General features: G+C 38.3%; 2 protein-coding genes and 1 long non-coding RNA gene across 11 annotated transcripts; 1 reads left to right on the top strand and 2 right to left on the bottom strand.

The window, feature by feature from the left end:
• Positions 1-37,752: 37,752 nt before the first annotated feature.
• Positions 37,753-41,969, bottom strand: LOC110006924 (uncharacterized). Of its 3 annotated transcripts, XR_016050853.1 has the most exons (4): positions 41,715-41,969; positions 41,036-41,429; positions 38,302-38,899; positions 37,753-38,208 (listed from the first exon to the last, which is right to left on the bottom strand). It is a non-coding gene; the product is annotated as an uncharacterized LOC110006924 (long non-coding RNA). The 3 variants fall into 3 exon arrangements; XR_002280311.2 differs by lacking the exons at positions 41,036-41,429; positions 41,715-41,969 and adding an exon at positions 39,273-40,031 and having other exon boundaries at positions 38,302-38,957; XR_002280310.2 differs by lacking the exons at positions 41,036-41,429; positions 41,715-41,969 and adding an exon at positions 39,273-40,031.
• Positions 41,970-57,154: 15,185 nt separating this feature from the next.
• LOC18430515 (type 2 DNA topoisomerase 6 subunit B-like) lies at positions 57,155-99,487 on the top strand. 7 transcript variants are annotated; one of them, XM_088860286.1, is made up of 12 exons: positions 57,155-57,621; positions 57,735-57,843; positions 61,782-61,886; positions 61,991-62,017; positions 63,884-63,992; positions 64,113-64,188; positions 64,367-64,387; positions 65,837-66,033; positions 87,620-87,764; positions 97,461-97,658; positions 97,752-97,874; positions 98,940-99,487. In XM_088860286.1, the coding sequence occupies exons 1-12, from the start codon at positions 57,583-57,585 to the stop codon at positions 99,261-99,263; spliced, it is 1,473 nt and encodes a 490-aa protein (XP_088716412.1). In that variant the 5' UTR covers positions 57,155-57,582; the 3' UTR covers positions 99,264-99,487. The 7 variants fall into 7 exon arrangements, 6 of the variants coding, with proteins under 6 accessions (XP_088716412.1, XP_088716414.1, XP_088716411.1 ...); XM_088860288.1 differs by having other exon boundaries at positions 63,878-63,992; positions 98,980-99,487; XM_088860285.1 differs by having other exon boundaries at positions 63,878-63,992.
• Positions 99,488-121,506: 22,019 nt separating this feature from the next.
• GOLS4 (galactinol synthase 4) lies at positions 121,507-126,118 on the bottom strand. Its single transcript, XM_006840664.4, has 4 exons — positions 125,650-126,118; positions 123,920-124,249; positions 123,617-123,751; positions 121,507-121,924 (listed from the first exon to the last, which is right to left on the bottom strand). The coding sequence occupies exons 1-4, from the start codon at positions 125,995-125,997 to the stop codon at positions 121,706-121,708; spliced, it is 1,032 nt and encodes a 343-aa protein (XP_006840727.1). The 5' UTR covers positions 125,998-126,118; the 3' UTR covers positions 121,507-121,705.
• Between the last annotated feature and the right edge of the window lie 18,061 nt (positions 126,119-144,179).

Raw genomic sequence — 144,179 nt, 5'->3', positions numbered from 1 at the left:
AGTTCAGGGACACTTAAGCCTAAAGTTCCCATAGAAAAAAAAAAGATGACGAAATACATGAGTGCAATGGCTCCTATCCGTTATATCAACAATAGTGACGTTATCCAAGAACTACTATGCTTGGATAACCAAGCAGCAAAACATGATAATTAGCTTTTAGCATGGTTTGAAAATTTGGCTTTTTGGTGCGAAATCATTCAATCCGGATCGGATTTGGCACTAGGTGAACTAGATCTGCCAATATTTTGGGAATCACCTGATCCCCCTTGGATCACCAATTCTATTGCAATGAATCGGCGATTCGCTATTAGTAGAATCACCGAGTCGAAACGCGATTCCAATAATGCACACTAAATCATGGGTTTTTACTTTTTTTAGGCTTTTTTAATGCTTTTTTATACCTTTTTCTACCATATTTTTGCTTTTTCAGGATCGAAATCATTATAATATGGCTATAAAACCATGTATTGCAAATCAAACATTCATCAGAAAAAATTTCAATCGATTTTTAGTGTCTTTTTTCACGGTTTCTAAAAAAACCACAATTTTTTTGATTTGATGTTCAATATCGTATCATTTTTGCTACAATTTGGTGTGTTTGCAAGGGAATTGAAGCTTTTACAACGTATGTGCGTTGATTTGTTCGATTATCAAAATATTATAGGTAGATTTTTACTTGAAACATTGCTACTGAAAAACATGACCCCAATCAAAAATTGAACATCCCCATCGATTTATTGCTAACTTTGGATCAAATTGAGTTGTGGTTTTTTATCATCAAGGCTTCATCTCTCAAATAAATTAGGTAAATTGATTTATCATTTAGTAATTTTTTCTATGAATTTTCTTGCTCGCATGTGATGAAAAGTTTAGGGCATCTGAAAAATTTGTCATTTTTTTTTTTTATTTGATTTTCAATATCATATCATTTTTGTTGCAAGTTACTATGTTTGAAAGATAATCGAAGCTATGTGCTGATTTATTAAATTATCAAAAGATTGTGGGTCAATTTTTTTCGAACCGTTGCTTGATTTTAGGGTTTTTGAGAATTTGGTTTCTCTAAAGAAAAACTTATTTTCTTTAATGAAATTAGGTCTTTTGTTGAATATGGGTTCTTGATACCTATGGTGTAAGAATATGTATTTTTTTAATTTTTTAATTTTTTTTTATTTTATCTCATGAGTTTGTAAAATTCAGGGGGAAATGCCGATTTTTTAATTTTATTCTTTTTTCTTTTAATATTGTATTTTCTCTTTTAATATTGTAGTATTTTTTATCACTTTTTTAATTATTATTTTTTATAATATTTAGACTTGAATGCATGTGTATCTTCTTTTGCATGTTATTTCCATTTCTTTTAAGGAAAAATATCTCCATACCCCCTATTTTTAAGTTTCATTTCACAATAGACCAAAGTTTTAAAAGATATTTTGCGGCATAAAAATTATAGATTTTATTTCTTCTAACCCCCTGAGATAATTTAAACCTGTTTTTTTAAGGCCAAACAAATCTAAACGACATGCCTTTTTTAAAAGTCATCCTCCCAAACTTCTAGAGAGAAAAGGGCTTCATAGAGGTGAGAGGTTACCGAGAGAAAAGAGAGAGGTATTTGGAGAAATACGGGAGGAGAGAGAAAGTGAGAAACACAAGAAGAGGGAGAAAGAGAGAAATTTGGGATTTGTAAGTGAAGAGAGAGAAATGATTGGGTTTCGAAAGAGCATGTCTTTTTCACATTTGTTTAGGTTAAAAAATAGGTTCAAAGTGACCAGGGGGTTAGAAGATATCTTTTGAAACATTGGGTTTATGAATAAATGAAACTTAAAAATAGAGGATGTGGACATATTTTCCCTTCTTTTAAATAATCCAATATGCTCCTTTTGTTTTTTGTTTCATGATGAATAATGCGATCGGTTTATCTTTGATCCTTTTATATTTTTACTTGTTTAATTATAGTTAACGTTTTCTCCTATTTTTGCAATAGCATATCAATCTCTTTAACGAGTGGTTTAGATGAAATAGAAAATCCTAGAATAATACAAATAGGATATTTTGATTACTAGATAATATTTGCCTGTTGTACTAATTAAATAATAATAATTCATTGTTCCTAGTGTGTTCTTAATCCTTGAGACAATTTTTTTTTTTTTTTTTCTTTTTTTTTTAAGTGCATGATAGAGTTCTATAAATTAGCTCTCTATTATGAAAATAAATTATTAAGATGGATTTAATTATAAATTAGCTCTCTATTACTAGTCTTTTGTTATTTGATTAGTGAATTCCATTTTAGAAATTACTTTAGAAATTACAAGACCATCTTCAAACGTTCCCATATTTCCTCCAAATTATTGCAAAACAAAGGCTGTAACATCTTCAAATGTATTTTGGTTATTGTATGCTCCATTTTGAACTTTTTATTCATATCCTTGATGATTGTAAGCTCTCTTTTTTTTAAATGATATGATGAATGGTTAGCAAACATCCAAACAGGAAAACGTCTCAAAATTCACGTATTTTTACAAAATAATGAAAGTATTAACTCCAATCCAAAATAGAAGATTTTGATTGATTTATAGCCCATTTTAGATCAAATTGAGTTGTGGTTTTTTATTACCAAGGCTTCATCTCTCAAATGAAATACGTAAATTTATTTATCATTTAATAATTTTTTTCTATGAATTTTTCTTCTCGCATGTAATGAAAAGTTTAGGGTTCTGAAAAATCCACCATTTTATTGACTTAATTTTTTTATATCGAACCATTTTTTTATGCAATTTGGTTTGTTTGAAAGATAATCGAAGTCTTTACATAATATGTGTGTTGATTTATTCTGATTTTGTTAATTGTTATAAAGTATATTTGATTTTTATGCAAGCTATGGTTTTTGTCTTTAAGCAAATAATACAATAGTATTTTTATTATTATTTTTTATCGGCTTTTTAATGTAATATTGTTTTGATGAATTTTTTTAGTGTGCAAGCGTGTACTCCATTTTAGGAGAGACAATAAGCATATTTGTAAAGTGTAGATAATATATTTCTTTATATTAGTAGCATGTTTTTCTTAAAAAATTTATTAGTTGCATGTTTTACTATCGGGGGCACATCAATTTTCATGCCGAACATTCAGTATGATTTTCTAACCATTTATATACTCAACAGTCTTATCATTATCTCCAAATCTATGGATGACCTTGCATGGCATCATGGGGTTAGAGTTGATCCAAACAAGAAAGACAAATACGTTTGTAATTGTTGCCAAAGGGTCATAACTAGTGGAGTAAACCTGTTCAAGCAGCATTTGGCAGGGTTTAGGGGAGAGGGCGCTCTGTGCAACAATGTACCTGCCAATGTCAGGAAATAAAAGATTTCTCTCCTCAAGGCTTACAAGGGTAAGAATATAGCAAAAAGAGAATATGGATGAGAAGATCGTCAACCTATATGTGCCACCAAGTTGGGTGAATCTTGACCATCAATTTTACCCCGATACGGAGCTTGCAATGAGAACCAGCTTGAAAGAAGTAAACCAGCATGAGAGTGGATGGATACTCATAGTGGTTATGAAATGAGCATGTATAGAGGGACCAGCTTGGGCATGTATGGAGGGCCCGGCTTGAGCACATAGGGAGGGCCCAGCTCGAGCATTTATGGAGGCCCTAGCTCGAGCATATATGGTGGGCCTATGTGGGCCTGCCTCGAGCATGTATGGAGGGCCCAATAGAGGGGCACCTGAAGCCAGTTCAACTGCAGCTTAGAGATCATCTGGAGAACCTCGTCCCATACTTTAGAATCAGAGGATAATACTCCTTGCTTGTCTAGCATGAGAGAGAACCTCGTCCCATACTTCAGAAGCAAAGGATAATACTCCTTGCTTGTCTAACATGAGAGAGAACCTCGATCCATACGTCAGAAGCAGAGGATAATACTCCTTGCTTGTCTAGCATGAGAGGAGCACATAGTAGATCGATTGGACGAATGGCTGAGGATCACATTGGTCCATTTGCTCTGAAGGCTAAATCTCAATAGATGACTTGCAAAGACATGATCAAATGTGCAAGGCATTTATATGATCTTGTTCAATACTGCCAACAACCCATATTACCCATTTATGATCATTGAAATTCAGAAAGCAGGGCTTAGGGTGAAGCTTCCTACAACATATGAACTTAGTGGGGCAATCTTGGATGCAAAGGTAGAAGATACTTAGAAATATATTGGGGATCTTAAGTAGAGTTGGTCACTTGAAAAAAAGACTAATGTGATCTGGTCGGGGAATATATTTTTAGTTTTCTTCTTTTTTACCCATTTTTTCTTTTTTTTCTTATCTTTTGGCAAAGATCACTTACAAGTGGTCTTATTACAATAAACTCTTGCTTCAAAGAAAATAAAACTAGCAAATCTAATATCTTAAAAAAAACTTTGATGCCACTAAACCAATTTCCTTTAAACAAAGAAAATAATCACAATTCTTATGCTTGGGAATATAAAGATAATATAATTAAATATGGTAACAAACAAAAAGAGAGTGTCAGAGATTACCTCAATCGGGCTTATTAAACCCCACACCGAGTCACCACCATCCGATGGCGCTGGTGATCAGGGCCTGATTTTTTCCTCTCGCGGATGGCGGGAGAAAATCCTCTTTCAAACAATCGTGGAGGGTCCTCCCGCGTTGCACATTGTTGGTGTGTGCACATGTGCTCTCCTTTATGCATATAAGAATCAACAATGAGAAAGATTTTACGACAGGAGTACGTTTAGGTGCCTAACTCGTCGTTTGGGGGTTCGGGGACATGCCTGGGCAGTTCGCCTTATGAAGCCCTCCAGTTATTTGCCAGCGCGGTTTGGACACGAACTCTCCTCAAGCTTTAACACGTCACCCTGTTCTCCTATGCTAGAAACTGCAATGTAAATTCAATGATATTCCTCTATAATAGTTCACTCAAACGGGGGGCTGGCTAGCAAAAGAAAGAACGAGGGGAGAATTAGTGACAAGAATACCCCTCCATGCAAACTCTATGCACTCAGGCGATCAGAGCAACTAAATAGTTAGAACCCTCTCGACTATCGACGTAGGAAGACTCCACCTGAGTGAGTGAGGAAGAGAACATATGTATTTCTCGTGGCTCAACTCGACTGTATAGAGAGGAAGTTAGAGCGATGGTCCGAGGGTTGGAACTCTTGGGATGACTCTGAAGGGTTTGAATTGAGCGTATGACGGATATCGAGATGTTATACGGAGCCACAAGTTTGTTGTGTTTGCACTCAAAGCACAGACGGCAAAGAGAAACGAGACCATGGGTTTCGCAACTCCGAGACCTACAGCGCGATGAGAATGAGATAAAGAAGGGGAAAGAGATGGGGCCGCACGTTTGTCGTGGCTCTAGGTTACTGCACGAGCCAAGCAACGACTGAAGAGAGAGAGGAAGAATGGGAAGGAAGAATGAGGAGAGAGATTGGGCTTGAGGCGTGGCTTAGCCTAAGAGAGGGAGAAAGAGAACGGGTACGTATGATCAGGATGGGTCAGGGGTAGTTTCTCTCTCTGAAATTTTTCTCTCTCCTCGCCGCTGGATCCAAGGTTTAAAAGCAAAAGACAAGTGGACACAAGCTTAATGCCTCAATTTCATTAATGAATGATCCTGCACTTTTACAATTGACCTAAGCTTGTTTTATATAAAAGACCCACCAAACAGGGGTGGATGCTCAAAACTAAGACAAATTATGATGAAGAGGAATTACAATAAAATCTTGAATTTAGGAATAATGACCAAAATGCCCCTTAAGCCTTTTGTGCGAATGACGAAACCATCCCTATCTGAGGGGTCATTTGCCATTGCCAAATCTTGGGAGCTTTTTCGGATGTTTATGGCGGTCGTTCAGATGATCCATCATCGCAGTCTTGATGCTTGCTTGATTTTGAAGAGTTTGATGTCTTTTTATTGTCTTGAGACAGACTTTTCCCAAAGGGTAAAAATCCGGCTAGGTTTTGAACTTTGGCCGTCAATACAATACAATACTATCCATGGTGCTCCGAGTCTTTATTTTGATTGTAAATTAAAGTAGAGACTATCACAATTGCTTTGCACCAAATTTTGTCTGATTTGGGTCGTCGGTAAAAGGGATTCGAGTGACTAGGAAATCTTGCCTTCTTAAACCTTTGAATTTCCACTATCTGACAGTTGCACAAGCTTGTAGCCTTTCGTGATACGGTCGCATCGGACCCGACTTTGCGATGATTAAATGTATGGATCTCAAGTTATCGCTTCATGAAGTTCGAGATGTCTTGTTCGAGATGTCTTTCTTTCAAAACTCTGATTTCTATGGTTTCAAGCTCCTCTTCTCTCTAGAAAAGCTTTGGTTCTGGGTCATGTCATGACACGTGCTATATGTCAAAATGACAGGGTTGTCGAGACCTAGCTTGTGTCCAAATTTGAGCTTGTTCCAATTCCAAACGAGTGACATGTGGGCTCTTGCAGATCATCTTGAGATGTGAAAACACAACCTCCATGATTGGATACTGGTTTGGTGAGGCCGCTCTGCAATAATGTAAAACCTACCTGTTTGTGGTAATTTGAGCCCAAAATGTTCATGGGAGGTCTGATTGAGCCCAAATTTGGTCTTTATGGTTTTTTTGATGTTTTGGATGCAATGGCAGTGGTCTGGTATTTTTTTGAAGCCCTTAGTATAGAGCTATAGTTATAAGGTCTATTTCCGGCATCATAAGAACTGGTATTTGAGAACCGAATTTCGTGTTGATCAGGTCAAAACTTATCTAAATATGACAAAACTTTGCGAGTGTCCTTTGGGTATCCCAAACTACCCTTTTCATATCTTTCAAAGTCGTTCTAGTACTTTTTGTAATGTTGCCCAGTTTTAGTCTTATTTTGTAGTGTTCCCTTGGTCTGGCGGTGTCTTGGGTACCAGTAGGACGAGGTTGTTACTGGCTCTCTTTTTATTTGTACTAGGGATGTAAGTATATTAAAAATAATATATAATAGCGGGATCAAAGACCAACCTTCAATCTCAATCGAGAAAGCAAGTTTAGGTCAAACCCTCCAATGGTACTTTGAACTCCTCTTGATCACAAATCTCAAACTTAGATATAACCCATAAAACCTAGTTTAAAAGAGATAACATCTACTTACTTCTAGCCAACCCTTTAGGATCAACTTAACGTAACATAATATAAGAGAGAGATAATACCATCTAGGTGGGACATGCCCCATCGATCTACTTTAGAGAGGGAGAGAGAGATAATCTAAGTGGGGCATGCCCCTTACCAAACTTCTAGAGAGAGAGAGAGCTCATAGGGTTGGGGCAAGCCCCTTATTCTTACCAATAAGAGAGAGAAACATTTTGCGAGAGAACATATATATTTTGGTGTAGAGATTTATGGGCATGGGGTCCTCTATTTATATAGTAAAAATAAGATTAAGGTTTCTTAGGGTTTTCCATGGTTTGCCTCTTCTTGTGAGATTGGATATATACTATTGATCTTGGGTGACTTGTGGGACGAGAGATTTGAGCCCTTCATTTTATAGATAGGCCATCAAGATCATATGGAAGGTGCTAGAACCTTTATCCCCCATTTCCTAAACCATTTTCCCATCAATAAAATTAAATAAATTAATTTCAATCATAAAATTGTACTTACCAAAAATTATACACAAGCCTTCTCATGCTCTCCAAAAATCCATTCAAAGCTTCCTCAAGACAAAGGCTTTTCTAAAATATCACGTAACTTTCTCTTCAAGCCCAAGCTTGATGTCACAAAATGGAAAGCCCCTTGGAGTGGGGCGTGCCACCCTAGGTGGCACACATGGGCCCCACCCACAATGCAATGGTGGGCCCATATAACTAATTGGGCCTCCTATGCAATAATCAAATTAGTTGAAATTATTTTATGGTCTTTAAAATCCATAAAATTCAATTTAAATAATTAAATCAATCTAAAATTGATATATTTGTTTTTATACATCCAAATTTGATAAATAAAATATCTAGAGATATCGAAAAATTCAAGTAACAATTCTAAAAATCATATATCATTAAACAAACATGATTAAATTCATTGATGAGAAAATGATCCATATGGTATAGGAATTAAATAAATAAACACTGGGGCACTCCACCTTCAACTGTGGACTACGGTCCACACTTTGCTTTTTCAAACCGACCTAGTGTTGCCCATGACCCACAGTCCATGAAGAGGTCTATTAGTACGTCACCAATGTCTAGCCAATAAGTAAGGGATCGTAATCCCAGTTTGTAAATTTCAGGTCCTCCCTAGAGACATACCAAGGTCCCCTAGACCTAATGTGACCACAACTCATATAGTGCGTAGGGGTATCTCTCGCACATGCATAAGCTTCATCCTAAAAGGTGATTTGCTTTCTCGAAATGACTATCATATATGCATACTGTGTGATGGCATGCAGATGAGGCTTTAGCCCCTATCTCTGAAGGACACCATCACCCACAAGCATAGTCCCTCAGCTCACTCATCTAGGCATACATCGATCTCATCAAGGGATGACCTATTAAAACCCTTATCGGATAGTTTTCTATACCTAAGTGATATACATTTTTTCCAACTGACTGACCTAGTTCGTAAAGCTCTGTTTGGTATCAACAAATGTTATTTACTTAGTGTGGTCTACGAAGGACCACACTCCCACTGATTTTATGCTCCATTATATTAAAATGTTTATTACAAGCACTCATAAGACCTTTAATGACCAAACTCACCCAACATTACTATCATGACTCATGAGTGACTGTTAGTGGGACAAAGTCAATCAGAAAGACTACCTAAACTTTCTGGTTTATTGCACACATGGTACGACCTTCTTGTCAAGTAGAGAAATCACTGGGGTAAAGAAGCAAGCGAAGTTCATTGCACAATTATTGGACCACATAATCGAGGAGGAGTGAGAGAAGCTTGTGATTCAAGTTGTTACATATAATGCTAAGCTTGTGTTTCAGCATGTCAAAGTTGATGAAAAAATGAAACATTTAGTATGGACCCCATTTATTGGCCATTGTATTGATCTCATATTGGAGGAGATTGACATGCTCAAGAATGTGAAGGACACTTGCATCAGCAAGATTGATCATAAAATTTATCTTTAACCACTTTAGGATCCTTTATTTGATGAGACTGTATACCGGTAAGGAGTTAATCAATCCCGTTATCACCTGCTTCATGACAGATTACCTGGCCATGAACTTTATTGTACAATCACAAGCCGCATTTAAGAGGATGTTGACCAGTGAGGAGTTGATAAATGACAAACTTGCAAAGTCTCAAGAGGGATGGAATGTTGAGGGCGTAATCTCCTATACGAGATTTTGGTCCAGGTCTACCCACATTGATTTTGCAAGTGCTCTTTTAGTCACACGATAGGAATGGTGCATGGTGCTCAAAATATCCACCATGAGGATTCTCTATGAAGAGATAAATAGGGCGAAGAGATCTATTAGGAAGAAGTGAAGTTTTGCCTTGCAATTGTAGACATTATATACAAAATGTGGAAAAAACAATTGGGTCGCCCCTAAAATGTGTATTTATATGCTTAGAAAGTTTAAATTAAAATAGTTCATCAATGTCAAATGGTTTCCCCATCTTTGTATTGTATAAGTTTCTACTTCAACCCCAGTTGTTTCTACTCGATGCCTATTATTTATAATAAGGTCATCGAGGGGGTGAAACATCAATTAGCAGCATTGAGTGAGAAAAATTTAACAGTTGTTGTAGCCTATAAAAATTTCATTGATTTGATGCACCAGATGCATAATTAAAGCACTATTGTTTTTAGCAGATGTATATATACAGGGAAGCAGAAGGCTCCTTTGCAACAAGACTTGCTATGGCTTCTTAAAATACAATAGATCCAAGTCATCTAGTATGTAATTACATCTTCTTTTACACAAATTTCATTATTGTATATTTCACCCATTTCTTGAGGCGCACTTTACATTTCATTTCAGCTGAATAGTGGGAATGTCATGAAGATACACCTCACTTAAAGAGGATAGCAATCAAGGTACTCTCCCAGAAATTTTCGGCTATTGGGTATGAGCAGAACTTGAGTACCTTCCAATGGATATACACCCTTAAAAGAAATGGGTTGAGTTTCAAGGGGCTTCATAATCTCATTTTTGTTCATTACAATTTGAATCTCCGACGACGACATTTGGATTGGAAGATTGATAATTATAGCCTGATCAACTTGGATGCAATATTTATCGTAGATACAACCGATTAGTGTTCAGTGGAGGAAGAACCTCAAGTATTGGGCAATAGAGCATTCCTCGAGGCAATCCATGAGGAATGTGAAGAAGATGTTCATGAGCAGGGAGGAGGAGGGGGAGCGTAAGCAGGTTTCCCACTGACATTTGAGATTTTATGAGAAGTGTAGGTGATGTTGCACCTGTTGAAAGAGAGTGGGAAGGGGGTATGGGAAGAAATGAGAGAGATTATGATTATGAGGCAACCCACTCCCAACCAGGATATATGCAGCCCAAGATCAATCAATAAGAGGCCAAGATCTAGCAGTAAGAGGGTGGGGTTGAGAAAGAGTATGTGCGTGAGCAAGAGAGTGGTAACCATCATGAGGGTTGGACAAGCCTCGGGGACTTCGGGGAAGGAGAGCAGCAATTCTCCAACTGTGGGAGATGTGGATCTAGTCGATTTTGAGTTGTACATGAATTGAATCAATGAATTCTCCAACCGTGGGAGATGCATCAACATGATGAAGAGGAAGAACACCACCACCTTTCGTTTTGGTATTAGTCTGTATTTTGATTGTTGTATGCTCAATTTTGGACTTTGTATTTATATCTTGAATTATTATTAGCTATTTTTTTCAATGATATGGATGAATGATTAACGTAAATCTAGATAGGAAAACAACCTCTCAATATCACTTATTTTTACAAAATAATAAAAATACATAATTCACCACTCCCAATTTTTTAAAACATTAAAAAAAATTATTTTTAGAGCCGATCCACTCTATTCTCTTATCCGAAATGCCAATACAACACGATTTTTTGGTTGGCCGATCTGTTTTTCAAAACTTGGCTTTTAGTGAAAACTATGTTTGTACCCCTTTAATGTTACGTTACTAAAATCCCCTATAAATTAGAAATATTACACCCACACCCAAATTTTCCCCAAATTGTTATAACAATGGATTTTCAAAACCCAAAGTTGTTGAGCACTTCAATTCGCCCGATATATTCCCTCGATAACTCATTTCACTCTTGTAAACATCCCTATCTCGACTGGAAAGGTTATTGGTTGGTTGAAATGTCCCAGGTAGACCACCCGGGCATGTTAAATCCTACCAGTACTCATTATCCGTGAACCTAACCTCCACCAAATCCTTAATGCTCAAGTGGGACCAAGGGCATCAAGAGGATGAACAAGGAGAGGAAGACCCGGAGCTGCCTATATATGAAGCATCAAAGAGGAAATGATCTGATGTTGCCATTATGGGCTCCAAAGCCCTACCAAAACTCTAACAACAACGTATCAGAAGCGCCAAAGTCACAACATGAGCGACCCGGGACACCAGAGGCCTGGCACTAGCGCCATTCTCAATAGCGCCAAGTCCTAGGCCCCCATGACCAAGCCACAATAGGATCCAATTTCGAGACTATAACAGGATTAAGAGGCATGGCGGCAGAGCCAATGCTGCCAACGCCATTTCCAATGCCATCAAGTCCCGAACCCTTCAATAGCCCCTCTCATCTCCTATCCTCTCTTATACTTACTTTCCTTTTTCCCTTATATTTTGTTCAATTGCTTAGCCTCTCTTCTTCTCTTCTTGTTATATTTGCCTTTTTAATCTTCACTACCTTCTAATAAAGATCTGCACTTACCTATCCTCCTCTCTCCCCTTTTAATGAATCATTCCTTGCTTCTCTCTATTTCATTCATCTTAGCCCTCCTTCCAGTGTCATTTCCTTTCATTTCTTTCTTCTATTTATTCTTATTACTTTTGTTGCATATTATGTACTAGTATAAGCCTTCTTTCAGTCTCCTTGCTTCTATTCACCTTTCCTCCTGTTGTTTTTTATCTTTATTTGCATTTTATACTCATATCTCTCTGTCTCGTCGATGAGGATCTCATCCTCTTCCTTCTTCGCAACCATGCATGTGTCTCCATGGTAATATCTCTCTCTTTCATCTTATGTTATGCATGTTTAGGTTAGTCTTACTTCATTTGCTTCCATGCTTTTTAATTTCTTGTTCTTGCTGCATCTAGTAGTTAGACTCTTTACTCATGTTTACTTGCATCTTTCTAGTTTAGTTGCTTATATGTGGTTTTCTTCTTTTATTCTCTGTTTATATCTATTTTCTTAAAATCTCCCTTGTATCTACAAATCCCTTTCAAAACCTTCTTGGCTGAGTTTCAAGGTTAAGATGGCAAGGAAAGCCGACTTTGTCGGCGATTCAAGAGGGATAAGGTCTTAGGACTCGATTCTCCCTTGGAATGTAATTTGACATAATACATAATCTACAAACACATCGATTTGTTTACACTTGAAATCAAGGTGAGGCGTAGTCCCCTACCCGCATTTTGAGTATAAACAGTCTGACGCCCACCATGGGGCCCGTCAAGCTTCTGTTCCATCTCGACTATTGAAGCGATCCCTTGAGCCTTTGTTTCGAAGGGTCGCCCCCAATGCAGAACTCATCCCTACTCGTTGCGAGCGCTTGTTTATTTTTTAGGCTTGGAACCAACAAAAATTACCAAGGGAAGCATCAAAACTCCCCTCCGCAAGTTTTCCCTGTCCAGGTTCACCTTGGCACACTTTCTAGAAGTCCAGGAGCCCAATGCTAGTGGCACTATCGCTGACGCCATTGCTAGTGGCTCCAAGCCTCTAGAGATCCAAAAAGTCACCTTGCCCTTAGGGCTTTATGTTGACCCAGTCAACCTTTTCTGTTGAGTTTTAGGAAAAAGGGTTTGACGCCATTTGCAATGTCACTAGAACCTTGACCTCTTGATCTTTGGCAGTGACCGCCCGAGACCACAGAGCTTGGGCGCCATTGACAATGGCTCCGGGATTATGTTACTTCGGACCATCCTTCTTTTGTTGGTAGCATGGCTTCTATCATTTTTCTTCTATTTCATGCCTCCCCAGAACCTTTGTTTGTGAGGGACCTTCTCCCTCATCTCTATCTTGTGCCCCGAGTAGGGTTATACCCGACTTTAAGGACACTCAAGTCGACGTAAGTCGTACTTTCCATTTGAACTGTGCTTCAAACCTCTTTAACTCGAAGTGCACCTGGGCCAGCACCAAGATGCTTGGCATTTAGTCATTGTCAGGGTGTCTAGCCCTCCACCCACACTGCGCCTCGATCCGGTTTGTCGTATAGAAGCACACCCCACTAAGTGTGATTAAAGCGCCTTGTGTTCATTTTTACTTGAGCACTATGTTGATTGTTTGACACGTTTTTCATGTGCATGCATTTTGTTTGTCATACTTATGCTATTGCACTCGAGCGCACAAAGTTCAAACTTTCTCAAATATAGTTTTCAAAAAACCGACGTTCAGCTTTCATATTTTTGGAGTAGGCACCAAGTTCCTTGAGGATGAGCAGTAGGGACCATGACCCCTCAACGGGAATACCCTCTCCCAAAACTCGGCCTCTAAGAACACCCTATTGGAAGACATTTTTCATCATCATGGGTCCCTGATGAGGAATAAAAGAGAGAAGCCAGTCAATAAAGCCTAACAAACAATGGAAATCTCGACAATCTCATAATGGCCCTAGAACTGGTCAAAATCTTCATAAGTACTCTCAAAAGTCTTTTGTCAAGTTTCATCGTATTCTGACATGTCTAAGGCAGTACAGAATAAGTAACAGTCTTCACATAATCAACCTCTAGCACCTTGAAACAGACCCCTATAACTAAAACTATATTTTTTGTGCGTCAAATTATTGTGGGGACCACCGCCACTGGATCCACCACGGTTGAAAACCCCCATGAGTCAAATTTTAACTTAAACGGACATTCCATGAATAAGTTATAGGCAAAAGAGAGAAACATGGGAGCCGCACGCTATTCCTGTGCGGCCACCCTACAACTAAACTCTATTAAAGGGATAGTCATGAACAGTGACTTGTGACACTTATATCTCCCTTATCCGAGATTGGATCATGCTCAAACTACTTGGAGCGTGATCATTTCATTGAGAAGAACGTTTTAATATGTGGCACACCCCGTGACGGCGCCCGAGTACAGAGAAAAGCTAGAGAAAAGTTGCTGATTTGCGAAGAAAGTTGCAGGAAAATCAGTAGCAACACGCCTCGCTCGAGCGGCCGAATCACGACGCTCGCAAGTCTGATCGACGTAAAACTAGTTGCACCGCATGCGTAAGGCCCATGGCTATCACCGGTCCGAACCTCGTACATGATGAACGGTCGGATTTCACACACGAAGCCGATGAAGTGACTGTAAATTCTGGCCAAAACTCAAAAGTTACGAAATCTTCATCTGGACATGAAATCGAGCTGCGTTTGTTGCGACGCGATCATGACAGCATGCTCAATGTGATCCAATGAAGAAACTACGGAAAAACATCAAGGAACAAGCGCACTATTGATTTGAAGTTTGCAAGATTCATCCAAAATTCAAGTCACATGATCGTGGACTAAAAACATGATCCATGGCTCGAAGTTGGTATCAAATTGATTGTCATGCCGAGCCTTATAAGAAAACAATAATCTTTCTATCAAACGTGCATCAGAATAACCCCGGATCATCCATCAAATATCATGCAAGTTTTAGGGTAGCAGTAGGGACTATTTTGGAATTCCATGAATTGTTATAAAGGGACAAATCTATCATTTTGCACCCTATTTTCTTATTTTATTTAATTTAGTTAAATCTTAATTTCCAGCAATTAGGTTTAATTTTTATCAATCCACCCATGTTTGGGCAAAACTCTATATATACCACATACTACCATTGTACGAGGACCCTTCGAAAAAGAATTTTGCTCAATAAAATTCCTCTTCTTGTTATTGTTGGGTCACGTTTTGAGAGAGAGAGGCAGGTGAGAGAAAATTCAGATCGGTACCTCTAGGCTCAAGGTAAATCTTTATCTCTCTTCCCTTCCTTTCTTCATCTCTCTCTTCTTCTCGCTCTTCTTCTTCATCTCAACTTTTCTCAGAGGCCATGCACGATAGTGGCAATGTCGTGCATGCCTCTTTCTTTTTTTCTTCTCTTGTGGCTTCGCAGGTCGCGCATGGCAATGGAAGCACCATGCACGAGCTTCTTTCTCCTTCCTTTGGTCCATCTCTACCTCTCAGCAAGGCTTGCAGACAGCGCTGCTCATTGCTATCCATGGATGTGTCTTCAACCTCTCAGCGAGGAGCACAGATGGTGAAGCTTATAGCCACCCGTGGGGGTCTTCCCTTGTTTCGCGTTTATCACAGATGGCGATGCCTATCGCCACCTGCGAAGGGTCATGGCAACACCTATCGCCACCCACTAAGGTCACGGCAAAACCTATCACCGTTTGCAAGCTCCTTTTGTGCACTCGCCACCTATCGTCGTCCGCAAGCTTCCTTCACGCGTTTGGTGCCTATCGCCATCTGCAAGCCTCTTTTGTGTGTTCGGTACCCATTGCCGTCTGCAAGTTTATCTTGCGTTCAGCGCCTTTTGCTGTGTGCCTCAAAGGGAACAATCGTCGCGCGCTTCACAAGTGGCTATAGCCGCACGCTTCACAAAAGGCTGTCGCCACCCGCAAGGGGTGCTGCCTTCTCGTGTTGCCAAAGGCGATACCTAGTGCCGCATGTAGTTCACTACTCACTCTCCAACCGTGAACAGTAGTGCTTAGAGCCATCCAAGGGTCATGACATTGCTGCCCCATGGCTGTGAATGGTGATGCCTAAACGTCGGCAGGACCCAGTCCCTTCATCATCATGCGCTTCCTCCCCATTCTCTTCTCTTCTCACTTGACCGAGGGTAGACTTGGCCTAGTATTGCCATTCTCTTCTCTTCTCTTCTCAAAGACCCAGGTGAGGTTGTTCCCCACCTCACATTAATATTCCTCTTTCACTAGTTGGACACCTACCCTTGTTCTATAAACGAGGTTCCCAAGAGAGCGATCTCAGATCCCGGGTCTTCTAGTCCGAGACACGTGTCACCTGATCACCTAGAGCCAAGAAGGCAAGATCGAGGTACCTAACCATCTTGGCGACTCCACTGGGGACTTATTATCCCTTCGTCGGTTCACTCTTGCTTGATCAGTATCTCCGTTTACGTTCTACATTACATTCTATGGCATCTGGGTTATTCAACCCATTCATCCAAGTTGGGGATTTTCTCATCCCCACACTCATGACTATCTCTGGGAAACGAGCTGCTCAAGCTTCCTTCCCTACACTCCTTCTGAGTCAAGACTCACAGTCTGGCTCCCTGATGCTCTCCTAGATCGGTGCGAGAAGGGACTTAAAGGTCACTGACTCCTCGCTTTCTCGCCCTGGTGGACCCTCCACCAAGGCCTCTTGCATTGGTAGCACATCTGTTGCTGCACACAGCACGCACCCTGCTACTGCCAGATCCCTTGCCGGTCATTTTGCTGAGGCAAGCCGAAAGGCTGCCCTGTCCACTTTCGCGAAAGGCAAGCAAGTTGCCATCGCCCTTGAGGGTCGCCGCAAGGCCACCCCCCGAACACCTTCACTACCCTGAACCTCTACACCTAAAGGCTCAGCACACAGAGGCAAAGACCCTACAGTCTCCACCTCTCACACACACCTAAAGGCTCTTGGTCCATCCACTCGAGCCACACCTCGGGGCAAATTTTATACTGCCTTGAGCTCGCGTCCAAGGCTACGCCTTCTCAGGTCGAACCCTACACCCACCATGCGTCTGCTTTCCACAACTCGAGGCAGCGCCAGTTCTGCGCCAGCTCGAACACATGAAGGTCGACCACTTTGCCCTCCTTCTTAGCACACACGGCATCACTCTGTGAGAGATAGGCTCCTACCTGGTCCCTCACAGACACAAGCTAGTGGGTCTTGACCTCCTAAGGTCGAACTAGTGGATCGAGCCCGGGTTGACCCCCATGTCACCTGGACGGCTAACCCTAAAGGTGCACACGCACCGACTTTGCAGGTTCCTCCCTGATCCCGACTCAGGCAGAGTCATGGACCAGTTCCCTCTTCTGTCACTCTTCCTTCACTAGGTAAGCACCTTGAGACTTGGTACTCAAAGGTTTTCTCTAAGAGTACCATGTTGTGTCAGCCGCCTCAGGTCAGGCATACACCCAGTCCTCACAAGGGAATTCGGGGCAACGGCCTGATATCGGATAGAAGCCTGCAGCCTCCAAGGCAGCAATCCATGCTGCCCTCTGTCATTGGACCCCACTTCTTACTCCAGATAATGGACACAACCCTGGCATGCTTAAGAAAGGCGGCAGTCCAAATCTCAGGCTCAGTTCTGGAGTGAAGTCCACAACAGCCTCAGGATTAAGTAGAAGAGAGGTCTGCAGATCCTAACTAAAGAGGCCCCTGAGGCAGTTGAGGTTACCACCCTTAGTGACCTCCGACCACACATTCCCTTTTTCCCTCTTTGGATCCCCGAACCTGAGCAAGTCTGAGAGTATTGCTCGGTGATTATTACCAAGAAGTCACAGTCTCAAGACCGTCAAGAACCGATCCTCATACGATCAGCATACAAGGCTCGAGTCTAATCGGAGCATGCTAAGCCCCTGCAGACCGACTTGCATCGTACGACTTCCAAACCTCGGCAGTCCACTACTCAACCTGGTGCTGACCTTCCAGAAGAAACGGTCAGCGTCATGGTGATCAATGAGCCGGACGACACCCAAGAAGAGCGGATGAATAGGTTCGAGGTAATGATGCAGTCTATCCTCGAAAAGATGGATCATCTAGAAGCCTCCAGTTCTCCTTCTTCTCACCTTGAGACTGATTCCCCATCTGGGGAAGACACAAACTCCCCCACCAGTCTCCCAAGACATCTCTGCTTCTCGTATGGTTTCGCAATCTGATTTAGATGCTATGATGACCCACAGTCTCAAGAACAAGGTCCCCGACATGCAAGAGGCGCCACTCTACCAGAGGCCGTACCCCTTGTATAACGATCAGGTGTCGTTTTCCCCAAACTATAAAAAAGTAAAGCTCCCCTTGTTCAAGGGTACTACATCCCCTCACCAGCATACTGCTCACTTCCAAACAGCTTGTCGAGAGATGGTGACTTACGGGCGACTCCTCCTCCATCAGTTCATCGAGACTCTCAAAGGGCCAGCCTTCCAGTGGTATGCTCGGCTGCCTCCAAACTTGGTACACACATGACAGGAAATGGAGCAGTTGTTTTACCAACGCTTTTATGAAGTCTAGAGGGACGTGGAGACCATCAAGCTCCTCACTCTGACTCAAAACCCCAGTGAGCCAATTGACAAATTCATCGCTCGATGGAGAGAGTTGACAACCTTTCATGCCACTCATATAACTAAAAAAGAGGTAGTTCACACCAGCATATGAAATATGCTGCCCGAGATCGTTCTGTATGTTGAGGCCTCAAATCCACCTTCTAAGTCAAAGCTCATCTCTAAAGCAGCTCGTATAGAAGGTCTGTCCAAACACCATGGCGGATCTCGTCAGCAGCCCTCTAGCTCTGAAAATGACCGGAGCAAACCTCGCTCCAACAATCAGAGCAACCAGCAAAAAATGGTGATTAGTGCGGCTGTCACCGTGACCGACACTAAGAATGCCGCCCCTCAAACCTTGGACCTCTCCAAGGCACAGACGCCTCAGGCCGGCACCAAGCAGCAGTCCTACAACAGGGTCCCGTCCCCTAAGAATATAAATCTAAATGACTTCTAAATCCAGCACCAAAACAAAGGTGTACCCCTTCGAGAAGGAGTGGGTTCTTGCGCTGCTTCGGTTACAGTTAGAGCAAAGCATGATTCAGCTTCTGGAGGTCAAAACCCTAGAGCTGGCCAGGCACGAGACACACGAGAGGTACTATGCCTATCACCGAGGAGTAAGCCACCCCACTCAAGGTTGTTATACACTCAAAGACATTATCGAAGCCCTCATTAACAAGGGTCAGATATAGCTCGAAGAGTTAAAGAAGGCATTCAGGGCAACTGAGGCTGCCCACATTGTCAATACAAGAAGATGACAAGGCACTCGATATCCTCCGTGCACTATTTTCCATAATGTTCGAAGAAAGACTCATCATGCCAAAGCCGACAAGGCAGCCCAAGTTCCTGCCCCTGGAACTGAGAACCTCTGGTGCTCTTATCACCTGATACGAGGCCACGACCTGAGCGAATGCACTGGCTTCCATAAGCTCTTGAAAGAGAAGATGCAACCAGGCCAGGAAGTTCATGGTAATCCGGAGGGACACCCCTAAGTCCCTCTTCCACCAGTGCAAGAAGAACTCCCAACACAAGCCCAGGGAAGCACTGAGCCAGATCCTCTACAGGCCTTCTTTGAGGCAATGCTCCAACAGGACCTTATCACCCCCAAACCTACCAGGCAGCCCAGGCGTGCCTAAGGTACGGAAAACCTCTGGTGCCCATATCACCAAGTATGGGGCGAGCTAAAAGAATCCTCTTGGTTAGAAGCTGTAGTCGCTAAGAAGGTGCAGGAAGGTCACATTGTTTGTATCATTCTCCTAGAATGCTTTTAAGCCATCGCTCCCATTCAAGAGGAAGCCCCTCTACAGGCCCCCTATGAGCATACACTAGACATTCAGAGCCCTTGACTTCTCTGCTCTGGGAAGTCTACCATGGGCAAAGTAGGCTCAAGTCCCTGAAGCGTGAGGCAATCCACCAAGCTAAGACTACTCACCAGCCTAATAGGGCATACCAAACACCTCCTCAAGGATCCAGAAGGAGACAAGAACCCAGGTCAGCCGACCAAATGAACCACATCCCTCAGCCACCAGACGAGGAAGAATTTCTCAGGGCTCTTCCCCCATTGCCGACCTTACAGAACTTCATCCCAAGCACAGTTCACCTTATCCTAGCATCCAATCATGTGGACATCCCTGAGTCATCAACTACTTGGGAGTCATCCAATATGGGTGACGACGCTAAAAGAACCCCCCAATGGTTAAAGCCAGGGTAAGACCTAAAATACCCCTTGCACACATTCAATTCTGGCGACGACGTAAAAAGCTGCCCTGAACATACTAACTCTTCTTCTCCTCCCTCCTCTTCTATCTCTTTCATAGGTGCAATCCGACAGTACCCAAACTTCGATCCACTTAATAGAGAGCTCGGAGGCACCAGCCTCAGCAGGTTGCAGCGGAAGGTTGGATTCTTGACAGTCACCAATTCCCCAGCCCGAGCTGAGACCATGCGATCTTTCAGCTCCTATTCCCACAAAGCATGTCACATGATTTAAGCTCATGAAGCGTCACCCAGCTCAGGACCAGTACTAAGAGACCCCAAATCATGAGAACCATGGATTATGAGCCCCTGTCCAATCAAACGATAAGTGATGAGGAAGCAATTGCTTCCCCATTCGAGGTCATTGGAGCCATGGCAAGTTATCAAAAGATGAAGCAAGGAGTGTGCTATCCTTTGTCGTCTCACGAGGAGAAAGGGCAAAAACAATGAAGAAGAGAGAAAAATAAGAGACATGCATCACATGCAAAGAGAAAAGAACTATTTCATTCATCAAGGATCATATTACAATTACAACAGAAAAATAAAGAGAAAAATAGAAGGAAGATCTCATTGACCTTCCCCCTGCACGCTTCGGCCGAGGCCCTCGCTTGCTCGATGTCTGCTCTCGGTGCAGCCACCAAACCGGCCTCATGCTCCACCAAGGATAGCTTCTCGCCCAAGGAGTACTCGAGGTCCAATAGCCTATGGCTTACTTCCTTATGCTTGGCCTCCCAAGCTGCTGTCTCCTTCTCCAATCTTTCGAGCTCCTGTGCCTATTTGGCAATCTTCGCCTTCAGGGTTTGTACCTTGTTATGGCGTGTTATGGCCTTCTCCACAAGCGTGGACTTCTGAGAGATGGTAACTTCCCTCTCCCGTACCTGAACCTCTGTTTGCTTCCGATTCTGTGCCAGATAAACTTCCAATGACTCTAGCTGCAAGCCTCCTAGTCGCGTTGCAGTCTTCTCCACCTCTAGAGCCTTCAACCTCCATCCCTCCAGTTCATTGGCGACGCTGTCAAAATAAGGGAGGACTTCGAGCGCACTCCTTAAAACAATCCCCCTCAGCTGTAGGATTGGTGTTCCAAGCTCTTCGAGAGGCAGCTCCTTCAGTTTTTGGAGGCCCGTTTAAAGCATCTCAAAGAAGACACCCGACATCCCGCTGAAAGTGGGCCTGAGCAGTGTAGAAGGTGCAATCACAGCAAATGGATCCTCAACTGCAGCCACGAGATCTGCTGAAACCTCAGCTAGAGTCAGCCCTTGTATCTCTGGGGTAACCTCGACTTCCGAAGGCATGACTTCTGCGGCTGGATCCACCATTATGTCTTCGCCTTCGATGTCTTCAGCTCTCAGGGGGCTGGCTTCTGCCTCGATGACTGGGGAAACTTCAACTAGATCCCCATCCGGGACCATCACCTCACCGTCCCTTTTCGCACGAGGCAGCCTCTTCGTCTTGCCCTCCTTTTTCTTTAACCGTCACCACCTCCTCAGTTGGTTCGTTCCTTCTCTCTTCTTCTGTTGTGCCCTTGCCCTCCTAGGCAGCGGTTCATCCATGGGCTCTTCTGCGGGACTCGCCTGCCAGGGGTACCGCCTCTGAGCCCTAAAAGTCTGACCCCTAAGGATGTCCTGCCTCTATAGCCCCTATAGATACATCACCTGGGGCAGCAACTTCCTGCTGCTCGAGTGGCCCCTCTTCAGTCCCTGGTGCTCCAGCCTCTTTTATCACCACAAGCCCTACCGGGGCTTCCCTTTCCTCGGTAGGCACAGCAACCTCCTAAGCTTCAGAGGCCCTCTTCGCCTCATCAAGACCGGCCTCACCAACCACGTTCACCTCCTTCGGGACTGCACCCTCCCTTTCAGCCACAGACGACACTTCCTGGTCCGAAGCAATTTTGATTGGGGTAGTGGGATCTAAGGCACCAACCTGAGCCTTTGAAGGGCCAGAAGAAGGTTCAGAAGAAGGAGAAGGTGAATCCTTAAGAGCATTGGGTGAGGCCGAAATAGCAGAAGACACATAGCACTCTGAAGAAGTTGATGGTGAGGAACCATCCTCTGGCTCGCGGATCGATGGGATCTAACGCCCCTTGCGTTTTGGAGCCTTGGTTGCCTTCTTAGCTAGAGCATGGGGAGCCATTGGGGTAGCCCACTTTCTCTTCTTTCCTTTCACCTGCTCAGGTGCAACAGCCTTGGACGTGCCCGTACTTAAGGAACTCGTGGCCAGCTTACTGTGCGGACTGCTCCCTATGAGTTCATTCAGGTCCTGAACCGGGCGCATCTCGACTTTGGAAACCCTGCGACCTTCCTTCCATTGGAAGATTGCAGAGAGATTGTCAAAAATGCTCTCTAACTCATTCTCCATAATGAGAAATCTGGGGATGGACTTGTCTCCAGTTATCTGACAAGGTCGCCCAATCTCGTGCTAGTCATGGGGAAAGCCAAGAATGAATATCTTACCTAGTGGAGGAGTCTTCGCCATCTTCCACTGCCTCATATCTTGACTCCAGCGACTACTCTCTCCCTTCCAAGGGTGGTCCACGTCCCAATACCAGTTACTGGTGATCCACCCCCAGCGTGCGTGGGCTTCTGTCTCTCTCACTATCCTATCAAACTGGGGCAACACATACTTGTTGATCTTGGAGGCCTCCAAGCATGTGGCCCAAGTAGTGCGAATATGCCTCGAGAGCCAAGACTCTCGACGGGTTCCCAACTGGTCCTTCTTCCAGTGAACAGCCTTGCTATGCCGCTTCTCGAAAAACACTGAAAAAAGGCATCCATGATCTAGCCCGTGCTGCCGGGCTATTCAATGAGGGAAGTATCCCTCAAGCTTCGCACTATTGATGGTGTGGTAGGCAAGGACTCCACCCCTAATGGTCAGCATAAACATCAGCTCCTTTTGGCTGTTGAAATCACTGTTTAGGTGGTGGCCTAGCTCGTCAACAAATGTATGCTCCATAAGGCCTCCGACTGAGAATGCAACCCGGGTCATGTGAAGATGATCGTTATAAAACAGGCTGTGCCCATGATCAGGTGTGTGAAAAATTGCCCTCTGCCCGACAATCTTTAAAAGGAATCGACACATGGTATTTTCCAACACCCTATTCTTGATATAGATGTCGGGGAAGTAAGCTCCCAGCTAGCCATAAACATAATGGACTGGGAATGGGGTTTTGAAATCCCTTGGGAAGGCCTCACCATCTACTATGTCATTCCCTCCTTCTTCTCCTTGATACAGTCTCCTCCTAGAAATGGCCCCCAGGCCATAATAGATGCTGCACAGGACTGGTTGTGCGAGTGCATACTCTTTTCCCCTCACCATGTCACAAGCCACATAGAATGTGCCTGGACGAATGATGTCTGCCCTCCTGACAGAGCAAACTCGCCACGTGCGCTTCATAAGGGCCTGCATCAGGACACTAACACCGCGTGTGCCATCCAAAACTTAGCGTTGTGCGCATGCCATGCCACTCCCATCTGGACCTTCGTCCTGCATCCCCAGGAAGTTCACTCCTTGCACCCCAGTCTCACTCTCCACGAGTCAAGTCTCCAGTTACGACTCTGTTCCCAAGAGAGTCACTTTCCCTTACCACAGCCATGGTCTAGATGCACGATCCTAAACTGCATGGTCCAAACTATACGACCTTAAGTTGTAGTGGAGGTCCAGTTGCACGACCTTAAACTGCATGGTCCTAGACGCATGACTTTAAACTGTATAGCCATGATCCGACCTACAAGACCTTAAAATTGTAACGCACGTCCCTGTAGCAAGACGATAAACGGTGCGACAAATAGTCCATATGCATGACTCTAAACTGTGAAAAGGGCGCATCTCTTCGCCACGTGTACTCCATCAACATCCCTAGTGGAGTTAGACATATTCCATCAACATCCCCAATGGAGCTATGTGTATGCAAAAAGAAAAAAAGGGTCGCCTTACCCCTTCAATCCCCGATGGGTCTGTTTCACACCAACATCCGCAGTAGGAGTCACATCCGTGCCACAACCCAATATCTCCATAGGGTCATTCTTTTCTTTTCAACCCCCAGTAGGGTTGCATCTGTACTCTGTCTTGTCATCCTCAGCATATTTACATCCATTCCATTCCTCACTATCCTCGGGGAGCCACACTTGCCCTCCTAATCCCCAGTGGAGTTCACTTCCATTTGCCCCTCCTAGTAGGGCCATCATCTTCGTCTAAAGATCTCTACTTGTGTACAGCCTTAACTGCTTCTTCAGGGAGTCAGATTTCTATCCACATACCTACCTCCCATGCAGCTTCACCTATATGGCGATCCACACAGTGGTCTACGCCGCATGACCCTAAACTGTACAACCATGGTCCAAACTATATGACCTTAAACTATGGTGGAGGTCTAGTTGCATGACCTTAAACTGCATAGTCCTAGCTACATGACTTTAAACTGCATAGCCACGGTCTGAACTATATGATCATAACCCATAGTCTACGTCCTAGCTGCATGACATTAAAAGGTTTACCATCATGGTCCAAACTATAAGACCTTAAACTGTAGCGGAGGTCTAGTTGCATGACCTTAAACAACATGGTCCTAGTTGCATGACTTTAAACTGCATAACCACTGTCCAAGCTATATGACCTTAAATCATAGTGCACGTCTTGGCCGCATGATGTTAAAATGCTTTGCCCAAGTCCCAGAGGCATGACCTTAAACACACCCTCATGTATGCGCACACCCCCTTTATGTGCATCTTCAAGCACGCCTTCCCTTCTCCAATGAACCCATTCATTTCACTACCACTATTCATCATTCCCTAGTGAGTCTCACCCATGCTCACAAAATGGCGGACCACCTCGCCATCCATACTCGTCATCAGCTAGTGGGCCACCGTTTTTCACCGACCATTTATACATCATCCATCTTTCATAGATAGCTTCGTGTCATCTCCCTAAAGTGAGTTAAAACCACCATCATACTCAATCCATAGTCTCCACAGACTACCATCCATCTTCACAGCTGTATGACCCTAAACTATAGTTCACGTCCTGACCACATGACGTTAAAAGGCTTTGTACAGGTCCCGAAGGCATGATCTTAAACACACCTTCAAAAAATAATATAAAATAAAATAACGGGCATGGTGTATACCTGGACAAGGGAATGCCATGAGTAAAAATGACGGACCGGCATGGTCACGAAATCATGAGTAAAAGAGTTCTACGAAAACAAAAACCTGGGCATGATGAAAACCCCAAAAGGGTGTCGTGAGCAAAAACGGATGAAAAGGGTAGACATGGCCACAAGGTCATGGGAAAAAGAGCCCAAAAATGAAGTTGGTGAAAACTTTATGGTGCCACTTCCCCTAGCCAATAGGCCCAGACCTTCGGGTTAGGCAAACAAAAAAGCCCCCGACTGGACCGGCAGATGGGGCCCACAGAGGTACCCTGATTGCCAAAAGTAAACCTAGTGTAGCAGCAAACGAATGCTGACCAAAGGTTCTTTGGTTGTCAATCCAATAGTACACTAAAGCACGACACTTGGCCTTCATAATAGGCCCGATTCTGGCCAACGAGGTCCACACAAATGCCATAGCTGCCAGAATAGCAAATAGTCCCTTGAGGGTGAGGACTTCGACAGATCCCTCAAAAGTCTCTTCTCCCCCCAAAGTCTCCACGGATGGACCTGTACATTGCATCCAAACGTATGAGCATCCTAGTAAAAGCATTGTGTGAATCTCCTCGGCATTCACGTAATCTTGTGATTCGGAAGAAAAAAGAAATAAAGCCAGAGGAAATTTTTCGAATGATTGTCCTTCTCGCTACTCTCGAAGCACAACATTCGGCGGGGCATGTTGTTGGAAGACATTTTTCATCATCCTGGGTCCCCGATGCAGAATAAAAGGGAGAAGCCGGTCAATAAAGCCTAACAAACAGTGAAAATCTTGACAATATTAGAACAGCCCTAGAATTGGTCAAGATATTCATAAGGACTCTTGAAAGTATCCTGCAAGTTTCATCGCATTCCGACATGTCTAAGGCAGTGCATACTAAGAAACAGTTTTCACATAATCAGCCTCTAGCACCATGAAACGGACCCCTATAACTAGAACTATATTTTCGATGTGCCAAATTATTATGGGACCACCTTCATTAGATCCATCACATTTGAAAACCCACATAGGTCAAATTTCAGCTAAACGGATATTCCAGGAAGAAGTTATAGGCAAAAGAGTGAAATAGGACGAGCCGCGTGCTATTCCCATGCGGCTACCCTGCAACTAAACTCCATTAAAGGAATAGTCATGAACAGTGACTTGCAACACTTATATCTCCCTTGTCCAAGATCATATCGCCCTTAAATTTCTTGGAGCATGTCTGTCTCATTGAGACGGACGTTTCGATATGTGGCATGCCCAGGAAAATTAGCAGCAACATGTCTCTCTCGAGCAACCGAATCACGACACTTGCATGTCTGATCGGTGTAAACCCAGTTGCACCGGGTGCGCAAGGCCCATGGCTATTTTCGGTATGAACCTCGCACATGATGATTATTGGATTTCACACATGAAGTCGATGAAGTGTCTGTAAATTCTGGTACCAGAATTCCAGATTCTGGCTAAAACTAAAAAGTTGCGAAATCTTCGTCCGAGCATGAAATCGAGCTGCGTTTGTTGTCACGCGATCATGACAGCATGATCAGTGTGATCCAGTGAAGAAACCATGGAAAAACATCAAGGAATGAACACACTATCGATTTGAAGTTTGCAAGATTCATCCAAAATTCAAGTCACATGATCGTGGCCTAAAAACATCTATGACTCGAAGTTAGTATCAAATTGATCGCCATGTCGAGACCTACAAGAAAACAATCATCTTTCAATCAAATAGACATCATAATAACCATGGATCATTCATGAAAGATCACGCAAGTTCTAGGGCAGTAACAGGGACTATTTTGGAATTCTATGAATTGTTAGGAAGGAGCAAATCTGTCATACTGCACCCTATTTTCTTATTTTATTTAATTCAATTAAATATTAATTTCTAGTAATTAGGTTTAATTTTGATCAATCCACCCATGTTTGGGCAAAACTCTATATATACCACATACTACCATTGTACAAGGACCCTTCCTCTTTTCCTTATTGTTGGGTCACGTTCTAAGAGAGAGAGATAGGAGAGAGAAAATTTGGATCAATACCCTTAAGCTCAACGTAAATCTTTCTCTCTCTTCCCTTCCTTTCGTCTTCTCTCTCTTCTTCTTACTCTTCTTCTTCGTCTAGGATTTTCTCAGAGACCATGCACGGCAATGGCAGTGCCGTGCATGCCTCATTCCTTTTGCTTCTTCTGTGGCTTCACAGGTCGCGCATGGCTATGGAAGCACCATGCGCGAGCTTCTTTCTCCTTCTTTTTGTCCATCTCTACCTCTCGGTAAGGCTCACAAACAGAAATGCTCATCGCTGTCCGCGGATGTGTCTTCAATGTCTCAGTGAGGAGCACAGCCAGCAAATCCTATCACCGCCAGGGGGGTCTTCCCTTGTTGCGTGCCTATCGCAGACGGCGATGCCTATCGCTGCCTGTGAAGGGTCGCAACAACACCTATCGTCTCCCGTGAAGGGTCTGAGCAACGCTTATCGCTGTCTGCAAGCTCCTTTTGTGTGCTTAACACCTATCGCCATCCACGAGCTTCTTTGGCAAGTTTGGTGCCTATCGCTGTCCGCGAGCCTCTTTCGTGCGTTCGGTACCCATCGCCATTTGCAGGTTTCTCTTGCATCCCGTGCATATCGTTGTGTGCCTCAGAGGGAACAATCACTACGTGCCTCATAAGTGGTTATCATCGTGCACTTCACAAAAGGTTGTCGCCGCCCACGAAGGGGGTGCTACCTTCTCGTGTTGCCAAAGGCGATGTCAGCGCCACCCGTAGTTCACTGCTCACTCTCCAGCCATGAGCAGTAGTGACTTGCGTCGTCCAAGGGCCTTGACATGGTTGTGAATGGCGATGCCTAAATGCCGATGGGACCCAGTCTCCCCATTCTCTTCTCTTTTCACTTGACTGAGGGTAGACTTGGCCTAGTATTGCCATAGCGGTATAGCTGTCAAGTAGTATTGCTGTCATGCTAATCTTGAGTACCATGCCCATCTTGCTGCCACGCCAGATTAAGATAGTCATATCGGCCTCGATCTCGAGTAGTATTGTCCTTGCACTAGTCCTAAGTACCATGCCCGTCTTGCTACCACTTCGAGTCAGTCGCTGGTCCAGCTATCATGCTAGTCTCATCCCCTTATCGAGTTCGCTTCTGTGTCTTTATTCGAACCTTTTGCTGCATTACCCTCACTTATGAATGCGCATTGCCCTAAGACAAGGGTGGGTCCCTCGACCCACTTGTCTTGCAAGTTAACCATGATAATGTTGTTGAGAAAGCAAGGAGATTGCAAGTCAAGGGAGGCGATTTCAAACCAGCTGAAGAAGCTAGGGGGTTTTTCGTCATCATTTCAGAAGGCGCCCGCGCGAGTCAACCCGAGTAAGTCGTGGACCCAGGTGAGGTTGATCCTAACCTCACATTAAAATTTTTGTCACTAGTTGGACACCTGCTCTTATTCTATGAACGAGGTTCCTGAGAGAGTGATCTCAGATCCTAGGTCTTCTAACCCGAGACACGTGTCACTTGATCACCTAGATCCGGGGAGGCTAGATCAAGGAACCTAACTACACCCCACAATACTTTGGACCCATGGTCTCTTATAAGAGTAGCACAGACCAAAGGTGGGTGTACCCTGTTACCTTACCTCATTTCTAAGACTAGGTCTTACCCTAGGTAGTAGCTCTAAGCCTGGCTCTGCCTACTAGCGGTTTAGAGGTATTCGTGTCGTTTTGCTTAAACTGTGTGCCTAAGTAGCAAGATGTGTTATGACCCAAGTATGGTGGCAGGAGAGTCGGACACCGAGTCGACCACCAACTCATACCGAAGGTCAGGACGTCGACCGGCCATTCATCGAGCCAACGTGCAGCGATCCCATGAGACTATGGACTCCAACCTCAGTCTGGATCCGCAGTTAGGTCACTTAGTCATCAGCCCAGAGACCAACTAAGTCACTGGTCTTACTCTTGGGATCATCAGGTTTGTACTACTTGAAGTACCCTAAATAGTCGAGGGATTAGGCTGCCTCCAATAAGCCGGAGTGCTGCCCCCGTCCTGCCACCAAACACAAGATAGGGTTTGTGCTTTCAGTGGTGGTTAAGCTGGTGATTTAAGCATAGGTGATCCTCATGTACTAATAACACCCCGTCCACCCAGTAGAGAGCATTCTGCTAAGTGTAGTGCAATAGGATCTTCTAATGTCTGTAGTAGCTGTAGGGCTGACCAAGCTCCTCTCAGGATCGCTCAACCTAGTATTAGGCTAGCATCTAACCATAGTGTAGCTCATTTTCCTCCAGGATGAGTCTACCAAAGGCAACCAATCTTGTAAATCCGAATAGGATAGCTCAAGCTGCTCTTCAAGCCATGGGGAACCGTAGCCTAGGGCATGCAACCAACTTCTCAGCCAAACCTAACTAGGGCCCCCTCAACCTGGTCAAGCACAACCCAATCCAAGGATGGTCCCAAACTAACCCGCTTTGGACCCGTCATATCAGTTTTACAATCCTCAACCAGGGAAACTCCTCCTATGTCATCTGCATAGGCGGACATGAACTACCAATCTTTAGAAGAACAAATGAAAATTATGTGTGCTGCGCTTCAAAAGTTAGGGGTCTCTCTTCGAGCCTTATGATAAATCTTACCTATATGGATTTGCCGACCTACCTATGAATTTCTTACCCCAAGAATTTTGAAATCGCTTTGGTGGTAAAGGTGACCCACTAGTCGGGGCCTGGTATTCGCATCAATCCTCATGCAGTCGTGTGGCGTGTGGCAAGTGCGTAGGGTGGAAGACCCTCTCTCAAACAGCCGTAGGGGATACGCGCATGCTGGTCACCTGTGGGTGCACGGACGCACAAACTCTTCTGTGCACGGATAGGGACCAACAACAAGAGAGATTTCATGGCAGTGAAGGTGCGTTCACGCCCTTACCTCGCTGCTTGGGGTTCATGGGACACGTTGGGGCTGTTCGCCCTCTTAGAACAATCACAAAGCCCTTCAATTGTCTACCAACGCGGTTTGGACGGGGACACTCTTCAAGTAAAAAGGGCTCTTCTCTCTCTCTCTCTCTCTCTCTCTCTCTCTCTCTCTCTCTCTCTCTCTCTCTCTCTCTCTCTTGCAACTGCATTGGGGCTCGGTTATCCCCCTCTCATGACGGTCCCCTCTGAGAGGAGAACTGACTGGCTAGCTTTAGGAAGGTGCAAGAGAGACTCGAGGTCGATGCTCGTGGGTGTGCTTGTGACCGCGCGTCCCTAGTGAGCGTGGGAGGTTGCCTAGGGAGGACGAGGCGTAAAGGAGAGGAGCACAGGTGGCTGCTTAAAGAAGACGAGGCGTAGAGGAGAGGAGAGAGAGAAAGGGTGTGAACGAGGCATAAAGGAGAGGAGCGCGGGAGGCTGCTTAGGGCAAATGAGGCGTAGAGGAGAGGAGAGAGAGAAAGGGTGTGGGACGTGACCCAGCTTGAGAGAGGAAGAGAGTGCGCTCGTGCACGGAGATGTTTTCTTGCTCCAGGAAGGATGTGATCGCGTGCTCAGGGGTATTTTCTCTCTCTGGAAAATTTTTCTCTCTCCTCTCGGTAGGATTAAGGATTTAGAGGCAAGAGAGGAGTGAAAACAAGCGTTATGCCTCTATTTTGGCAACAAATGATGCTCAATAATCCCCCCTTTACAAGTGAATTGAGCTTGCTTATATAGAAGATTAACCAAACAGGGGTGAACGCTAAAAAAAAATGCTTAATTACAATTTAAGAAATTACAATAAAATCCTGAAATTAGGTGCAATGACCAAAACACCACTGGGACCTTTTATGCTAATGACGAAACCATACCTGCTTGAGGGTCCTTCCGCCATTGCCAGATCTGAGAAGCTTTTCTATGGACTTACAGCGATGGTCCAGCCAATTTGTTGTTATATCCTCAGCACTTGTTCGATTCTGAGCATTTTGATGCCCTTTAGTCATACTGAGGCAGCCTTTTTCCCACATGGTGTAAGTCCGGCTAGATGCGTGAACTTCGGTCACTAATACCTTCCGACCTGTGATACTCTGAGTCTTCGTTCTGCTTGCATGTGAAAGAGGACTCTGTCACAGTTGTTTTACACTAAGTTTGGTCTTCGTTTGCAACATTTCCTAATTTGGGAGGTCACCGGGAAAAGGGAATCTAGTGACCAAGCGAGTTTGCTTTTCGAGCAAGGTGGGGATCTGTGCTTATCAAACCTTGGATGAGGTACAATAGTTATACCAGTGTACAGCTCTCACAAGGTGGTTGCATTGAACACATCCTCGTAGTGATCCCATGCACGGAATCCGAGTTGTGCTTCACGAGGTTCAAGATGTCTTCTTCTTAAAAACCCTGATTTTTCTGGTTTTGTAGTCACCTTCTTTCTAAAAGAAGTTTGACTCTGGGTCGCGCCACAATGCATGCTCTAGGTCAAAATGACGAGGCTAGCATGATCTAAAACATGGCCAAGTCTGAACTTCTTCTGGTTCTTGGTGAAGGTACCGTGGGTTCTTCGAAGTTCATCTCGAGATGCGATGTTACATTCTCCGTGCTTGGGGACTGGTTCAGTGAAGCCGCACTAGGATAATGTAAAATCTACCCGTTTTGAGGCTGTATGGGTGTAGATCCCTTTTGGATGGTCCGATTGAGCCCAAATTTGGTCCCTAGGGGTTTTTTTACATTATGACTGTGATGGCAGTGGTTTGGTATCGTTCTGAAGTCACTAGCATAAGGCCACAGTTGTAGGGTCTCTCTTGACACGATAACATTCCCCCGAGGTTGCCTGATCCGAGACTTATTTTGCAGCACAACTTTGGTTTGTCAGTGTTTTGAGTGCCGACAGGACAAAGTTGTTACCGGCTCTCTCCTTGTTCGTGTGGGAGATGTAAGTACGTCAAAAATGGCATACAACACCCATGCATTTACATAACCAACTACCTTTTAGATGTGTCAGCAATCAGAGGTAGGCCAATTGCCCTAAAAGTGATGTTCGCCCATTGTCTCACAGGAGACGCCACTAGTTGGTATAACGCGTTTGTTAAGACTACCCCGAGGCTAGATGCCGAGAAATGTTCAAAAGATTCGTCGCTCACTTTGGTACCAAGAAACTGTGACCTATCTCGGTAGGGGAACTAGTCCCCCTTAACTGATTTTGTCGACCGGTTTATGGTTATGGCCTCAAAGGTCACGGAATGCCCATTATCTAACCATGCTAAGATCAGCATGATATTGGAGAATTCCAACAACGAATACAATACATTATTTAGTTATGGTGGAGTCCGCCTGACCTTCAATATTATGTCAGAAAGGATCACGCTCTACAAGAGAACTAAATCTCAATACTAATAATAATAATAATAATAATAATATATTATATTAAATAATAGTCTAATATTATTTTATTAATATTATATGGCTGGTATTAGACCGAGTGAGAATCCGAAAATCAATGAGACCTCGAAGAAAGCTGCTCGAGCTAAAGAAGCCGAGGAGGTAAACTAAATTATCCTCTATTAGGGAAACCCATGTAATCAAGATCGACCAGCATGCCAAGATTAGAGAGGAAATAAAAAAGGGGGCAACCGATACAGACCCTACAGTCAACCTATCAGACCCTAAAGGTACTTTACCCCATTAAAACAACCTATGATTGAAGTACTTCAACAGCTTTTGAAAGAAGGGGATCTGGTTCTTCCACCTCCTTCGATACTCCCTTATGAGATGGCAGATAAGAGCAAGTATTGTGAATGACACCAACACCATCAACACAATACCCAGGATTGCTATACCCTTAAACACTAAATCCAAAATCTGATAAAAATAGCGGCCATAAAAAATTAGTACAACCTGGTGATCCCATTAAAGAGGGCAATCAAAAGATGGGAATCTATGTCGACCCATTGTCGACTAGTAGCCCTCAGCCAAATGTACCACCACCATCTACAAGCACGGAAGTCCAACCATTGAATTCAAGGGGCACGCCCACAGTTTCAACCGTCCATGAAGATCTGTATATCATTGACCCCTCCCAGCTCATCTTCCTGTGCATAATACCGGCCACTCCAATTATCCCAAGGGAAACCATCCCTCATGAACCTCTTCGAGATATCCCTATGCCAACTAATAAAAATGACCCAGGGGATCCTACCCCTTCACAATCCCTGACATGGCATCAAGACATTATGATGACAATGACCCCCCAGAAATCTTGGAAGAGTTTGCCCTTCAGGAACCTCTAATACAACCTCAAGATATTGAGATGATCCCCAGTGAGGAAATTGAACAAGAAGACTGCATATCTCCTAATAGCTTGGCAGTAATCAGGATTGAAGAAGGGTATCTCACCCAGAAAACAATCCAATTGGAAGGAGCATGTGAAGAGGTTGACTCATGGTTCCAAGACCATCTTACACCCTTATCAATGGGGTTATCACTTTGCTTACAAGACATGGTTGACACTTCAAACCAACTCGTCTCAGAGCCGGCACATTACAAGAAAGGATGGGGAATCCTACCCCTATGCCACAAACAATCACAAATGGCCCAACTCCTAGTGCTCCAGTCCAAGAGGGGGCAACCTCTAGTCTTCCTAGCACCTATGACCTTCCGGCACACCTAAATAGGATCCCTGCTTCCATATCCATTCTAGATCTTCTTAGGAGCTCTCCTATTCGTTGGCACCAAATTGAGAGCGTACGTAAAGCGACACATGTATCACCCAACATTGGACCCGAGCAGCTCAGTGGGGTGATCACACAATTGACGGCTTCAAAGCCCATCACCTTCAGCGATGACGACATTCTTCTTGACACTGATTGATACCATAACAGGGCCTTTTACATAACGGTTCATGTTGCTGGCCCAGGAATCTCGAGGGTGCTCATTAACAATGGGGCAAGCCTCAACATTTGTTCAGTTAAGACTCTAGAGATAATAGGTATAGACTTAGCTTACCTAGAGCCTTCTCAACTCACCATCAATGCTTATGATGGAAGTAAGAGATAGGCTGAGGGCATTATGCTCATAGCTCTTAGTGTAGGACCTATATTCTAGATAGTTAGATTCTACGTCTCATATATAGATTCCTCCTTTGACCTTCTCTTAGGATGACCTTGGCTCGATGAAAACAATGGCCATAGCCCAGACACTTCACCATTGTCTCAAATTCCCTACGGATAGAGGGGTGGTCACCATTTATGCTGACCAACCCCAAGCTATTAACCTACTAGACTTGGATCCAGTAGGGGGCATCAATATCCCGAGAATCTTTCACGCACCTCTCATAATATATGATGAGCCTTACTGCACCACTCTCACTCTCGAAACATGTAATCCCGCTCTCGAGAAGTTTTGTAGCTTGCTTCACTAAGCACAAATCCAATTTTGCTACGATAAATACAAATATGGGTCACCTGAAGCCTGGTACATGCTTGTAACCCAAGGCTTTCATGTCGGGCATGGTCTAGGACCCTTAGAAATAGAGGCAACTGCAACAGTCATAGATTCTATGAATGCAAGACAAGAAAAACATGATTGGAGATGGTTAAGCTGCTCACACGCGCTTGTGGAAAACTATGAGGGGCCAGAATGGCTAATCAAATTCACTTTCGCCAGAATTCCAAACCCTAATTCCATAAACCCTGCTCCTCCATCCCAACAAATGGGATATCTCATTCAATTACCATACAATACCGCTTCCAAAACTTCACAGTTACCATACATCGAACGAACAAGTATTGCTTTCTCACCAGATGTCCTTGACTCCACACATATTTTAAAACTTCCAACTTCAAGTGAAAACACACATCAACCAGTCGAGAACAACATTGCCCAACTCGACTTGAGTAGCTAGAGAATGCCTGTAGTTATGGGTCACACTCTCTTGACCTCTCAAGAGGGCCAAGGATAGAATTGGTCTCTCGCTCTAATGACCTCTAATGCGCTGAAAGATTTTCGGCTGCACTAACAAACACCGGTGCCAAAAAATGAGTAGGCGCGGGGTATCCCCAGGAGTGCCCCACATGCTTGTCTTTTCATGTCACCTCATCCAGTCCCATAAGGGGCATTAATTCCATAAAATGATAAAAATATTAACAAATCTAATGAAAACCTAGATTTTGTTGAAGAAAGCACTTTCAAAGATGTAAAAATCCTAAACAAATTTGAGAATGTTGTAATGGAAGTTCCTGATGACGAGCCGGGCCCCTCTATCTCGGATCAAACAGATGAGGAAATCGAAAGTTCTTCCAAGCCAGAAGAGCTAAGGTCCCACGTTGACAATTCAAACGAAAATTTGATGGTACCCTAACAGTCGTTGTCGAGGAGACATTGGATGTCAATTAGGGTTTTGAGGATGATCCAAAAATAACCAAGGTCGAGAGTTCCTTGTCACTCAAAGAAGGAGATCAGATGGTAACCTTCCTTAAAGAATACCGGGATGTCTTTGCTTGGTCTTATAGCGACATGCTTGGACTGGACCCCGCCCTAGTTGAACATCATCTCAACGTAAGAGACAAGGCAAATGTTGTTAAACTAAAGGCCCGACGACTAAAAATGCACCTAGAACTCAAAACCAAGGAGGAAATTGACAAACTCTTAAAGACAAATTTCATTGTTCCCGTCGATTATTCTGATTGGTTGGACAGTATTGTTGTCATCCCCAAGAAGGATGGCCAAATCTGAATGTGTGTTCACTTTAGGGATTTGAATTATGCATGCCCAAAAGGCGATTTTCCCTTGTCTAACATAGATGCCCTAGTGGACAATACTGCTGAACACGAATTGCTATTATTTATGGATGGCTTCTCGGGATATAACCAAACCCGCATGGCTAAGGAAGACCAAATAAAAACATCTTTTATTACGCCATGGGAAACCTATTGCTATCTAGCCATTCCCCTTGGTCTAACCATAGAGAATGGGAAAGACTGGCATGAAAAATTACAAGATGCCTTATGGGCGTACCAGACCAACACGAAAACACCGATCAGTATGACCCCATATTCATTAGTCTATGGTATGGAGGTGGTTACGCTCATTGAAATCGATATCCCTTCCCTTACGATACTTGCTCATCGCGCTTTAGATGATGATGGAATACATGAAGCACGGTTAGCCTCCTTTCTAACCCTAGATGAAAGGCGACTCCAAGCTTGCAATACTATGTGAAGCTACCACAAACGCATCGAGCAGGCTTATCTAAGAAGGTTATCCCAAGACAATTCCAAGTTGGAGACATGGTGTCAAAGAAGATATATCATTCATCTGCCAACCTATACCCATTGGGAAAATTTAAACCTAATTGGGAAGGACCATTCGTGGTAATCAAGGTGCATCCAGGTAACTCTTACAGGATAAGAAATCAAGACAGGTTGGAAATACCTGACCCTATTAACATCTTATACCTTGAGAGATATTACCCGTAGGGAGCACACAAAAAAAAGAACAAGAAGAAAATCACAAAAACGAATATATATATATATATATATATATATATATATATATATATATATATATATATATATATATATATATATATATATATATATATATATATATATATATATATGGAAACGACTGATATAGTAGAAATACTATGGCTAAAAAAGTCGAAACAAAAATCCAAGAATAATGAAAATCTGAAAAGGACCCTATTACCGTGTGCTATGGATGAAAAGCCCAAAAGGGGCGTTCAAAGCTTAGAACTGCCAAGGAAAGACCACAATCAATTCAAGGGTCACAAACCTCCCAGAATTCTCACACATTCTAGGGAAGACCAAGAATTCAGGAACGACATTCCTTGGCCTCTAAGACAATAAGTCAAAGAGAAACCAAAGAATATTTATTGATGTGCAAGATAAGGGGCAGATGCTCGAGGCGAAAAATACTTGAGATTTCCAAGTCCTTTTAGTCTAAGACGGAGCCATTCAAGCTCCAATCAGGCTTCCTAAAAATTAATTTTCCCTTTTCAAAAACTAATCTTGTTTGGAAAATGAATAATTTAATTCATAAGAATTCACTCTTGGGGCAAAAGTTCATTTTCAAAACTAAGGTATTAAAACTAGTGTCTGGATCTAATTAAACCCATAAAAATATACTTAATTTCATTAACACCAAGGGGCCAAAGGTGCCTAAACTATAAGGCCCACTCCCGTTTTTTATGATTTCATGAAAACTTTCATTCACTTCAAATCACTTTCGAGAATCTTTTCAAAATAAGATCTATAGTACATGGTTGCATGACTTTAAACTGCTAACCACCATTTGATGGAAACGCTATTTTTTTTGCCTATGACAAGTCTAACCAGTGCAAAAACAGGTCTCTCTCTCATCCATGTTTGAGGCAATCAAGGGACAACTCATTTTCTATCTCATGTGTTTTCAACGTGTACAAAATATGGCGTCTACTAGTCAAAAACAAGAAAGGATTCACACCTGTGGGTGTGTGCGCATGATTGGTGTCCATTAATCCATCTACATGCAATCGATGGGAATACCATAAGATTAGCAAAAAGGGGATAAAGATCAACCATGATAAAGCCAAAAAGTATGGTGGCTAAGCAAAATTATTACAAACCCAACAAGTCAACCATGACGGGGCACATATGCCCTCAAACAACAAATTTTCATAAAAAGGTTTGAAGTCGAGGAAGGCTACTGCCCACTTGGGGAAGGATTCGCAGAAGAGGCTTCCTGGTCGCCACCAATCTAGTAAGACCCAACACCCGCTGAAGAAGAGCTATGGCCGCCCTACCCATGAGATCTTCGACTTCCTGACCTAGCCACAAATTGACCAAAAGTCCCCTCCTGAGGAGGAGGTGGAACCCTGCGCTCTCTAGCTAATCACCTCATGGGCAGTAGGTCACCACCCTTCCCAATATATGCAGCCTCCAGAATCCTCACCATATCCTCCTTGTCCTCAAAGTCCACCGTTGCATGATCCTACAAAAAGAGGAAGGCTAGAGTAAAAAAAAAAGTAGAGTAAAAGGTAGGGAAAATAACAGAAACTGAAGAAATAAAGCCAATGATACATACCCTCTCAGCATGAAGAAACGTGACTTGAGCCCGAAGGCGCTCTATATCCCAAACAATAGTCCCCAAAGGATCTAATTGCATAGAGGGAGGAGCATTAGTGGAAGGGATATCTGATGAAGATGGGGCCAAGTGTGGCAAACCGTCTCTCTCTTGCTCCAATGGGGCGCCAATCGGGGAAGCTTCGTGAAATTGGTGATGCAACTTATTAAAGTGAGTCTAAAGAGAAAAGCTGCTCCACTTTCTGACACCTCTTCTCTCATCTGCCCCAGATCTATGAAATCACGAGCGAATCAACGGAACCACGGGGAACAGAAGACAAAAGATCGAACAGACCGATAATACTTCTGACAATATGCCTCGAATACCACAGAAGTTACCATCTCAGGAACAGCCTCCTGGGGGTCATGACGGTTTCCCAATTGCGCAATGAAGGATCCAAGACAATTCGGTATCTCCGAATATCACTGATCTTAGGGAAAGTAAAGACGGGAGTCTGCAGTAAACCTAGTTGAGGATGACCACAGTTCCTAAAACTCGACCATGGTGGTCAGCTTCTATATACCCACGTAAATAAGAAGGGATGTCATGGGAAACACACCTGAGAAATCTCGAACTAGGTTAGGGCTCTCAACGTTTGCATAAGGGTACCAGTCAATCTAAAGATAAGGAAATTTGTAAATACGCAAGCAAAGGGGTCAAGAAAAGAATTCATGCACAAAGGGGACAATATTCGATAACTCTTGCTCTTTCAACAAGTTAAAAATTAGGGTATAATGAGAGACTGAGAAGCATTGGACCTTCTCAAGCCATCCTTCGCCCATCGCTGGCTAATGGGAAAATACTCGGCCTCCCTTGAAGGAACGGGACAAGTGACAACAATATGTTCCCATGCCCAGAGATGTATAAAGATGAAAAGGATAAGACATTAACTGCCATAAAATTTGAAAATACACATACGGGAAGCATCTTACCTAAAGAAAAGCTGTGAAGACACCACTCTACAGAAGCCTTTCGCGCACCATTGAGAAGAAAAACTAGGATAGCTGGCCCTCAAGCCACTATACAAAGGTAGATGATTTCCTTAACAACCCATAAACATTGACACGGGGTGATCTCTTGGAAGTATCAGGAAAAAGAAGGTTCCCCCAAGAGATACGCCAGGAAGCCCCTAAGGGTACACTCATCCTCAAGAGATGAAACCCAATCATCAGGAGGGGAATGAGGGGCTAAATATATCAGCTACTGGGAAGTCCTTATTGGCCATAGGGGGAGGAACCTCAAGATAAATCGCGGCTAGGCGAGTGACATCCTCTACTATATCCGCGACAAGAATTTCGCTACGAGCTCATTCACCTCTCGATGCACTTTCTCTACCCGTCTCCCTGGTTCTCTTATGACTGGTGCATGATCTCTCTGCACCATCACCTTGAGGGGCAGAGGGGTGAGCAGCCAAATCCTCATCATCCGGATCAGAGGCGTCCTCACCCACACCAGGGACATCCACTTCCTCCACTCGAATGTTCCCCTCTTCCAGTATCTCCACCCCATCCCCGGTCGGCGTCGTTCGGCTCGAGGAAGGAAGTTTTCTTGCTCAGAAGCATAAGGTGCTCCTCGAATGAGCATATTGCTCCTCTCGGGTCAGCACAATCCCTCCCACGGCTGTTAAAAACCAAGAGCTGGGTATCCTGCCACTCTTACGCCGCTGATTTTCAAGAGGAGCCTACCCCAACAATTACTCTACCTTATCTCAAATGCTCTCACCCACAGATGGGGGATCACATAGGAGGGGATCCTCATCATTGCTCACCCCCATTGTGGTAAGATCCACCAGGGTAATACCTAATTCCCCACAAGGGAGAGGGAAGGTCCTAGTTTCGAGGCATAATCGGTGGACTAAAGCACTAATCATAGGAATACGTAGGGGAAACGGCCTTATCCTGCAAATTTCCCATAGCAGGACCTTCATAACCTCTTGAATTAGGCGGGGAGGGAGCCGCTCGGTCCATATCATGTGGCCATATAGATGACCGAGTTTTCAAGGACACGGGCTAAGGGACGAAATAAATGCCAAATCATCAAAAATTGAGTAAACCTTCTTTTATTGCCGGCATTTTTCACTCAAGTTAAAAGGAAGAACACACAACCAAACAACTCTCCCTATTCTAGGGTCCTGACCTTAGAACATGGAAGAAAAAAAAGCAAAAAAAAAAGAGGGAACCAAAAGGAAACATGCATATCAAAGATGAATCCATCCCTAACAAACTCAATGGATAGGGAAGCAAGACCTCAAAAGGGTCTCACCTCGGGATACCTTGGGCCAAAATAGTCTCCGCCCAAGGCTCAATGAATCAAAAAATTAGAGGCCCGAATCACCCCAGGTCGGAATCCTGACGAATGTGACCTTAACAGAAGTATGGCGGTGGCACCAGACCCCGAGCACTGCATTATCAGATTGTTGGCGCTATTGTGAATGGTGTCAAACTAAGCAGGGCGCCATTCACAATGTCGTCAGGGGCAATTGGGCCATCAGAACACTGGATCACAAAGAACGAGATCAAAAGGTCCTCTGAACGACTAAATCACTCGATGAGGTCGACATATTCAAGCCAACAAAACCACAAAGGGGAATATCCATCGGAAGTTGGAAAACAAAACATCCCGATTGGGTCTACTCAAAACTTTTGAACCTACGACTTTTAAGGAAGAAAAATGAAAAAGGGAGGATATTGCATACCTTATCTTCTCGCAATCTCACCCCGGTATGCTTCCCCTCGAAGCACCATTGGTTAAAATCAGTCGTCACTCGCCCCTCCTTCTACAAAAGAAGTACACTCCGGCAGAAAAGGGGATGATTCAAAGTTATGCTTCGGCAAGACAAAAGAAGGGAAATGAGGAAAATGTTTAGAAAGAGGGAAATCGAATAACTTAGAGATATATTTTAAAGAAAAAGCAGCAAAGAAAACTGCCGAAAGTCCAATCGTTGGGTGAGTGGACGTAACTCAGGACAAGCACGGGGGACTATGGTGACCTTTCGAGTAACCAAGCATCGGCGCCATTCGAAATGACATCAGTGCCAATTCCATTAGCGTCAGGATTCTGGGATCCTTAGCCAAGATTTTGGGGAGTCCCTGGTCATGAACAAGTTGGTACCATCCAGAACATCAGCGCCACTCTAAGGCAATCAAAGGCCTTATGCTTTTAGAAAGCTCATTAATGTCCGTATTTTCATGAAACAAAGGAAATCTAACAAATGCACATCATGGAAAAGAAAAAGGGGAACATGGCATTTCAGCCTTTCATTAAAGCAAAAAGCATCAGAATGCATATTACAAAGCAGAAATACAAAAGAGAGCACGAAGGACTGAAATACAAGGCCCAAATAAGTCATTCAACAGAAGAGGAAGGGGCACCACCATGGCGCTCCAACCAAACCCTAGCACGGGCTTACATCTTGAGCCTCTTCAACCGAAGAGGGCTTGGGATTGGAGGGAACGAGGCCACGGTAGTAGGGCAGCCTCCGCACAATGGCATTATCCTTCCAATAGAAAGGGTAGGAAAGGGGCAAGAGTCGTCTTCTCCCACCAAGTCTCATAAACAACAGAGCATCGTGGGCCAACTATTTTCATCAAATACTCCTTCCAAGAACTGGAAAGGTACTTCAAGCTCAGGATAGTCGATGGTTGAAGGTGCTAGAAATATAAAAGAATCCTTGATTGAACCGGGCATGTTTAAATACTCGATGAGGGTAATACTCCTCACAAAAACATGGGCCAGCCAAGGTCACACAAATGTGACCAATCGATGGGCGTATCATAATCAAATCTTCCAATCCTTTCAAATACCAATCAACCTCAGTTAGGCCATCTAGGATGCCTCGATATTTATCCAATGGCAATGGTTTGGCATCATCATTTCTATATGCCAAACCCCTTGCCCCAACTTAAGTAATGCGAGCCCGTAAAGGGAGCACCACGGCTATATTCTTGTATGCCCACACCTGATCAAAACCAAAAGTAAAAATCCTGAATATGAAGGAAAAAGGAAGGTTAAACAAGGTCTATACCTGCATGAATAACACTCCTCCTTCAACGTATCGACTCCTTTGAGTAACTCGGTCATAAAGCCCCTGAAAAATACCGGTCAAAACTATCGACACAATGGAGATTTCACGACTTTCTCAAAAGGAAGTTATAAGGGGGAGTAATGCGTAGGAGATAGTCTTTCGGCCAGAAAGAAATAAAACTAGACCAAAAAGGAAAAAATAGAGATTCTGAAGCTTAAGCTCAGTTTGCGAGCAAACTAAGGCCTCAAGATCGATCCATTCGACCCTCGATGGGAATCAAATGTTAAAAAATCGGTGCCCCATGGGGGCATGATCGTTATTTCCAATCGAAGGATTGTAGACATTTTCAGGCAAGCGGAGGCCAGAAATCCTAGACAATTCCTCCAGGGTTAAGGTGATTTCTCTCGTGGGAAGGAAGAAAGTATTGGTGAGTGGGTTGAACCGCTCAACCAGTGCTTCTTACAAGTTGATATTCGCATGAGATGAGTGTTGTAGGATATTTTTTAACACTTATATCCTCGGTGAAAATAAGGAGGAAGCTAGTTGCATCCTAGGCCTACAGGTACCAAAGAACCTATGGACTACAGATGCATTTATAGAATAAGCCCTGATCTTGAGTGAATTTTGAAAGGTGTCGGATTGGTCCCAAAAGGCATGTGGAAGTGGAGTTTGACTGCTTAAGAGCACCCACCAATTTCCATCTTGATCTGACGAAGTTAAAGCAGATCAGATAGAAAATTAGTTTTCAAATTCAGCTCCAAACATGCTAAAAAAAGTGCCTCACAACGACATCCCTATTATTGGGGTCTTATATGAGTACCAGACTTCTTCCATTGGATTCATAAGGTCCAAAAACACCTATATATCAAATTTTAGCTCATTCAGGCACTTCTAGACTATTCGAGGGCCAATTTACCCCAAAAGGGTTGGCTTTACACTATTCTTGTACACCCGGTGAACCAGTTTCCATTTCTGGAAACTGTGCCTTATGAACTCAGGATGATCTTTGAAAGGACGTAACCTCTCCATTTTAGGCCCTATCAAACACAAAATTCGGGGGGTTCTTCATCTCATCAACACACACCTTTTGATGTATGGCACGTCCCGAGACAAAAGAAATTCTAGAGTAAAGTTAAGTAAAAAAATCATGTGTTGCATATTTTTGCAAGGTAAAGACCATTTCGATCAAGTGGTCGTATCATGAAGCCCCGATCTCAAATCGTCTTGAAAACGGATATGTCGCGATCGTGACATTGTCGATTTGAGGTGAACATTACATGTGATGAAAGACCAAAGATGCTGCATTTCGACGTTGCAACAAGGGACATTTTTTGGTGACCGCAATCCCATATTCCAGCAACTTCTCCAATTCGGAAAGTAATGATCCGGCAACCAAATCGAGCCATTTTTATCACAAAATGATCATTACGACTTCCCCATCATTCTATGATGAAAAGATCGACCCATTACATCAAAAAATGGATGACGTCAAACATTCAAGATTGCCAGTTTCTCATCTTTCACTGAATTTCAAGAAGGGTTCGAAACCTCGATTCAAGGATCAAATTATATATCAAAATGATCGTCTGTCAAGTCCATCACTTTTACGATGTTATTTTCGTCGAAAGGTTGCCAAAGAACCCAAAATAGGCCTCGAATTACCCCAAAAATGGGATTCAATTTTAATTCACAAAATTGTAATTTTTGACAATTTAGCTTTCTTTTAGTCATCCACCCTTGTTTCAAAGGGATGTTATATAAGCACCTTATGCTGATTTGCAACCCTAAGCTTGAAAAGTTGGACTTAAGTTCAAAGTATTGGTAAAAAGTTAATGAAATACATTGAGCTTATCCTTAGTTTGTGATTTTTACTCTATCTTCTTCACCCCCAAAAAGAGGAGAGAGAAAATTTTCACTTATTGAGGACTCCCCCTAGAATCTCCCACTTCCAACCTAGAACTTTCCACTTCCAATTTAGAACTTCTCACTTCCAACTCCCTCGATCCCTATTCCCATACACCCTATCACAACTCTCATAGTTCCTACCTTATACACCTTAGGCCTATTTTCTACAGTCTTTACTTCATAAGCCTTAACCCTACGCCCTCACTTCATCATCAAAACACCCAACCCACCTTCAAGGATACACTAAGAAGGCTAGGACCAACCCAGCCCTCGGCCCGGACTCAATGGCCACACTATGCAACCACCCTTACTCTCTTTCTCTCTCTCTTGGTCTCAAACCAGGGGCTAAGCCCCTGGTGCCCACTCTTCCTATCTCTCTCTTTCTCTTTCTCTTTCTCTTCTTCTCCCTCTCTCGGTTTGTCTCTCCCTCTTCTTTCTCTCTCTTTCTTTTTTCTCTCTTTCTCTCTCATGCTCAGACTTAAGGTGGGTCCGAGCACCCCTCCCCTTCTTTCCCTCTCTCTCTTTCCTCACTTAAGCCCCCTCTCTTGTCTAAAGTCACGATGCGGGCCTAGTTTCCCTCTTTCTTCCTTTCTCTCGCCTTTCTCCCCCCCTTAGTTTCTCTCTCTCTCTAATTTTCCCTCTCTTTCTTTCTCTTTCTCTCATCTCCCTCTTTCTCGTTCAAAATCATGGACCTGTGCCTAGGCGCGGTCCTGACTTCCTCCTTTCTTTCCTCTCCCCTCTCCTTGTTCTCTCTCTCTCTCTCTCACCAAGCCATGGGCCCGCGCCTAGGCATAAGCCCAACTTACCTCTTCTCCCTCTCTCTTACCCTTGATTTATCTCTCTTGATTTCTCTCTCTCGCCTTCTCGATCTTACTCTCTCTCACTCTTACCCTCTCTCTCTCAATCTCTCTCCCCCTCTCTCTTCACTTACCCCCCCTTTTTCGTCCAAACCTAGGCGTGAGGTCAGCTTCTTCTTCTTCCTCTCTCTTAATCTTACTCTTCCTCACTCTAATCTCCCTCTCCTTCTCAATCTTACTCTCTCTCTCACTCTCAAATTCTCTCTCGATCTTTCTCTCTCTCACTCTTATCCTCTCTCTTTTTTCACTTACTTCCCCCCTTTTTTCATCCAAAGCCACGGGCCCCCACATAGGCGCAGGCCCAACTTCCTCTTGTCCCTTTCTTTCTCTTCTAATCTCTCTCTCTCTCTCCCTCTTTCACCAGGTCACGAGCTAGGCGCGAGCCCCACTTTCCTTCTCTCCCTTCCTCTCATCACTCTCTCTTTCTCTCTCCTTCTCTCTCTATCCTCTCTGCTCCCACTCTTTATTCTTCTGTTTCTCTATGTCTTCTTTCTCTTTCTTTCTCTCTCCTTCTCTCTCTCTCCCTCTTTCACTAGGTTACGACGTAAGCTCGAATTTCCTTCTCTCCCTTCCTCTCGTCACTCTCTCTTTCTCTATCTTCTCTCTGCTCTCACTCTCTATTCTTTTTTTGTCTCTCTTCTTTCCACTCTTTCTCTCTTTTATCTCTTTCTCTCTCTTTGCTCTCTCTCGATCTTATCATGTCCCTCTCTCTCTATCTCCCTCTTTCACTAGGTCATAGACCCTACTTTTCGTCTCTCGCTTCCTCTCGTCACTCTCTCTTTCTCTCTCCTCTCTCCTCTCTACTCTCACTCTCTATTCTTCTTTTCTCTCTCTTCTTTCCTCTCTTTCTCTCTACTTTCTCTTGCTCTCTCTCCTCCCTCTCTGTCTCGAGATCTTACCCTCTCCCTCTCTCTCCCAGCCCCTCTTTCACCTAGTTACAGGCCCATGCCTAGGCGCAGCCCCGACTTTCCTCCTCTCGTCACTCTCTTTTTCTCTCTCCTCTATGCTCTCACTCTCTATTCTTTCTTTCTTTCTCTCTATTCTTTACTCTCTTCCCTCTCTCAATATTACTTTCTCCCTCTTCTACTCTCTCTTTCTTTCCCTCTTTCACCAAGTCACGAGCCCGCGCTTAGGCATAGGCCCAGCTTTCCTTCTCTCCCTTCTTCTTGTCACTCTCTCTTACTCTTTCTCTCTCTCTCAATCTTTCTCTCCCTCAATCTCTCTCTCAATCTTACTCTTCCTCAATCTCTCTCTCAAATTCTCTCTCTTTCTCTCACTCTCAATCTCCCTCTCCTTCTCAATCTTACACACTCGATTTCTCTCTTGGTCTTTCTCTCTCTCTCTTGGTCTTTCTCTATCTATCTATCTCTGTCAATTCCCCTCCCTGTCTTGATTTCTCTCTCTCTCTCTCTCTCTCTCTCTCTCTCTCTCTCTCTCTCTCTCACCGTGTCACGGGCCTACACCTAGGTGCAGGCCCAGCTTTCTTTCTCTCCCTTCCTCTCGTCACTCTCGCTTTCTCTCTTTTACTCTCTCTCCCTCTTTCACCAGGCACGGGCCCGACTTTCCTTCTCTCCCTTCCTCTCGTTACTCTCTCTTTCTCACTCATCTCTCCTCTTTGCTCTCACTCTCTATTCTTTCTTTTTCTCTCTCTCTTCTTTCCTTTATTTCTCTCTCTTTCTCTTTCCTCCCTCTCTTTCTCTCTCTTTTTTCTCTTTCTCGCTCTCTATTTCTCTCTCATCCCTCTCTCTCTTCTACTCTTACTCTCCCTCTTTCACCAAGTCATGGCACGGGCCCGACTCTCCTTCTCTCCCTTCCTCTCATCACTCTCTCTTTCTCTATCTCTCTCACTTTTGATCTCTCTCCCTTTCTTTCTCGATCTTTCTATCTCAATCTCTCCTTCTTTCAGTCTTACTCTCTCTCTCTCTTTCGGCCCCCCTCTCTTCTCTCTCTTCTCTCTCTTCTCTCTCAATCTTACTCCTTCTCTTTCTTGATCTCTTTTGTCTTCACATTTTCTTCCTTTCATCTCATCTTTTTTTTCTCTTATCCCCATCTCTTATCTTTTACTTCTCTTTTATTTTCTTTTCAATCACACATATGATCTTCTCCCTCTGTACTCCTTCCTTGAGATATTTCATTATTATCGTTATTATTTTTACCATTATAAGGATATTTGTTAGGATGAAATCGAAAGGCTATCGGACTGACAAACAATCCTTTATTTTCTCCCCCTTTCTTCTTAACCTTCTTTAGTCTTCCCCCATTACATCCTCAATAAACCACTTGTTTAACGACTAGTCAGGGTCCTTCGACCCACTTGTCTGGTCATCTTACGCATGTGTGTTCACTAGGCGCTGAGTGTATCAAGGGAGCCAAAGTCGAACTAGCCTTAGGCTAGGGGGCTTTCCGTCGTGATCTAAGAGGGCGTCTCCACATGTTCGAACGTGTCAAGAACCCACCGTGATGTAGGTCCCACATCACACCCTTCTAATTCTCTCCACTAGTTGGTACCTACCCGCATATGCACCACTCGTACTGCAGTTTTTTAGAGAGAAATCTTGGACTGGACCCCACATCCGGGTCCCCACTCATGATCCCTTGACTCGACGAGATCGAGGCCCAACTAATGAGGCCATCTGAAAAACTCCAAGAAAAGAGAGTACTGAGAAAGAAGAAGCCAGCTTGCCCAATCCCAGGCTGACTCGTACCACTCTCAAAACCAGGGAGAGATAAGAGAGTACCCTCAAAGCCTTTGGGGACGTATCCGGAAAGGATGTCGTGGGCTAGTTGATTCAGAAAATCATTTGGGAAAGGAAGACCATCATAATGAGTAGGGAAGTCTTTTTTCTGAGACATGGCTACTAGTTGTCTTTGCCCAAACATCGAATGAATAACAAGAAATACTAAGGGATGAGTGGAAAGATTAAAGTGACAAAACAACAAAAACTCCTCCCCGAGCCCGGTTTATATAGGCCTACCTGGAGTGGGCTGGCGGCAATGGCAAAGCCGTCAGCACCATTGTTAATGGTGCCCACATTATGGAAAGGACTCATCAAGAATCGTCCCATGTAACGATAAGACAAGAGTTGTAAAAGCAGGAATCTTGCAAGACGAGAATATCTTAAAAATGGGATACTCCATGGTATTGAACATTCCTAGGATCTGAGGACATACTAAAGATGCCAATCACCCAAAACCCCACGATTGATCATTTCAATAACAAACCCAAAGGATTAGAGGTAGTCTCATTAGGCTGAAAACCGGGGCAGGCTTATAACGACGAGGATTCCCATGAGGCATGGGGCATAAAAAAGATTAAAATACCCTTCAACTATTTGGAATGTCGTCAGAGGCATTTCCATTAGCGCCCCATCTAAATGACTTACCATTCATGTCAAACCCCTAAGGGATCAGAGATAGTCCCATCAGATCGAAAATCGGGACCGACATATATTAACAGATGATTATCTTGGGGCACGGGTCGTCAAATGATGAAAATACCCTTCAATTATTTGAAGTTATTTGGAATGTTGCTAGAGGAATTTCCAATAGCGCCCCATCAAAATGACATGCCATTTCCTGATAAACCCCCAACGGATCATAGGTAGTCTTGTCAGGCCGAAAACTAGGGCAGGCCTATAATGACTGATGATTCTCTTGGGGCACGTGTAACGACCCAAATTTTTCCTTTTAGGCATAGAGGAAGAGAGTGTGCAGCGATAAGGAGAGAAGAAAGAAAGCGCGCGACGATGGGAGAAGAGAGCCTGTGGCGATGGGAGAAGAGAGCGCACGATGATAGAAAAAGAGCACGTGACGATGGGAGAAGAGAGCGTGCGGCGATGGGAGAGAGCGCAGTGATGGGAGAAGAGAGCATGCAGCGATAAGGAGAGAAGGAAGAAAGCATGTGGCGATGGGAGAAGAGAGCACGCGGCGATAAGGAGAGAAGGAAGAGAGCGCGCAGCGATGGGAGAAGAGAGCGTGATGGGAGGGTGCGGCTATAGGAGGGAAGGAAGGAAGCACGTGGCGATAGGAAGAAGAAGAGAGAGCGTGTGCACGATGATAGAGGAAGAAGGCACACGATGAAGTAGAAGAAGAAAAGGCCGTGCATGTGGCAAGCCGGCCACTTGTTGGCTGCATGATGTCTTGTGCACCAAATGTCAATCTTCTTTCCATGCAAAGGCCACTTGGCGAGCATAGAAAGCCACCTCCCCACCTTTGGAGTACAAAACCACTCTTTCTCTGTCTACACCTCAGGTTTGAAGCTAAAGCTTAGCCCTTGGTGCCATTCTTGGATAGTTTGAGAAAGCTTGGTGGAGGGGAATGTGGAAGGAGTTTGGGATCATCTTTGGAGACTCAAAGAGGCAAGTAGGTCACTACCCTGTAGACTCATGAGCATGAATTGAAGCATGATTTGAAGTATGCATTGAAGCACGAACTAAAGTATGAATGCTGTATGAATCATATATTAATGAAGTATGAATCCAAGCATGTATAAATCATAATTTAGGCATGAATGATGGTTGAATTTAAGCACGAATTGGGCATGAGATGGTATCGTTCTCAACCTTGCTGAATTCAGCCAATAGGGCCATATGTTCACTATTGATAAGGACAACAATGAATTTTAAGTTGCACATGAATTATGCATACGTCATGCATCGATGTCTCTTTCTGAATACAGCTTAATCCCTTTTGCTAGGTGATTTAAGTAGTATACTTATGATCCTACAAATGTTGAATGCTCTTGACCTTTTGAAAAGAGTAAAGTATGAATGAATGAATGCTATGTATGTAAAACACTTGATGAATACAATTTTGCCTCTATTATGAAAAGAGTGAGTGAACAACATATTACAAAACAAAAAGAACCTTCGATTTCAGAATTAAAACATGAAATTAAAGAAGTCAAAAAAGAGGTTCACCAATTAAAAAATAGAATTAAAACTCTAGAATTACAAACTTTATCTCAGCAAGAGTCAGATACAGATAAATTAGAATTCAATCATCTTATTACAACATATAGTCCTGATCCACCGGAAGTACATATAGTACATGGAACTCTGTTATATGTGATTTCTGGCCACCATGCAATGACTCCTCTATTGGTAGTGGATATTCTGTTTCTGTTATATGAACTCTGTCATATGTGATTTCTGGCCACTACGCAATGGGTCCTCCGTTGGTAGTGGATATTCTGTTTTGGTTTTATGAACCCTCAATTGATCAAGTATTGTTCAGTTAGCAAATTGGATTCATAATTTAGTTGAATTTCCCTTCATATTTTGGATGTCATGCCTCATCTTGTACATGCCATAAGGACAACAATGAATTTTAAGTTGCACATGAATTATGCACATGTCATGCATTGATGTCTCTTTCTGAACACAGCTTAATCCCTTTTGCTAGGTGATTTAAATAGAATGCTTATGATCCTACAAATGTTGAATGCTCTTGACCTTTTGAAAAGAGTAAAGTATGAATGAATGAATGCTATGCATGCTTGTACATGGAACTCTGTTATATGTGATTTCTGGCCACTACGCAATGGGTCCTCCACTGGTAGTGGATATTATATTTCTGTTATATGAACTCTGTCATATGTGATTTCTGGCCACTACGCAATGGGTCCTCCATTGGTAGTAGATATTCTGTTTCTGTTATATGAACTTTGTTATATGCGATTCTGGCCACTACGCAATGGGTCCTCCATTGGTAGTGGATATTCTGTTTTACCGACAAGTTCTCATTCTGCCCCGACTTCAATGATGGGAGTGGAGTCGAGAGATAACTCTGAATAACAGGGTAGGTCGCGCCCCCCAAATTGTTATGGGCACTACGCATTGGGTCCTGATGGTGTAACGCCCTCTCGTCTAAAGGCGCAAAGAGAAGGCCGTGTCTTGCAAGGCCTTAGCTTATCAAAACCCCAAGGCGTGCAGGGAATCAGGTGTGTGAGTGAGGACACTACGAAATGGGACCTCTATTTGTCATTGTCATCCCTCCCAAATGAGGGTAGAAGTTTCAAGTTGTAAGATTGGCTTAGCTTGATCGATATGACTTCTACTTCGGGAGTAAATGATTTTGTTCCTGATTTTGTTTCTGATTCTATTTCTGATTCTGATTTTGTTTCTGTCTATTTGAATTAAGTATCATGTATGATTGTCTGGCTGCGACTGTGATATGCATCAATGCAACTGCTATTTCGGAAAATATTAGATGCTCCAACTTCTGAACAATACTCATTTTATGCTGTTAATGTACATATTCTGGGGAATGACTTTACTTTCTGATTGCCAATACGATGTCTGTTGAATTGTAGGCTCTGTCATTATTTATAAGCTTGTAGGCAGGACTGTAGGGTACTGATTTACTTATTGAGCTTTTAGCTCTTGCCTCTCTTTTCCCTTCCATGTAGAGTGACAACCGATAGCTTGTACATGGATAGCTGGACATGGTAGCAGACTTTTGGAAGCTCTACGTTGTTCAGGAAGCTTGTGATTGTAGGTGTCTGGTGGCATTACCATAATGTTATTTTGATGAATGGTATTTTGTTGTTGGGCCAGTAACGCCTTGAACCTTTGTAAACGAAGTTTTGAAGGCTAGATCAGTATAAATGGTTTCTATTTTGCTCTGTCTGTGGCCATGTGTTTTTATGTTTAGTTTAGTTCATGGTTGGCTTTGATTTCGCAATTATAACACGTGTTGATGCCATTCCCACCTGAGTGACGTACACGACCTCCAGTCGCTATCTCGCACTCTGTCGCCCTTCGTTTGGGAATGGTAGGGGTCAGGGGGCTGGGTCATGACATCATGAGTCCTCAATTGACGAAAATACCCTTACACTATTTGAAGCCATTTGGAATGTCATTAGATACATTTCCAATGGTGCCGCCATGAAAACAACTCATCATTTCAACTCCCAAGGGATCCAAAACAATATCATACCAGCCTGACATGAGGAAGGCAGACTCGCTGGATGATTCCCTTAGGGGCATACATCAATAAATAACCAAGAAAGTTTCTCCTTGTCATTTGGAGACAATTACAATTCACTAGTGACCTTGGCAAAATCTCTCCGAATTGACCCGGACCTGACCTAACACAGATGCCGAATCTCCCAAATAATTAATTAATTGGTCAAAACCAATGTCCCTTCAATACTTCCCAACGGATACTGGTAATATCTGCTAGGGGCAATCCAATTCAATGTTCGTCCTTAGAAGCATGTCGTTAAACTGCTTACCTCGTCCATGGATGCATGACATTAAACTACTTACCTTGTCCATCACCGCATGACATTAAATTGCTTGGATGACTCCTTGATCGCATGAGTTTAAAATGCATACCAAGTCTATTTTCAAACTTTCAAAAAATCTCTCTTTTAAAAAAAAATCCAAAAATCCTGTATCAGGCAATCATGATCTGGGAACTTATAAAAACCCTTTACACTGTGTATGTCATTTAAAAAAATTTAATCTTTTGGGTTCAAATCGTAACCCGACATTAGAATTTGTTTTAAAACCTTTCTTCTTGATTTTCACAACTTCCTTGCTCTAAAAAATGATTTTTGAAAATAAAGGAGTGGGAATGGCCCTGATAATGATGATTACATTGCACTCATAATCACTTGATTCTAACGAGAAATATCTACGATAAGTAGAAACTACTTACCATGCCCATTTTCCCCATTAGTTAGAAACAAAACAAAAACTTCCAATTCTTAAACCATCACCAGCCTTAGACAACCCTAGAAACACACTTGGGATATGAGGCTATCTATGATCAATTCAGTCGAGATTTCTCTGTCATTCTCAACTACAACATTCCATACAAGATGATTTTGACGTTGAATTTGCAAAGAAGTGGTACACCGACCCTACAATCTACAAACGGAGCTACAACCTCTGGGTCCCAAGCTATGATTCTGGGAGCGACCAACCTATGACGCCCCAAACAACGGGCTAAGCTAACCACCGGGTCCTAGGAGAGACCACTAGACATGACATGCCCCTCTCTCAAGAGGCCATGACTTTGCAGAGGATCAGTCCAGATTTTCTCCTCCACCCAACTCTTTTATTGCAAGGCTGTACTTCTTTGCCGCTCTGTGTCTCACCATTTGAGTGAGGCAAAAGCGACACAAAGGGGCAACTGTAGACACCCCGATCTTGACTGTTAAGGTTATTAATAGGTTGAAATATCCTAGGCAGACTACCCCGAGTATTTTAAACCATTCACCCCACCAGCAGCCATTCTCCGTGAACCTAGTATCCATCAAACCCTTAATGCTCAAGTGGGACTAAGGGCATCAAGCGCTTGAACAAGGTGAGGAAGACCAATAGTGGTCCACCTATGAAGTATCCAAGAGGAAAGGCTCTGATGTTACCACAACGGGCACCAAAGCCCTACCAAAACTCCGACAACAAGATACCAGAAGCACCAAAGTCATAACATGGGTACCCGGGACACTAGAGGTCTGATGCCATTCCCAATGACGTCAGCGCCATTCTCAGTAGTGCCAAGTCCCAGGCCCCCATAACCAAGCCACAACAAGATCCACTTTCCAGACTATAACAGGATCAAGAGGCCTAGCAACAGAGCCCTTTCTAATGGCGCCAGGTCTCGAGAACTTCAACCGACGAGACACAGTCTGGCAGCAGTGACTGATCTGACATGCTGACATGTCGGTTCGTACCTTCCATCGTGACAGACCTGTATTGACATGTTAGCCATCAGTGGGGAGCGAGGTTGTCAATTTTTTATCAGATGATGATCAGAGGCAAGTACAACCAAGACGGCTAGACAACTGGAATTGGCAAAATCAAAGCAATCAATACACGTCATGTGTCCTGAAAAAGTGCCGGGCGGCAGTCAGAATGTCGTTGGTGCGATTGCCAATGGCGTCAGAATTTGACAGATCGTACAGACCAGTATTAATGAGCAATTAATTTCTACTAACTGTCATCATGGTAAGCATTAATGACTTGATGCCAGTCCAACAAGCGCCAACGCTATTCCAAATGGCGCCAAAGCTCTGAAGACAAAAACTTTCACACAAACTGGATACAGGTTGTCATGTGTTCATTTTTTCCTATAAAAAGCCCACTTCACCTCAAGAAAAAAGTTAAAGTTCTCTTGATCTTGTGCCTAGACTATGCCCAGATATTTATTGATCTTAAACCCAAGCTTGAGCTTGAGAGAATATCCCCTTTAAGCAACTCCCATCCTACCAAACCCTTCAATCTAAAGCTACAAACACAAACTCCTTCAAGTTACACTTCAAATCGAAGGCACTCCGGATAATCAGAGCTTTCGGTCCTCCTTCTTCTTATTTATATCTGCCACGTTAAGAACCGAGAAAGTTTGGGTTGATTGTGCAAACTTACTATTTGAATCGACGCTGACTTTGGTTGCCAAGCTTGGGAGCCCGGCCTATATGCCATTTCCCCCTCTTTTTTTTCTTTTATTTGTTTTTATAAGATTTATTTTCACTCATCACTCACATTTATGATTTCTTTCATTATCTTCTTCATTTCTTGATGAAGTTTTCTTTTCCTTTTATAAACTTGGCGTTTATCATCTTCTAGTTAGTTTTGCTTGTTTTCGTCTACTTCCTCTTGTGTTTTATCTACTTTAATGCTCTCTTATTTAACATGGTATTTATTAAGCTAGATTAGTTATATTTAGTCTCATTTCCCTTTTTTGTTAGTTTGTATTTATTTCCCTTGTTTTGGCATTTATTACTCATTTTTATTACTTTGATGATGTAGATCCCCTTTTCTCAATGAACCTCTTTTATCTTTCACTCTATATATTCTTCATTCCTTTCTCAAGAGCATTTATTTCTAGTTAGGATCTTTGTGTTTATTCATCTCCCTCTCTTTACTATTAGTAATGATGGTGTAGATCCCTCTCTCTTTCATTGTCTTCTTCATTAAGTAGTGATTCTCTTTCATTTTATAGCATGTATTCTTCTTGATTTGTTATATTGATATCTCATCTTGTTTTCCATCTCTTGTTAGTTTAGATTCTCTATCCTCGTTTTGATCTTTTATATTTTCTATTTGTTAATGGTATTCTCATGTCTTGCTTCTCTTATTTCTTCGATTAGTTGTGTTCATTCTTCTTTCCCTTCTCTTATTCATATAATAATGTAGATCTCTCACATCTCTCATGTGTTCTAACCTAATGCTTATCGGTTATGTTTTTCCGTCTTAGCTAGGGGCTTTTCTCTTTAATTTCTTCACTTTTCTTTTACCTTATAGTTTGAATCTCATCTTCTTCATTCTTCTTAATCTCCACTCTTTTTTACATTTATTTTATCTTTTTCCCTTATAGTTTGTTCAATACATTAGTCTTTCTTAGTTTCTTCAGGTTATATCTATTTCTCACCTTTTTAACTAGGTCATTGTTAATAGTTTGGATTTATCCACCCCTCTCATCTCCTATCCTCTCTTATACTAACTTTCCTTTTTCCCTTAGATTTTATTCAATGGCTTAGCCTCTCTTCTTCTCTTCTTGTTATATTTGATTTTTTTGATCTTCACTACCTTCTATTAAGGATTCACACTTACCTATCCTCCTCTCTCCCCTTTTAATGATTCATTCCTTGCTTCTCTCTATTTCATTCATCTTAACCCTCGTTCTCATGTTATTTCTTTTTATTTTTTTCTTATATTTATTTTGATTACTTTTGTTGCAGATTATGTACTAGTATAAGCTATCTTTCACTCTCCTTTCTTCTATTCACTTTTCTTCATGTTGTATTTTTATCTTTATTTGTATTTTATACTCATATCTCTTTGTCCCATCGATGAGGATCTCATCCTCTTCCTTCTTCGGAACTATGTTTGTGTATCCATGGTAATATCTCTCTCTTTCATCTTATGTTATGCATGTTTAGGTTAGTCTTACTTCTTTTGCTTCCATGGTTTTTAATTTCTTGTTCTTCTGGCATCTAGTAGTTAGATTATTTACTTATGTTTACTTGCATCTTTTTAGTTTAGTTGCTTATTTGTGGTTTTCTTCGTTTATTCTCTTTTTATGTCTATTTTATTAAAATCTCCCTTTTATGTACAAATCCCTTTCAAAACCTTCTTGGGTGAGTTTCAACGTTAAGATGACAAGGGAAGCCGACTTTGATGGCGATCCGAGGGGGATAAGGTCTTAGGATCCGATTGTCCCTCAAAACATAATTTGATAACCCATACTGTACCAACTCATCGATATGTTTGCACCTAAAAACAAGGTGGGGGTGTAGTCCTCTACTCACAATTTCGAGCATAAACAACTCTCAACTCTTCAAAACTATAAAAGTTTTGGGTTTGGAAACCCCGTAATTTTTGTTGGAATTTTGCAATGTACACTCTTACTTGAAATAGTAAAAATTTTGTTGCTTAAAACATAGAGTTGTAACTGCAATTTTGGTAGTAGAAAGCAATGCACATGACAACAATACAAACTTTGGGGTTTGAAACCTCAATGTTGTTGTGGAACTACAAATTTTGGATATTTGAAATTCCAAAGTTATTTCTTCCTCTCTTTTTTTAACTTGTAGTGTTCTCATTCTCTTTCAAAGCAAGGTTAAATCAGGTTTGAAAACCTTCTGGTTTTCAAAATCCAAAATTTGGGTATTTTGGTCATTTTGAAAAGAAGTATGAAGAAAATAGGTATGAGTGTAATAACCATAAACATAGGGGGATTTAGTGATAACTGTTAATTAAAGGGGTATGGATGTAATTTTTCAGCTTTTAAATCATCATTGTTTTTTACTGGGGTTGGCAATAGGCTGGGTGGCCCAACTAGGCCTAGTTGGCCCAACTCTAAAGTTTGTAGGTTAGGTCCGGGCTACAGCCTATGCCAATCAAGTTTGGCCCTACCTAACCCTCCTTTTTTTTTTTCTGTTTCCTTCATTTTTTTTCCATCTGCTTTTGCCCTAGCCCGTTGCCACCCTTACTTTTTGACTTTTTGTGGAAGTTGCCCAACCGTCGAACTCAATGGACTTAGGATGTTATGATCCATATGAACATAGAAAATCTAGATCACAAGTTTCATCGTCGTCCAAGCCTTGACTTGATGGCCATGGAGATAAACCGAACCAAGTTCACTCTTCTAGGTCATGTTATGGTTTGACGCGGGTCTCAACCCTCCCTGTGGCATACAGCCAATCGATCTAATGGACGATTATTGGATGGTGATAGCATCCCTGACCATACAATTTACATGATCATCTATCCATCTAGATTCTGGAATCCTGGATCCTAATGTTAGTTCTCCTTACATATGCGCCTCGCGTAAAATTTCTCAAACAGAAGGAATTCGTGTTACTTTAGAGTTATTTCGGGAAATATTTATGGGTAGTTTCGTCATTGTTCCAACCATTTAAAATTGAGCGAGGCCATCTCCCGCCTTCTTCGATACTCATTGGAATTAGAAACAAAAACCCTACGAAATTGCAGAGCTCCAATGGAAGAAGCCTCTGCAACTCAAAAGCTCTGCTATTATGTAAGCTTTTAAACCTCCTCCTCGTTCATCAAATAGATTCCATTCTTTTAATTTACTTCTTCTCCTTCCTGGTATTTTTTTTTTTTATGTTAAAATTATTGTATCTTTTACAGCTAATCGGGCTTGCAATTCAAAGATGCCGGATGTGCGAAACCCTGTGCAGAGTGTCGATTGTTTTGAAAAGATCATCTGTTGCAGTTTCTCATTTGAGTATCATATCAAGTGAGATTGATTTCTTTATTCATTTGTTAATATTTTTGCACTAAATTTTGGTCATTTTTTTTTATATTTTCCAAATGTATTGTTCTCTGAAATCGTTAGCTACTTATTGATTTTGCGTAGTTTCCTATTTTTTAAGGTAATGATCGATTAGTGAGTTACTTTCTTGTAAATTATATCTCGCAAGCTCAATGTGATTTGTTTTTGGTAAAATTGCTGACTGTGTTCAGAATGCACCTTTATTGGCTAATCTCATTGATATTAGACTTAAGATTTCCATGTTTTTGGTTAGTTTCATGTACTTGTTATCACGCTAAAATTGAAGTATTTCATGTACTTGTTATCACGCTAAAAGCACTTAAATTTTTTCATTTTTCATGACATTTGAAGCTTTGATTTTCCATTTGTTTTTATCGATATTAATGCATAAATTTAGGATAGTATTTCTTCCATTTTTACAATTTTAGGTTATACTGCTCTAGCTTTTGGTCACTAGTCACATAATTTCTCATCGAGTAGACTTAAATTGGCCTAATCTTGGATTTTTATGTCATTTTTTGCTTGTTCATTCCTTAATTTGGGTCATTTTTCATGTAATATTTTATGCAGTTGTCTAATTTGTGGAAGTTTTTAATTGATTAGTGCAAACACATGTTCATATTGTTGCTCATTGTGATACAATTTCCATGTAAGTTCGCATCAATGGATCATTTAAAGCAGATGGTGCATGCATTAATTTCATTGTACCCTAATTGACATACAAAATTTCCAGAATTTTCCTTTGTTTTTTTTTTGGGTTAAGTTGTATTTCTCTATTTTCCATTTTAATACTAAGAAATTCTCAACCAGCAAATGAAAGTATTCTCCCACTGGTATTCATTTTAAAAGAACATGTAAATATGTATTAATTTGGCCATTAAAGTATCTGCTTGAAAGCAAATTGTTATAGGTTCATATGAAAAAATTCCAGCTCATAAATTTCATGATCCAAAGATGTGTTGGATATGAGATAAGTTTATGCAGATTATTAATCAATTTATGTACATTCAATATTTGCAATATGAATCATCTGTATTCTTGATTGTGCATTTGCCTTTGAAATTCATATCAAGTAAGCCATAATGGATGTCAACATTGGTTTATTTTCATGCAATTTATTTTAACTCATACACTGATACTCATATATATATATATATATATATATATATATATATATATATATATATATATATATATAATTAGTATACTCATAAAATAATCATTATAAGAGTGATTGTTGGAAGAACTATTAAACATTGTTATTTATCTTGATTTGCATATAAATATCCTTCTTTATTTCATTTTATTGCAAAATTTTATCCCGTCGTTGTCGATCAATTGTGATAAATAGATCAACATAAAAGTTGTCGAATTTTGGGGACCAAAAACTACGAATTTAGGGAATATTTTAGACCTGAAAGTACGTTAGGTAGGTATTCACTATCTCTAAAATTATTGATACCCTTCTTGATTCTCTCCCCCTCTTTAAGGAATTAGTTACAAAATGTGTTTGGAACTAGAATATTCCAGTGGGACTCAAAACAATTAATAAAAATGGTGATGCAGTCTTATTTTTTGCTTCCCTATTAGAATCGGAGAAGTGGATAATCACTTCTTCTACTAAAATGAAAATTTCATCCATCTTTTTTCATCTCCAAGATATGCCTCATTCATTTTTGGGTATTTTGGTCATTTCTTCTTCAAAAATGGCATAATAGTTTTTTTTATGGCGTAGAGGTTTAGCTCATCTTGTGACCTACTCATCTTTGACCTAGATTTCACTAAATAATAAATTTCAAAATCAAAAGATCCTTTTTGGATACCTTTTATTAAAGAATATAATAACTAATATTATGGATATGCAATTCTTTCTTTCATAGGTATTTAATTCATATCATTCACATCCTAATTTGAACAAGAGGAAACGGGCAAAATACTGCTTTATTTTCATTCATAGAGTGCACATGGTTATTCCTAAAAATGATTCGTAGCTATATGGAAGTGTGAAAATGCCTTAGTTAAAACTACAATGATTTTAACAAGTTTATCGTGATTTTCGAAATCTTAGAGATGCAGCTGGTAACTTTTTATGTTCAATGGTATATTTTATTGAATGAAGATTTTTCAGGTTTTCGGTAGTTCTTTGGTGATATCTGCCAGAATTAATTTATTTCGAGAAAATCACTAAAGGGTCAAATGATTGCAAATTACATTTGAGGGTTTACTTTTGAATTTCTGTTTCAATCAGGTAAAAATCCTTAAACGTTCTCATATCAGATTCATTGTTTGGTGTTGAGAAGCCCGAACAGTAAGGGGCATGTTGGTAGTTTAATCCTAGGTATTTATAAAATGACAGAAATACCACCACTTGTAAGAGAGAAAAGGAGAAAGAAAAGAAAGTAAAGAGGGAAGAGAGAGAAGAGAGAGAAAAGAGAAGAGAGAAAAGGGAGGAAGAAGATAGAAGAAAGAAGAAATAAGAGAAGAGAGAGAAAGAAGAAAGGTGAGAGAAAAAGAAGGGAGAAAGAAGCATGGATGGTGATGAGCTGCTAAAATACAAAACTTGTCAAGCATTTGAAATGAGGAACAATAAAGGGTATGGTGTCATTTGACATAGGCAAGGCAAATACAAGTTATTGTTCCTCATTTCAAGTACTGAAGAAGTTAGGTATTTCTATTTCTAAACAAGCAAGGGTATTTTTGTCATTTGATTAAGGCCCTTCGGGTTAAATTACCAAAGTGCTCCTAACAGTTCGAGCTTTCCAACATAGAATAGGGGCAATTTAGGAATTTTTTAAGGCTTTTTTAAGATGTACCTGATTGAAATAGAAATTTTTTAAAAAAACCCTAAAATGTAATTTGTGATCATGTGACCCCTTTAGGGATTTTGTGAGGGGATTTGGCCCCTTAATTGATATTTTCCTAATTTATTTTTAAAGGTTTTCTATTTCCTACAAATTTTACTTTCTATGCATTTATGAACTGAGGGATGTAGCCTGGAATTTGAGAAAGAATCAAGAATAGGGTAGAATGCTCTACATGTTTTGATTTTTCACCAAAAGATATGCATGTTGAATTTCTATTTTTTATGGCATGAATTCCAAGAATGTATGCATTCTGATTTTGTGTATGAAGCAATTTAGTTTGCTTGCTTGGAAATTTTTTGTAAATATGCACATGATTTATTATATCTCTAAAAAAAAATATAGACATGATTTATTTCTTATTGAATACACTTGTTGCTTAAACACAATTAGTTTTAACTCAACCATACCCTAGAGTAAGTCCTACTATGCGTAATTGGTGACTCGGTTGCATGATTTGGGTTGTGAAAGTAATATGTTTGGGCCTAAACATTCCAGCAAGTCGCCCTTGAGATTGTACCTAAAATTTTCATCAATCTCTTCTATTCAGTCTTTCTTTATTAATTTAAATTTCATATTATACAAGGGCATAAGACTCATTTTGTTTAATCATTAGATAGTCTGGACAAAAGTTTAATTGGGTCTTATGCAGTGGCAGCAATGCTTTAAAACTCTAAATGTCTGATTAAGACTCACCAGAGTCACTCAGACATGGCGGGCTATGGGGTCTTGTTGATAAGTTGCGGGACTTCCCCTAGTCTCACCATTTCGGGTGCCTATGTGCTTTTTTTTAAATAAAATCAGCTATATCTTGTTTAGACTCACTTGAGTCTAATAGGGTGACTTAGGCTGGGGATCCTAGCAATTCTTGATCTGAGTCCTGTTTACCTTGATTTCTGCTTATATTTGATGCCCGAACTCATTTTGAAATTTCTTTCCCTATAATTGTATACCAAAATTTATCATGATATTTGGAGTCCAGGCTTGGTTCTTAACATTTATGTTCATTTGATGGAACCATTTTGTCTTTATTTTATTCAGTTTCAGATACAGGTGTTGGAAGCAGCTTGTGTGAATTTCAGGATTTAGAACATCATTTTTCTGACAATACCGAACAATCTTGTGAAGTTGGAACTGAAAAATGTGGTAAGGAATGGATTGACATGTCAAGAAATATTATGTTTCTTTAGGTTTGATTCTATGGCACTGAAATGAGCTATGAAACATGGCACGTGACTTCTTTAATGCAGATAAAGTACTTTCAATCACAACCACAGGTGCGTTCTTTATCAGATATTTGACAGGATATCATTGGATATGACCTTAATGCTACAATGTATGAAGCTCATATTAGCATTAAATCATTTAGCTGAATGGCTCACTGTATCTTTCAAATGAAGTTGAGAATTTTTGAAATATATTAACTTAGTCAGAAATAGTTAAACCATTTCCTTCTGTTTTATGTTTATGTTTTAAGCGGTTGAATCTTTTATCAATTACATATGATATGGCTGAAATGCCATGTAAAATTTTAATTTGAACTGCTAATTCAGTGACATAATGAAATTCTTATGCTCATTTAATGCTACCCATAAGTCAATGGAGAGCCATTGTTTTGCAGCAGCTGATAGGTCAAACCATTGCTTTGAAATAGGAAAATGGGTCAGAATCAATTAGACAATGGAATTTATGCTCACAAGATTAGTGCTTTTAGGCGGATTTCAGGTTTTTCTTACTTTATTTTCCTAAAAGGAATAAGATTTTCTCATCCATCCTCTCTTAATTTCCTTCGTGGTGATTGGCATTTCCTTTTCATGTTACATCACAATGAGAAACAACAAAATGGAGCAATAAAAACCAAAAACTGGAAGAAGTGACTCCTTATTTAAAGTTTATCATATTTGAATAATTGAGTCATTTCATAATGTAGATATGGTATGCATGTTTTGCTTGTGCTGTTAGCAAATTGATGTCTTTAGGTCATGTTCCAATTTAATGGTTCCTCATAATAATGCTAGAATATAATCCCGTGCAACTACCTGTAATATTCACATAAAACTCATGACATATAATTTGTTATCTATGTATAAATTGCACCATATGGTTATATAAATGAGTGCATCACTGCTCCTGATCTATTTTTTTTGTGTCATACCTGTTACTTTTCTGGAAGAAAAGGATAGATTAGTAATTTTTGCCTAAAGAAAGCAAAAACATTTCTCAACTATTATTTTTGTTTTCCTGAAAGTTTTAATTCTTTTGAAACATTTTGCTACTATGGTGTTTTGGAGATTATAACAACAAAAAATTTCCCAAAATCAGTGATTAATTGGGAATGAACTATCAAGAATAACTGCAAAACATCATTTTATCATCTGGTTACTATAAAAGAACCAGATTCATGATATATATATATATATATAAAATAAGTAAGTCACTATTGACTCATTTAATTGAGTCATTCTTCCTTTTTTTGTATGGTTTTGTCTATATGTTAATAAATGACAATAAGAAAAAGGTACTAAATTGGGTAAATATTTAGCTTGTTCTTCATTTCTAAGCAATCGAATAATTATTATGTTAACATTCTCCAAAAATAAAAAATCATATAATTATTATAGTCTTGGCTTTTTATGTACGTATGATATGTGTTCCATCCTATCCTTCTGACTACTGCATTCTGAGAGCTTGATTGATGTTTTCTTTACCTTGCAGTGAGTTTGTGATTGATGCTTTTGTGGTTTGATTTCTCCCAGTACTAGTGAATTATGTGCTTTATGCTTTTGTGGTTTGATTTCTCTTAGGCCTAGTGAATTATATACTTTAAGTATTAACCTAGTGTCAACTACTAAAAAATAGGAAAAAAAAGGAGAATCATTTTTACTTACTATCAAGGGAAGCTTGATAGCTTTCCAGCATTTTAATATACATTTTCACATTTTCTATTGTTTCTTAATTATTTTGGAGCCTCTTTTGTTGTCGTCCCATGCTTGAGTAAACTTCATAAGCACCACCATGTGGACTAAAAAGAACGACGGCTGCATATCTTAGTTAATGTTGAGCAATCTGCTAACTGTAAAGATAAAGGATGTTTGTTATTCTACTTTCCTGATTTTCTTGCTGGCCCCAATTGAAAGATGCAGGCACTCAGGACAAAGAAATCCATCATTATCAGTTGAGATTAGCTGATGTTCTTCCTAGGAGCAGGCTAATTCAATTGGCTTCAACTCCCAAATATGGGGGAGAGTTCAGGCATGTCTTACGCCAAATTATGCCCTCTTCTCCTGGCAGGGAGAAAGGATAGTTCTTGTTGATACTCAAAGCTAACTTTCAGATGAAGCAATGTCTAATCCTTAATATGGTTAATTTCAGTGGAACAGAAGTTTCTCTATCCACTCAAGAAAGTATTAGTGACTGTGTGACGTTTATCTCCCACCTCTGCGAAAAGGTTTTTCTCTTTTATTCCATTAAGGTCTCATCACATTTTTAATATTTTTCATTCTCTAAAGAAATTGGGTTATGCACCAAAGCCTGACATTAGTTTAGGAGCATCATATACCTTTTTTCTTGAGAAATTTGGAGTGCTTTCATTTTAATTTTGGTTTTTTCTGTCTTGGTTTTTGCAGATATTTCTGTTAAAGATGCCTGTAAGTGAGTTTCATTTTATTAATATCTCATTTTATTATACTTGTATGGGCACACATAGTAGTTTACATGCTTATAAATTGAGAATATTTGATTATGTTCACTTGTAGGAAACTTTTGGGTTTTATCTCCTGTAATCAGGGTAATTATTGCCATGATGGAATGCTGTTCCCTTAGTTGTTATTCCCTTTAGATTGTTTTTCCAAAATTTACTCATGGCCCTTTTGAGTTTGTTGGGTTGTAGTTCTTCATTGTCAGGTATTTTGAATATAAAAATGAGTTTTTAAGTGAGGTTTTTTTTTTTGTGGCAGTTAGTGATATGATTATTGGATAAGTTGGCAAGGTTGAAATTTGCTTCATTTTGTCTTAAAGTGTGACTTATCCCACCAACTCAATTCGCTAGTGAAAATTGACACATTAAAATGGATAATGGGCTGAGTATAATAATTCTCAGCTGGACCTTTCCATTTCAGATATTGATCATCTAATACAATTATAACATTCAAGGAATGCCTGATCTAAATTTTTTCAGGGAATTGCTCAATTATCCCTACTGTGTGTTAGTTCTTGTGACAACTATGGTACTGTTTCCCTCAGAGAACAGCAGCTGCATTTATTGTTTGAAAAGGATCTTGCATATTTAAGTTTTTAGTCATTGCTCTGAACATTGGGCACCCTTCTCTCAAGGAGAGGCATATGCATCATATGTTTATTGCTCTAACTGTGGTTACATAGCAAGTCCACAGTACATTTATTTCGCCTCCATTGTCCATCCTTCTTCACTTCCATGTCCTTGTAAGCCATTTGGATGCTAGGATTGTGTGTGCTGCTGCTAGCTATGTCAAGGTCAATATGGATCATAGAAATAGTAGTGCTCATTACGTCGAGGGTGCGCTGCATGCTTATTGGAGCTGCAGCCATGCAAAATGTTGTGCATGAATCAGCAGAAATACTCTGCAACCACAGACACTCTACTAGCTTTTATTGTGCTGTGCCTTGGCACCGATGAGCATAGAAGGGGAGGATCTGGTGCTCTAAAAGTGACCACAGAGTCATGAATCATGGATATATTGACTTTAAAAAAAAAAAAAAAAAAAAAAAAGATACCTGGAAAAAAACCTTTAAGTAGGCAAAAACGCACATTGAACAACCCAGGATACATCTGCTGACTTTTAACCAGAGATGCCTCCGATGACTTGTAGCAATCAGTTTCTAATTAACATTTTCATTTGCTCATTTTGTTATAATCTCAGTGGATATTCTTGTTTTATCCGGGGTCCATTTTTGTTAATTTTCTCTTCAACATGGTGTGATGGTACTGCAAATTTGAAAAACAACTTCATGGATATCGATGTTTTTATGCTTGCTTATTTAATTTCAATGTTAATATCTATTCTGATAGTTAACTTCTGCTAATGGTGGGAGAGTTGATGAGCTTCTAAACTTTTCAGAATATTGCATTTGAGTTAGTGGTTGAAGATATGAATACTCTCAATGTAACACGTGAAAATCTGATTGTGGAAAATGGAGGCATTCTTCTTCCCTTTTCGATAACGAATTTAGAGCGCCTTACTTCTAGTATGGTTGAGTTTTCTGTCCGGCATGGAAATGTTCTAGATGAAAACTGTTGGAGTTGCCTTTCTAACAGGTATGCCTCATCAATTGACATCTGCATGTTTTAGGTGATCATTTTGTGTGGCTTTCTTTTCTTTGCATCTAGTAGTTGCCATTTTGTGCACTTCATCAATAAATTATGGTGACCTGTTGAAAAGCTTTAGATTTTACTTTTATATTATAGAACTTTAGCAACACCAAATTCTTTCTGACCAATTTAATATTTCTATAAATCTAGGACTGATAATAAAGTTGTCTTTGATTAGCTTGATGCTTTTGCCGCATGGTTGTTGGGATCTCCCAAAGTAGGTGGCCATCCCACTCCAGAATTTCAATCTAGCCTCTAAAAAATTGATCTTCAAGGGATCTCGATTTTAAAATGATGGGATCTTGATCCCCAAATATAGGATCTCGACCCCCATTTTAAAGACCAAGATAACATTTAAATTGATGATTTTTTTTATTATATATTTTTAATATAGTTGCATTACTTGCTTGTTATAAATAAAAGGATTCCTACCTTCAAGAGTATATATTGTCTTTGACTAGATGCTCTTTGAGGTTGGAACCAAAATCCCCAAAAGGATGGGATTGAGATCCTTAAATGATCCCGGATAAAATTATTCTTATTTTAAATTTTTTTCAAGGATGCATATGTTAGTTTTAATTTTAGGATTTATTTATAGGGTTTTTAAGATTTTTTTTAGGATTCCAGAGTTTTTCTATATTTTAAGATTTTAGGACATGTTTAGAAAAATTCTTAAGAGTGCTCATGGAATCATTTGTTTTAACATACCTAAAATGTCCTTATGTATAGTCAATTTTTGTTTTTGGCTGAGGTTATTTTGGATTTGGTTCCTCAATTAAAATTTGAATAGAGGTGCATGGGACCTTATATGGCTCATTCACGTGACTTTTTAGATTAAAAAAGAGAGAGAAATCTCAGGCTTTTGGGAGCTAGTTTGGTTTAAAAAGAACAGAAAACATCATGTCAGCCCCCAATTTTCCCACATATTTCTTGTTACCCCTACCCTACCCCCCAGGGAAAAAAAAAAAGAAAACCCATTCAATCTTCTGACTTCAAGGGGCACTAAACTAACCCAAAGCATTTCAGCACACCCTTAACCCCTTTCCTCCTTCATTTGCTCACCTTCCTATACAAAACATGACATCAACAAATTGGGCTAGCTATACCACATGAGCCCATCCCTTTTCTACCAATACACTTCCCCGTGTTTTATCTCTCCCCTATCTCTCTCTCAATGGTGGGGCCCTTCCTCGCTGTATCTTGCTCCCCAAAGCCCTGACCTTTCTCTCTCTCTAATGGTGGTATTGAAGGAGTGGTCATGGGGTGTAAGCATGGTGATGGAGAGGAGAGTGGTTGCCCATGAGGTTCTTTGCAAGCTTGACCATGGTTAGGAATGGCCAACTGGGGGCAAGGGGAGCTTCATCACCTAAGCGTTTGGTATGCTTCCCATGGCGCCTCGTCCTCTACTGAGCCTCTTCTTATGCTTCTCTTTCTCGGTTGTGCCCCACCTGTCCTTCTCCGTGCTATCCCTTCCTCTCTCTCTCTCCTGGCCCGGCCCCCATCTCTGTCTCTCCTTGCTTTCTCTCTATTCTATTACTTTACCCTTCTTTCTCTCTCATTTTACTTTACCCTTCTTTCTCTCTCATTCTTTTCCTGCAACATTATTGGTTGGGAGCCGTTCCTTTTGTTTGTTCTTGCCGTCAGGTCAATGGTGGACTTTGTACATTATTAGGGTGTTTGAGAATAACATTTTTCTTTCTCCCTTCAAAGCAAGAAACGTTATGGAGGAGCAAAAAATATCTCAATCCCACCTAAAAGCCGAAGCCATAGAAGGGGCATCTATTTAAATGTTGTTGGGAAGAACAAAGGAAGCTAAATGTTTTTGGGAGAGAGAAGGGCTGTGGCAAAGACAAAGAGAGAGGGTTTGGGCATGAGAAAGAGAGAGGTAGGGACATGGCATGGGGGTAGGGAAGAGAGAGGTAGGGCCATGGCTTGTGGGGAGAGAGAGGCAGGGGCCATGAGAGTGAGAGTGAGAGTGAGAGTGAGAGTGAGAGTGAGAGTGAGAGTGAGAGTGAGAGAGGAGAGAGAGAGATGTTTGGGGCATGAGTGATCAAGGTCCAAAGACCAGTGTCCCTGGTTAGCAAAGCAGGAACCAATAGTGCCCCATTTCTCAAATTAATAATCCAGACTAAAGTCTCTCTATCTTATACTAAAATTCTCTCTAGATTGGAATTCTCTTCTCTCTTTATCTAGACGTGAACACTCTGTCTAGAGTTGTAGACTGAATCTCTTTCTATCATCTCTCTCTCTCTCTCTCTCAGATTCGAAAGGCGAGGTTATATCCATTTTTGGTAAAGTGCGAAGTTCTTTGCTTCTTTGAACAAACTCTCTCTCTCTGTAAGTCCAAAGAGAAGTGACTCTCTCGCTCTCCTTAATTTCTTTATTCCCCATCAAAAGTCCAAAGACAAGCCTCTCTTGCTCTAAAATGCGAGTACCCGTCTCACTGACAATTGCAAATGCACATTTCTTTGATTGTTATAACTTATCAGTGTCGGGCTTTGTAGCCTTTAAAGGACGTGAAAGCATGTAACTAAGAAATGTAGTAGATTATACACTTCATTGAGAATGTGTATTGGGTGACTGACCTAGGTGATTTTGTGGTTCTGTTCATGTCTAAAACTTACTTGAGACATATGTACTATCGAAGAGGGTTTTTATAGGGTCATCATTTGTTGAGGTCGGAGAGATTCTTGTGATGGTTTGTAGGCGTGGAGAGCTTCGTAGTTTCCTGTGTACGGATATAGGCTTGTGAGAGTAACGAGAGTAAAAGCTAAATACCCAACAAACTTTTGTATGATATGTACAAGTAACAATTGTATTATCGAGAAGCAACTCTGAAAAAGGCGTATATATGTGTATAGAGAGAGACCCCTTTGCACTATAGTGATATGTGCGTGTCTTGCTCTTAAGGGGGAACTTGTTATTTCAATACCTTGATTCCACTATTTATTGGCTAGTTTTGATGAGCAAATCATATGCCCTTGCATGATACTACGGATCATGGGTCTCGTTGGGTTGGTTTGAGAAAATCGTCGAGGATCATAGTTATTGGGTCAGGTGGAGTGCTTTGACGATTATTTATCTTGACCATTGGTATCAATCTACTTCTAGATATCTTGTTTTTAGTGTAATAAATGTTTCTGTGAATTTTAGAAATGTTTTTTAGAGTTTTTAAATTAATTTTGGCAATAAAATCTTTGAAAAGGGCATTTTAGAAATTACTGGATTGTAGAGGCGCCAGGTAGGACATGTGCAGGCTTTTGGATCCAGCCCACATGGGTACCATCCTCACATGTATGGGGAATGGAGCCCATGGGACCTCACACCTATGTGGTAACACGCCCCCTCTCTCTTTTTTTATTATTTTAAAAGCTGTTTCACTATGGAAGGAAATGTGGGGTAATCAATAATCTTATGAAAACATTTTCTGTTCATATTTTTTGGAAGTTAAGAATATTTTGTTTTGAAAAATATTCTCTATCTTTTACCATATCGTTTATCTTTTGACGTCCTACAATCTTGTGAGAGATAAGGGAAGTTTTAGGGGTTTTGTTAGATAGGTCTCATCTTTGGTTGACTAAAAGTGGATATGGGTAAAAAATTCAGAGGATAAAGTTCTTGGATTCCTCTCTAAATCATGATGGCTGATTCATGACATGGATGACTTAGATTTAATTCTCTCTTACCTCTCCTATTGGCATCTCCTATTGGAATGATGAGTCATTATTTTGATGCATACTTGGGGCCCTTACAGCCTATATAAGAAGGGGACCCCCTTATTCTCAACGCCACATTTTAGGCTCTCTTTCTCTCTCTCTCTCTCTCTCTTTTTTTTCTCTATCTTACACGCCCCACTCTCTCTCTCTCTCTCTCTATTCACCAAAGGGTGGCACACACCACCTTAGGCAGGTATGCCGCCAAAGATTATAAAGAGGAGGTCATGCTTAGCACACAATAAGACCAAGCGGGGTGCCTTTCAACCCTAGAGAGGTATAGAAGAAGGGCGTCCTAGGATCCTGACCTTGTTTATGATCTTAAAATCTTAATTCTGAAAGGTATTGCCCAAGAAAGCTTCTTGACTCAAAATTCAGTAGGGCTAATAAGATCAGAATGCATCATCGGTCAGATAATCGGGTATATGGGATGTACTAAGTTATAAGGGGCTAGACAAATTCAATTTAGTCGTACAGGCTGTTTGGTTTTATTTTTTAGTCATTTTTTGTTTGTTTGTTTGAATTGCGAGGAACATTATTTGCATTAAAATTTATAATCAAAGCGTGTTTTTCTGTCTTGGATTGTCTATTCTATTTGGCAGAAAAAGGAAAGATTGTAAGCTTTATTTAGGCTTTTATTGTTTTTTTTTACATTCGGTGTTATGTGGAGTGAAATTCTGCTGTATAATATTTTATAATTTAAAATATAGTTAAAAATTAAGGGTATAAAATAAATAATGGAACTATGCATAAAGTAAGAGACAAGTAAGATTATTTTGGGCTTTTGGCCTTTACCTGGATCTGTAGTGTCCCTATTTCAACTGGCAATATCTCTCCCAAAGTTTCTCAAGGCTAATTTGAACTTCATCAATTCATGGCTCTGGATTTCATCTTGGATATCTCTGTTTGGCACCAACCTTTCCAGCACATCTAAGAACCTACCATTTATTACACGATTTGACTCAATGGATGGGTACTTGTATTGAAGAGATGGGTTTAGAAAATAATCGGCTGAATGGAGGTGCCTTTGAAGCTGGGTATCCCATCTCCTATCAATAATTTCAAGTATAGCCTTGCACATATTTTCATCATCCTTTAAAACATCTTTTATTTCAATTCTTGCCCTAGTCATTGCCTCATATATGTAGCCCATGGCGGGCTTCGTATCACCATCAACCAGTCGAAGCACTCTCACTAAAGGGCGAGCCACCTCCAATGCAATAATTATTTGACTCCAAAAAGATGTATTCAAAATAATTTTTTTAGCCTTTCTCCCATCCTTATGCTTTGACTCCATTGCTCTGAAGCAAACATGGTCCTCAAAGCACTTTTTTGCTTGACTAGGCTTCGAAGAGTGAGAAATGACGTGGCAAATCTAGTGATACCCGGTCTCACTAATTCTATCTTCTTTGTAAAGACCTCATCATGCTTAAGACTATGGTGTGATTGTAAATAAATCCAACAATAAACATAGCTCTTGAAATCACCCCACTAACTAAAGATGTTGTACCCATTTCTTTAAGCATAAGATTAACACAGTGAGCTGCACAAGGAGTTCAAAACATATGCTTCCTTTTCAAAGTCAAGAAATGCCTAGCTGCAGCATAGGTGGCACCATTGTCAGTGATAATTTGTACCACATTTTGCACCCCAATAAAATCGACAATCTCATTTATCAAGCCACATAAGTATGTACCATCATGTGACTTGTCTGATACATCAATAGACTTAACAAAAAAAGTACCTGTTGGGCAATTAACCAAAAAATTAATAAATGCCCTTGATTTTCCATCGGACCAACCATCACACATAATAGTAGCCTCATATTTCTCCCACCCTTCTCTCTAATCAAAAGTTTATTCACATCAAATACAACATCCTTCAACAAGGGCTCCTTAACCTCATGTAGTGAAGGAGGAATAAGTCTTGGGCCATATCGCCCAATTGCCTGGACCATACATGCAAAACTATCTAGAGTTATAGTATTAAAAAGAATGCTGGCCATGTAAATCCACTTTGCAATCCACTTACATACCAACTTCCTTTGTTCTTTCTTATATTTATTGTCAATTGTGGTTTGTTTTGTTTTTTTCTCTCTCCTGAACCACAATTTCGGGGTTAGAGGTGAAAAAAGAATCTATTGGCCCCTTAGAGAGAGGTGTTCTTCTCTCAGCACTACCACCAATATTTATAACCCTCTCTCTTGAGGTTGGAGTATGAGTACCCCTTTGCCTCATAGCAATTTCAGACATATCATCATCATCATCATCATCGACATCATCAAATAATTGCATATCATCAAGTAATTCCTTTTTCTTTTTTTTCTCTGTCTTTTTTCAATCTATTCAAATATTTTCTAATCTCCTTTTTTATATCATCTGTAGTTTGTGGGCATGCTCTTACATTCCCAAAAATTCCGGCCAAAGGCTCTTTTTGTTGAAAAATACCACCCATATAAGTATTTCTACAGAGCAAGCATATCACATAATTTCTATCTTTCGGATTTTTTAGTTTAGCATATTTCTAAGCCGGTTCTTGTTACTAGAAGATTGGGAAGAAGATATTGCCCCAAAAATAAGTATAACAGTATTATTGTACAAGAAGGAATAAAAAGTTACTGACTCTGTGAAGTAGTGCTCGATTTCTTCACGGCCTCTGAAATCCCCAATTTCTTATCACAATTCACTTTAAAATCCCCAAATCAACAATCAAAGGTATCAAATGAACATCCAAGTATCAAACAACCTCCAAATCGAAGATTTGGATGAAAAAAAAAATTTTCGCCAAATTTTTTTTCCCTTGATTTGATGCAAAAAAAGCTACAAAAGTGGGTGGAAATCTTCATTTAGGGGTTATAATAACCCCGCAAACAGTTTCCCTAAACTTTGGGAGTTAGAAAAGACCATTTTGCCCCTCCTCGAGGGGCAAAATAGATAATTTTTTCCGCGAAAACAAATACGACGCGATGCGGGATGCGGCCATGATGCGGTGCATATGCGGCCACATCTATCAAAAGCGCATATGCGCCAGTTCGCGATGCGGATGCAAGCGCATCCCACATGATGCGGCTATGTGGCCGCATTTTAAAACACTGTTTTGGGTATGAAATTCGACGTTTTCCTCTAGATTTTTTTTTTCTCCCGTTGAGGGCATTTCTTAGTTTTTATAATTTTGGAGAGAGGTTGGGTGTGAGATATAGAGAGGCATGGGTCTACTGTGGGGGAAGAGAGAGAGGTTAGGGCATGAGAGAAAGAGAGGGGTAGTGGCCCAACTTGCAGAGAGAGAATGAGATTTAGAGATAGAGTTACATGAGAATGGTAGAAAGGCAAGCAGGTCCACAGGAGAGCGTGAGGGCTGCCCTGCCAATGGTTGTGAGAAAAGAGAAAGGATAGATGGCCTGTAAGAGGTGAATAGCAAAAAAGGCATCGATCATGTAGAATATTACAAATTGTTGATGACTTTGTAGAAAAAAAGTGGGTAAATGGAGGGAAGGGATTGGGGGGTACAGTGAGAGTTTTTGGATGAGTGCAACGCCGCTTGAAGTAAAAAAGTAGGGGGTTTAATGAAAGTTGGATAAGATGAACTAGCATGGTATCTGTAGGTCAAAATTTTTCTCTTATCTACCGACTAGAGAGGTCCAAATATTACAAAATAGACTCGAAATAAACAAAAATGAATCACCAAATGGATTCTCACTTGCTGCCACTTTATACAACCTTTACATATAACTAACATGGGAACAAGAAACAAAGATTGTATAAACTAGAAATAAAGTGCCAGAAGATTACCTCAATTGAACTTGATACACCCTATTCCAGGTCTCCTTCTACATTGGCATATGGGATCAAGATCCTTCATAGATCTCGCTACTATGGGAAGCCTTGGCTAGAAATTCTTCAAAAGGTGAGAGCAATATGGAACAAAACTTGAGCCTACAAACTATGTGTATGGGGCGTGCCCCTTCTTTTCTCTCTTTCATTCTCAAAATATTCTAAGTCTTAGTGAGAGGCTATAGAGACAAGAGAGATCAGAGAGAGCATGGGTAGCATGCCACCTTTGAGAGGATAGAGAGAGATATTTTTTTAGGTGTGTGGAGATGGATCCCACATGAGACATTATATAGAATCAGGGTTAGGGTTAGCCATCCTTATGGAGATTCGATCTTGACCATTGATCATAGGAGACCTGTGGGGTGAGAGATCTTAGCCTTACAATCCATAAATCAACCATCATGATCTAATAGAAGGTGCTAGAACCTTATCTTTTAGCTTCTTTAACCTAATCGCATCAAATATATAGTGTAGAGAAAATTGAATACTTTCTCCCTTTATTTTTTTATTTCTCTTACATATGCCTCTTTGAAAAGTCAAAATATCTTTTCCATTTCAAAACTTCTTGTATTTAATTTGATTGAATGACATATCATATGCCTTAACAAAAATAAGAAGTTGTCCACTATGTGGGCCGTGCCACCAATGGACCCTCTAGTGGGCTTCACGCACTTCCCCACATGATTAATTTGGTGGAGCCCATGGAGTATAATGGGCCCCATGTGTTTTATTAATTTCAAAATTATGAAAATGATTTTTAGAAATCATTTATTATATTATTTTCTCTCTGAATGATTAAATACTGAAAATTTTATTTAGGTTGCAGTTGGTATACGGATGCATTCGTACGTGTAGAGGCAAGGTGCACCTTCAAATTTTATCATGGTATATAATTTTGATGTAAAATGTTATTAGGATTATCTCAAAATCTATTTTTATATCTAATTATAAATTTTTAAATTTCAAAAATGGTTAAAATCAAGTAGATCTATAGACATATGAAAATCTTGAAAATGGACGGTGTAGATACTATGTTGTAGAATGCACTATTTCTGAGACTTAAAATCTTTTTGTTTTTCATGGTCATACATCTCGATGTCGAGATGATCAATCAAAGGGTTTTCAACATTAAAACTACATTTTTTGATGGATTTTTGATGTGCATCCATAGTTCTACATTATAAGGTTGCATCCTTATATAAACTTTTTCCTTTTATTTAAGCCTATTTATAAATCTGTTTTGTGTATTAAAATATCCATTTCTAAAAATTCATTTTATTAATCTACTCTATCTTCTGGTAGTGACCATGAACCATGCCCACTTTCTCAAAACAACCCAATAATTCTCATGTCCCACAGTCTATCACAGGGGTTCATGATTTGGGCTACCAAAGTCAGCCAATAGGTGAGAGGACACAATCCTAGTCTATGGATTATAGGTTTCTCCTAGGGACAAGTCTTAAGTCACGCACACTTGTGCAATCATATCGCAATTGGTTCATAGGGGGACTTTCTCTTACACATGTACACGCATCACCTTCAATGGTGTTTTACTTCCTGATATGGCTATAATGTATACATGCCCTGTGATGGTTTATGATGAGGCTTTGACCCTTGTCTCTTCAGGCACACCAATCACACACAAGGGTCACACAGTCCCTTGCCTCACTACCTTGGGAATTTTTAACCTCATCAAGGGATAACCCTGTTAACCCTTCTCTGGTTGTGCTCTATATTCAAGTATCTTAGTATTTTAGTACTCAATTGGCCTAGCTCGTCAAATCTAGTTTGAGTCTCGACAACAACATTGCCAACTTAGTCCTTTTGGACTATACTCCCATTGGAGTTTATCGTTCCACTATAACAAAATTGGTTAGATACTCTCATAAGGCCTTTAAATGGCCACAAAATCCCAATATTTAAGGCGAACTAGGTGGAAAAGTTTGGGGTTGTCACATGTTCCTCAAGAAGAAACCTTAGGCTTCTTCTACTAGTTGCTTGTGCCTGGCCTGAAGTTTGCTGATTTTTTATTGTTCTTTATCAATTTTCTTACATAAATTTAGTATCTGAGCTCAGGTTTATTCAATGGCAAGGCTAGGAATCTGCAATTAGGGCTAAGGTTTGCTGAATTAGTTGTAGGGTTTTTGATTTCAGACAAAATTTTATTGATTTCAACCTAGGTTTGCCAAAGTCAGCTATGCCTTGCTTATTTCAACTAGTTTTTTTGCATTCACTGCCTAGGGTTTGTAACTTTGGTGAACACATTGTAATGGGAAGGGGGGTGAGGAAGGAAAGCTGTCATTGGTTCACCCTATGATTCCAGAGATGAGGCCATTGAAGACCTCAAAAGGCAAGTTCAGCAGCGTCAGGAGCAGCGCATGATATCACTTGTGGGAAAGATGGGCATCTTTCCACCCACAACGATGTCGAATTTAATCTTTTTAAAGAGGAAAGTGATAGAAGGCCTAGATGTAGGGAAAATCACTATAAGTATAGATTGGGATTGGTCACCAATATTTAATACATCCTCAAATGAACGACAAGATCTCTTAGGAGATCCGATCTATGATGAGTAACTAGATGAAGATGGTCTTGCAGAAGAGGATCTTACTCATGAAGAATGTGGAGAGGAGGTAGCAGGGGGATTGATCAATATTGAAGCTGTTGGAGATCTCAAGGATGTCAAAGATGTGAAGTATTGAAGGGATTTAGGGCATTGGAATAAGAGTAGTGCATGGGAAGTGTGGTTTAATGATGAATTCATATTAGTCTACGTCAAAACTTGATGATGAGTTTTCTCTAACTTGGGGAGATTGGTGAACAACAAAATCATTCTTATTTTAAAGTTTTTTGTGATTCTAGGTTTTTTATATTTTTAAGATTTTTGTAGTTGTTTAGGATAGTACTTAGGGTGCTTATGGAATTATTTGTTTTATTAGGGGAAGGATATCTTTACAAGTTTCCGTTTAATTTAGGGCTTCAAAATTTCTTGCAGAATTAGGATTTTAGGCTTTTAGAAAGGCCTTTTATTATGTAGAGAATTTAGGATAGAGAGTTGAGTTTTGAGTCATTTTTTCTGGCTTAACTAGTGCAGGGCCACTGAAATTTTGCTTGTCGGTTTTTTGATTTCCTTCCTTGAGAAATTCAATCTACATCACTAAAGGTCAGGATCGAGATCCTCAAAAGGTTAGGTTCCAGAACCTTAACTTTTTGGGAATCTTGATCGCTAGCATTGCATTGTCTCGTGATGGCGATCCTACTTCCGACCCTACTCCTGATCCTAACAAATTTTGTTATGCTGTACTGTTGGACATGTTCTTTACTCGATTGTTTACAACATTTGTGGACACTCTTTGATTTGAATATTAATGTGCATGCAAACTTGTTAATGATACAGTGTACATATCACAAATCATAATCTATGATGAAGCAACGTAAAAAATATTTCTTGGACTTGGATTAAAGGATTTGGTTTTTTTAGATACCGGCTTGCATCATGCTTTGAGCCCATTGTAAGGATTTGGGAGGTTTATGTCTAGTCACAGCAAAATAGTAGATGCCACTTAACGTTGGGGTTATGTGGCCTTTTAAAGGCCTTACGGGAGCATGTAAAACTATGACTACTGGGATATGATAACTCCAGTAAGAGTATGGTCCAGAGGGACCAAAGGATTATGGTGGTAATATTGATGCCAAGAGTCAAACTAGGCTTGACGAGCTAGGTTGAGTTGAGTTCTAAAACCCTATGAGACCTGGGCATATAGCACAACCTAGAAGGGTTTGCAGGGTTACACCTTGATGAGGTCAGAGGGATGCGCAGGTTAGTTGGCCAAGGGCCTTAGTGACCTTTGTGTGTGTTGCTAGGCCTGAAGGGACAAGAGCCAAATCCTCATCATGACCATCATATGACTTGTACATATAATAGCTGTATCGGGAAGTAGACACCATTGAGGGTGTTGCATGTACATATACGAGAGAAAACTACGACGAGTGTGCATAGGTTTGTATGATCTAGGCTTGTCCCTATGGAGGAGCCTGTAGTCCATAGACTAAGATTGTGTTCTCATCACTTATTGGCATTTCTAGTCCAATCATGATCCCCTGCGATAGCCTGTAGGTCATGGGAACTACTGGCTCAGTTTGAGAAAGTTAGTGTGGGACATTCATTATAGAGATAAAGTGTCTCTGTATTTTCACATGTTGCTTAACAAAATTGGATCCGATTCCCATCAAAGTAACCTTAAAAATATTACTTTTTGGTTTTAAATATTTTTAGAATATTAAAATAAACTTTTAGAAGTCTTTAGATATTTTATTTTATCAAAATTGATTTTTAAATTAGCTAAAGCTAAATTTTCAGGTATTTAAATATTCAGAGAGAAAAATAAAATACCTAAGTATTTTTAAAATCATTCTATTTTTTCTAAATTATTTAATATAGTTGGAGGCCTAAAATTCATTAAGGCCCACCGCATTGGGCACATTTGGATGAGGGGATGGGGCCCACTACATCTCCAAAAGTGGGACACCCCACATATTCCTTCATTTATATTTTATGTGGCTTTTTAAATAAACCATGCAATTGATTTGGTAATGAAATGGAAAGTTTTTTGAACGATATTAATTAATTTCAAAAGGAAATTTGTAGAGATTGATTGAACTTAAAATGAGGTAAAAGAATATTTTTCTTACACAAAATATATAATGGGATCATGTTAAGAAAATTGAGGGATAAGGTTCTAGCACCTTCAATTAGATCATGATGGTTGATTTATGAATTATATGACTACGATCTCTCACCCACAGGTCACCTATGATAAATGGTCTAGATAAAGTTTTCATAAGGATGGCTAAATACGCTAAACCTTAACCATTGCTTTACAACTATAAAACATCTCAATGGGGCGTCATATCTACACACCATATTGTTGGGGTTTTGTGGCCATTTAGAGGCCTTATGAGCGTATGTACTGAAAATATATAATGAATTATTGACTTAAGTAAGAGTATAGTCCAATTTGGATTGTAGGGTATTGATAAGGCCTTAGACTCTCATGAGTTTTGACTGGCTATGACTCAATATGAAGTCCAAAACCCGCAGTCCTGGGCATTGTGTACGCACAATTGATAAGGGTTTCTATGTGGGGTTGTCCCTAGATGATGTCGGAGATGTTCCCAAGATAGTTGGCCAGGGGACATGGATTTGAATCTTGTGTGTGATGGACGGCATGAGAGGACAAGGGCCTAAATCTTCATCATTACCATCACACGGCATGTACACTAGATAGCCGTCTGGTAAGCGACCTTTTGGATAAGGGTGTGTGTGGCGTGTACATGTATGGAAGAGATGATTCCTTGTAACACTGGACCGTGTTGGAAGGACCAATGGATCATACTGCTGAATTGGGCCCTGGAATTGTCCTCAAGGAGGGACCTGTAATCCATGGTCTAGGGTCGTATCCTCTTTAATTATTGACTGACTTTGATGGTCCAATCATGAACCCCTACGATGGGTTGTGGGTCATCGGATTGGTTGGGTCAGTTTGAGCAGGTGCAATGAGATGCGGTCTTTAGAGAGGACGGGGTCCTCAGTGTATTTGTCGTAATCTTGACTCTATGGATCCAATTCCCATCAAACTTTTTTAGATACGTTTTAATTATTTTTCAGATAATTAAAATGAATTTTTTAGGCCTCTCTAAGTATTTTATTTTATTGAAATATGATTTTTAAATAGAGAAAAATCAAATTTCTGCATTTATTTGAATCAAAAAGAAATATAAAATATTTGGAGGTTTTATAAAAATTATTTTATTATCAAAAAATTATGTTAAGGTTTTGGGGGCCCATTTGGTTCATTGAGCCCACCATATTGTAAGGGTATGAGGCCCACTTGGCCACCCACCTCCTCCATACTTTTTTAAATTGAAAGATGGCAATTATGCCATATGTTGACTTGATATTTTAGGAAACTTTTTTGTGTAGAGATTTTAATTGATTTCAAAATAGAAAGGTGTAAGAAATTAATTGTGATTGATTTCAAAATAGGATGGTGTAAGAAATTTATTATTATTGATTTCAAAATAGGAATGTGTAAGAAATTAATTTTGATCGATTGAATACTTTCTCTACACAAAATATTTGATGAGAATGGAGTTATGGAAACTGAGGGATAAGGTTTCACATCCTTCTTTTATTTATGATGGCTAATTTAAGGAATCAATGGTTGAGATCTCTTCACCCCATAGGTCTTCAAGGTCAAAGGTTAAGATTAAACCTCATGATGATGGCAAAGCCCTAACCCTAGATACCCTAACCTCCTGTTTATAAATACTAGCTATGGGGTTTCTATTTCAAATATCTCTCTATCTCTCTCTCTAAGCAACCAAAGGAGGTACGCCCCACTCAAGCCTTCTTTCTCTTCTTCCCTCATCCACATTAGGGTTTAGGAAAGGGTTACCCTAAGGGGTGGCATGCCCAAGCCATACAAGCCCTAGCCCTAGGTCCTTGCCTCCTGCTCATGTATTGAGCCTTGGTCAAGGAAATCCCATGTGATGCTCTCTAAAGGTTTGGCCTAGGCTTCTCTAATTGTGAGGTGTGTTTTGGAGCCAAGATCGTGTGCGCCATTGGTGGAGGAGGCTCAGTTTAGGCTGTACAAAGTCCTTGAGGGTAGCCTGACGTAAGGTACACAATATTTCACATTTCGTGTTTATGTTGCTTCTATTGCTTCCTAAAGTAATTTTCAGTTCTACATGATGAATGTAATTTTTTTTTAATGGCATGCAAGTGAGAGATGTTGGGTATTTCATTAAGTCAAAATTGTATTTTGGATACTTGTAAGTGATCTGGGTGGTAATACGTAGAAAAGAGTAGAAAAATTTTAATCAGATATTGTCTTGCCCGGTCACCTAGTACACCTTTCATTGATATCAGAGCGAGGAATTCTTGCTGCTATTTTATTTTATTTTTGATTATTATTGATGTATTTTGTTTCAAGAGTCATGACCACAAAGAGTTTTATGGCTGGACTCTTGAAATTGGAAAGATTCGATGAAAGCAATTACGTGTCTTGGAAGCATAAAGTGGGATATATCCTCTATGAGGAAAATCTCCAAGGTACGCTTATTCAAGACCCTCCACCGGTCCCAAGAGGTAATGCATATGATAAGCAACAAAGAAAAGAAGGTCATGTACAGTGGGAGCGGAAGAACGCGTTGCTAAGAATATATTGCTTGTTTCGATGCAAGACTCTTATGCATTGGACTATGAGAGTTTGAAGACCGTCAAAGCGATACATGAGAAACTAAAGAAAGTTTGCTAATCCTTCTTTGGTCAAACAAACCCTTGCTCTAAAGAAGTACCACGAGCTAAAGATAGCGGAAGGAGCAAAAGTTGTGGATCATGTGGACGTGTTCCGGGTACTAGTACATGAACTCGAAGCTATCAACATGAAGCCTCTCGAGCCCATGCAGATTTGTCACCTTTTGAACACTCTCCCAGTTTCTTGGGAGGTGTTTATATCATCTCTTCTAAGGACAAGGATATGCTGTTGAGTGGATAATTGGGGACCTTAGGACTGAAGAGGTCTTTCTGGGGAGAGTTTATCTTGGTATATAGTTGAGGAGACTTCAGGTCTAGCTTATGATCATAAGAGGGCCACTCGATCAACAACTACTACTGATACTTTGCAGAGGATGAGGGAAATGGAGGAGCAGGAGGCAGATTCAGAAGATACTAAGGAAGATGAGCAAAATTTTGAAGAAGGTGATGATTCTAATGATGATGCCCTCGATTTAGATGGAAGCGTTAGGGATTATAAAGATTCTGTCTTGAGATGATTGAAGATGATGATTAATATGTTGATTTGATGAATTGAAGATCTCAAAATGAATACATTTGGGAACATTTAGGTGTGTCGCCAATAAAAAATAAGATGAAAGAAAATATACTTAAGTGGGCTGGCCATGTGTGGTGCAGACCCAGCACAACACCTGTTAGGAGGTACAAGTTAGTTCAAGTGGAAGGCTCAAAAAGGGCAAAGGATAGGCTCAAAAGGACATGGTTGGAAGTAGTGAGAAAATATATGGGGACTTGTGGTCGCGCTGAGGGCATGGCCCTTAATAGAGCAAAATAGCGGACTAGGATTCATGTAGCCTACCCCAATTAATTGGGAAAAGGCGTTGATGATGATGATGTTGATGATAATGAAGAATTGAAGATTTCTTCTCTTCTTTTGTATTTCTTCATGTCTTTGTATTGCGCCATTTTTTATTGGCTTTATGGGAGACTTGGAGTGTATGTGACTATGTTTGTATGTGTAATTGTGTATGATGATTGTACGCCACTACAGAGTATGGGTTGGACAATTGGAGACTAATACACTATGAACTTGTTTATGTTTTTCACCAAGTTTTTGAGGGAAGTTTATCCAAATACTCATTAGAGATGCGTTATTTAACATTCTACCCATATCTTTTGATTTGATTTCAAAATACCCATCAAAATACATGTGATGATGACTTGGAATAGCTGCAATTGGGTAAATTGTTAAACAATTGATCTCTTATGGGTATTTTGATATATATACCAATTTTCAGTGATTTGAAGTTTTGAACTTGTTTCAACATTCATGCATATATATTTACATGGAAAATTGTTAGAACACATATAAATGCTAAGCAAATGCAAAATTGATACAAATATCTGCATATTTGTGTGTTTGGACAACATATATATCCCTAATTTTAAATATTTGTCACCTCAAGGTGCTTGAGGTTCTTGGCTCATGCCTAGGTGCTAAGGGCCCTTGGTCAGGCGCAACCTAGCCTTTTTTGTAACATTGCCTATAATAGGAAAAAGGGGTTGGTGATGATCATGGTAGTGCAATAAGGGAATTTGTTTTGCAGAATTTCTTCAAATTGAGCACAATTGTATTTATTGTGTTTGCTGGTTGCAAAATTTGGGAAGCCACATCTAGGGTTTTTGATTAGGTCTTTGGAATTCAAGCCTAGGATCCCCTTCCATCAGGTGATACCTTAATCCCAAAGGATTAGACGCTTTCATTCAGCTCGAGGTTCTAGTGAGGAATATGAGTATGTACTAGGTGCATCTTAGTTATCTTTGGTGTTAGAGATCTGAACCTTGGATTTATTTAACTAGGCATTTGTCCTACCAATTAGCTAAAGTAACGATCTATTTGCATTACTGAGTTTGTAGTATATTACTTTTTTATAGCCTGTAAAGTAATTAAGGTAATGCACCTAGACTGATATACAACTATGAATGTGATCCTTATTAATTCAAAAACATGCGATACCAAAGGCAAAATTTTAAAGGAGGGAATTGCATACATTGAATAGATATATTATTAACAAAATCTATTGCTTTCTAGCAACTACTACATAATAAGCAATGTTTAAAACATCGCCGATCCAGATTGGGAATTGTCATTGGCAAACCTATTCCCACAATATATCGGGAACTGGTTGTTTCCCTCTCGTGATTGCCTGTAGCGAATTGCCAATTCACTATAGTGGAATCAGCGATTCCCTTATGTGGAGCGGAATGAACCGACAACCTCGTGTAAAAAAAAACTTAAAATTTTTTGCTGCGATCCAAATCGTCGATCCACCGACCTAACTTGGTTTTTCGAATTGACTATTTGTGTCACTGATTCGTTTTTTAAAGCCTTGTTAATAAATATTCTTTTGCAAATTTCGAAAGCATTCCTCATTTAATCCTTGGATTTGTCCATTCAGAGTTCGCTAGCAACTTAAAATGAAATTTTTGTCCATCGGAGATTCTCAACTATTTACTTTGATCTGGAGAGGTCTTTCTGGGGAGATTTTATCTTGGTATATGGTTGAGGAGGCCTCAGGTCTAGCTCTAATCGTAGGAGGGCCACTCGAGCAACAACTACTGCTGATACTTTACAGAGGATGTGGGAAATAGTGCAGGAGGAGGTAGATTCAAAAGATACTAAGGAAGATAAGCAAAATTGTGAAGAGGGTGATGATTCTCATGATGATGGCCTCGATTTAGATGGAAGTGTTAGGGATTATGAAGATTCTGTCTGAAGATGATTGAAGGTGATGATTATTATGTTGATTTGATGAATTGATCTCAAAAAATACATTCAGGAACATTTAGGTGTGGCGTCAATAGGCGATAAGATGAGAGAGAATAGACTTAAGTGGGCTGGCTATATGTGGCGTAGACCTAGCGCAACACCTGTTAGGAGGTGCAAGTTAGTTCAAGTAGAAGGTTCAAAAACGGCAAAAGGTAGGCTCAAAATAGATAAATGTAACATTGGTAAAGTCAATCTCCAATGCTAGTTCACACACTTCACTCTTAATAGATAAATAAATGTTCACTTAAGTTCAATTAGCGTGAAAATAAATTAATTTTCATGGTAAAATTAATTTATTTTCAAATCATTTTTTAATCTATTTATTGTATTAGAATTTCTAATTTCCTTAAAATGTTCATGCTAAAGTTCAATTAGCATGAAAATAAGTGACCATTTTAAAATATCCAAAATGGGTGCTTCAAAATATATATTTTCAAGTTGCTCTATCCATTATTCCTTATTGCGAGCATGAATCTACTTATCTTGTTTTTTAATTTCATTAAAATGTGATTCGAAATTCATGTTTCCAAATTCTACATATTTTTCATGCTCATTATTATGCCTTAAATCTTTTTATTTGGCAAATACTTTTTGCCATTGCTTTTTTTCTCTCTATTAAATCAAAAGGTTCAAGGTTATTGTACGCTTCCTTTTCTTCGCTATAAAAATTTGTGTTGGAGAGACCATTTTATTGCAATGAGTTATATTTTTAAATTTTTTTTTGACTATAAACTGCATGTAATAAATAACAAACACTCGGGCATGAGAGAGTTTCTCAGTATTTATGTATTAATAAAATAAGAAAAACTACAATGCAATATGACTTTTTTTTGGCAACCTAAAACAACTAGATTTTTAAGAAATTTAAGTGATTTTGAAATTTTTTTAAGGTCAAATCTTGCCGATTCTGCAATCCGAACCGTCGATCCACCAACTTGACCTGGTTTTTTGAATTGACTAATTGGGTCACTCATTTGTTTTTTAAATCCTTGATAATAAATATTCTATCGCAAATTTCAAAAACATTCCTCATTTAATGCTTTGATTTCTCCATTCAGAGTTAGCTAGCACCTTAAAATGAATTTTTGTCCAGGTTTCAATTTGAAATCTTTGTCCTAGTTGACATTCTCAACTATTTACTTTGATCTGAATCACATTTGTTTATAGTATTAAAGGGGAAACACAACATCATCATCATCATCATCAACTGAGCCTTATTCTATCTATTTGTAGTCTGCTACACAAATCCTTTTCCACCAAGGAGCGCCTAGCATGAGCATATAACATTGTATTGGGATTCAATGTAAGGATGTGACAAAAATTTTCTGTAGGTTGCAGCAAAAGTTTCTTCAAGCTGCCTATCTAAAACAGCCCTCCTTTCTTGTGCGGGCTTACACATATGTAACATTTCAATATTTCTAATCACAATGAACAAAATTTACGTCATTTAAAATTTTGCATATTGTGTTTTGTTTTCTGCCCCTGGTGATACACATGTGCTCCCAAAATTTTAGTGTCAACGAATATAAAAAAATTAAAAATGTTTGAAATTCAAATAGTGTCCATGGACGTTCATAGGATTTGTAAGGTTGAATATGGGCCGTTGGGCCAATACTATTCCATCAAGTAATTGGTTGATAATATCTTTTCATACACACGCACATGCATACTTATACTTTTACTACTTTCTAAGATTTTTTAGGTTCTTTTAATGTATGAACATGCTGTTTTCGTGCTATAAATATTTTATCCCCTTGCAAAAAGATAAAAAAAATTGTGAAAAACTTATTGACTGTAGCTCTATTGTTGCTTCTAATTCAGTGAATAGGTCTGGGATTACTTAAAGGCTAAATCCTTTAACAACATTTGCAAGTCATCTGGTGAATGCTTCCTCATAAACTTTCGATCTGCGAAGCATTTGTATTGGTGCAAAATGGCCAATACAAAACTGATTTTTTGAATTAACCTTAAGGTGTGTTTCTGTGGAAATCCACTTAATTCATGCAAAATTGAGCATAAATACAAATTTAAAATTTGTCAATTACAATTTAACCTATTATGTGTTTGATTTGCAAATTTCAACTTGAAATGAATGACTATTTAGGGCCCCCAATTAAGATCTCCATTAAAGGCTCTTTTAATGATTTTTGCAATCTTCCCCCCATCATTTATTGGGCGCTCTTCTCATGAACCAACCATTCCAAACACTTTCCCTTACCTGGTGTGCTACGTCTCTGTCTCTGCCACCATCTCTCTCTCTATCTCCTCCCTCTCTCGCACCTGCCTCGTTATCTTTCCCACCCCCCATCTCTCCTTCCCCATGCTACGTCTATGCATTCATTCTTCCCTCCCCGCTACCTCTCTCTTTTTCTCTCTCACACATCTCCCTTTCTCTCCCTTTGTTACCCCTCACTCTCTTTTCACATTTACACGTGAAAGCTTTTTACCAATTTTCTTTGATCTGTTTAAGTAGATATCCGGCAAATGTTTTCCGTGCGACCCATCAACTTTTATTTATTGGTATGTATGTTTTGACCTGTAGTTTGAACTTTTGATATGTCATTTGACCGTTCCCACCATTGCCGGTTTCAAGGTTGGATGAGAAAGGTGGAGGGTTGTATTAGATTGCTAGCCAGTGGAAAATTTTTGCCACATCCCTATCATGAATACTGATCTAGTGTTATATACTAGTCAATCCCAGTACTGTTCCTGCTCCCGATCCCAACAACTATATTCTCCCTTAAGCATTCTACCAAAGTGGCCCAGTAAAATGTGACTTGGGACATTACTGGTTTCTAATCGTGTTTGTTTTAGTAGATGGGGCTTTCAATGACCTGTAAGATTTGCTTAGGTTTAAGCTGCCGAATAAATCTTGTAAATGGAATAGAAGCCTTGGACATCATGTTTGGGTTCTACCACCCTGACCACCCAGGCCAAGGGCACATTTCTAATTAAGTGTCCTCTTTGACTAAGTTGAAGTGCTACAATATTCTTTTTTCTATTTAAAGTATTGGTGCTGATTGGTTGGGTTCCTGTTTATTGCCTCCCACTAACACATTCCATGTCTAATTTGATTTTATGTAGCAACAAACTTTGTAGTTCATGTTCACTGCAATCATTGTTGGGCTTACTTGGCTGCCCACGGGAATCATTGTTGGGCTTATGTGGCTGCCCTATCGGTTTTGAAATTTTATTAATAGTACACCATTTATTCTATATTGTAACAACATAGAGTTGAACATATGGCTGTTAATCTTATTTTTGATGCAGCATGAAGCACATTGATGTTGGCAATCACTTGGAAAAGTGTTTGTTAAGGAGATAATGCCTTACTATGTTGCTTGCACTTCTTATCTAAACAATATCTTCACAAAATCTCTCTAGATGGAACAACCTGAATAGATTTCACCCCAGATTAAATGGGACTATTGGGGGCAAATAAATCTTTACCTTTGTTATACTTTATCCAAGTATTTATGTAGTGGATACGAGGGGTTCTTACATCCTTGTCTCTAGTTTACATGATTATTTTTATATGAACTTTTTAGGGGGGGGGGGGGGGGAGAGAGAGAGAGAGAGAGAGAGAGATGTTCTGATTGAGCAATCACTTCCTTTATCCCTCTATAAAAATATTTGTTTTCCATCTCATTCTCACTTTATAATATTAGTATCTTCTTGAGCTTGTGATTTCCTGTCTATTGGTTACTGTGTTTATTCATGCCGTCCTACTTTTTTGTATTACTTGATGCATTTCTATATTTTTTGTACCTTCTATAGTTAAACCATTTCTATAACTCATCCCTAGATACACATTTCTCATTCAACATTTTATATACATGCTTTTTTCATTTCTGTTTGGTAGAGAACAATTCATGCTTGGGGCCGGAGCAGCAAGTATGGATAATGTAAAAGGCACAAAACAGGTGGTGGAAGCTGTTTTTGTAGTGACAAGAGTTTCAGAGTCTTCTAATATTCCTTGTTTGAGGACAGGCAATAATTTTACGAAGGTTCGGTCATTAACTTGTTTTTCTTTTGGTCCATGCACTGAATTCACGCCGCACATCCTCAGTTTCACTCTTGAAGGTTGTTGATAATTTGATTAGTTTATTATTGCAAGCACTTAATGACAGTTAAGCATGTGTGGATTTTATAATAGTAACTGTTTTTTTAATGGCTATAGAGCTTTGAAGCCTTCCAGTAGCCCATGATATGAGGACAAATGATGGTTTTCTCAACATTTTCTTCTTAAATTTTATGCCGGTACAACTCTAGTGACACTACATATCCAGTTTGACTCTTTTAATTTCACCTTTTAAAGCTGCTGATATTAGTTTATCAGTCTAAATACTTAGGAGAGTTAGGTATATGAGCATTCTTGAATGGCAAGCCTTGCACAAGTGTCAGATGTTGTGCTTGATATTGATCTTAAATTTATATGGTGGCTATAACTCGCTGCTTATTAATAAGCATGGCTTGGAAATTTGCAATATCTTGGTAATTAGATTATCCTTATTCCCTGTATTCTTAATTGTGATAGGCCTTTATGGTTGTCCATCGTCAGAGAAATGCAAGATCCGATCAGCCTAGGTATTGGTCTTGGAGATCTAGCGTCATGAATTGACTTTTTTTGCTTGGCTAGAACTTATGGGCGTCTTTCTAAAAGGATGTTGTAAGCTCCTTTAGAATGCTACATTTTCCTACTAGTGGAACCATGATATGCCTTGCACCCAGCAACTTGTATACATTCCTCTTTTATATTTTAGGTTTTGGTAACATATGAGTAAATTGTAAGTCTTTGTATCGATCAAAGTTTCTGTTTCTGTTTTGTGAAGATCACATTTTCCAAATCTCATGTAGATTTTGGTACTTGGCCTTCTGAAATATTCAGTGCTCATCAGTTATCACATTATAATATAATTCTTTTGGTAGTTAACCTTCTGAAATATTTCCCAGCATTTCCTATGTCTTCAAAGGTGTGGCTATGTAGAATACCGAGGTATGAATTCAAAAATCTCTTTATTAATAATTGAAGTTTCTACTTACAATTACCATAATATAACGTAGAAATTGGAAAAAAAGTTAAACTTACTACAATCTTGGATCTTTACTTTTTACTGCCAAAATAAAACTAAAGGCTGAATTGAAACCCTTCAAATTCGAATTCTAATAGAATTACTGTAAATAAATATAAATTTGTAACTTCTAACTTGAAATAAATAAATTAAACTGGGAAGACTTACTGAACTTTGCCTAGGATTACCCCCTTAGGACTTTGTACCCCACACCTGATTACCACACTGATGGCGTACTTCTTGAACCTTTGGCTCTGATGAATTTTATATTATTGGGAAGCTCTTTTGGCAATCCTTTAAAGAACTGGGCATGAGTGCGTGAACTAGGTCTAGGGTGTTTCTGAAAGCTCTTAGGGTGATGCCGTAATGTAGCACCAAACTGAATGAATGAAATAACAGGTGACCCCCCTTTTTAGAGTTTTTCAAGAGGTCTATGGTATGCCTGTCTTAGTAAGAATTCAATTTGACTAATAGGATTCATGGTAATCTGTGAGGTGAGAGAGAAAACAAATCTAGGCCATCTGCCCCAAAAATATGCCATCATGAATTAAGGAAGAATTTTGGGAACCTTATCCTTTGAATCTTTCACCCATATCCACTTTTAATCAAATTAGGGTAAGATATATTGCTATTTTAATTTGAATATTGATCTAAGTAGGAGCCCTAGTTCAAGTAGGAATCTTAATTTAAATAGGACACCTAATATCATTTGGATTCATTAACAAATAATTTTTTAATACAAATTCTTAATTGACACAGGAGTTCTAGTCCAAGTAGGATTTCTAATCCAAATAAGACCCCTAAAATAAATAATAATATAATAATATTTCAATTTAATTAGGGGTTTCCCACTTTCTGTGGGATGCTTGGCCAATAAATTGTGGAACCACAATTCGAATAGATGCACGTATCACTATAGTCAAAAGCTCCTCATACATGTGTAGTTTGATGATCTCCTTGAGTAGTTTATTTTGTTGATGGATAAGGGACCCTAGTTGAGTTGTATCCTCTATTTTTTAGTGTGTTTTGAAGTCTTTTTTTTACTGTAATCACAATGACTTTGTTGTAATTTCATTTGTAAGTTGAATTTCAAGTGCATTTTGTAAAATTCAAGTTGTATTGTCTTGAGTTTTGACACAGTTGTACTCCAAATATATGAGAGTTCGCTTCTATACCGTTACATTTTTTTGACTATCACACCACTAGACATTACATACACTTTAAGAATAGCAAGTCAGTTTATGCATGCACCATGTTCCCATCACTTGGAGGCCGTTTATCACATATTATGATATTTAAAATATGCTCCAGGGAGAGGGCTACTTTATACTAGCCACAGTCTTGATGTTCAAGGTTTCTTTGATGCAGATAGAACTGAGTGTTCTCCTGATCGACGATCTACTAGTGGCTAGTTTATTATAATGCATAGTAATTTAGTCACCTGGAAGAGTAAGAAGTAGAGTGTTGTAGCTCATTAATTAGCAGAAGCCGAGTATTGAGCAATGGCAAGTGCTACATGTGAAATAATTTGGCACTGTTCTCTTCTTCAACAAATGGATTTTCATGTTTCCACTTGTATTCTTCTACATTGTGATAATCACGTGGCAATTCACTTCATTAGAGAAAAGGTTGCTTCAACGACGATGTGTCCTCCCTTTGTTCGCTCCAAGAATCAATTAGTAGGCATAACTTACCGAGGCCTTTAATGGAGTTTGACTAAAGGATACTTTGGACAAGCTGGGCATCTATGATATATATACTCTAGCTTGAGGGGAAGTGTAGTAACTGTTGTAGACCCCACTAAAGAAACCTGTGTGGGCCTTATGCCCATTATGGAAACTTGCATGTGGTGATAATAAGCATAATATTATACCGCAAAAGGGTGATTTTCTTGCTGTAACAATTATCATGTTTGAGTCATATTCTTGCTGTAAGAGTTGCTGTATTTGCGTGACTTTTGCTCTAATAGTTATGCATAATGGTTGTAACTCATATGCATGTTGACCTACTTATGTTGTGACTGTCATGGGGATCTATGTGTATTTGTAGGGCACATTGCCCCTTGATTTATATAGAATGAAAAAGACATCTATAGTTCCTTTATCTTGTGCTTGAATAATACTCTCTCTGCTCTCTCAATCTTAATAGTAATTTGCACCTCTTTTTTAAGTAATGGCTCCTTAGGCTCATATGGTGTAGACCTTATTGCCCAAATTGCCCCATTGCTTCCATCATGGCTTGGAAGCTTTTCAAATAGAGACATTCAATATCGCTTTGATAAATCCATTGTTCTGTATACTCATCTTTATTATCCTTTTGTTCTTTCTTGAAGTACAACTTTAAGAGTGAGTTGGATGTAAGAATCCATGGGCCCCCTCGCTCAAGGCCTTCTCTGCTCAATCTCCACCGGTTTACTTCTAGAGTCCCCTTCTAGAGCATGTACCTCTTCCTCTTCTCTTTCTCCAAAAATAACAATTGGTCTAGTAATATTGTCAAGTTATTTTTTTCTCTACTCTCTTTCTGCTTTGGAGCCCCTATAAATTCTCCGAAAATCTCTCCTAGCTTCTGCAAGGATTTGAGTTTAATATCTTGTTTCATGCTTGCGAAATGTTTCTTCAATCAATTAATGTTGGCATGATAACTTTTGTGACAAAATTTGCACTCAACCCCATTGTTGTCATTTAGATTGGGGCATTGTTCGTATTTCTATCCTTGATCAACTTGTTTATTAGAACTAGAAGAATAAATCGTCGCCTATCCAAGTCAATTATCAACCACCTAAATCCTGTAAAATGCACAAAACTAACATTATCTAATCTCGAATACATATCTTTAAGTCTAGGGTGTAACAAATTAAACTTAAGTTGACAATGGTAAACAATTTTTAAAAAATGTTGTCAACAAACCCAACATGAAGTATGTGGTAATGTAACACACGGTATGAAAATGTATCTAGTAATTGACAAAATGAAATCTAGATAAAATAACATAACAAAATGATAGATTTACCAAAAACAAATTACTAGGGCCAGATATCTAGAAGGTAAGAGCAGATATTTATTAATATCTAAATCTGAATTATTAATGTAAAACTCGTGAATTTACTATTTTACTTATTTTGTTTTAGTGGTTTATAAAATTCAAGTTGTTGGTCTAGGATGCGACAGTTTAGTAAGCATTGAACGCTAAAGCTAACAGACCTAGAGTATATTTTCTCATTTACGAAATGAAACTATAAAAAAAAAAAATACAAATCGATAAACAATTTACTCGAATATTTAAAAAAGTCACTAATGCAACATCAAATATCAATGAGAAATCATCAAAAAATGGGAAAGGTAAATAAAGTAGAAAAAGCCATATTATTGCCCATTTTAAATTTTTAGGGAATTTTTAAGAGCAATGAAGTAGAGAAAAAATCTATTTGGTTTGACTTAAATGGCATTTAATTAATATTGGGTTACCCAATCCTAATGGAACTCAAACCACTCTTGAAAATTGGCCACAAATCCAAAGCCAAACTCAAAAAAATAGTACAACAACAAAAACCAAATATGAAATGAAAACAAAAACCCAATATTCACAAAAATACCAAACCTTGAACTAAAAATTTAAATTGACTAATCTTTCAATACTCAATCGATCTTGGCTTGAATCAGTGACTGTTGGTTGGTGAAGGACCTCTTTTGCAACCACTTACAACCCTAAAAAGTATTTGATTGGTCAACCTTAAAAATAAAAATAATTTCAAACTCTCAGTGTTAATCAAGTTTTTATCACTCGGTAAGGGTTTAATTGTATAAGGACTCTTGTATTTCACCCCAAGACCCTTTTCCCCACTTTTTAAGGGGGTGAAAAGCCATTTTTTACCCTTGGCTAAGGGTCTTTTTCTGCGCTCGACCAACAAGATGTTGAGGTGGAACCTAGGCACATAGGAGTAGGCATGTGCCTAGGCAGGCAACTGAGTACCTAGGTGTGCACTTAGGCCCGTGGCTACATAGGTTGCTCATGTTGTGAATTTAGTGAAAGAAAATTTCACAAAGGAAGAGACAAACAATGTCTGATAATTTGTTTGAAATTTAGAAGGTTGAAGTTTACCAGGCAAGCATCTTACCAATCACTAGTTTAACCAGAAAATTCTAAACAAATATTATTCAACTATAGAAGGAAAACCCTGAAACACATCCCTATTCATTATAAATGACCTTCTAATTGAAGTAGAAGTCCAATTTAATATAAATTTTAAAATGATATTGTTACCCCTGATAAAATTGGTAATTCTATAACGACTCTTACTAGTTCTCCAAACAGCCTTAAAAATATTAAATATTTAAAAAACTCAGAAATTCCTAAAAGACTTAGAAAACCCTAAAAGTACTTCTCTAAAATTTAATAGAAAAATTGTAAAATAAGAGGCATCTTGTCCTACATTAGTCTCTCTTGGTTGGAGAAACTCATCCTTGAGTTTTGTAAGTGTCTATGATGTATCCTCCATCAAATGTATGGTCGTCTTCAAAACGGACATTGCACACATGATCCTGGGACTTGTGGGTTATGGCTAGATGGAAAAAATCATCAAGCAATGGACCTTAATATGTATAATGAGGAATTGATACAAATTTATGAAATTCAATTGTACGTAAACTCACATTGAAAATCACATTGGAAAGCCTTTAAAGGTTTTCTCTAGTGAAATTGCTCAAAATTAGGGCTGGCAATGTGCCAGCGTAGGCGGGCTGGCAAGGTGCCAGCCTAGGCTGGGCTTGCCATTTACCCGAGTTTGGTCCGAATCAGGCTGAAGGGGCCTTGGCCCAGGTCTGGTCACGATTAGGATGGGCTGGGCCTAAAAAATACAGTGCCTCTAGGGCCATCTCTGCTCAAGCTCAATTTTTACTATTCTCCCTCCTGTTGTGGTGGCTTGGACCAGGTCCATCCCTTTGGCCATATTTTGTGGCCCACGCCCTAGTTTTCCAGGGCTTGATTGACCAAGCTGGGCTGGACAGCCCAGCCCATTGTCATCCCTATTCAAAATCACCTCTTCTTTTCACCTGAATCTCAATATCAATGGAAATATCATCAACCACTGGGTAGGCACCGTCCTCACTAGCATAACGTCTTGAGATTTCATGATTCCATAGAGCTCGATCACCATCTTTATCTTTCTCTAGCTTATGGAATTCTAATTCCGTTAGAATTCTCCTCTCTGCATTGTCCATCTTTCCTAGAACTTCTTTCTTACCTTAAAACTCTACAACTTTAAGAGTTCTAATAAAACTCTAAAACCAATATCTGCGTCATGCAATCTGGTGCCTGAATCGTTCTCATTTCATCACAGTCATGGTCAATATCTATTCGTCTCTCAGTTACATGGGCCTCGTGATTCATGAGAAGCCATACAATCACTAACCTCACTCCTTGGTGCCTGCCTGATTAGAGAGTCCCTAACTTGGGCTCCATCGTCAAGGTCTTGCCCTTCATCAAACAGAGGGCCCTCAGAGATCGGCTTGCCTTCTTCTTTATCTCCATCATAGCCATCACATGTACTTTCCATGATATCCAAAACCTCTTCTGAACACATGTCGAAGATTGGTCGTGAGTCCCAATTTACAACTTGCAGATTTTGGAAACAACTCAATGAAAATAAAGGTTCCCTTTATGTGCTGTACATAATTGCCTCACTTTTGTGGCCAATGAAATACCTTTTTCAGGTTCATCTCGTGTGTGGAACCCCACCTTCTAGAGACCTTTAACTGATTCAGAGGAATCAAACTTCCTCAACCTCTCCTCCCTCCTTCATACCACTTTCCTTGCCCGCCAGGGTTCAGACCTCATCATCTAGTGCCCTTCTCCCTCGGGAGTCTTCTCAGTCTCCTCTTTCTACCACATGCTTCTACAACTGCTCACTGTTTCCATTTCTCCCACCTCCATTATTGCTCAAGCCTGGTCCTCCAGTGCTCCCCCTAAAATTCAAGTGTTTATTGGATAGCCCTGTCTGAAAGAGTCCTCATGGTGGACCAGCTCCAAAGACTGGTTTACCCATCCCCATTAGATGTGTGATGCACACAGCCGATGAGGAATCCAACTCTCATCTCTTTATCCGTTGCCCCTAGCCCTGGAATTATGGGGTGCCATCCTCCATATGTTCAGGTGGCAATGGTTTACCACCAAGTCGTTCCCACTTCTTTTCATATCCCTTCAGCCCTTCCCCTGGCCCAATGCTGGCATCCTTCTATGGAAGGCTTGGTGGCAGCTACTCTTTGGGTCATCTAGACCAAAAGAAACAATGGACCTTTCGTGGGGAAAGGTCCAGACCTACCATTTTTTGACAGTTAAATCCAAGGGTCAATTTTTGGGCGACTAACCACAAAAGCTTTAAGGGAGTCCCCTACTATTCTTTTGTTCGAGATTGACAAGCTTTGCCAATCTTAAGGCAAAACCACATTCCTTGGGCCTCTTCGTGGAGACAACCTCAACCAGGCCAGACGAAGTTTAATTTTGACGATTGTTCCCATGGCAACCCTAGTTCCTCAGGCATTGAAGGTCTAATCAGAAACCACGAGCATCACATCCTAGTTTCTTTCTCCAAACACATAGGCCATTCGGATTCTCAGACGGCTGAGGCTTTAGCCCTTCTCGAGAGGCTTGAGAGCTTCAATCCCCAGTGGAGGTCAAATTTAATTGTCAAGGGTAACTCCAAGAACGTCATTCGCTGGGCTTCTCCCTACCCATGGATCCCAGCTCAAATTTTTTACAAGATTACTCACATTGTAAGCCTATGGTCGTACGAGGCCAACATAGCAGCCGACATCCTCATTAAGAAAGGAGCATTCAACACCAGAACATGAGTTTTGTAGCACCCTTTCTTTCTTCTACTAGCTTTCTACAAGGCAGGGTGCATCTTTTTTATCCTTTTCTCTCGTTCTCACCCTCTCGGTGAATGTTGTAGAGGGCTGCATCCTAGTGGGCAAGCCTTTTCTCTTTTTGTATAAACCTCCTGCTTCTCTTTAAGATTTGTTTTTGTATAGAGCTCCTGGCTTGTGGGGAGCCTATTTTTTGGCAACTTGTATTACCTCCTTTTCTATTCAATAGGACAATTAACTCATTCCAAAAAAATAAAGGTTCTCTATAATCAGCTTCCTCAAGTTCACAGGCCAAACTGTCCTCACAAGCAGCGAGATTACCTCACCCCTACTTGTGAGTTGAATTATCCGCTGAACCGGATCCACTACTATGATTGGACTTGGATCCATTAATTTCACAAATTATCATACACCATGTAGGGCGGTTTGGGTACACGTCATGGACCATTTCCTTGAACTACATTCAATTCAAAAGTTTTTGATGTATCTCATATGTTAACTTTAGATCACTGAATTGCTCCCATGTGACTTTGTTATCCCTATGACCACAAAATCAACTTCCTCTAGCAGACATTGCACAAACTCACAGTGGATTTTGGGATGCTTTGGGAGACGACCTGCTCTGATACCAACTAATGCAACGGGTAAAAAAAATTACAGGAATAAAGAAATCGAAGATCTAATGTAGTGATGAATTTACAAAAAGAAATCAACAAACTGAAAAGTTGATTGCAAATAATGGTGGAAGATTACATGGCAATCTTCTTAGCTATCTCTAGTTTAACCAAGAAATTCTTAACGAATATCATCCAAAGAAAGGAAAACCCTAATACGACTCCCATTTATAATAAACTCAAGAAATCCTAATTCTAATTGAAATAGAACTCCTAATTAAAATAAGTTTTATAATAACATTTTTACCCTTGATAATTTAGGTAATTATATGAGGACTCTTGCTACTTTTCTAAACATCCTTAAAAATCCTAAATGCTGAACTAAAATCCCTAAAAGACTAAATGAACCCTAAAATACATTTGTAAATTTTAATAAGAAAATTGAAAAATAAGAGGCAACCTGTCCTGCATTGGGACGTCCAGGTTATTTAGGGCCCCTCAAACTAGGTGGCCAAATTTTTTAACACTGTATGAAATGGTAACAGTTTTTGGACTCAAAAAGCAAAAATTCATAGAGAGAGAGAGAGAGAGAGAGAGAGAGAGAGAGAGAGAGAGAGAGAGAGAGAGAGAGAGAGAGAGAGAGAGAGAGAGAGAGAGATGGTTTTTGAATGATATATTAAAAAAATTCAAGGCCGCTTCCTTTTCTGCTGAGCTGGAAAACCTAAATGTAGAGACCTTAATTATAATTGGATTCTTTGTGCACGTTGTGCAAGCTCTCTAACAAAAACTGCCCTTTTTGCCTTGAAGACTGCTTGCAATGTTGCAACTGATTTTGATGAAGGAAATGACTTTTCCACCATCACTAGGCTTTAGCTTACTGATAGATATATATCATTTTGTGTGAGGGAGATCAAAAGCCCAAACAAGCTGACCTAGCCCTTTCTCTTTTCAAACGGGTTTGACACCCACGGATGGTACTCCTAAATACCTAGATTCTTGCATGGATGAAATTAATTGAATTTATTACATAATTTTCAATCAAATAAACCTTGTTGGCCACATTATGTTTTAGCTAGCATTATCGGTCATATTTTATTTTTTATTGATTGTGTTATGCTAATTTAATCTGCAATTCTGACTGTAGCAAACATTTCCAGGTGTTATATTTCCAGGATTTCATGCCTTGTTCATTCCCCCCATCGACCTTGAATGCATTGACTTGCATAAATTGGCAGAAATACGGTTTGGCTGTTAAAGCCACTAGTTTAGATGGCAATGGCGACGCTGTGTTAGAATGGGAGGATCTACCATATTTTATGCACATTTATCTTGTGGTGCATAATTACCAGAAAGAATATCCAAATCACATTGTGTGCAACTGTTTTTAGGATGTTGGTTAACCTATTTACCGATTTCCTTCTTCCTGCATTCCTTGACGTTATATTACAGTCTTCATTCCACAGACACGAGTGAACAACCAGGGGAGCCTTGTTAAGAAAGCAATTCAGCTTGCACTGGATGACTTGAAGGCGAAATATACAGGCTTTTTTCTTAGCAAGCATGCGCTCAGGGTAAACCTTGATGCATCTCTTGGCTGTTTCATGATGTTCGCAGTTGCAATTGTGACACAAAAGGATCACAACTTTAAGAAAAAAAAAGAAGAGGCGGCAGGATGACACCTCATTCTTTCAGAACCTCCAATAATAAATACCCCATCTATTGGCAATGTGATTGATTTTCCTGTTTGTTAGACTTTCTTTTTTTGCCGTGATACTGTTTAATTTTCCTAAAAAAATGGAACATTTACATTTCCCGTGATTGTGTGAAAGATTTAATGTGTAGCTGATTCGTAATGCTCAAGAACATCTCCAAACTCCAAAGCTTCTCCACAAATTTGTGTTTAATTGTGAGAAGCCAATTCTATAATGAATTTTAATTAATGTTGTATGATTGTATTAAACATAAACTCCTAATATCCAGAGAAGTCTCACTGTTGTTTAGATATGCACAATAAATTTGATTTCCTATATTGGACATAATAATGAATGACCTTCCCAACAAGAAAGGAGTCACAAAGAAGTGGTAGACCAATGACCCCATGGACTTAGCACAAATATGCCCGCCTAAAACAACCACTTATGTTTTAAGATAACTCCTTCGAAATTTGTTTTATAACTGAAAATCACTGTCAAACATGGCAAAGTCAGGAATGCACTCTAAAGCATTTTAAAAACCTCTGATATAAGCTGAAAGAAAATCTGAAAAATAATTTACCGGCATAGCTCACTACAGCTGTTGGTGAAAAAGAACCCCAAAAATTGATGAAAATGTTTACAATAGAACCTTCTTGGGAAAATAAAACATTAAAAAGACTAATGTTTAATTTTTGTGTTTAACCATTGGTATTCACTGTTATTATTTCTGCTATTACAAATTAAGTCTTTACTTTTATATTATTCTCTCTTGAACATAGTTTTCCACTATCTGCACATGCGTGCGATGCCTTTCACTAGTGTGTGTTTGAGCATGTGTTCTCCGTTGCGTGCTTGCATATGTGCATGGGCATGTGCATGTGTGGGTTCATTTCACACATAATTATAGGTATTTCTCTGAATTGGTTGTCATGAGCATTTCAGATACGAAACTATGTGCCCGACCTATCAAAGGCAATTGCAGGTCTCATATTGTCATCCAACGATGAGGATTTCATTGGGGACTGTGCCTCACTACTTGGAATGATCCCCTCAGAGGCTGGAGAGCAAGGGAGGGTTGAGTCGTGTATAAGTGAAAAGATCTTGGGGGTCATAGAGATTAATGATTTGAAGTCAAAAAAGGGTGAAGGGGCTCGCCAAGATCTCTTTGAACAAGAAAAGAACCTTGAAGGTGAGGAAAGAGATGAAGATGAAGATGAAGATGCAGATGATGAAGGTGGCATGTTGGATTGGGGTGGTGAGTTTTAACACACTAAGAATTGGTTTCAAGTTTTTCCGGGAGGACAAATTCTTTTGTAGATCTGAATTAGAAATTATTTCTTACTGCTCATATAGATGTTCATTGATTAATCAGTTTCCCGTTTCCTATGTCAGTGGTTTATTTCTAAATAGTTTCAAAGTACATCTGTGTGTTTTCTTTTTCCACCAAAGTACTGTGGAATTTCAGTAAAACATTCTCTCAAATTGCAGACTATTAATTGGACCCTTGAGTGAAACCATCATCCAATTAGAGATTTTAAAACATGCTGCCTGCCACTCACAAATGTGATAACTTTTGGTTCATGTCAACTATCTTTTGAGTACATCCGTAGGTGCTTAAAGAAAGTTAGTTCCAATTGCTGGAATTAATAACGTACCCTGTAAATAACATAAACCGTGTGCTGGAAACAAATCGTTGTAGTGGAAAAAGAAAAACGAAACTGAAAACTGAGAAAAAGGAAGTGTATGGTGCGATAGCAAACTCAATTTTGATATATATTCTAGAATGATGAGTATGTTTGTCATTTCATAAATATTGACAATGCCCAAATACTACAAATGTGAGATGCAGAATCAGTCAGTCTCCGATCATATTGCTTGATCATACAGGAGCACTAGGCAATAATATCTCCTCCATGCAACTAATGTTGGAACGTGACGTGTTATACTGGATTCTACATCAATCGTGATAGCATAAAATTTAAATTCAATGGCAAGAAATATTCAGTGAGTTAAATATCGACGTACATAATGGATGGGTCAATCAGCTCAGTACAAACTATTCAAAATTTTGAATGGACACTGGTAAACGTTGCATGGTCAAGATTTTGGCATGGTCAAGATTTTAAATGATGTCAACTAGAAACCATGTTCCTTTGACATGGGGCCAATTCTTCTAATTCCCCCCATCTATTTGAAGCATCCTGTGTTTCTATACTTGGGGATTATTGTTTCCTCTTTTACACAAGGAAAAAGTTTATATAAGGTTGCGACCTTATACTGTAGATGTAGAAATAAGGAGCACTTCAAAAATTCAGTAGAAAAGAGTATTCTAAATATGAAAAACCTTCCAATTAATAATCTCGATCTTGAAATGTATAGATATGAAGAAGACAAGAATTTCAAGTTTGAAAAAAATTGCATTTTATAACAAGCTATCTGGATTGTCTATTTTTAAGATTTTCAAGTGTTTATAGATCTGCTCGATTTGTAATATTTTTGGAATTTTCAATTTCATAATTAGGTTCAACATGGATTTTTAAGCCATCATAACATTTCCTATAGGAACTACATCTTCCGGCAAAATTTAGAGGTGTGCCTTATTTGTGCAGTATAAGTTGGGCACCTTACACAAACCTCACCTTTTACATAATATCCTCAGATATTTTACTGAAGAGAAGTGCTTTTACCAACAGATAAATTAATGGCGCAACAGTCCGTATCTACACCAACTCCTACAAAGGAACAAAACAAATTGCTTGTAAGAATGGAAGCTTATGTGACAATTACGTTGCTCATGTCTATATAACAGTAGTATTTGTATTTTAACTTTGGAAAAGAAGCTGGTGAATTTGACCTGCCAGTAGGTACATGCAAATTACAGTATGTTGGCTTTCTCCGAAGAGACAAATATTGTTTACATTTATTGCTTGTAAAGAGCTGTAAATCTTTATTTTGTTGGAGGTATACGCTGCAAACAGAAGAAACATTACAACTACACAAAAACAAGAGTCTAAATCTCATAATAACAGTTGGATCAACAATTAATTTTGGGACGTGACAGCAGGGTTCAAAATTGAAAGGTCTTGATGATAAGATAATCTATTGCCTTTCAACAGCCTATGAATTTTCTACGACTTTGCTATCATTTGCCTTCTCAAACATGAATTACACAAGTCTTTTTTTTATTTTGGGTAATGCAGCAGGGATGATGAGCCCCTACCAGTTTTTTAAATCATTAGTAGTTTTTTAATGCATTAGGTAAGAATGGAAGCCTAGACTTTAGCTGAGGCAATAATAATACTATTGTCACGGCTCCAACCCGTTATAAAAAAAAGCTAAGTAAACAAGTGCTTTGGAACAAATTGCAAACAAGAAATGAAACCTGCTAAATTTATGAACATGGTAACCGTTGAATGTAACTTCAATTGAACTTATTGATATTGGAATATTATCTACAGGGCGTAGTTTGTATAATAAGGTTGCAACTTTAAACAATCAAAATAAGGAGCACATCTAAATTTTATCATAACATATAATTTTAGTGTCAACAAATTGTTAGGATGGCTTGAGAGCCTATTTTCATCTCTAATTATAAATTTTTTAAACTCCAAAAATGACTCAAATCAAGAAGATCTATAAACACATGAAAATATTGAAAATGCACAGTCTAGATAATGTGTAGCAAGATGTATTATTTTTCGCATTCAAAATCCTTCTCTTTTTCATATCCATAGGTCTTGATGTCGTGTTGATCAATTAGAGCACCAAAACAACTTTTTTCAATGGATTTATGAAGTGCACTTTAATTATACCATTTAAAGTTGCAACCTTATGTAAACGTTTTTTCTTTTTCTTTTTTTTTTTTTGAACGATAACTTTTTATTATCTATATGATAGAGAATTCCATAAAAAGTACCAAATCGTTGGTTTGGGAAGTACAATAATCTGAGTGATGGCCAACCAAAACGTTCTTGCAAAAACGGGGAGCCCCTCTAGTTTCACTCTGTCTACATTCTAAGAGAGAAGATGAACTAGATAACCATGGGCGTTGATGTGTTGCTTCTCTAAATTTGCGGTCTTGAAATTTATGAAGATTCTTCTTAGCATGGCTGAAGAGTAGCGTGTTTGTGGTGTTTGTTGAGAAATTGGGATACACAAAAATGACTTGGGCCTTGACAGTAGTATTGTTGAGCCCCATGGTGAGGTCTAACTCCATTCTCATAAAAAGGCCTAAATCCCCACTTACTTACCACTTTTGAGAAAGAGGCTAGGGTCTTGGAGGCAACACCCCACGTCTTACTCACTATCTAACCACTGATACTACTCCACTTATGTCTTCAAAAAGCTAACTTATAATCTATTTGAAAAAACGGGTAGGGGCCTACTTTCAAGAAACTAACTTCTAATCTATTTGAAAAAATGGGTAGGGTCTGCCTTCCCCACTAAATAATTTAAAAAACAAAAAACAAAAAAAATTGGGATAGGCATAAGGGATATCTTTTCCAGCAGTATAGAGAAGATTTGCCTTGATACGTATAGGGGATTTCCTACCTACTAATACGAAGACCTTAATAGTCTAAATTATAAAAGAGGAGATGGAAATACTGACCGCAATCGTATTCATTGTTGATATGTCAAGACTATGCGGTCTTGAGGAGAGAGAGAGATAACAAGGACATTTTCGCGCTTTTCGAAACTAAAAAGGAGAGAGGACTATTCTCCAGTGTAGTCGTCAAGTGTTTGGCTTCCTTCGAAGCATGATTAGAATAAGTGTCAAACACATACATATAATAGAGATGGATAGTACAAGCTTTTGAACAAAACAAACAACACCTTGATAAAGGGCTTTTTCTTTTTTTTTTTAATTTCGAGTAAATAGTTTCTAAATAGTTTCAAACTAGTTATTTCTAAATAGTTTCAAAGTACATCTGTGTGTTTTCTTTTTCCACCAAAGTACTGTGGAATTTCAGTAAAACATTCTCTCAAATTGCAGACTATTAATTGGACCCTTGAGTGAAACCATCATCCAATTAGAGATTTTAAAACATGCTGCCTGCCACTCACAAATGTGATAACTTTTGGTTCATGTCAACTATCTTTTGAGTACATCCGTAGGTGCTTAAAGAAAGTTAGTTCCAATTGCTGGAATTAATAACGTACCCTGTAAATAACATAAACCGTGTGCTGGAAACAAATCGTTGTAGTGGAAAAAGAAAAACGAAACTGAAAACTGAGAAAAAGGAAGTGTATGGTGCGATAGCAAACTCAATTTTGATATATATTCTAGAATGATGAGTATGTTTGTCATTTCATAAATATTGACAATGCCCAAATACTACAAATGTGAGATGCAGAATCAGTCAGTCTCCGATCATATTGCTTGATCATACAGGAGCACTAGGCAATAATATCTCCTCCATGCAACTAATGTTGGAACGTGACGTGTTATACTGGATTCTACATCAATCGTGATAGCATAAAATTTAAATTCAATGGCAAGAAATATTCAGTGAGTTAAATATCGACGTACATAATGGATGGGTCAATCAGCTCAGTACAAACTATTCAAAATTTTGAATGGACACTGGTAAACGTTGCATGGTCAAGATTTTGGCATGGTCAAGATTTTAAATGATGTCAACTAGAAACCATGTTCCTTTGACATGGGGCCAATTCTTCTAATTCCCCCCATCTATTTGAAGCATCCTGTGTTTCTATACTTGGGGATTATTGTTTCCTCTTTTACACAAGGAAAAAGTTTATATAAGGTTGCGACCTTATACTGTAGATGTAGAAATAAGGAGCACTTCAAAAATTCAGTAGAAAAGAGTATTCTAAATATGAAAAACCTTCCAATTAATAATCTCGATCTTGAAATGTATAGATATGAAGAAGACAAGAATTTCAAGTTTGAAAAAAATTGCATTTTATAACAAGCTATCTGGATTGTCTATTTTTAAGATTTTCAAGTGTTTATAGATCTGCTCGATTTGTAATATTTTTGGAATTTTCAATTTCATAATTAGGTTCAACATGGATTTTTAAGCCATCATAACATTTCCTATAGGAACTACATCTTCCGGCAAAATTTAGAGGTGTGCCTTATTTGTGCAGTATAAGTTGGGCACCTTACACAAACCTCACCTTTTACATAATATCCTCAGATATTTTACTGAAGAGAAGTGCTTTTACCAACAGATAAATTAATGGCGCAACAGTCCGTATCTACACCAACTCCTACAAAGGAACAAAACAAATTGCTTGTAAGAATGGAAGCTTATGTGACAATTACGTTGCTCATGTCTATATAACAGTAGTATTTGTATTTTAACTTTGGAAAAGAAGCTGGTGAATTTGACCTGCCAGTAGGTACATGCAAATTACAGTATGTTGGCTTTCTCCGAAGAGACAAATATTGTTTACATTTATTGCTTGTAAAGAGCTGTAAATCTTTATTTTGTTGGAGGTATACGCTGCAAACAGAAGAAACATTACAACTACACAAAAACAAGAGTCTAAATCTCATAATAACAGTTGGATCAACAATTAATTTTGGGACGTGACAGCAGGGTTCAAAATTGAAAGGTCTTGATGATAAGATAATCTATTGCCTTTCAACAGCCTATGAATTTTCTACGACTTTGCTATCATTTGCCTTCTCAAACATGAATTACACAAGTCTTTTTTTTATTTTGGGTAATGCAGCAGGGATGATGAGCCCCTACCAGTTTTTTAAATCATTAGTAGTTTTTTAATGCATTAGGTAAGAATGGAAGCCTAGACTTTAGCTGAGGCAATAATAATACTATTGTCACGGCTCCAACCCGTTATAAAAAAAAGCTAAGTAAACAAGTGCTTTGGAACAAATTGCAAACAAGAAATGAAACCTGCTAAATTTATGAACATGGTAACCGTTGAATGTAACTTCAATTGAACTTATTGATATTGGAATATTATCTACAGGGCGTAGTTTGTATAATAAGGTTGCAACTTTAAACAATCAAAATAAGGAGCACATCTAAATTTTATCATAACATATAATTTTAGTGTCAACAAATTGTTAGGATGGCTTGAGAGCCTATTTTCATCTCTAATTATAAATTTTTTAAACTCCAAAAATGACTCAAATCAAGAAGATCTATAAACACATGAAAATATTGAAAATGCACAGTCTAGATAATGTGTAGCAAGATGTATTATTTTTCGCATTCAAAATCCTTCTCTTTTTCATATCCATAGGTCTTGATGTCGTGTTGATCAATTAGAGCACCAAAACAACTTTTTTCAATGGATTTATGAAGTGCACTTTAATTATACCATTTAAAGTTGCAACCTTATGTAAACGTTTTTTCTTTTTCTTTTTTTTTTTTTGAACGATAACTTTTTATTATCTATATGATAGAGAATTCCATAAAAAGTACCAAATCGTTGGTTTGGGAAGTACAATAATCTGAGTGATGGCCAACCAAAACGTTCTTGCAAAAACGGGGAGCCCCTCTAGTTTCACTCTGTCTACATTCTAAGAGAGAAGATGAACTAGATAACCATGGGCGTTGATGTGTTGCTTCTCTAAATTTGCGGTCTTGAAATTTATGAAGATTCTTCTTAGCATGGCTGAAGAGTAGCGTGTTTGTGGTGTTTGTTGAGAAATTGGGATACACAAAAATGACTTGGGCCTTGACAGTAGTATTGTTGAGCCCCATGGTGAGGTCTAACTCCATTCTCATAAAAAGGCCTAAATCCCCACTTACTTACCACTTTTGAGAAAGAGGCTAGGGTCTTGGAGGCAACACCCCACGTCTTACTCACTATCTAACCACTGATACTACTCCACTTATGTCTTCAAAAAGCTAACTTATAATCTATTTGAAAAAACGGGTAGGGGCCTACTTTCAAGAAACTAACTTCTAATCTATTTGAAAAAATGGGTAGGGTCTGCCTTCCCCACTAAATAATTTAAAAAACAAAAAACAAAAAAAATTGGGATAGGCATAAGGGATATCTTTTCCAGCAGTATAGAGAAGATTTGCCTTGATACGTATAGGGGATTTCCTACCTACTAATACGAAGACCTTAATAGTCTAAATTATAAAAGAGGAGATGGAAATACTGACCGCAATCGTATTCATTGTTGATATGTCAAGACTATGCGGTCTTGAGGAGAGAGAGAGATAACAAGGACATTTTCGCGCTTTTCGAAACTAAAAAGGAGAGAGGACTATTCTCCAGTGTAGTCGTCAAGTGTTTGGCTTCCTTCGAAGCATGATTAGAATAAGTGTCAAACACATACATATAATAGAGATGGATAGTACAAGCTTTTGAACAAAACAAACAACACCTTGATAAAGGGCTTTTTCTTTTTTTTTTTAATTTCGAGTAATATAGTCGCCGGGTTCCAGCAGGCACCCTGTTAATTATATCCATCCTCAGAGGAGTGAAATAGCTGTTAAAATAGGCTAATAACAACTGTTTTAAGAGAAGAGAATCAATTGGTGATGTATCGATAATGGCTTGCCTATATGTGAACGGATATTTTATCTTCTCTTAAAGAGCTCCGAGATCTCTAGCATTCTTTTCTCTAATTCTTCTTACTTCACTCTCTATTTTGCTACTATTTCTGCCTTTGCTTTCCAGCTCTCTCCTACCCTGCCTTTTCTTCTTGCTTCGTTGCTGCTATTGATAGCGATTTAGTTTGCTATTGATAGCGGACAATTACTTGAGGCTTGTCTTTATTAATTATGCGATAATGGGGTGAGAGATATTTGATGATATTTTTAATAGTAACCATTTGTTCTCATTTGGTCGAACTTAGGGAATGGACACATGTTCCTAAAAAGAATATTTGGTTACTACCCTTCTAGGTTATACGAAAGTTATCATTCAAAGGTTACTTGAAAGTTATTTTCGCGTGTGTATGTGCGCACGTGTTTATATATATATAGTAATGATCTTAGGAGATCTTTCCACATTCGTGTGTCGGATCCCAAAAGATCACCATTAAATTTGGTATAGAACTCTAAAAAAGTTATGACATGTGAGACTTGACTTTTTTAGATATTTGTGTTAAATTTGATAGTAATCCTTTAGAGTCTTACATATATGGGTGCGGGAGGGTCTCATAGGATCATTACTTTTTTTTATATATATATATCCTATATATATAGGTGTGGGAGGGTCGCATAGGATCATTACTTTTATTTATATATATATATATAATTATGGATATGTACTTATGGAGTTATATATAGAATTTAAATAGTTTAAGCATGGGGATGTGGACCTTATGGAAATATACAAGTTTGTGTATATGGATTGAGCTATAGAGGGATGGTCTACCAAAGCCATCGGCCATATTTATGTGCTAGATATTCGCATGAGCCCAATCCTTAGTCTTAGTCTTGAGGGTGTGTGATTGGCAGGCCTATGCTATAGGTATTCCCCCAAAACTCAATAATTTGTGTGGTCTAGGTCGTTTTGAGAGCATATTGGGTATAAAAACAAGAAGAGTATGAAACCCATTCAAACAATGTGATAAAGTAAAATGCAAGGGCATCTCTTGAAATTGTATTGCACACTGATGGGGCTCTGAAAAAACATTTTCCTATTCTTGGGATAGAAATAGAAAGGACGAAGGTTTGAGTAAAAAAGAATTGGGGAACAAAATATAATTTAAGGAAGAAAAGCTTGGAAGAATTTGGAAACATTAAGAGAGTTTAAATTTAGTGGGGAAGATTGAGAGAGAAGTTTCTGCATAGATAATCCCACAAAAGAAAAGCCCCATGCTTCTGTAGTAAAAATCTAAGAAAATGGGCAATCCACTGTGGTCATGGGAAAGTAGGTCTCATTCATGTAGTGAATTTATTTTTTAGGGCTTGCTTTTTATGCAACAATTGGAGGGTGTTTTTCTATGAAGAAGCAATTGGGATGCTCTCCTAAAGAAAAGCCCCATGTTTTAAGCCACATGCGTTAGTGTAGACTCAATATCGAAGGACAGCTCACATATTAAAAGAAAAGATACAAACGAGAGAAATAGCTTACTTTGGATCTTGTGAAGAGATTTTTTTGGAGTGGCCTCTCTTATAGATCTTGAGAGAGGGTATAATCTCTTAAACTTTTATTTTTGTCTGATTTATTTATTTTATTTCTTATAGTTTAGAAAAATTTACATCTTCTTGAATGAATATTATAGTTAAAAAAGAGTTATTCTTGTTTAAAAATTTATACATTCTATTTCAATAAATATAACAATTACAATTACCAGATAATAATTTTCTAAAAAATTTCTTACATTCTATTACTCTCAATATATCAATTACAATTTACAAGATAATAATTGTTTTTAAAGAAACTATATATATTCTCTTGGAATAAATATAACAATTACAAGTGTGAATCACTAATATTTAAAGTTTTACACATTCTATTTTAATAAATATAAGAATTACAATTTACAAGATTTTACCTTTTAAACAAAATATGCATTCTATTGAAATAAATATTATGATTACAAAAAGAATTGCACACAAAACTTATTATTATTTAAAACTTCATACAAGTCCATAATAAATAATTTTTTTACAAATCTATAATAAATATAAGAAGTATAATTTACGTGATAATATATTTTTAAAAAATTATAAATTCAATTGAGATAAATATAACAATTACAATTGGGCAATATTAAATATGCAATATCTTCTTTCCATCCACACGTATCCATAACATGGAACCACTTCAAACGACATGGTCCTTAATCTTGCTTCCTCCTTTCTAAGTCACACATGCATAACATGGACCCACCTCATTTCGCACTCATGGAGATGGATGGAACCTTGCCCAACGATAAATGTCCTCCGAATGTACCACAATGTTAAGTGAACCCGCGCACCAAGAAAGGTGACAAAGACATGACCCCTTTGGATAACCATGGATATGGGCTTCCCATTGGCCAAGGGACTACATTGATTTATATCTTATTCTTACTTATCATCATCTTCTTTCTTATCTTGTTGCTTTTTGTGACTCTTGGGTTATTGGCACATGAGAAATTATTTGTTTTCTATTCTTTAGTCTAATTTTAACTCCTTTAAATGACGGGGATTCGTATTTTTCTTTTTTATTTTTAAGGTTCACTCCTCGCAATCCACTCTAATTATTATTAGTCATTTACCTTCATTTATGTCTAATTTGGTTCCCTGGAAATAGGTATGCTTGGGAGATACCTTTCTTGGAATTGGAATCTTCTAGAATGTAGGTGTCTATTGTTTGGAGAATAACATGGGCCTTGGCGGTAGTATTGCCTATCCCGATGATGAGGTCTCTAACTCTATCCTCACCAAAGAGTAGAAGCCCAAATCCTCATTGACTTAACACTTTTGGGAAAAGAGCCCAAGCTTAATTGGTTAGCGCTTGACGATTTGCAATGGTACGTTCTAGGCTCAATTCCTACCGAAGGTAGGGCCCTCTCCCCACTTACTCCAAAAAAAAAGGTGTCTTGCTGTTTGGATAGTATTTGGTAAGAGACTAGAGGATATCTGCACATTGTTTGGATTGCCAATAATAATATAATATTATAATAAATAACATTTGGAAAAAGAACTCGGGCTTAATTGGTTAGCACTGGACGATTTGCAATGCTACGTCCTAGGCTCAATTCCTACCAATGGTAAAGGGCCCTCTCCCCACTTACTCACCCAAAAAAAAAAAGGTATTGGATAGTATTTGGACCCTCTCCCCACTTACTCACCCAAAACAAAAAACGGTGTTGGATAGTATTTGGGTCCTCTCCCCACTTACCCAAAAAAAAAAAATGTGTTGGATAGTATCCAGTAAGAAACTGGAAGATATCTGCACGCTGTTTGGATTGTCGATAATAATATAATATTATAATATATATTATAATAAATAATATATAAATGACTTATATGTAGTACTACATAATTAATTATAATTATAATATACAATTACTATAAATATACTATTATTATATGTAATATTATATAATAATAAAAGAAAAAAGTTTATATAACATTGCAACCTTAAAATGTAGAATTGAAGATGCACCTCAAAAATCCATCGAAAAAGGTTATTTTAATGTTGAAAACCCCTCTAATTGATTATTTGAACATCGAGATATATGAATATGAAAAAAAAAAAAAAAAAGATTTTGAGTATCATAAATAGTGCATTTTGCAACATATTATCTAGACCGTTCATTTTTAAGATTTTCATATGTTTATAGATCTACTTGATTTTAACTATTTTTTGAGTTTAAAATTTTATAATTAGATAGAAAAATAAAATTTTCAGATAATCCTAAGAATTTTGTAAACCCAAATTACATGTTATGATAAAATTTGGAGGTGCTCCTTAATTGGATTGTTTAAGGTTGCATTATATTATATATTATAATATTTATAATATTAAATATATTATTAAGTCGGCAGCCAACATAAAACTTTGCTACATCTTATCATACATCCTAAACCTATGTTATATGTAGAGAAGAATGGAAGAACATGATTGATGTAGCCAACCCAAATACTTGAGATAAAGCTTGAATGATGATGATGATGATGATGATGATGACGATACTATTAATATTATAATATATAAATTAGTGAAAAAATTATGTTGAAATCCTTTATAGTTTACGTTATTACGGTTACACCAATAGTTTCTGTTATTACACAACTGTCCGTTTTTTATCTTTCATAATGCTATTTTTTAAAAAAGACAACTTTGCCCATTTTATGATATTCAACATCCGAATTTCTCATATTTTCAGATGTTGAATATCCGAATTTAGCCGCAGGTCAAACGATGCTTTTTCCCATTTTCGGATGTTCAACATCCGAAAATATCAGAAATTCGGATGTTGAACATCCGAAAATGTTAGCGAGGCAAAAGAAAAAAAACCTCGCTACTGTTAGCGAGGTTTTCCAAAAAACCCTAGCTGCACATCTGAAAACCCTTGCTGCTACTGTAAACCTCGCATCATCTTCAAAATCTACCGTCGCTACTGTTTCGAAGTCTTCAACCTCCTTCATCTTATTCAACAAGGTAAGGTTTTTTATTTTTTTGCTTGTTTTTCATTATTATTTTTATTTCAAATAAATCATTGTGCTCTACTCTGCGTCTATTGGTCCTAATGATTATATGCATCTAATGGTCCAAAAATACATCAGTATAGATATTTGGTGGTTTTATTTTTACGATTCTCTGCATTATTTTGATGGTTTTATTTTTACTATTGGTTTTTTTATTTTTTACTAGGTTTTGTTGTGTATATGATGAATACCTAAAAATACATCAGTATATAAGTTACATTTTGGTGGTTTTATTTTGACTATTCTCTATATCATTTGGTGGTTTTATTTTTACTATTGGTTATTTTATTTTTTACTAGGTTTTGTTGTGTATATGATGCATCCCTAAAAATACATTACTATAGAAGTTACTCAATTTCTTACTGTTGGGAGTGAATTTCTTACTCAATCCCTAAAAATACATCAATATAGATTTTACTCAGTATATGATGCATCCCTAAAAATACATCAGTATAGAAGTTACTCGGTATATGATGCATCCCTAAAAATACATCAATTTGACTATTCTCTGCATCATTTTTACTGTTGGGTGTGAATTTCTTAATTGTTTATTCACTTTTTTTATATAATATTAGTCTCTTTTAGTTGCATTTGATCAATTATATGATGAATCCCTAAAAATACATCAGTATATAAGTTACATTTTGGTGGTTTTATTTTGACTATTCTCTGCATCATTTGGTGGTTTTAATTTGACTATTCTCTGCATCATTTGGTGGTTTTATTTTTACTATTGGTTATTTTATTTTTTACTAGGTTTTGTTGTGTATATGATGCATCCCTAAAAATACATTACTATAGAAGTTACTCAATTTCTTACTGTTGGGAGTGAATTTCTTACTCAATCCCTAAAAATACATCAGTATAGATTTTACTCAGTATATGATGCATCCCTAAAAATACATCAATATAGAAGTTACTCGGTATACGATGCATCCCTAAAAATACATCAGTTTGACTATTCTCTGCATCATTTTTACTGTTGGGTGTGAATTTCTTAATTGTTTATTCACTTTTTTTATATAATATTAGTCTCTTTTAGTTGCATTTGATCAATTATATGATGAATCCCTAAAAATACATCAGTATATAAGTTACATTTTGGTGGTTTTATTTTGACTATTCTCTGCATCATTTGGTGGTTTTATTTTTACTATTGGTTATTTTATTTTTTACTAGGTTTTGTTGTGTATATGATGCATCCCTAAAAATACATTACTATAGAAGTTACTCAATTTCTTACTGTTGGGAGTGAATTTCTTACTCAATCTCTAAAAATACATCAGTATAGATTTTATTCAGTATATGATGCATCCCTAAAAATACATCAGTATAGAAGTTGCTCGGTATATGATGCATCCCTAAAAATACATCAGTTTGACTATTCTCTGCATCATTTTTATTGTTGGGTGTGAATTTCTTAATTGTTTATTCACTTTTTTTTATATAATATTAGTCTCTTTTAGTTGCATTTGATCAATTATATCAATTTTATGAAATATATGGTTGCCCAATTACTGAAGATTTGTGTTGGTGAAATTTGTGTGTTTTTTTAATGCTTATTGTTCTTCTTGTGAAATTTGTGTCTTCTATTGAATGCTTATTGCTCCCTTTTGAATATATGAAATTGAACGGTTAAAACTGGTTAACCTGATATATGCAATTTGTAGTGTTAGAAATATGCATTCTGAGTGATATTTTACCAATGGGTGGTTGTTTTTGGGTGGTTGGATATAATGAATTTTGGACAGAACAAATCTTTAATTACCTGTAATTAGAAAACCACTGGGCCAACTAGAGACTTTCCCAAGTTGGCCTGGGCCAACTAGAGACTTTCCCAAGTTGTTTGTTCATTTGTTATCCAGTAAATTTCTGTATATGTAACCTTATATTAACATGGTCACCATATGTGACTTCAGTGAATATGAATGGTTTACATCCCGAAGGAGGATATCTAGGAGGTCATCAGGACCCTAGTTTGCTGCAACCTCATCCAGGACATGCATCATATTTTATATGGGAAGGACATGTATATGCATATATTCATCAATAAATTGTACTCAGGTTCAAACATTCTATGAGAAGTACATCTATATGTATTCGGACTAATATGTTGTCTATTTGTTGTATTTCAAGAGAAAGAAGAAATGAAGAGTTTTCAATTAAACGAATGGAAATTAACAGAAGAGCAAGTTGAATTAGTTAATGCGTCTGGGTTGGGTCCCTTAAATATCATTCGACCAGATCGAATTGATTATCCTCTAGTCACAACTAATGTAAAGAGGTGGCGTTCTGAGACAAACACATTTCATTTCAACATTCATATTGGTGAGATGACACTAACGTTATTTGATGTATATGAGATATTAGGATTGGTTGTGGATGGCAAGCCAATTACATGTCGTCCTATCAGTGACCTGCAACAGTATATAGAAGACAATTTGGGTATATTCTTTGATGGCAACCTAACAAGCTTGAGGCATACATGGTTGAAGGCGAATTTTAGAGAATTGCCACCTGATGCAACCCCTATTCAAGTTTATAGATATACTCGAGCATATCTGCTCTTCCTCATCAGTGCCACCATATTCTTTGATGCATCAGTTTCAATAGTACCAACAAGGTACTTGTAGTTTTTTGAAGATATGGAGGGAGCCAGCAAATATGCTTGGGGTGCTGCAACCCTTGCATTCATTTATCACTCACTGGGAAAGGCTTGTACCTTCAAGCAAAGACATTTTAGTGGTTCAACCACTCTAATGTAGGTAACCTTTTTTTTTTGGTATATGAAATAAGCGTTGCTGAATTTATTAAATATTAAATAATCTTTGTAGCTGAATTTATTGCAGTGCTGCTCATATGAGCATATTACGCATATGAAGCCCATACCGCATAATATCTCTCCAAATTTACCTAGGGCCAAAAGATGGAAGCCCCCGAAGAAATATCATGGCAATCCACATAACCTAATGCCTCCCATCAGACAAGAAATTGATAACCTCGAACCTAATGAGGTTAGTGTATAATTTGATATTTATTACTTTCAAATGTAGTTAATCATTTGTAATTATTTTTATTGACTGATTGTATATCATATAATAGGTAAATATGAAATCCCTATTTCAAGCTTGATGAGGTCATTTCAGATGACAGGCGGGAGGCATTTGAAACTGCAATGTGCATAACGACACTTATTTGTGACAATATTGCCAAGCCGTACATGCCAGATCGAGTACGTCGGCAATTTGGAGCTAACATAGCATTCCTTAAAATCCCTTGGTTGTTGGTAAGAGGGTTAGCAGACAATGTGAACACTGAGATTGGCGAAATCCGAATGCAGATAAATCCACCACTAGTTGTCTCGTCATGAATGCATGATGCCTAATATTCAAGTAGATACAGATAATGGGTTGCCCTCACAGGAGTACAAGGCTTGGTACAACCTAGTGTCTCATCCTCTAATACATAATGTCGCTAACTCACCCAAAGACATATTGCAACCTCATAACCAAGACGAAGAAGCAGAAGATGTGGTTCCTGGTCATGAACCACAGTATATAATGAGACCTCAAGGTTATGAGGACCAGTTGGTATGTTTATATTGACCTACAAATTCTTATAGTATTATATTTACCTATTTGTTCTATGAAATTGTTTAAATATACTAATTAGGTAATCTTGTTTGTACATGTTAGTGCAGTTCAGGTATCTACAGTCATGTTAGTAGAGCCACTTACACTTAGACAGAAGTGGTATCCGAAAGATTATAATCACGTTAACAACGCGTTTGACACATTGTCTAAGTTTGTGCCTATTGATATGGATGACATAGAAGCCAGGATGACAAGTTTACAGCGTTAATATCAAGACAAATGTGTACTTGACGAGGCCGAACATGATGGAGTGGGAGAAAGTAGTCGGGTTGTAGAAGACCTAGCTCCATCCACACAATCAGCAGTTGAGGAGCCCAGAGGATATAACACAAGAAAGAAACAATATCGACCTAAGAGAAGGCGACCAGTGTAATGGGGTCTTGACCCTTGTAATTTTGTTCATACCTTCATTTTGAATGTTTTGGAACAATTAATTTGTTTATTTTGAGCGATGTAATGTATTGGTCTTTTTGACCCACCGTATTTGTTCAATGAATTTTGTTAAGTACAATTTGGTCTTTCTACTTTGTTAAGTTTGTGTTTTTTTTAAGAACTCGTTGCTAGTCTTTAAGCCTTGCCATGTGTGTGTGTGTGTGTGTGGTGTGTATATATATATATACACACACCAAATGTGTGAAAGAATCAAGTGTAGTGTGATTAGAGAAATGGAGTGAGGTGCAGATCATGTCGAGAAGGCCGAGAGGCTTTCGAGCTGATCTAAGAGAAAGGAGATCCAGTCGATTATATATATATATATATATATATATATATATATATATATATATATATATATATATATATATATATATATATATATATATATATATATATATATATATATATGCAGGTTAGTTTATACATTCAATTGATGAATGTTGTTTAATGTAGATAGCAACTTAAAACATTTTCAGATGTTCAACATCCGAAAATGACACTGTCAAAATCCAGGAAGTTCTGGATTTCGACAGTTAGTTTTTGGATGTTCAACATCTGAAATGTCATATTTTCGGATGTTGAACATCTAAAACTGACATATTTTCGGATGTTACACATCCAAAAATTGACTATCAAAATCCAAGAAGTTATGGATTTTGGCGGTCCATTTTCGGATATTGAACGTCGTCACATTTTTTGATGTTCAACATCCGAAAACTGACTGCCAAAATCTAGAACTTCTTGGATTTTGACAGTGCCATTTTCGGATGTTCAACATCAGAAAAAATTTCCTTGAATTTTTGGATGTTGAACATCCGAAAACTGACTGCCAAAATCCAGAACTTCTTGGATTTTGACAGTGTCATTTTCAGATGTTAAACATATGAAAATATGTCATTTTCAAATGTTCAACATCTGAAAAAATTTCCTTGTCAAAATGTGACAGTTTCGGATGTTCAACATTCGAAATATAACATTTTCGGATGTTCAACATCCGAAAGTTGTTTAGACATTAGATTGATCATATGGACATCATCATGATGCATTAACATGATAAGAAAATGGACTTCAAAGTTTGATGCATGGACATGAGAGTGATGCATGGACATGACAACAACGATTGGCAAACTCATAATAGTTTCAGAAGGGGTTGTAACTTCTCCATTATAACATTTATGACAAGTACGAATTCCAATTGCACTGACACAAGTTTGACAACAAAAACACAATATTCACTCAATTCATTAATTCATGAAAATCATAATTCCATACAAGAATACAATATTAACATCAAGTTCACTCTATCGGTTATCTACATGTCCTCCTATTATGACCCTCTGCACCGCATCGTTTGCACTTCAAAGGCCTGGTGATCGGATGTTCCGTCTCGGATATCCTTTATTGCTTTTTTGGCCTATCGGGAAGGTGTGTAGTCTTTGGTGGCAACAATGTCCTGTTGTAAATACCTGTCAACTCAATATCATCCGGGACAGGCGCAAAGGGAGTTTCAAATGCCCTTCTAAAGTATTCTACTGTAAAATACTTAGAGCAGTACACAGGGAGATCCAAATGCATATGGTTAATGGCCGCAATAGCATGGACACACGGAATGCCATTGAGTTGCAATTTTATACAACTGCATGTCCAATGCGTTAAATCAACAGCGTACTTCTTCTCAAGATAGTGGATCTTAAACTGCGTGTCTATGACGAATATAAATGTGTGTAAAAATCGAGCCTTCATCTTTCGCGTGTCAAGTAATTCTTAAGCATTCGGTACTAGCATGTAGCTACAAGTATTACCTAACTCCCTCTTCTCTTCAAACTTGGTCATCAACTGTACCATTATTTCGTCACACATTGTAATGATTGACTTCTCTCGAGCCGATAAAATCCAAGCATTGAAAGACTCGGCCATGTTTGAGGTAAGATGATTGTATCTAGACCCTGAGAAATAAGCATCTGCCCAATATTCGTAATCCAATCATATGCTTCTGGGTCGGCACATTGTATATCAAACATTATTTTTTCAAACCCAGCAATGGTCGCTTTACAAGCAGCCTTCCAAAACAACATCAACAATACTTCAGTATTTGCTGACCTCTTCATAAAGCCCTTGAAGTTCTCTCCCATATGTCACATGCAAAATGATGGAAAACATGTTGGAAAACATTTTTCTATTGCTTCTGGTAGGCTTTTCTGTCTATCTGACATAATGGCTAAGGTAAGCAGATTAGGGTACCTATTCAATAGCTCACTCAATATACTTAAGAACCAATATCAATTCTAGTAATTCTCCTTCTCAATCACTGCAAATGCCAATGGGAATAGCCCATTATTTGCATCTAGTGCGATGACGCATACTAAAATGTCTTGATACTTCTTTTTTAGGAAGGTTCCATCAATACTAATTAGTGGCCTGCATCCATTAAAAAACCCCATAATGCATGGACGATAGGCAATAAATAGTCATTTGAGCATGCCTTCATTTGTGTGAATGCGAACTTCGGTTCCCGAGTTGGTTCTTCTGATCTTCTCAATATACAAGGGGAGGTCATGGTATTGTTGTTCATGTGATCCATCTATCATCTCTCTAGCAACCTCTTTTCCCCGCCAAGCTTACATGTAGGAAAGCTTGACCCTATGATCATGTTGAACATCTTTTATAATGTCTTTTGCTTTAATTTTTGGTCGGTCAAGAAGGCAGCCTTTAATCTTTTTTTCCACCCAATCACTACGAGATAGTGGCTGATGGACCCTCCTCATTGAACCACTACATGTGTGCTCCTTAACCATAGACTTCACTTTAAGTATGCGGTGCTGCCAATTCGTAAGCACCGCATTTGCCATGTGCATCCATCTGCCTTGCAAGTTGCCCACACCCGTCCTAATTCACTTTTGTCAAACTTCAAAATAAAATTGTTGTGGATTGCAAAATCAAGTAGATGATGTCGACATTCATTAACATTTTCAAAAAATTGCCCAACACTTAATTGAACCTCCTTACCAACTCCTCTATATGGACTCTCTAGTGGTTCAATGTCCTTCATATCACGCTCTGCTACGAGCTTAGGGTTGAGCACCAATCCAATGTTTTGATCAGGTAAAGCGTTACACCGACTGTTGACAAAAGATACAGTGTAAGATGAAGCAACAATTTCTATACATATAAGATTAAAATAAAGCAATTTACAGATGAAAAATAAATTGTAGATATACCTATTCCTTGAAGATGGGCCCTTAGCAACAGATTCTTGCTGTCTCGGTAATATATACTACAATTCTAGAAGATTCCCCTCCCAACATAAAAGATACATCTATATCATCACTAACATCAACAAAATTAAGCCCACTAGATAGACTTATATTGTGGTACATAATAGCTAATTTGCTTGGATTATACTTGGTTAAATTTGCAAAATGACTTTTTAGTTCCTCCAAGGAACTATTCCCATTATACTTGGTGACCTTCAATTTTCATCCTTTATAAATAATACGTCCATCATCTGCATTCGTCTCAAATGACCCCCCATATCGGAATACCAGTTGCACTCCCTCAGTAGCCATCATCTAAATGAATAACAAAGTTAGTGTTACAAAAAATCAATATAAAAAAATTTTCCAAAAATTGGTATATTTCTAACTACTTTAGGGTTCATAAAATCTGAGTATTGCATAATAGATTGAAATAGTGTACTACTAAAATTGTCAGTAGCCATCATCAATACTCATGTATTAAATGAATAGTAATGGGATATTTCTAATTACTTTAGGGTTTATAAAATCTGAGTATTACATAATAGATTTAAATAGTGTACTACTAAAATTGTGAGTAATAAACATTAAACAAAAGAAAACAAGAAATACTCACATAAACACAAAATAAACAACAAATTTTAATCCAAACAACCAAGTCTAACAATTATTTAGCCAAACAAGAAATACAATGTATCAACATGATACAAACAACAAATAATTATATAAAAGAACAACTTCATCAATATTAAAAAAATTCCATTTATTAATAAAAAATTACACAACAAATATTATTCACAAAATAATAAATAAATGTTAATTAATCAACCGTATAAAGAAAGAGTAAGAATGGTACCAATCACGTCCAAATAGTGAGTCAATCTCTTCAACTTTGTGGGTTACTGTATTAAGAGACAGTAAAGGGAGTACGATGCTTCAATGATCGGTTTTTCCCAACTTTATAAAAATAAAAATATATAAATTTTCGCCTGTGCACAGTAAATGTTGGCTCGCAATATTTCGGATGTTGAACATCTAAAATTCTCATAATTTCGGATGTTTAAAATCCGAAATTCTCAGAATTACAGATGTTCAACATCCAAAATTCTTAGAAGTTTGGATGTTCAACATCCGAATATGTGAAAATCATCCGAAATTGAGAAAAGTCACTATTGTAGCCGCGATTGTTTTCAGATGTTGAACATGCGAAATTTTTCCCAAAATTGGATGTTGAACATCCGAAAAGGGCAAAAGTATCTTTTTTTAAAAAAAACATTATAGAAGATAAAAAACGGACAGATGAGTAATAACGGAAACTATTAGGCATAACCGTAATAACGTAAAGTATAACGGATATGTATGTAATTTTTTCTAAATTAATTATATATTATAACATAATTAACTACAATTATAATACCATTATGTTATTATTATAACTACACATAACTATTATAATTATAATTATCACAGGTTTAAGAAATGTGATGACCTTAAACTTTTCTTTAACCTGTCCCAGCTCGAGTAAAAGGGATGGGTTTTATTAGATAGGCAGCTAACGTAAAACATTGCCAAAACTTCTAATGAATCCGGAATATATACTAGTACATTCTTCGTGAGAGATGCATTGTATTGGAACATTGAGGATATGACTAATACGTTTATTATATTTTAACTGGGCCGGGCCTGTCTTGGCCTAGCCCAAGTCCATCCCTCGGGCCACATGTTGTGGTTCTGGCCCTAGGTTTTTACGATCAGGCTGACCAGCCACCCGACCCATGCCACCCGTACTTAGGGTTATGCTAAACGCTTTTGGGCCAGATAGACATGCGTATATTATTCATTGTCAAGCAACATTTTAAGTCAATACTCTTTTGAGCAATCATGTTTCATGAGCAATCATATTTCTTTCTTCTTGTTTTCTAGAAGTTTCCATTGAAATCCTGGTTTCTTCTTAGCAGCTTCTACTTCTGGTTTACGTTGTTCTTTGACTTAATTGTATTTGCGAGAGAGGTGGACAAAAGCACTTCTCCTTGGATAGTGATTGCCTCGGACCACATTTGGTAGTGTTGAAAAGATCGATGATTAGGACTGGGAATTATTGGGACCGACCTACCTGGGAATATGTCCATGAGAATCGGGTGAGTCTATTATGAAACTGGACTGTCTAGATAAACCAAAACATTTGGTTCCCACTCATTTTATTTTGTATTATTTTTTAGTAATTGATTTTTTCAAAATCATTATTTAGTCTCTTTTGCGACCTATTCTTACACCAAGGATTCATATAGGTTCGCCAATTCAAACTAGATTTCTGAAAGGCCTGTCCGGTTACTGAAACCCTGATTGAAAGCATGAAGGACTGGAAACTACATGAAAGGTTCATAGTGTTTGGGAGGGACACGATGGAATGAAACCCAAAGCCTTCTAATTCTATTCTAGTTTATTGGATCATTTAATGGTGTGTGAACTTTGTTTACAATAGTAACTTATTCTCAATGTGAAGGAACTGGATTGGCATATCCAAGCAAGTTTCAAGGCGAATATTGAGTTATCCTTGCTCCCATCTTTTTTTTAGTTTCTTCTGTTATTTCTCTTCCAATTATTTTTTTTTTTGAGTCCACCATTGTTGTTATCATCATCATCAATAGTATTTATCAAATCGCATCCAAGAGTTCAATTATTTAACATTTCACCCAAGGTGTGAATTGAGAAAATTGCGAGCAATTTGATGGGCTATGGGAAATCAAATAAAAACAACTGATCAAAGGACCGATGAGATGTTAAATAGCTCAACTCTTAGCTGTGATTTGATAAATTTCTCTTATTATTAGTAATATATTTCAAACTGATTTTGTAATCAGAATTTATAAACTCAGATCATTTCTCCCTCAAACTTTGTTTCTCAGAATGACTTCTCTCTCAAAACTTTTTTTTTTCAAGTTTTATTAGTTCGTTGCATAATGTACTTCAACACATTGTCCAACCAACTGCTAGAAGTGACTTCTTTCCCAACTCATTTGCATCATTATTAGATCCAAATTCTAAAGAGAAGTAATTATTTTAATATAAAAGACTTTTAAATTCCAAATGGTAATTACAACCACCTCAAAATACAAAGTCTTCAGAATTATATACTGGTGAGATTAAACACACTAAGGATTTAGCTATGTTGCAGCCTAACAGCTTGATCACACATGGGGTAGAGATGAAGGTGGAGAGTTGAGATCCAAGGATAACGAGATGATGGTTATGGCATCTTAAGCAGCAGAGGGGGCAGGGATGAAGGAGATAGCTGGTTCTGGCATTGAAGCCATGATTGATGGCTTGCTCAAGCTCTCAGCCTCTGGGATTGAGTCCTCTTCCTTGAAGTCCAGAGATTCATCATCGTAGATATCCCACCACTTTTGGACTAGCATTTTGATGTCTTCCCTCTCCATGTTTGCCTCCTTGCCTGTGTACCTCCATGGCTTAGAGCCCTGTTGCCCAAAAGGAAGAAGGAAAAGATAAGGACAATAAGAAGTTAGAATAAAAGAAAAGTAAAGGACAAAATTGGGGAATGTGAGAGAAATAATGTTAAGATGAGGAGGTGCAAAAAGAAGAAAAGGGTAATGAGGGAAAAAATAATGCAAGGGGAGAAGGTGGAAAAAAGAGAAGGAATACAAAGATGAGGATGAGCCTTGAGGCCTTTGTTCTATTGGTATGACATGGTTCGCATGAGATAGGGCATGGGCCTTTGGTCTATTGGTATGACATGGTTCGCATGAGATAGGGCATAGGCTACAAACTATAACCTGAGGGCAGGTCTAGGGCAGTGTTGACCCCGTTCGACCTGGCCAACCATCAAATATATATATATATATATATATATATATATATATATATATATATATATATATATATTTTTTTTTCATTTATTTTTGGACTGCCTGGCATGTCTTGGCCTTAACAGGGCCAGGGCCAGCCCTATGGGGATGAGGGAGGGGCTAGGGCCAAGGCTGGCCCGGCTTAGGCCCTGTCTGTTGCCACCCTTAGCATGAGAAGACTGAGTAGGGGTGGTAATCGGGTCGGGTCGACCCAACAACCCGATAGGTTGTTCCGATTTAAGTCCGGGTCCAAGTTTTGGAACCAATGGTTCAGGTCCGAGTCCAAAACCCTGGACGGGACTTGGATCCAGGTCGGGTCTGAGTATAGGTCAACTTGACCACACACACATATATTGTAATATATAATATTTTGATAAATTTGCCTATACATATATATTTGAAATATGTTTTTAAATATTTTATAAAATATTTTTATTAGATTCTAGAGCATTGGTCAAGCAGATCCGACCCATTCCCATTCCTACGGCTGAGGATTCTGCCTTTTTCTCCCTCATGAGAACCTAATCAACTAACACACAAAGAAAGTGGTTTTCAGAACTTTTTCACAAAAGAGAATAAAGCTACACCACGGTCCAAGAGACCCAAAATGATTTGTCTACTTTTAGACGAATAACAAATGTCGATGACGATAGCAAAAAAAAAAATCATATTATGAAAAGAATAGAAACTTTTGTGAAGGTCGGTGCACAATTGAAGATAGATATTTCTAGTATTTCATCTTGATATCATTCATCCTCGATAACCTCCTCCATACCACTCATTTATTTATTTATTTATTAATGGCAACTTAAGATTCCTGTGAGAATGAAACCTAAACGTCACGATCTGACACCCTCCATTTCATTTTGACCACCTCTACCTAGAGCCCGTTTTCCCCACCTCGCCATGCATCATCATAGTAGCCATCACTATCATCTTTATTAATGTTTTTAGTAAAGGTACTAATGTCATTAAAGACAATAATAGTGATAAGGAAGTTTTTAACGACATACTTTGCATTATGATTAAAAAAAATGGATTCTCCTTCCTTAAAGTGATTTGATTCCAATATTTTGGATCATTTGGTTCTAAATTTGTTTGAACCAACTCCTTTTGCAGAGGGCCAAATATACCTTTCGTGGAGCTGGCTCCGTCTATGGAGCACGAAATTATCAATTTTGGAAAATTAATAAATCATACATTAACTCCTCAGAAGAAAAAAATGACAAGAATTATCGTTGTTATAGTTAATCCTTGCAGCTTCGTTTATGATTAGTGCAGAGAAGAGAGGGAAGAGGAACTTACGGCAGCGCAGTAGTGGACGACCTTGACGTTTTCGAGCTCCACATTCTCGGGGTGGCGCCACAACATGGCGAGCACCAGGTTGTAGATCAGGGGGATGGGCTTGTAAGTATGTTGGAAGAACATGTTCAGGAAGTCCTAGTTATTGTAAACAACAACAATTACAATCACTACCATTATTATATAAAACGTTGGTGCTATGAACTTTTCATTTAACTGGAAATGATCATGAGGGATTCTAATCGGTGTTTAAAAGAATGTTTATTCGATCGGGAAGTGAGAGTGAGTGTGTGTGAGATGGGATACCTGTTCGGCGAAGGGTGTTGGTGGGGTTATCTGGAGGGTTTCGAGGAGGGAGTCATAGGTGAGCTTGCTGGGCTCGTAAACGAACATGCCGGCGTTGAAATACAGAGGTGGGGGGTTCCCGAACCGCTGGTCGTCGATGGGCCACTTGACCTTGTCGGGGCACTGCTGGCAGTAACCGATGGAGTACTGCTTGGTGTGGCTCCATGTCTTCTCACAGAAGCAGTCCATGACAGCGTAGAAGTAGCCGTCAGGGGTATCAAACAGATGGTCGATATTGTCGAACACTTGAATGTCCGCGTCCAAGTAAACCATCTTGCTATACTCCTCAAACTATATATACATCACACACACAATACAAATAAAAAACAAAACCAAAACCAAATTGTTATTACTTATACACCATTCATTTCTTGTTATCTACATCTCTCTCTCTCTCTCTCTCTAACGGAACCAACCAAGTATAGCTTAAGTGCTCTCTCTCTCTCTTTCTAACGGAACCAACCAAGTATAGCTTAAGTGTGGCGATGGGCCCGGTACCCAGCCGGACCTGACCAAGCTGGTCGTAGAAATTAGGGCGAGACCACAAAACATTGCCCAAGGGCCGGGCTCGAGCTAGGCCACCACGCCTCACGCCTGGTTTGGACTAATGTCAAGATAGGGCCCGATCGGCTTTTATTTCTTTTTCTTTTTTGTTTTATTTTCTTTTAATTTTACCTGTCCCAGCTCAGCCCGGACCTAATATGGCACGAGTCAGTGTTGGCCCCGAGGGCCTCTTTGGCCTAGTTTGGCCCATGGGGGGCAATGGACCCCAACCCGACTTGGGTATGGATATGAGTTCAAAAAAAATGGGACACAACAGGTCGGGTCCCTGTCCAAATCTTGCACCTTAACGCTATTCGGATCCAGGTCTACGTAGACCCGACCCGAATAGTATTAATATTTTAAAAATAATTAATATATAATATCTTAATAATATTTAAATATAATTATATATATAAATATATATATTTAATTATTTTTATTTTTTTAAATCAAATTTAATCTGAATCCAACCGGACCGACCTGACATGACCAATTTCCACCCCTAGTTTGGGCCATGGCCTGCGTTGGCCGCCCCTTAGGCGTTAGGCGTGGCCCGGCCGGTTGGCAGCCCTAATCTTTGTATTTCAATCCCAAAAAATCAACTAACTTGTCACTGTACTACGGTGGCCTGCATCGAAAGTACAAGCGGGAGATAAACCCAAACCAAAAAGGTTTCAAAAGAAAAAGGGCGCAAACAGGACAAATGACTCGAAAGGAGTAAGCACTGTTTCATTGGGAACGGATTCGAAGAGTAGCCCTTTTTCACCCTTTCCAACACATGTTGCCCACTGCCCCACCACCCATTCCAATTCCATGACTACTCTTCTTATTAATTTGGGAAGGGAAAGTGCTTAAAATTAGGGGACATAAGATATTCCCTTGCCTTCACAATTCCTATACTTTGCTGTGTTAACATGCCCTAAGGTTTCGGGATACAAAGCTTATTCCTACTTTTTGGTGACAAATCATTTTCGACCAAATATACTTTTCTCTCTCTTCTACAAGAGAGAGAATACGTGCATAGATGCATCCATGCATACGAAAGAGCAAGGAAGAAGATTAAGAGTGGGTTCGGAAATACGTTAAAAGTTTCGACCTCCATTCTTACTAACACTTAGAAAAATAAAAAAACAAAGGGAGACACTTACATCAAAAATGCGAAGCTTGGAGTAGTTGATGACATAGTAAGCCATGGCAAATTGGATTTGGTTATCAGGTGGGTAGATGGGCTCAATCTCTCTAACTATGCACCCTTGAGAAGTCAGAATTTGTCTGTGCTCCTCAGGCACATCAGGCAAGATAGCCACAACCAGAGGGTAGGCACTTTTGGCCTTTCTCAACCCCTTGGCCAGTCCCACAACTCCCTTATAATAGTCCCCCGTTCCCGCCAAGAATGTCACATATGCCCTCTTAGAGTAACCCCCTCCATTGAGGGTGGTCACCTTTCCAGCTCCAGATCCATTAAACACATCGACGGGCACTTCAGGTGGGGCCATTTCAGATAATTAGTGATGAAGTTGGGGGTAAAGAGGTTGAGGAACTCTCTCCTGTTTTTGTGAGGAGGGTGGCAAGGGAAGCGAAAGAAGGGGACCTTCTCTTACTTGCCTCTCTCTTCCTGGTTTCCAACCTTGGGCACCCCCAGCCTTAAATAGATCTCAAATGAGAATCAAATTCACATGAAATGAGGCGAATTTCAACCCGGATGGCGAATCTCCTCCTTTTTGGTCTTTCTTTTTATTATTTTGTAGTTTATATCGATCAAACGAATGAACCCCGTGCATCCGGCCGTTGGATCTCGTCTTATCGTCGCCAGGACGGTCGAGATGCACTCGCGTCTACGTCGCTTGTGAGGCGTCAAATTCAGAATAACTTGGGGAGAGGCGGATGGTGTCAAAAACGCCGTCATTTTCGACGCGCAATAAAATAATATTCTTCCAGACGCTGCCGTGGCATTCAGTCTGTTACGTTTTTCATTCAGATTTCGTGCTCCCGCGGGAGCATTCCCCCCCCCCCCCCACCCCCCCCCCCTTTTGAAACGTGATCTCATGCCCCAAATTTTAGGGACTAATCTCAACAAGAGAAAATGAGAAATCTAAACACACTCATGTCCCCTAAGATAACGATGTCTTTAAGATCGATCCGATTATTATCCAATTTTTGGAAATATAGATATTAAGGAATCCAACCTTAAGTAGCTCTAAAGGGCCTGAGGTCGTGGTGGTAGCACCCCCACACCCTCGTCGCCATGTCGAGGTTTTGTTGCCACCAACACCGTCGTATTAACACCTTCAAAAAAAGCCAACTTCTAAACGATTTTAAAAAACAGGCAAGGTTTGTCTTCCCACTGAAATCTACCCAAACTCAATATTGAGTAAGGTATACACCATGCTCTCGCGAGAGCATACATTGCACACCTGCTCTATTGGCTAGAAAGTATACCTAGGAGGGATTTTTCAATTTGAAATTTTGGGAAACACCTAAAAATCACTAGATAATTATTTTTAAAATAAAAATTTAATTTTGTAACATTTAGATTTCACTATCCAAAATTTGGACAGTCTATTCAATCTTGAGAAATTATTTTTTCAAGTGCATGAGAGTGCAATTTTAAAATTTTATTTTTACTGAGTTTAATCCATGGGTTAAAGAGTTTACACCGCAAAATTTTGGGGTCTTAGCATAAAAATAAAAATAAAATAAAATAAATTCTTAGAGTTACTCCTAAGATTGAGTTTTATGCGATAGAGTAAATAGACAATACACTCCTACGTGAGCACGAAATCTTTTGGTTCACAAGTAATAGGAGAAGAACGCAAGTGAGCAGGATAAGCCATCATGACATGGAATGGGCAACCCCACGTTTTGGTGGCATAATTGGATTCACAATGAAGATGGTCACCAAAGTAAGCCCCAATAATTGGTCTGTAAGTGTAGGAATCGGTCTCTTTTATTCAAGTGACTTTACTCATTTATAAGAAGAAAAAGAAAAAGAAAAGTAACCTCCATCCGATCTGTATATTTTTTGTGTTTCCACTCGGTTGCGATTCACCATATGAATCTGATACAAGACCAATGTGGAGAAGGTAAGAAGTACCCCAACTATAAAAGCGATACATTTTCTATAAGGCTTAGGTTTAGGAAATCTCCATGATAATTTAAAATCAATTTTCGACACCCACTATGGAAATTTAAAGCTAAAAAATATATAGATTTTGCATATCCATGAACAATTATTTTTAGGGCGTGTTGGATATGATGATTATCCACCCACATAAAGAAATTTCTTATTATGTGGGATTGTGATTGATATTGATAAAATTTCCTAAAAGAAATAAAATTTCAAAAAGATTAGGACTCTCGATATATGTAGCACCATGGTTCTTGATATATATGTAATACATAGGAAGTTTTCTATTTGGTGTGAACTCCTAATCTTATATATATCATATGAAAGTGCAGAGAATTGGTATGCCTTATTTATGTCACCATATGAGAAAGGTGGCTTCCTCTAGAGGGAGTGGCAAGGCCTCCTGAGCATCAGAAATGTTTCCTCTTAGAGAGAAGAGAGCTTCCTATAGAAAGAAATAGCATGAATGTGCCTCCTATAAATTGAGAGGCTGGTTTCTTGTAGAGAAACGACATGCTGGTTTCTTATAGAGAAATGATTATCATGAAGATTTTGAGTAGTTTTCCCTTTAGAGAGAAAAGTCTCGGTTACTCTCAAGGTTTTCCTCCTAGATAGTGGTTTAACTGTTGGAATAGAGATGGTCTCTTCCTAGATAGTGGCTTAGCTGTGGAATAGAGATGAGAGGTCGATGATGGTACCAATCGGGAGACTAGGTTTGACTAGGTTTTATCAATAGTTATAGAGGTAACTCTATGTCCCAAAATATGTAATGTAACTTTTCATTGGTATAGTGGATTTCAGTTTGTCATGCCCATGGATGTAGCCCTCTCGGGGTGAACCACATAAATCTTTGTGTTCTTGTGGCATGTGTGTTTCGTGCTTTATTTCTAGTATGGCTCGTGGCATGTGTGTTCGTGCGTTATTTCTAGTATGGCTCGCGCTCTCTCCTATTTTTGTTTCGTACTTTCTTTCTCGTAATATGGCTCGTACTCTCTCCTATTTTTGTTTATAGCTGGATAAGTATATGTTCTTGGTGGGATCCAACTCTTGGGATTCTTGTTTCTGCATCTAAGAGGGTTCTTAAATCCTAACAAGATAAACTGGGCAGTCTAGGTAATGTATTATAATATAGGATGTGGTTTATATAGAGCCATTGCTCTAAACAATCAAAGTACAACCTACCTTCAAATAGTTTCGAGAAATGTGGTTTCAATACTGAAAATCTTTGTGATAGCCTTAAAATATATTTTTATCTTTAATTATAAAATTTAAAGCTTAAAAAATAGTGTAGATCGAGCAGATCTATGAAAACTTGAAAATCTTGAAAATTGACGATCCAAAAATGCCTTACAAGATGCTATTTCCAAAACTTGAAATACTTTTGTTTTTTCTCATGTGCATGCATCTTGATATCGAGATGATCAATTTAAGGAAATTTAGGCATCAAAATAACCTCTTCTTGTAAAATTTTTGAGGTGGGCTCTAATTTGATTGTTTAAAACCTCGGCTCTATATAAATTTTTCTTATAATATATACTATTTTTAGACTTGAAATCGTATTTTTTTTCACAACCATAATGGTCAAGGTCAATATGATCGATTTTAAGATTTTTCAATGTCATAATTAAGATTTTTGGTGAGTTATGATGTGAAGCTTTACTCTATTACGAGAGGGCTACAACCCTATCAAAACATTTTCTTTATAAAAATTAGCCTTGTAGTTACGCGGTGTTCCTTTTTCTCTAGTTGTAGGTGTAATGGAGTCTTTGAAATCAAGAATTATTTGGGCAACGTAATAAAGGTCTCCAACGCTCTCCGCATTGAAGCAACGGCTGCGATGAACAGTTCCACTACTTGAGTGGACACTTGCTGCTGAGTGGTTTTAAAGGAGTTTCCCATTAAGGGATGGTGGTTATACTATTTTAGAGTTTTTTTAAAAAAATATTTACTTTTAAGGACTTCAAGTCAAAATATGAAGGATTGTTTCAAAATATGAGTCCATGTAGAAATGAGTTACCTCTTAAAAAATCTATTTTTGAGATGGATTTTTGGATGTAATTTTTAAGAACATGTAATATCTAACATGGAGATCATGAATATTAAAAATACTAATGCTATTAAAAAACATTTGGACCGTTACTTTCAATCATTTTTAGATGGACCACCTATATGCATCCATCTTTAAGACGGATGCTTTATACCTTGAGGTCCTGTAGAAATGTGGTCCTTGCCACATAAAACAATTTCCCTTGTTTCAAACTTCAAACTTAAAGCGGAGGTACATTTTAGCGACTTTGAACACCAAGAAATATGCTTAGTCCTTTTGCCGACGTCTTTCTCTTGATAATTTTGGATACATTCCAGGCATAGTGGCTTCCATACATAGCTCTTTGCAATAAGCCATTGAAATGATGTAGATATTCCTCTCGAAATTCTGGCTATCTGGATGAGATCAGTTGAATCCGAGCATAAACATATAGCTGATGGACTCGCTAAGAGGGTGTTACTTTGATAGGTTTAGCTATTTCAAATGACTTGATTACTTTCTTGTCATGTTTTTTTGTTTTTGATTAATAAATTTTGAACATTGTCAAAGAAAAGAAAAAAAAAAAAAAAATACATTATCATTATTATAACTTTTTCTCAATTAATTGGGGTCGGCTATACGAATCCTAATCCGCCATTTTATTTTGTTAATTGAATCACAGTCGGGATAAGTGTGGATTAGCACTTCAAAGTTCCATCCCAAAAACAGTGGCCAAGCAAAATTAGTATCCTTTGGGACTCCTGTTGCATAGGAAAAGCTTGGTGAAAAGGGTTGGGTATTGGTGCACTTATTTTAGCGCTTCCAAATTCCTAAATACCATGTTATTGATGGGTTTTGGATTCAAAATTGCATAGCTTATTGTCTCAACAACCACGTATTATGAAAAAAAAAGAATTTTGAGCTTTAAAATCTTGTACCCTCTTTATTGACTTGTTCATTTCAAATCCTTGAAGGCCATCAGACATACGATTTTTTGGGCTTCCAATTTGTGTGGAAATGGATTTCCAGTAATCTTGGATGTGTTTGGAGGCATAAAACACTAGTAGAACGCGTGACTCACCAAAAACTTCGACCAACAAGGGTTAGGGTTTTGTTAGGTCCCAAATCTTTGCAGTCTTTCGTCTCTCAATTACCACAATTATGAATCGAAAAGAAAAAAGACAAAAAAAGAGAGACAATAAAATAACCTTAAAATGGTAAATTCCCAAATTAAAACAAAGAGTGATTTACGTACGGTTCTTAATATTCCAGGTAAAATACGGAATGCTTCATTTATATGCGGAAATTACAAAGAAAGTCGGTTGCCCCCTTTTTTTTTCTTTTTTTTCAAAAATTCCCCTTGGTCAAACCGAATTTTGATTTATTTATTTTTAGTTATTTCGTTAGTAGGGCAGCGGCTTAAAGCTTGGGGCAATTCCCTACTAACGAAAAAACTAAAGAGTAAAATTAAAATTCGAGTTGACTGAAAGGCAATTTTGAAAAAAAAAAAAAAAATGTCGGTTGATTGACTTTCTTTGTAATTTCCACCTATAAGCAGAGCATTTTGTATTTTACCTAAAATTTTAGGGTCTGTACATAAATCACTCTAAAACAAAACAAGGACAAAGCCCTAAAGCTTTTAAAATGAATAAGTTTCTCAAATACTCCAAATTTCAGGTTTTACAATGAGAGGGAACTCACTCAAATTCGAAAACTTTCACAAAACAAACCATATATTAATGCTCTCAGAGTCCCAAATTTATCTCGTATTACCCGAATATTATGATTTCCAATGTTGTATTGAAAAGACTATCTACTTTTTCTTTTTTTAACACAAAAAAACACACACATACACTATATATATATATATATATATATATATATATACATATATATATATACATATACATATATATATATATACATATATATATGTATATATATATACATATATATATGTATATATATATACATATATATATGTATATATATATACATATATATATATATATATATATATATATATATATATATATATATATATATATATATATATATATATGTATATATATATATACATATATATATGTATATATATATATACATATATATATGTATATATATATATATATATGTATATATATATATATATATGTATATATATATATATATATATATATATATATATATATATATATGTATATATATATATATATATATATATATATATATATTGAAAGAAAGACATGTGTGATCTAGTCAGAGTATATAATAATTTGTTTCTTTCCTTTTCAATTCTTTTCTTTTCTTCACGGTCTAGATCACTCACAAGAAGCCCTTTTACAATATAAAAACTTCAAATAAAATAAAAATAAAAATAGTAAAATAGGATATCAAGAACTTGAAGCCATTCAAAACCAATTTTTCATTAACAAAAGAAAAGACACAATCTATGCTTGGAAATAAAAGATATAATAAATAAATATGGAAGAAACAATAGATGGTATCGGAGATTACCTTAATCAGGCTTCTTACACCCCACACCGAGTCACCACTTTTTGATGACGCGAGATCTAATGGTCAACCTTCAATCTCACTTAGGAAAGCAAGTTTGGACAAACCACATCATGGAACATCATCCCCTATATTACAAAACTCAAACTTTTAAGTGAATCCCCTTAGCAACCAGTTTGAGAGAGATGCTTCTCTTTTCTACCACAACCATATAGTCTAAAACCTCAAAGTGAGATGATAAATCATGAGAGAAGAGAGACACCATGGGAGAGTAAAGAGGACCACCATGAGATGAGAGATCAAAGATGAGAGAGTGGGTCTCTTGAGGGAGAGAAAAAATTTTTTAAGAGAGAGAGAGAGAAAGAGATTTTCCTTAGGGTGGGGCTTGCCCCCCTTAGATGGATGAGAGAGATGGAAAGTTATAGTAAGAGATAAGGTGTAGAGATTTTGGGTAGGCTAATTCTTTTTTTATAATGATTGAACAAGATTAGGGTTTATTAGGGTTTTCCTTTACTTGCTACTTATGTGAGATTGAACATGCACCATTGATCTTTGGTGATTTGTAGGGTGAAAGATCTGAGCTCTCCATTCCATAATGGGCCATCAACATCCTATGGAAAGTGTTAGACTATTATCCCCTACTTGTTAAACCATTTTCCGATCAATTAATTTAAATAAGAAATAAATATATCATAATATTATCCTTTCTTATTATCCATAAACCTTCTCATACATTCCAAAATATTAACCAAATATTCCTCAAGGCTTCAAACTATCCAAAATAAAACAAATTCTTCTCTCAAGCTTCAAAGCTTGAACACCAAATAAGAAAGATGCCATAGGTGGTGCGTGCCACCCATGGTGGCACATAACGGGCCCCCACCTATCATGCAAAGGTGGGCCTAAAAGACCTATTGGGCATCCCATACATTTTAAGTTAATTTTATAGTATTAAAAATACACAAAATATTTATTTAAATATTTTAATCATTATAACATCAATATCTCCAGTTTTGTAAATCCAAATTTGATAATAAAATACTCAGAGATTTAGAAAAATTCAAATAATAATTCTAAATAAAATATAATTAAAATAAAACAAAATTAAAACCTTAATGGGAAAATGATCCATATGGTATAGGAAAATATCTATTGGGGCACTTCATGTCCAACCGTGAACTACGAACCACACATGCTTTTTCAAATCGACCCAGCGTTGCCCATGCCCACAGTCTCTGCATGGGATCATTAATGGGTCACCAAAGTCTAGCCAAGGGGCAAGGGTTCGCATTCCCAGTATATAGATTTTAGGTCCATCCTCGAGAAGAAATACAAGATCATCCTGACCTGAAGCAATCCATAATTCAATTATGCATATGGGGTATCTCTTGCACATGTACACACTTCACCCTGAAAGGTGGTACGCTTTCTTGAAAACAGTTATCAATTTGCATACCGTGTGATGGTATAAACGATGAGGTTTTGACCCTATCCCTGAAGGCCTCCATCACACACAAGGATCACTCAGTCCCTCGGCTCACTCATGTGGGCATATTCCGACCTTATCAAGGGATAACCCATATAACCCTCATTGGCACGATTCTTATAGCCCAAGCAATATGGGTTTTTCCCAACCAAATTGACCTAGTACATCAAGTACAGTCTAATATCAGCAAACATCATTTGCTTAGTATAGTCTACAAGGGACCACACTCTCATTGAGTTCATGTTCCACTATATATTTGCATTTTACAAGCACTTATAAGGCCTTAATGACCACACTCACTCAACATCTTCCACTTGGCCTTGGAAGACCTTACATTATCTCTTTCTTACTTTCTCTCATCCCTATCTCTCTTACATGTCTCACAAAAATATTAGGTGCAAGCCCCTTTAGAAGAGGATCCGTTATCATTACCTCTGCAAGTATATAGCAAATCTCGATCTATCTCAATCACAATCTCTTTCTCATGAATTTTTCACTTATTAACTCTCATTACATTAATCATGGTTTTTGCCATCAATCCTTTCACAAAAGGATTTATGGAGACAACGTCTCTTTCTTTTTACTGCTCAAATCTCATCCCGAACGTGGTCATAATCCATCTTTCATATTGCATCGCGCATCATAAACAAGTTGTCGCAGAAGATCGTCATTCATCACATGGGGTCATATCTTCATAGGTTCAAAGGAGTTTTTCAATCAAACTGCTCCCTTCTGTAGCCATACAATCAGTGCCACACATCCAGGAAACATTATAGTATGTTGTTCCAGTTGGCCTGTCAAACACTAACAGGCGCTCCCAATGAAATATTTAGTTTGTCTAGATCTTTCATGATAGAGTACCTGTATATATGAATATCCCAGCGGCTAAAAAGAATTGTGGGACTGTAGCAGCTCCTACTCACTTCTTGTACATATAACATATACATTTTCTACATTCTTATGCCTATATTATAACGCATTATAACAAGTCTTATGCAATAAGTAATTCAATGCCCATTGATTTCACGATATGCAAAACCTTCATGAACCACATAGGTTCAACTACGCTAGTCTTCTTGGTAGTAAATTCTTATGAACCAAGTTATCTAATCAACATAACATTGTCTTGGAAGCCTAGCAAGATGACCTTCCTACAACATTCCAATGGTTGAAGGTCTTAAGTAATCGACGATTCTAAATAACTTAAAAACATGGGTCAAGGCATATGGGTATTTAAAAACCAGTGCATGAATAAATGACAGTTTCTTAAAAGTTTATAAATACCTGCAAGACACAATGTTTTTATCTTTAATTAAAAGGCTATTGACTTGGTATGTATACATTCACAAGCAATTGTTAGATAATAGTATGTCGGTTTAGAAAGATTTTCTATAAAGACTTAGTGGACCTAGCAAGACTATGGAGTTTTCTCAAAATAATATTCATAGACTTAAGTTTTTCTCAATTCATCCAACTTAATTTTAAAGTATATGCTTAGTCTTCAAAAAATATTTTACCGCATTCACTTACCAAGTCATGTTCACAACTACAAAAACAAGTCATAAAGTCCATATTACAATTTTATCCAAAATAAAGCATGACTAAATAATGCTTTTCAAAATCTCGACGGAATACTTCATTTTGGCAATATGGATACTTTATCAAGAGATCATCATCACATGTAGCACATCATATTATTGGACATTATTGAGAGGACGGTCACTAACTCTGAGTTCCATCGGAACACTTCCTTCGTGCTTACATATTTGAATGAGTCAATCCTATCTTTCGTGTTTTATATTAAGGATCATAGTCCTTGATCAAACCACATCTCCATGTGTATCACTACCTTAAATAATTCATACTCAAGCACAATAAGACACAAAAACACGGGGTATTCATAAACCGGCTCTTTCAAATTTGTTAGTACTTATCACCTAATATACATACACTCCATACATATTCATAAACAGTTAGTCAAAATATTACCTAAGTATGTTAAATAAAAAATAAAAAATTATTGAATCATCTTTCCCTATATGACCTTACCATGTAATGTGGGATAAATTTCATTCCTCAAAATAATATAGTGTGATACTTGGGCTTTCTTTATTCATTGCTTTCACTTATTTGATGAGCTTTTGTGATCTTAGATGACAACGCAACTGATGCAAAATATATTGGTCATCGGTTTCACATGTCACAAAGTATCCATCTCTTCGGCACTTAGATTATCCCTTTCTCACATCGTGATGAAATACTCTTTTTCATCCCATCATTTCAAATATCACAAATTTGATTCTTCCACTGATCTTTAGCGTTTCTTTGCTTCCGCAAAGTCTCAACCATTTATTCCCAAGAAACCAATATGCTTTTATAGGTATTGTGTTTCTTCTTCTTTCTGTTATTCCCAAATCGAACACTCGTCATATAGAGTGTCATATCTCGCCAACTCTGCATTACCGCCCTATGAAGTTTTACTATAAGAAACCATACTCATGGAACCCTATAAAACTTTTTCAATGAGCCTTAAAAATGTCACAATTATAAGGAATCCAAATATGTGCCTTCACATGCAACATCTTTTAATTTACTGCATAATAGAATATGTGCATCTCATGATAAAAATATGATATCTCAACTCATAAGAGTTTATCTCTGAATCCATTTAAGTATTGAAATAGACTAAAACATATAAAACAGTGCTCAGTTCCATCCCTAAATCACATCATTTAGTGAGTCTACGTTTTAGTGACATTTACGTCACAATTCAAATTTTCTCAGAACAAAATCAGGCTGCGCACCTCTAAAAAGAAAATTTGTTTCTCTCAATTCTTGAAGAATTTCTTATGAAATATTTTGTGATGAAAACTAGACTCAAAACCAAATCATAACACTATAGTATAAATCCTAAATAATACTTTTCTTCAAGTAAATAAATAAGTGACATTCATGTCAAAAAATAAATCATTCTGCGGAATTTCATGATGAACACTATCTAGTGAAATTGTGTTTTTTCTTTATCCACATGGAGTTCCCTTTCAAACCAATATTGATTGAAAGTAGACACAGAATGACAACACATATATTTCCATAAGCTTCATATCATTATGTTAAGTAGGCTTGATAAAATACTAAATTGCAGAAAATTCAGGATGACCTCTCTTCAATCTAAAATTTTTATTCCTCTCTTCGCATAGATATTTTTTTCTCAAATAAATTTTCATAGAAACTAGACTCAGAATGGAAGTCTAAATACTTAGTGTGAGCGATAAAACATCCTGTTAAGAATAGATATAAAACCATGACTTCCAAGTCATTGAAATAACTTTTGTTGCAGAAAATAGCACTTGCACACCTTTTAATAAATTGATCATATCTTTCAAACTAGAAGCATTTTTTCATGACACTATTTTTTTTTAAAGTAGACTTAATTTTATGAGTTATAATCAAATTTCAGCTAAAAATAAAATCATATGATTGGTAGAAAAATTTGCATAACTTAATGGACGATTCTTGGATTTTGCAAGGTCAAAACTGACACCCTTCGTTGATGAGTCCCTAACTCTCAATTCCCTTAGGATCTCCCGCTGGAATTTTGCAAGTAGATCCTATTCTAAAAAATGCATAATATTATTGATGTATGCAATAGAAAAAAAACTCATCATTTTCTTCATATCATTGCTCCAAAACAGCATAGCATACCCATTCTGCAGAGTTTTTTTGGTATTTGAATATTCCTTTAATTCTCAACTGAAGGTGTATTACTTGACCATAAAAGTCATTAACTTTTTTATATCTCATTCCAAAACTAAATTTAGACTCAAAGAAAGAGAAAACACCACTAATGGTAACAAATATCAATAATTCTGATACCAATGAAAGAATGACATGTGTGATCTAGGGGGAGTATATAACAATTCTTTTCTTTCTCTTTCAATTCTTTTATTTGCTTCACGGTCTAGATCACTCACAAGAGGTCCTTTTATAATATAAACACTTTAAATAAAATAGAATAAAATAATACAATAAGATCTTAAGAACTTGAAGCCATTCAAAACTACATTTTTCATTAATAAAAGAAAAGACACAACCTATGCTTGAAAATAAAAGATATAATAAATATATATGGAAGAAACAAAAGAGAGTGTCGTACCACATCGAGTCACCGCCTTCTAATGGCGTGGGATGTAGCAGTCAACCTCCAATCTCAACCAAAAAAGTAAATTTGGACAAACCGCACCACTGGAATATGAATCCCCTTAGCAACTTAGTTTGAGAGAGATGCTTCTACTTTCTACCACAACCCTATAGTCTAAAACCCCAAAGAGAGATGAGAGATCATGAGAGACACCATGAGATAGTAAAGAGAATCACCACGAGATGAGAGATCAAATATGAGAGACTAGGGCATGCCCCTTTTGGTCTCTTGAGGGGGAGAGAGAAACTTTTTTAAGAGAGAGAGAGAGAGAGAGAGATTTTCCCTAGAGTGGGGCGTGCCCCCCTTGAGAGAGAGAGGTTTTCCCTATTGCAGTCTCTCACAATTGGAATCTTTACCCTCGATGTAAATAACGTCTTCTTACATGGTGATTTATATGACGAGGTATTTATGACAATTCCATCGAGGTTTGCTCGACGGGAAGAACAAAGTTTGTAGACTTCGCAAGTCTTTTTATGGGCTGAAACATGCCTCAAGGGACTAGTTTCAGAAATTTTCAAATACTCTCATTGTAGCTGGCTTTAAGCAATCACTTGCGGATTATTCCTTGCTCACTCTCAAATCTAGAGATTTCATCACCTTTGTGTTTCAAATTCATCGACTAAATTCATCGACTAAAGCATTTTCTTCAACAGCAATTTACCATCAAAGACTTGGGAAAGTTGAAATATTTTTTTGGGATAAAAGTGGCCAGGTCACCTCAAGGAATTTTGCTCACTCAAAAAAAGTACACTCTCGATATTAAAAAAAAAAACAGGTTTTTGGGGGCCAAACCCTTATATCTCCCTATGGAGCTGAAGTTGAAACTCTCTCCTGAAGATGGACAATTACTTGATAACCCAAGAATTATATAGAAGACTTGTTAGGCGACTGATCTACCTCACCATAACATGCCCAGACATCAATTTTGTTGTCCGCATTCTCAGTCAATATGCACCAACTAAGCGAGTCACACCTTGCTGCTGCCCACCGTGTTCTTCGATACCTTAAGGGATCCCCATGTCAAGGGCTCTTTTTATCAGCAAACATGTCCTTTCAAATATCTGCCTCCTGCGACTCTGACTGGGCTAGTTGTCCCACTGCAAGGCGGTCCACTACAGGGTACATCACATACGTTGGAACCAGCCTGCTGTCATGGCGAACAAAGAAACAATCAACAGTCTCTAAATCTTCAGCCGAAGCCGAATACCGTTCAATGGCGACCATTGCTTGTGAACTAACATGGCTAAAGACTTTATTTTCAAATTTGGGGATTCTTCATCAACAACCAATGCATCTTTACTGTGACAACCAAGTTGCCCTCTATATTGCAACGAATCTTGTGTTTCATGAAAGAATGAAATACATTGAGATCGACTGCCATTTTATCAGAGAGAATATTCAAGCTGGCCTCATTTCAACATCTCATATTTCTACCACGCTTCAACTGGCCAACATTTTCACTAAACCTTTGGGACGAGAACAATTTTACTTTCTACTTAACAATCTGGGTGTTCTTCTTCCTCACACATCAAGTTGAAGGATACATTGATATATTTAACAGATATACGTGGACTTAGTCTTCACTAGGACTTAGTCTTCCTTATTATTAGGACTTAGTCTTCCTTATCATTCTCCTATATATATTCTATACACAAACTATTATTGAAATATACGAAACAGTTCTTCTATTACTGATTTTGTTAACAAACTCTCCAAAACAACACAAACCCTTTAAGAAAAATGTCATAGGTGGGGTGTGCCTGGTGGCACATAATGGGCCCCACCCATCATGCAATTGTGGGCCCAAAAGACCTATTGAGCCTCCCATGCATTTTAAGTTAATTTTATAATTTAAAAAATACACAAGATCATTATTTTAATATTTATATAAAATTAATTTATCCATATTTATAAATCCAAATTTGATAAATAAAATATCTAAAGATTTAAAAAAAATTTAAATAACAAATCAAAAATAAAATATAACTAAAATAAAACAAAATTAAAACCTTGATGAGGAAATGATCTATATGGTCTAGTAGGACAGTCCATGTCCAAGCGCGAACTATGAACCACACATGCTTTCTCCAACTGACCCAGTGTTGCCCATAGCCCTCAATCTATGCAAGGGATCATTAATGGGTCACCAAAGTCTAGCCAATGGTCAAGGGGTCGCAGTCCCAATATATGGATTTCTAGTTCTCTCTTGGAGGCGAAACACAAAGTCATCCTGATCTGATGCAATTCATAGCCTGATCTGATGCAATTCATGTGCATGTATCTCTCGTACATGCACACACTTCACCTTGAAAGATGGTACACTTTTCCAAAAATAATTATACATATACATGCCGTATGATGGTACGAATGATGAGGTTTTGGCCCCATCCCTGAAGGCCTCCATCACACACAAGGGTCAAACAGTCCCTCGGCTGACTCATTTGAGCATACTATGACCTCATCAAGGGATAGCCTATATAGCCCTCACCGATACGATTCTCATAGCCTAGGCAACATGGGTTTTCCCCAACCATACAAACCTAACCTGTCGAGCACAGTCTAGTATCAACAAATATCGTTTGCTTAGTATGATTCACAAGGGACCACACTCCCACTGACTTCATGTTCCACTGTATGTTTTCATTTTACAAGCAGTCAAAGGCCTTTAATGACCACACTCATACTATATATATATATATATATATATATATATATATATATATATATATATATATATATATATATATATATATATATATATATATAATAGCCTTAAAATATATTTTCACTATTATTTATAGAGTTTAAAGCTTCAAAAATAGTATAGATTAATAGATCTATGAAATCTTGAAAATTAACAGTCAAAAAATGCATTACAAAATATACTAGTTCCAAAACTTAAAATCAATTTTTTCTCATGTCCATGCATCTTGGTGTCGAGATGATCAATTTGACGATATGTGGATATCAAAATAACCTCTTCCAATTAAATTTTTGTGAAAGGCTCCAACTTGATTGTTTAGAGCCTCCGCTCTATATAAACTTTTCTTATATATAAATAAACATATATATATATATATATATATATATATATATATATATATATGAAGATATAGAATGCCAATAGGCGAAAATGAACAGTGATTTTGCCTACCCTCATCACCATCCAAACTTCATCACACGATCACAGTTGTCCGGTAGTGTTTCAATTATTTTTTTTTTTTTGCTAATCGGAATGATCTTAATTTGGAATGTTTATACATCTTACTGAGGCGCACCTAATAAAAATATGAAAAAAATATTAACAAAATATAAATTAACCAAAATACCCCCGAAAGTTTATGGGAGAAATTTGGTCAATTTATATTTTACGAATTATTTTTTTCATATTTTTATTAGGTGCGCCTCACTATTATGTACACAAGCTCCAAATTTAAAATAATTAAGATTTGTAGAAAAATAATAAAAATTAAAATACTACCGGACAGATGTGACCATGCGATACAGTTTGGATGGTGATGAGGGTCGGTGAAATCACTATTTATTTTTGCCTAGGTGTTGGAAAGAGTTTTCCATATAATATTTTTATTAGGTCATATGAGTCATTTTTTTTTTCGGGGGTATTTATTAGGTCATATGAGTCATTAGCCCACTAGCTCATATGAATATCTATGTTCATATAAGCCCAACGACCTAGATTGAATTTGAGTCGATCTGGCGGTCACGATCTCATTTAGTATTTTAATTTTATTTATTTTACAAATCCAAATAATTTAGAATTTAAAGCATGTATTCTTAAAAAATAGGATAATCAAATAAAAATATCAAAAAATTAATTTGTAAGAAATAAATTGACCAAAATATCTTTTAAACATTTCAGGAGGTATTTTGGTCAATTTAGTTTTTGTGAATTATTTTTAAAATATTTTTATTAGGTACGTCTTGATGAGAAGAATACACGCCTAAAATTTCAAGTAATTTGGATTTGTAGAAAAAAACGTAAAATTAAAATACGAAAAGAGGTCGTGACCGTCAGCTTAGATTCAATCTGGGCCGTTGGGTTCATTTGTTCATATGATCTAGTCGACTAGTCTCAGCATTCAATCTGGTGTTAGCCGACTAGCTTATATAAACATATGAGCCCAACGGCCCAAATTGAATCTGGGCCGAGCTGACGGTCACAGATGCCTGGTAGTGTTTGAATATTTTTTTTCTACAAATTTAAATAACTTGAAATTTTAGGTTTGTGTTCATTAAAAATAGGTGAATCTTTGAAAAACTATCAAAAAAATATTTTACATGAAATAAATTAATCAAAATACCCCTGAAAAGTTTCGGGGGGTATTTGAGTCATTTGTGTTTTGTAAAAACAAATTTAATATTTTATTAGGTGCATCTTGATGAGAAGAACACACACCTAAAATTTCAAATGATTTGGATATGTAAAAAAATAAATAAAATTCAAAGGCTACCAGACACTTGTGATCGTCAGATCGGCCTAGTTTCAATCTGGGCCGTTGGGCTCACATGTTCATATGAGCTAGTCGGCTAACCCCAGCCTTTTCCTATATATATATGTGTGTGTGTATGTGTGTGTATGTGTATGTGTGTGTGTGTGTCGAAAAGTCTTCCCAACGCCTATAGGAGAAAATGAATAGTGATTTCGTCTCCCTCATCACCATCCAAATTTCGTCGTACGGTTACGATTATTTGGTAGTGTTTTATTTTTCATTTTTTTTATAAATTAGAATGACCTAAAATTTGAAGGGTATGTACATCTTACTGAGGCGCATCTAATAAAAATATAAAAAAAATTATCCGTGAAAATTAAATTGACTAAAATACCCTCAAACGTTTTGGAGGTATTTTGATCAATTATTTTCATGTAAAATATTTGTTCCATATTTTTCAAAGATTATCCTATTTTTTATGAATACATGCTCCAAATTTCAGGTCATTTCGATTTGTAGAAAAAAATGAAAAATAAAACACTACCGGACAATTGTGATCGCACGATGAACTTTGGCCAGTGATGGGGAAAGGCGAAATCACTATTCATTTTCGCCTATAGGAGTTGCGTAGTGTTTTCCCATATATATATATATATATATATATATATATATATATATATATGGAAAAGTCTTCCCAACGCCTATAGGCGAAAAGAAATAGTGATTTCGCTTATCTTCATCACCATCTAAAGTTCATTGCATGGTCATGATTGTTTGGTAGTGTTTTATTTTTTATTTTTTTTCTACAAATCAGTCTAATCTGAAATTTGGAGAATGTATATATCTTAGTGAGGCGCACCTAATAAAAATAATAAAAAAATAATTTACAAAAAACAAATTGATCAAAATACCGCTGATACCTTTTGAGGGTATTTTAGTCAATTGTTTTAAGGTAAAATATTTTTTTGATATTTTTCATAGATTCGTCTATTTTTTATGAATATATGCTTCAAATTTCAGATCATTCTTTTATTAAAAAATATTAAAAATGAAACACTACCAGACATTCGTGACTGTGAGATGAACTTTAAACAGTGATGAGGGTAGGCGAAATCCCTGCTCATTTTTGTCTATAGGAGTTTTGTAGTACCTTCTTAGATATATATATATATATATATATATATATATATATATATATATATATATATATATATATATATATATATAAATGCTAAGATTAGCCCACTTGCTTATATGAATATATGTGTTCATATGAGCCCAACGTCCCAGATTGAATTTGAGTCGATCTGACGATCACAATCTTATTTTGTATTTTGATTTTATTTTTTATTTTACAAATCTAAATAATTTATATATTTAGGCGTGTTTTCTTAAAAAATAGGATAATGTAATAAAGATATCAAAAAAATAATTTGTAAGAAATAAATTGACCAAAATACCCTTAACACAATTCAGGTGGTATTTTGGTGAATTTATTTTTTGTGAATTATTTTTAAAATATTTTTATCAGGTGCGCTTTGATGAGAATAATACATGCCTAAAATTTCAAGTTATTTGGAATTGTAGAAGAAAACTTAAAATTAAAATACGAAATGAGGTCGTGACCGTCTGATCGGCCCATATTCATTCTAAGCCGTTGAGCTCATATATTCATATGAGCTAGTCGACTAGTTTTAACATTCAATCTAGGGTTAGCCCACTAGCTCATATGAACATATGAGCCCAACAACCCAGATTGAATCTGGGCCGATCTGATGATCACAAATGTCTGATAGTGTTTGAATTTTGTTTTTTTTCTACAAATATAAATTACTTAATATTTTAAGCATGTATTCATAAAAAATAGGTGAGT

This window comes from Amborella trichopoda, chromosome 3 (assembly GCF_054954075.1).
Source record: "Amborella trichopoda isolate Santa Cruz 75 chromosome 3, AtrichopodaSantaCruz75HAP2 v2.0, whole genome shotgun sequence".
Lineage (NCBI taxonomy): Eukaryota > Viridiplantae > Streptophyta > Magnoliopsida > Amborellales > Amborellaceae > Amborella > Amborella trichopoda.
Note: the sequence above shows the minus strand (reverse complement) of the source record. Positions and strands in the feature narration are given on the sequence as shown.

Excerpts from the sequence above, each read along its gene's own strand:
- LOC18430515 (XM_088860285.1), top strand. The coding sequence starts at position 57,583 with ATGGAAGAAGCCTCTGCAACTCAAAAGCTCTGCTATTAT. Across the intron at positions 64,189-64,366 it reads TCTCCCACCTCTGCGAAAAG|ATATTTCTGTTAAAGATGCC; the intron begins GTTTTTCTCTTT and ends TGGTTTTTGCAG. Across the intron at positions 97,875-98,939 it reads TTAGCAAGCATGCGCTCAGG|ATACGAAACTATGTGCCCGA; the intron begins GTAAACCTTGAT and ends TGAGCATTTCAG.
- GOLS4 (XM_006840664.4), bottom strand. The coding sequence starts at position 125,997 with ATGGCCCCACCTGAAGTGCCCGTCGATGTGTTTAATGGATCTGGAGCT. Across the intron at positions 123,752-123,919 it reads CAACACCCTTCGCCGAACAG|GACTTCCTGAACATGTTCTT; the intron begins GTATCCCATCTC and ends TACAATAACTAG. Across the intron at positions 121,925-123,616 it reads TCGTCCACTACTGCGCTGCC|GGCTCTAAGCCATGGAGGTA; the intron begins GTAAGTTCCTCT and ends TTTGGGCAACAG.